A 144,179-nucleotide genomic window follows, 5' to 3' on the forward strand; every position below is an offset into this window, starting at 1 on the left:
CTTGGACTAGCCTCTTCAAGGCTCCAGTTGGAAGTCCGGATCTAAGCTTGGAATTCTTTACTCCAAAAGTTCAGGCTGATAAGAAGATTGCTGTATACGAGACTGCTGATTCAACAGAGCTTATTGAGACATGGTCTATGGCGATTGTTGGCTATGTGGTAGGTCTCAAAACATCTTATTTCCCACTATCCTCATTTATCAAAACTCGATGGGGAATATCGTCATTTGATCTTCATATGCTGGAGAACGGATTCTTTGTTTGCAAGCTATACTCTGAAGAAGATTTACAACGGGTCCTCGAAGGATTCTGGACTATTCACGGCCATCCAATGATTCTACGACGCTGGTCTCCTGATGTCCGTTTGGAGTTAGATAGCCTACAGTCTATTCCATTATGGGTATCCTTTCAAGGTCTTCCTCTACATCTTTGGAGTCGACGTTTTATTGCAAAGTTATGCAGCACTCTGGGACAGCCACTCTACATCGACAAAGCAACAGCTGCTCAGACGAGATTAGCATTTGCACGAGCATGTGTACTGGTTTCTTCTGACGAAGATCTTCCAAATGAGGTTTTCTATCGTGATCTTGACGGGAACACTCGGAAGGTACATGTCTCATATTCCTGAAAGCTACAACGATGTCAGCATTGCTTATCTTTTGGTCATGCAAATGGAGCTTGCCAGCAAACTCCAAAACAAATCACAAAGGTCTATCGACCACGTCAAGCGCCTCCGCAACAAAGCGAGTCTTCTCTAATGGCAGTAGCACCGATGGTGGCGAAGACTATTGAGCTTTCCGACTCGCAAGGATAGCACCGCGGACAGAAGGACAAATCCAAAATTATATCTCTTCCTATAATGCCGGAGCCTTCCACAACAGAGGTTTCCCTTGGTACTAGTGGACAGGAGAAACATAAGTCAGGAACTTATCATTGGATCCGTCCACAATAAGCCCCAACAAACCTCTCTAGCCAAGCTACTCCAACAAGTACTACAAACCCTGCCAATCAAGACCACATGATTCAAGGTATTTTAAAGTTTAAAAATCTGCAAACTGTAGATGAAGTGGATAAATATAGAAATAAAACCATAAAAGGTAAGGATATTGTGTGGGAGGAAAATACAAAACCGAAGGATAAGAAAAAGGATGGTATAGTCCATCCAAAGTCGTAGGATGAATACCTTACCACCTTTTCATTTCTTTATTACTGATGAAGATAACATGTTGGAATGTTCGCGGACTTAATAAGCCGGAGAAATGTCGGGAGCTCAACAGAATAATCAAGTCTACCGCATGTGATATTGTTATTCTAGTAGAAACGAAAATTAAACAATCGCGTGTTCAAGCTCAAAAGAATTTAATATGGCCGGACGCAGAACTGTTTACCAATGACTCAAATGAAACTTTTGGTAGAATATGGGTCTTATGGCAGCCTAACTCTATTAATGCTTGGTTTATTTCTGCTACTGATCAATTCATTCAACTTAAGGTAGAGGACAAAAAGAATGGTTGTCAATTCAATTTCATTGGTATATATGCTTCAAATAGTATACAAGAAAGAAATACTCTTTGGTCTGACCTGACTAATATTGCAAATGGCTATCTCAATGTACCTTGGATTGTTCTTGGAGACTTTAATACTGTTCAGTACACAAATGAAAAAGAGGGGGGTAGACAACTTTCAGAAAGCCAGCTTCAATGTTTTAATGATTACATTGATACTGCATCTTTGTTTGATATGAAATCTGTGGGTAATTGGCTCTCCTGGAGTAATCAAGGTGCTGCTAACAGAAAAATAATGGCTCGACTTGATAGGTGTTTTATTAATCATGAATGGTTAACAGTTTACCCAGATTCACTTCTTGAGTATGGTGCTCCTTTGTTTTCTGGCCATTCTTTAATGTATATACACGCAGACAAAGCGACACCAAGAGGCAAGAAACCGTTTAGATTCTTTAACATGTGGAGTACTCATCCTCAATTTCTTGATGTTATCAGATCTGCTTGGAATGTTAATGTGCATGGATCCCCCCCTTACATCTTATGTCAAAAGCTCAAAGTCTATAAAGCAGCACTAAAGGAGTGGAATACAAATACCTTTGGCAATATTACCACCACAGTTCAATTTTGCAGGAAGGAAATAATGTCATTGCAACATGAGCTGCAACTTCAGCCAAATGATGAGAATATTATCTACAAAGACACAGAAGCCAGAAATAACTTCATGCAAGCCTTAAAACAGGAGGAAAGTTTTGTAAAGCAGAATTCTTGACAGCATTGGCTTACACTAGGAGATTCCAATACTAAATTTTTCTATGCTTCAATTGCTACTCGAAGGGCTGTTAACCGTATTAGCAAATGCAGAGACAAAGATGATAATCTTATTGAGAATTTAGATGAGGTTAAAGCACACACAGAGCAATTTTTTTATTCCTTAATCAAGCTGGGAAAACTAATAACATTCATGTGGAACCGACTAGAAAACTTGATTCGGAAGCTATTTCAATCCTCAATGCCCCAATTACTGACGACGAAATTGTATGTGTTGTCTTTAAGTCACCAAAGCACAAAAGCCCAGGTCCAGATGGATTTTCAGCTGAATTTTACCAAACTGCTTGGTCTATTATTGGAAATAATGTGATCAAGGCTTGCCAACATTTTTTCTCTTCAGGTCATATTCTTAGAGAGATGAATTGCACCTTTATTTCTTTAATTCCGAAGAATGCAGGGGCTGATTCACTAGAGAACTATCGACCCATATCATTATGCAACTTTATTTACAAGATCATCTCCAAAGTATTAGCAAATAGAAAGCAAAAGGTAATACACAAGATCATTAGCCCAAATCAAGCTGCTTTCATCAAAGGGAGAAGTATACATCATAACATTTTGCTTGCTAATGACTTGGTCAAAGATTTGCATTCAAAAGCAAGAGGGACAAAAATATGTTTTAAAGCTGATTTACGGAAATCCTTTGATTCAGTTAATAGGAAATTTATCTATAAGATGCTCCTCGATATGAACTTCCCACAGCAATGGGTTATTCAATCTTGCCTGGAAACTCCAAAGTTTTCGATACTCTTTAATGGCTCACCTATTGGTTTTTTTGGGAGCACGAATGGCATCCGACAAGGAGATCCACTCTCTCCGTATCTCTTTACTATTGTGATGGAAGGACTTAGCTGTATGTTGGAACATGCAGTCTTAAATGGCAGCATTAAGGTACCCAATGTTGGCTCTATTCATATATCACATATAACATTTGCAGATGATTTACTTATCTTTCTCCAAAATGATCTAACTTCAGTAAAGAACCTGGCTACTATTATGAATGACTTTGGTATGGTTTCTGGACTTTAGTTAAATCATACGAAAAGTAAAGTATATATGAGCCCTTACGTTGAGGATAAGGTCTTTATTGCACAAACTTTGGGGGTTAGTGAGGGAAGCCTGCCAGTTCCTTATTTGGGTCTCCCGCTCATATCCACAAGCATTCACAAAACCCACTGTTAGCCTATCCTGCAAAAAATAAAGAATAGAATTTCTTTTTGGAAAAATAGGCTTCTATCAAAAGCAGGACGACTCGAACTCATCCGTTCTGTATTGCACTCCTACTCTATATATTGGTGTAATGCATTTCTTCAGCCTGCTGGACTTCTCCAAGATATTGAACGGTTATTAATGAACTTCTTCTGGAATGGCACAAATGATAAGGTAATGCATATGGTAAATTGGGATAGCATTTGCAAACCGAAAGATGAAGGGGGGCTAAACTTGAGAAATACTAGAGATTGGAATCAAGCATGCTTGGTACAACAATTGTGGGATCTTTTGCAAAACAAATGTTCCTTATGGTCACAATGGGTTTCTGCTAGGTATCTTTCAAAGGAATCAATCTGGGAAATTTCAACAAGAACATACCACTCTGCAGCTTGGAAAGGGATTTTAAAGGCAAGGAATTGGCTAATCAAACACATTTCTTATGCAATCTCTTCTGGAACTAGTACTAATATGTGGTACGATCCTTGGGTGAATGGGAAGAGTATATTTCAATTATATGGCGACAGAATACGAAAAGATCTTGGGCCTCCCAAAGATCGGAAGGTTTCCGAGTTCATTGCTAACGGTACCTGGTGTCTCCCTAATCCTATTTCTCCCGAAATGTTATCACTTTGGCCGACTATCATAGCTATTCCAATCAGGAACAACTCTTCAGATATACTTATTTGGCCTCATGACAATGGCAAATTTAGTGCCACATCCGCATGAAATCAAATTAGGCAAAGAAATAACAAGTGGGTCCCAAGTAGTTGGACATGGGATCGACCGGGATCACAAAGACACTCCTTATGTACATGGCAGGCCCTTCTCAATAAACTACCTACAATAGACAATATGAAAAGAAGAGGTATCTATCATGTTAACCGATGCTCCCTTTGTTTGCAACAAGAAGAAACTGTTGATCACCTTTATTTTGCTTGTAATTATACAAAATGGATATGGAAGGAGATTCTCCAGCGATTTGAACTCAATAGACTACCGCAACCAAACTTGCATCAAGAACTAGGCGACCTTATGCAATGTTTCTCAACTGGCAAAGGTTACTTTCAGATGCGCTATTTGGTGGATGTGGAAGGAGAGATATAATAGAATCTTTGAATGTCAACACATAAACAATGCTCAGCTCTTGAAAGAGATTATTAGAGACTCAAGATCCTGTATGGAGCATGATCTCAAAATCGAGCACTTCACCCGAAGAGAAAAAGATATTTTTATCAAATTTAATTTTGCTATTAGCTAAAGATCTTGGGAATGATACCAAATAATGTACCCACAGGTAGTTATAGTCTACAGCATGTGTAGTCATAACTATCGCATTCGCACTCTATGAGTTACTTGGCTTTGTCTATGACTTGTATAGATAAACCTATTTGTAGAAACTTTACACATAATCAATTTACTTTTACTTACCAAAAAAAAAAAAACTTCTACTGCATGTCTTACTTTCATCGTAGTTAATCCTGCACACTTATCTCAACATATAGATTAGATAACAAATGACAATTGACTACATCATCAAAATCCGAGATTCAACATTCTGGACTATTCGCGGCCATCCAATGATTCTACGACGCTGGTCTCCTGATGTACGTTTGGAGTTAGATAGCCTATAGTCTATTCCATTATGGGTATCCTTTCAAGGTCTTGCTCTACATCTTTAGAGTCGACGTTTTATTGCAAAGTTATGCAGCACTCTAGGACAGCCACTCTACATCGACAAAGCAATAGCAGCTCAGACGAGATTAGCATTTGTACGAGCCTGTGTACTGGTTTCTTCTGACGAAGATCTTCCTAATGAGTTTTTCTTTCGTGATCTTGACGGGAACACTCGAAAAGTACATGTCTCATATTCCTAGAAGCCACAACGATGTCAGCATTGCTTATCTTTTGGTCATGCAAATGGAGCTTGTCAGCAAACTCCAAAACCGACCACAAAGGTCTATCGACCACGTCAAGCACCTCAGCAACAAAGCGAGTCATCTCTAATGGCAGTAGCACCGATGGTGGCGAAGACTATTGAGCATTCCGACTCGCAAGGACAACACCGCGGACAGAAGGACAAATCCAAAACTTTACCTCTTCCTATAAGGTCTGAGCCTTCCATAACAGAAGTTTCCCTTGGTACTAGTGGACAGGAGAAGCATAAGTCAGGAAATTCATCTCTCCCAATATCATCAGATCTGTCCACAATAGCTCAACGAACTCAGGCCCAAACAAATCTCGCCAGCAAGGATATTCTTCCTAAACAAACTCAGGCCGCAACAAACATCGCCAATAAGGATATTCTGTCTCAACAAACTCATGCCCCAACGAACCTCTCTAGCCAGGCTGCTCCAACAAATACTAACAAGGATATTGCCGTAATAATCTTATCATGCTTCAACAAATCCTACCAATCAAGACCACATAATTCAAGGTATTTTAAAGTTTAAATATCTGCAAGCTGTAGATGAAGTGGATAAATATAGGAATAAAGTCATAAAAGGTACGGATATTGTGTGGGAGGAAAATACAAAACCAAAGGATAAGAAAAAGGATGGTGCAGTCCATCCAAAGTCGTAGGATGAATACCTTACCATCTTTTTCATTTGTTTATTATTGATGAAGATAACATGCTGGAATGTTCGTGGACTTAATAAGACCGAGAAATGTCTAGAGCTCAACAGAATAATCAAGTCTGCCGCATATGATATTGTTATTCTAGTGGAAACGAAAATTAAACAATCGCGCGTTCTAGCTCAAAAGAATTTAATATGGCCGGACGCAGAACTGTTTACCAATGACTCAAATGAAACTTTTGGTAGAATATGGGTCTTATGGCATCCTAACTCTATTAGTGCTTGGTATATTTCTGCTACTGATCAATTCATCCATCTTAAGGTAAAGGACAAAAAGAATGACTGTCAATTCAATTTCACTGGTATATATGTTTCAAACAGTATGCAAGAAAGAAATACACTGTGGTCTGATCTAACTAACATTGCAGATGGTAGTCTTAATGTACCTTGGATTGTTCTTGGTGACTTTAATACTGTTCGGTACACAAATGAAAAAGTGGGGGGTAGACAGCTTTCAGAAAGTCAGCTTCAGAGTTTTAATAATTGTTGAATCTCGGATTTTGATGATGAAGTCAATTGTCATTTATTGTCTAATATATGTGTTGAGATAAGTGTGTAGGATCTCAACACATGCAGGAGTATGGAGCATGATTTCAAAACCGAGCACTTCACCCGAAGAGAAAAAGATATTTTTATCAAATTTAATTTTGCTATTAGCTAAAGATCTTGGGAATGATGCCAAATAATGTACCCACAGGTAGTTATAGTCTACAGCATGTGTAGTCATAACTATCGCATTCGCACTCTATGAGTTACTTGGCTTTGTCTATGACTTGTATAGATAAAGCTATTTGTAGAAACTTTACACATAATCAATTTACTTTTACTTACAAAAAAAAAAAAGTGTGCAGAATTAACTACGATGAAAGTAAGACATGCAGCAGGAGTTACGCCGGAGTAATGACAATGATCACGTTGGGAGTTCGAGAGCTCGACGGAAGTTTGGACAGTCGTCGGAGGTTTTGCGGGAACAAATCCGAGAAGTTCAGAAGCTTGCCAAAGGAGCTCGTCGGAACTTGCCAAGTGGAATGTCGTAGTCCAGGAGTTTGCCGGAAGTCCGCAGGAGCTTCACCGAGGGTTCATCGGATGATCGACGGAAGTTCGCCGGAAACTCGTCGGAAGAAGCGAGTGATGCACCGAAGCAAGCTGCAGAATATGTCTTAGGAAATAATCGTAGTTAGCACTTTGATTAAGTTAGAAATGGGAGGTGATCCCATTAGCTTAATCCTGGGGCAATTGGGCCCCTGAAGAACTCAAATTGGGTCGAATGGTTCAACCCATTCGGACCTAGGTTGCTGTGGGAGGTGCAACCGCCCAGGCAGGGAGGTAGCACCGCCCAGGCTATGTCTCCCAGCGAGACTGGGCGGTGCAACCGCCCCAGCCAAGAGGTGCAATCGCCCAGGGCTCAGTCTCCGAGCGAGGCTGGGCGGTGCAACCTCCTCTGTAAAGAGGTAGCACCACCAGAGCTCAAGTTTCGAGCTCTGCCAGGCGGTGCAACCTCTCCAGTCAGGCGGTGCAACCGCCTGAGCTCGGTCTTCGAGCTCTGGCAGAGAGGTGCAACCGCCCCTGACAGAGGTAGCACCGCCCAGAGGCTCAGTCTTCGAGCTCTGCCAGGCGGTGCAACCACCCCAGTCAGGAGGTGCAACCGCCTGATCCCGGAATTCCGGGATTTGATCATTTTGAGCTCCAAATTTGAACTGGGTTGGGGCCTATAAATACCCCGCCCATTCAGCACTGAAAAGATACAGACCTACACCGAATTCTTGATCTTTTCTGTGATTCTAAGAGCTCAAATTTGTGTAAAGTCCAAAAGTTCTCCTCTTTCTGTTCTTCAAGTCTTGAGTTGTAAAGAGAGGAGAGAAAGGTTTTGTAAGGGTTGTCTCCTGAGCCCGTCAAAAGGAGTGAAACTGTAAAAGGGCAGTTGGCCTTCGCCTATTGAAGGAAGGCCCCTAGTTGACGTCGGTGACCTCGTCGGTGGAGGAAGCCAAAAGTGGAGTAGTGTTAGGACTCTAGCTTGGAGAGTCCTAATTGAGAGGGACATTCATGTAAAAATGTTAGGACTCTAGCTAGGAGAGTCCTAATTGAGAGGGACATTCTGTTAGGACTCTAGCTAGGAGAGTCCTAATTGTGAGGGGCATTCACGTAGGAGGTTTTTTCTTAGAGAAGAATTAGGAGTTGTAAGGGAATAGGAGTCTTGAGTAGGAGTCCTATTAGGAGTTGGTTAGAAGTAAGAGTTTTACGTAGGAGTCCTATTAGGAGTTAGGGTTTAGAAGCCCTATAAATAGCCATGTATTCCTTCTCTTTTGTTAAGCAATAGATGAATCTTTTCTGCAGCCTTTGAGCAGCAACTTGGAGGGAGGAACCCCTATAGAGTTCCAAGGAGGCCGATCCCCTAAAGAGATCAACCCCAAGTTTAGAATCTGTAAGGGTTCTAACACCAGGTATCAGAGCAGTGTTCTTGGCATCTCGCTGCCCTTCCACAGCCATCCATCAACCCTCTACAACCATCCAAAGCAATTCCCACAATTGCTTAAAAGATCGTCACCGAATTCCGTCATCATCTCCACCACCACGGATCATCCTTTGATCTCCCTGTGAATTGCAACAGGTTCTGGTTTCCTACCTTACTGCTGCTGCAATTTAGTTATCCTTATTCGAAAATCCAAAAAAAAAAAAAAAAATCGTTCCTATATTTTCGGTACCACAAAACTGCGGATGTATCTATGGTGAAAATTGCAGCTATACATCTTGAAGGGGATGCTATACAGTGGTTTGACTGGTTTGAACATACTTATGGAGTCCTTTCATGGCGACAATTCAATGAAGGACTGCTGATTCGCTTCAGACCAACCGATTACGAGAATATTGACGAACAACTAGCAAAGATCCAACAAACCTCCACCATTCAGGAGTACCAAACTAGGTTTGAAAGGTTATCTAATCAAAATCATGATTGGTCTCAAAAACAGCTATTGAGGACCTTCATTGAGGGCTTGAAGCCGGAGATCCGAGGAGAAGTTAAAGCGCGACAACCGTATATGCTTATGGCAGCCATCTCTTTCGCACGACATCAAGAGGAGCAATTGAACCATGAAGCTCGGAGGACTAGGGTCTCTCCTCAACCAGTAATATTGAAGCCTTTAGCCCCCCCTACTGTCGACCAAGTCCCTACACTAAAGAGGTTAACATGAGAAGAGCTTCGGGAGCGATATGCGAAGGGGTTATGTTGGCATTATGACGAGCCGTGGAGCCGTGAGCATCGCTGTAGTAAAGGGGGACATCTTATGATTGAACCGATAGAAGAAGAGGTCATTGAACATCCAAAAGAGAGCCTTGAACATGAAGAAAAAGATGCAGAAGAAGAGCCACAACCGACCGAAGTTACAGTACATACACTAGCTAGCTACTCAAACCCGCAAACGATGAAAGTTGGAGGCCTTCTCAAACAACAACCGATCACTATTCTCATCGACACGGGTAGTACTACTAACTTTCTATATAGTAAGCTTGTTGTTCGGATAGCATTACCTATCGAGAATCGCTGCAGGTTTGATGTTAAGGTCATCAACGGACGGATTTTGAATTGTGATCATAGGCGCTTGCAGGAGAAACTATTGCTGCAGGACCAAGAGATAATTGCAGATTTCTTCCTTCTCCCTCTTAACAATCATGAGGCCATGCTCAGAATTAAATGGTTGATGACATTAGGTGATATTTCTTGGAATTTTATGAAACTAATTATGAAATTTTACAGTAAGGAGAAACAGGTGACATTGCACGGGAAACGTGGGGGCGACATAACAACGATTTGCACACAACAAATGGAGAATATTTTGCATAAAGCATGCAGCGGATTTTTGGTACAACTTGAGTAGCAAACTAAGGGAGAGCCAACAGAATTTGAAGATCCAAATCTACTTTCTTTGCTTGCTGAATTTTCAAATATATTTGACGAACCGCGCAACCTACCTCTTACCCGTCGGCATGATCATTGAATAATGATTCTTCCAGACAAATCTTCAGTAAATCCTCAGCCATATCAATATCCACATCTCCAGAAGGATGAAATAGAAAGGATTATAAAAGAGATGCTCGAAACAGGAGTTATTCGGCCAAGTTGCAACCTCTACTCTTCGCCGGTGCTACTTGTACGCAAGAAGGACGGAACAAGGCGAATATGTGTTGATTACCGAGCTCTCAATGGCATAATCATCAAGGACAAATACTTTATTCCAATAGTAGATGAATTGCTAGATGAAAGGGAGCACAAATCTTTACAAAGCTGGACCTTTGATCCGGGTATCATCAAATACGAGCATGCGAAGAAGACATACGGAAAAACACCTTTTGAACACACAACAACCACGAATTTTTGCTTTCTTCAACAAAAGGTGGAATATCTTGGGCATATCATATCAGAGGAAGGTGTGGCAGTGGACCCCTTCAAAATTGGAGCATTGCAAAACTGGCCGACCTCGAGAAACATAAAATTGCTACTTGGCTTTCTGGTTTTAACAGGCTACTACCGTAAGTTCGTGCAAAACTATGGAAAGATCAGTGCACCACTTACTTCCTTACTAGAAAAAGATGTCTTCCAATGGTTGGACAGAGCCTCCGCTGCCTTCGACAAACTTAAGGCAGCCATGACGACGACGCCGGTGCTAACACTACCAGATTTCAACCGACCCTTCATTATTGAGGCCGACACATCTGGAGTCGGAATTGGAGTCATTCTCATGCAAGATGGTCGACCACTCGCATACACTAGCAAGGCATTATCTCCCTCCGAGCAAAATATGTCAACATATGATAAGAAGATGCTCGCCATTGTGCGCGCAGCAACGAGGTGGAGATTGTACTTGATCAAGCGATACTTTCAAATCAACATATGATAAAAATATGTCAACCCTTGCAGATTCTAAACTTGGGGTTGATCTCTTTAGGGGATCGGCCTCCTTGGAACTCTATAGGGGTTCCTCCCTCCAAGTTGCTGCTCAAAGGCTGCAGAAAAGATTCATCTATTGCTTATGAAAAGAGAAGGAATACATGGCTATTTATAGGGCTTCTAAACCCTAACTCCTAATAGGACTCCTACTTAAGACTCTTACTTCTAACCAACTCCTAATAGGACTCCTACTCAAGACTCCTATTCCCTTACAACTCCTAATTCTTCTCTAAGAAAAAACCACTTACATGAATGCCCCTCACAATTAGGACTCTCCTAGCTAGAGTCCTAACAGAATGTCCCTCTCAATTAGGTCTCTCCTAGCTAGAGTCCTAACATTTTTACATGAATGTCCCTCTCAATTAGGACTCTCCAAGCTAGAGTCCTAACAGACCCGCCCTCTTCAAATCAGCCTTGTCCTCGAGGCTGATGATTCATGAATTCTAGGAATTTGATCTTCAAGTCGTCATAGTTCTCCCAAGTGGCATCTTCTTTTGGTAGGTTCGCCCATTGTATTAGCACTTCATTAGTGGGTCGTCGTCGTCGAGTCACGATCCGTCGATCAATAATGGCACTTGGCTGGGTCTGGAGTTCTCTTTGGGTAGTCATATTTGGTGGGTGGCTTTGGGCTGTCTCCAAGCACCTGTTTAAAACTTCCGGTTGGCTGTTGGTTTGTGGGTGATATGTCGTACTCCTTTTCAATTTAGTACCCTGCATATAGAATAACTTGTTCCAAAATCTGCTATTGAAGATGCAAGTAGAATTTGTCACAAGCACAATGCGTCCCTTATAGTGTAATTCTTTTGAGTCCCAATTGTAATGAGCCACGGAGCTTGGTGCTTCCTCCAATTTTTTTATAATCTTACTAGTATCTGAATCTTCCTGCCATTCCATCTTAATATCCTCAAGGAAGTCGCTGGTCGGAAGTGAAACGGTCGAAACTTCAACTTGCTCGGGTAGTTGCGAAAGCGCATCTGCAAGAACATTCTCTTTCCCCTTTTTGTAAGTTATTTCAAAATCAAAGCCAAGAAGTTTTGTTACCCATTTTTGCTGCTCGGGGGAAGATATCTTCTGCTCCAAGAGATATTTTAGGCTTTTATTGTCGGTCTTGATTTGAAAGTATCGCCTGATCAAGTACAATCTCCACCTCGTTGCTGCGCGCACAATGGCGAGCATCTCCTTATCATATGTTGACATATTTTGATCGGAGGGAGATAATGCCTTGCTAGTGCATGCGAGTGGTCGACCATCTTGCATGAGAATGGCTCCAATTCTGACTCCAGATGTGTCGGCCTCAATAATGAAGGGTCGGTTGAAATCTGGTAGTGTTAGCACCGGCGTCGTCGTCATGGCTGCCTTAAGTTTGTCGAAGGCAGCGGAGGCTCTGTCCAACCATTGGAAGACATCTTTTTCTAGTAAGGAAGTAAGTGGTGCACTGATCTTTCCATAGTTTTTCATGAACTTGCGGTAGTAGCCTGTTAAACCCAAAAAGCCATGTAGCAATTTTATGTTTCTCGAGGTCGGCCAGTTTTGCATTGCTCCAATTTTGAAGGGGTCCACTGCCACACCTTCCTCTGATATGATATGCCCAAGATATTCCACCTTTTGTTGAAGAAAGCAAAAATTCATGGTTGTTGTGTGTTCAAAAGGTGGTTTTCCGTATGTCTTCTTCGCATGCTCGTATTTGATGATACCCGGATCAAAGGTCCAGCTTTGTAAAGATTTGTGCTCCCTTTCATCTAGCAATTCATCTACTATTGGAATAAAGTATTTGTCCTTGATGATTATGCCATTGAGAGCTCGGTAATCAACACATATTCGCCTTGTTCCGTCCTTCTTGCGTACAAGTAGCACCGGCGAAGAGTAGAGGTTGCAACTTGGCCGAATAACTCCTATTTCGAGCATCTCTTTTATAATCCTTTCTATTTCATCCTTCTGGAGATGTGGATACTGATATGGCTGAGCCTTTGCTGAAGATTTTCCTGGAAGAATCATTATACAATGATCATGCCGACAGGTAAGAGGTAGGTTGCGCGGTTCGTCAAATATATTTGAAAATTCAGCAAGCAAAGGAAGTAGATTTGGATCTTCAAATTCTGTTGGCTCTCCCTTTGTTTGCTGCTCAAGTTGTACCAAAAAGCCGCTGCATGCTTTATGCAAAACATTCTCCATTTGTTGTGTGCAAATCGTTGTTATGTCGCCCCCACGTTTCCCGTGCAATGTCACCTGTTTCTCCTTACTGTAAAATTTCATAATTAGTTTCATAAAATTCCAAGAAATATCACCTAATGTCGTCAACCATTTAATTCTGAGCATGGCCACATGATTGTTAAGAGGGAGAAGGAAGAAATATGCAATTATCTCTTGGTCCTGCAGCAATAGTTTCTCCTGCAAGCGCCTATGATCACAATTCAAAATCCGTCCGTCGGTGACCTTAACATCAAACCTGTAGCGATTCTCGATAGGTAATGATATCGGAACAGTAAGCTTACTATTTAGGAAGTTAGTAGTACTGCCCGTGTCGATGAGAACAGTGATTGGTTGTTGTTTGAGAAGGCCTCCAATTTTCATCGTTTGCGGGTTTGAGTAGCTAGCTAGTGTATGTACCGTAACTTCGGTCGGTTGTGGCTCTTCTTTTACATCTTCTTCTTCATGTTCAAGGCTCTTTTTTGGATGTTCAATGACCTCTTCTTCTATCAGTTCAATCATAAGAAGTCCTCCTTTACTACAACGATGCTCACGGCTCCACGGCTCATCACAATGCCAACATAACCCCTTCGCATATCGCTCCCGAAGCTCTTCTCTTGTTAACCTCTTTAGTGTAGGGACTTGGTCGACAGTAGGGGGGGCTAGGGGCTTCAATATTACTGGTTGAGGAGAGACCCTAGTCCTCCGAGCTTAATGGTTCAATTGCTCCTCTTGATGTCGTGCGAAAGAGATGGCTGCCATAAGCGTATACGGTTGTCGCGCTTTAACTTCTCCTCGGATCTCCGGCTTCAAGCCCTCAATGAAGGTCCACAATAGCTGTTTTTGAGACCAATCATGAGTTTGATTAGATAACCTTTCAAACCTGATTTGGTACTCCTGAATGGTGGAGGTTTGTTGGATCTTTGCTAGTTGTTCGTCAATATTCTCGTAATCGGTTGGTCTGAAGCAAATCAGCAGTCCTTCTTTGAATTATCGCCATGAAAGGACTCCATAAGTATGTTCAAACCAGTCAAACCATTGTATAGCATCCCCTTCAAGATGTATAGCTGCAATTTTCACCATAGATGCATCTGCGGTTTTGTGGTACCGAAAATATCGCTCCGCGCGTGAGATCCAACCAATCGGGTCTCCTTCTTCCCATCTAGGGAAGTCCACTCTCATGCATGGATAGTTGGGGTCGGTCATAGAGCCTCCCCTCTCTTGGAAGTCATATCGTTGGGCTTGGTGTGATTGGGCAAAGCTCTCTCCTTGATATGATTTCTTCGGGCTTAGTCGGCGGCCCAATCTGAGTTCGGTAAAGAGCATCCGAATCTTATCCTCCATTCGCGCCTCCAAGGCTTCGAATTTAGCATTGATTGCCTCCTTAGATGCCATAGTATATGCCTCCAAATCTATGATTTTAAGATCTCTCTTTTATTGTTAGGTTAAAGGCATGTATAGGTTGAGAGAAGTGATGGTCGAAAGGGTTGGTGGATCGGTGGATGTAGGTTACGATTTAGGCTTATTTTGTGGCAGTTTTGGGTGCAGTTTGAGGGTGTGATTTAGTGGAGTTTTAGGGCTGTGGATGAAAGTTTTGGATCTGTGGTAGATGGCAGCAAAGGTTTGACAGAAATCCGTGGAAGTTGCAGCAAGTATATGCTGTCTTGTAAGAGTAGAATTGTCGTCGAAGAAACAATGGTTTCTTGACGTAATTTCCACCAAAAACTTGAGAGAATTGAGGAGGGAATTGATAGCAAAATCACAGTTTATATGACAGCAAGGATATCTAATTTAATCAAGAAAATTTCGACAGTATAACAGCAAGGAAATTGGTGCAAGTTGCAATTGCAGAATTATCGTCGAAAAATTTCAGCGGGTTACGATGAAAATTTGCAGCAACATAAAATCATTTTTAGAGATGAATTTCTTAATAGATCAATATTAGATGGAAGCCAAGATGATCTATGAAGTGTATAAGAAATTTCATTCAAAAAAGATTGCAAATAGATGGGTTAAGGCAACGATATGCAGCTGAAATTTTCTGCAGCATAGATTTTCAAGTGCAGCAGATTGGACATAAAAGATCAGTAATTTATATTGAGAATTTTTCGATGAAACCAAAGGGAAATCTACTATTAGGAAGTGTCAAAGATGTCATAAAAATTTCGTAGAAATTTGGATAGAAAAAGCACAGTAGCAAGATCAAACAGATGGTGCTATGCGGCTTGAATTCTGCAATTCAAGTGCAGTAGATTGGACATAAAAGATAAATAGTTTATATTGAGAATTTTTGATGAAACTAAAGGGAAATCTACTGTTAGGAAGTGTCAAAGATGTCATAAAAATTTCGTAGAAATTTGGATTGAAAAAGCACAGTAGCAAGATCAAACAGATGGTGCTATGCGGCTGGAATTCTGCAATGTATCTTTCGTCGTAGAGATGAAAACTTTGTGACGAAAAGTTTATGCAGCAATATAGGAACAATTTTTTTTTTTTTTGGATTTTCGAATAAGGATAACTAAATTGCAGCAGTAGTAAGGTAGGAAACCAAAACCTGTTGCAATTCACGGGGAGATCAAAGGATGATCCGCGGTGGTGGAGATGATGGCGGAATTCGGTGACGATCTTTTAAGCAATTGTGGGAATTGCTTTGGATGGTTGTAGAGGGTTGATGGATGGCTGTGGAAGGGCTGCGAGACGCCAACAACGCTGCTCTGATACCAGGTGTTAGAACCCTTGTAGATTCTAAACTTGGGATTGATCTCTTTAGGGGATCGGCCTCCTTGGAACTCTATAGGGGTTCCTCCCTCCAAGTTGCTGCTCAAAGGCTGCAGAAAAGATTCATCTATTGCTTATGAAAAGAGAAGGAATACATGGCTATTTATAGGGCTTCTAAACCCTAACTCCTAATAGGACTCCTACTTAAGACTCTTACTTCTAACCAACTCCTAATAGGACTCCTACTCAAGACTCCTATTCCCTTACAACTCCTAATTCTTCTCTAAGAAAAAACCACCTACATGAATGCCCCTCATAATTAGGACTCTCCTAGCTAGAGTCCTAACAGAATGTCCCTCTCAATTAGGTCTCTCCTAGCTAGAGTCCTAACATTTTTACCTGAATGTCCCTCTCAATTAGGACTCTCCAAGCTAGAGTCCTAACACAAACCTCCTACATAGCTACTGCTCTCTGCGCTTTTACGAATAAGTTTCTAAGTTCTGATCTTTTCGAATATGCATTCAAACGTAAATCGGTGTTTTCGTACGATCCTTACATTGCAGTTTACATTTACGTTTTGATTCTATTTATAACTGCAAACTGTCTTCTGCGCTTTTACGAACGAGTTTCTTTGCAGTTTATGTTTACGTTTTGATTCCATTTATAACTGCAAACTGCGCTTAGACACAATCTGGGCCTAGACGAAAACTACGCTTAGACGCAATCTGAGCTTAGACGCAAACTACGCTTAGATGCAAACTGCGCTTAGATGCAATCTGCATTTAGACGCAAACTGCGTAAACTGCGCTTAGACGCAAACTGTGTTTAGACTTAAACTGCACTTAATCATAAGTAATCTTAGAATCAGCTTTTGCATCAAAATAGTTTTTATCGAACGAACGCAGCTTTCGTTTTTAATCGCTGAAAGATTTCACTTGCACTAATTCACCCCCCCCCCCCCCCCTCTTAGTGCTCTCGATCCTAACAATTGGTATCAGAGCCCGGTTAACTCTCAAACGGATTAAAACCCAAGAGAGATGGCTTACGCCGGAAACCAAGAGGGCCATTCCATTACACGTCCACCCATGTTTAATGGGATGGACTACACCTATTGGAAGACCTGAATGAGGATCTTTCTTATTTCTATGGACGTTGAACTCTGGAATCTTGTCGAGAATGATTTTTCAAAGTCTTCTCTTCCAATGATCGATTGGAACGATTCGGAGAAGAAGGCTTTCGCTCTTAATGCAAAGGCTATGAATGCCTTATTTTGCGCACTTGATAAAAACGAGTTTAATCGTGTTTCGATTTGTGAAACTGCATTTGATATTTGGCATACACTCGAAGTGACTCATGATGGCACAAGTAGAGTGAAAGAGTCAAAAATCAATCTTTTGTTACACTCTTTCGAACTTTTTCGGATGAAACCGAGTGAGACTATTGGCGACATGTTTACCCGTTTCACGGATGTTGTCAACGGTCTAAAAGGACTCGTAAAAGTTTTTCGGATTTTGAGCTCGTAAATAAGATTCTAAGATCCCTTCCTAAGAGTTGGGATCCTAAAGTCACTGCTATTCAAGAAGCAAAAGATCTATACAACTTCCCTCTTGAAGAACTAATTGGGTCATTAATGACCTACGAGATGACTTGCAAAGCTCATGAAGAGCAAGAAGACATCCTTCCAAAGAACAGGAAGGATATGGCACTTAGAACTTTGGAAGATCACTTGAAAGAAAACTCAAGTGATGAGGACTGTGATGATGACTTGGCACTTCTAACAAGAAAATTTAAAAAATTCATTAAAAGAAACAAATTTAAGAATGACACTAAAAGTAAACTTGAACCCAAGAAAGACCAAGTTATTTGCAATGAGTGCAAAAAGTCGGGACACTACAAGAGTGATTGTCCCCAAGCCAAAAAGAGAACAACAAAAAAGAAGGCGCTCAAAGCAACATGGGATGATTCGAACGCGTCTGAAGAAGAGGAGTCCAACACCGAGCAAGTTGCTCATTACGCCTTAATAGCCATCGGAGAGGAGGTAACGAATTTATTAGATGCTGATTTATCTTTCGATGAATTATTAAATGCCTTCCATGACTTATTTGATAAATGCAAGATTATCAATAGAAAATACAAATTGCTGAAAAAGGAGCATGATAGTCTTACTTGTGATTTTGATAAGTTAAAAATTGAATATCATAATAGTTTAAATTCATGTATCAAATGTCATGATCTAGAAACTCTCCAAAAAGAAAACCTGCTACTTAAGGACACCTTGAAGAAATTCGAGGTTGGTAGCAAGCCATTGAACATAATCCTTGCAAACAAGGGTCACGTTCCAAAAAGAAGTGGAATTGGATTTGTGAGAAGTCCTCACCTAAATCCAACTACCTTTATAAAAGGCCCCATCTTACATGTTCAACACCAACCAAAATGTAACTTTTGTTGCAAAATTGGACACAAGACGCATTATTGTCCATTCAAGAAAATTAGTCCAAACAAATTGATTTGGGTTCCTAAAGGAACCATGATAAACTCTATGCAACATGATAAATAATGTAGATCTATCTTTGAGGCACCCAAAAGCAAATGGGTACCTAAAAATCATCCTTTCTTGTAGAAACCCACACCATCGCAAACTAGGAGCAAAAGATTGTACCTTGATAGTGGATGCTCAAGGCATATGACCGGAGATCCATCTCAATTCTCTAAGCTCACTAGCATAGACGAAGGCTATGTCACATTCGGAGACAACAACAAGGGTAAAATCATTGGCAAAAGAACCATAGGTAACAAATCCAACTTTTTTATTGAAGATGTTTTGTTAGTTGATGGTTTAAAACATAACCTCTTGAGCATTAGTCAATTATGTGATAAAGGATACACTGTCAAATTCGAATCTAATGCTTGCATCATTGAAAAACCACATAAGAACATGTCTATGATTGCATTAAAACAAAATAACGTATACACTATTGACATCAATGATTTATGTGATGAAATGTGTTTTGCGGTTATGAATGAGGATGCCTGGCTATGGCATAGAAGATTAGGTCATGCTAGCATGAAACTAATCACTCAAATATCATCTAGAGAACTTGTAAAAGGAATTTCTCATATCAAGTTCATCAAAGATAATGTATGTGATGCTTGCCAATTAGGTAAACAAATTAAGGGTAGTTTCAAAGCTAAGAATCAAATAAGCACCTCTAGGCCCTTACAATTGATCCACATGGACTTATTCGGACCAATCTCTACATCGAGTCTTGGAGGTAGCAAGTACGCCTTTGTCATTGTTAATGACTATAGCAGATATACATGGACCTACTTCTTAAAACAAAAAAATGAATGCTTTAAATATTTTACCAAGTTTTGTAAATCAGAAGGGTTCTATGATTTCGTCAATTAGAAGTGATCATGGTGGAGAATTTCAAAACCATGACTTCCAAGAATTCTGTGAACTCAATGGATACAACCATAACTTTTCTACTCCAAGAAATCCTCAACAAAATGGAGTAGTAGAAAGAAAAAATCGAAATCTACAAGAAATGGCAAGAACCATGTTGAATGAACATAGCCTACCCAAATATTTTTGGGCCGAAGCCATAAACATTGCATGCTATATTTTGAATAGAGTTCTAGTAAGACCCTTACTCACCAAAACTCCTTATGAGTTATGGAACAACAAAAAACCCAATGTCTCATATTTTAAAGTCTTTGGGTGTAAATGTTTTATCTTAAATGAAAAGGATAACTTAGGAAAATTCGATGCTAAATCTGATGAAGGAATCTTTCTTGGTTATTCTTCGGTTTCTAAAGCTTTTCGTATTTTCAATAAAAGAACTTTAATTATTGAAGAATCCATCCATGTTGTTTTCAATGAGATTTCTGAAATTAGGAAAAATGATCTTGACGATGATGTTAATTTTGATTCTTTGAATTTAAACGCAACCCCATCTCCAACTAGCAACTTGGATGCATCCACTTCCCAGATTTCCTTACCCAAGGGTTGGAAGTATATAGATGCTCATCCTAAGGAGCTAATCTTAGGAGACACATCAAAAGGGGTTCAAACACGATCTTCTTTTAAAAATTTTTGTGCCAACGCCGCCTTTCTCTCCCAAATTGAACCCAAATGTGTTGATGAAGCCATGAAAGATGATTCATAGATTATCGCAATGCAAGATGAATTAAATCAATTTGAGAGAAATGAGGTGTGGACGCTTGTTCCAAGGCCAAATGACCATTTAGTTATTGGTACTAAATGGGTCTTTAGAGACAAGCAAGATGAAAATGGTATCGTGGTTAGAAACAAGGCTAGATTAGTGGCCAAAGGTTTCAACTAAGACGAAGGTATCGATTATGAAGAAACCTTCGCTCCTGTAGCTCGATTAGAAGCCATAAGAATGCTCCTTACCTACGCTAGTAGTAATAATTTTAAATTATTTCAAATGGATGTTAAAAGCACTTTTCTTAATGGCTTTATTTCCGAAGAAGTCTATGTTGAACAACCTCCTGGATTTAAAAATAATAGTCTCCCTAATCATGTGTTTAGATTAACTAAAGCTCTCTATGATTTAAAACAAGCTCCAAGGGCTTGGTATGAGAGACTTAGTTCTTTTCTTATTGAAAATAATTTCATAAAAGGCAAGGTTGATATTACATTATTCATCAAGAACTTTGAAAATAATTTTCTCATTGTTCAAATTTATGTTGATGATATTATCTTTGGTTCTACGAATGAATCTCTTTGTGAATCCTTTGCTAAAACTATGAGTCTTGAATTCGAAATGAGTCTAATGGGAGAGTTAACATTCTTCTTAGGTCTACAAATCAAACAACTAAGCAATGACATCTTTATTAGTCAAACTAAATGAGTTTACTAAAGAAGTTTAATATGAATAACTCAAAAGCTATTAACACTCCTATGAGCACCTCCACTAAGTTAGAAATTGATGAAAGTGGAGAAAGCTTCGATAAAAAAACCTATAGGGGTATGATAGGAAGTTTGCTTTTACCTCACTACAACTAGACCAGACATAATGTTCAGTGTAGGACTTTGTGCTAGATTTCAATCAAACCCTAAGATATCTCATCTCAAGGTAGTTAAAAGAATACTCAGATATCTTAATGGTACCACAAATCTAGGATTATAGTACCCAAAATCAGAGAAGCTTGAGTTAATTGCTTATGCTGATGCGGACTTCGCTGGCTGTAGATTAGACAGAAAAAGCACATCAGGAACATGTCAATTCTTAGGACATGCCCTTGTTTCCTGGTCATCTAAGAAACAAAACTCGGTTGCACTATCAACAACCGAAGCTGAATATATTGCAGCAAGTGCATGCTGTGCACAAGTTGTTTGGATGAAAAATACCTTAGAAGATTATAAAGTTCATCTTAAAAATATTCCCATTAAATGTGATAACACAAGTGCAATATGCCTAACAAAAAACCCTATACAACACTCAAGAACAAAACATATTGATATCAGACATCACTTTATAGGAGATCATGTTACGAATCATGATGTAATCATAGAATTCATTGATACGAAACATCAACTAGCTGATATCTTTACAAAACCTCTAAGTGAAGAACAATTTGATTTCATAAGAAGAGAATTAGGAATGCTGATGTGTCCGAATACTTAAACTAGTTAAAATTATTTTTCGGACGTTATTGATTACTATTACATGCCTTGGTATCACTTGAACAAATAACATGTTGAAAATTATGTGACAAATGTTTTTGAAAATCAGTAGCTTACTCATATCCGAATGCATGTAAGAAGTTCATCTTATTTTCGGTTTGAATGCTAAAAATAGGATTTTCCTATACCCTCTTATGAAAACCTTTTGAAAAATGAGTTTTCTCCTTCAAGCAACGAACTATAACATAACAAGGAGAAGAGATATTCAAAGTATTATATGTGTCATGCCTTCCTTTATATGCTTGATAACCTGCTGGAATCACATCTACCATGCTTTTTGATAATGCTACCATGCTTTATGTTGATGACAAAGGGGGAGAAAAATATGAATTGATATGGTTGCTATTACTGATGTTATGATTAGGCCATACCTGCTATCACTGATAATGATATGGTTGCTATTACTGATGTTGATATGGTTGCTATCACTGATGCTATAATTAGGCCATACTTGCATCACCAAGAAATATATGATTGCCATATGCCCTGTATCAAGATATCAAACAAAAATTTGCATCGTACGAACTGATATCTTACCATGTGATGCAATGCTACACTTGCTAAAATATTCGAAATGTGTACATCATGTAATGATATCAACATCATGCTTCACAGCTTTACATGTCAATATCTTACAATATGATGAATTACTACAATAACAATCATTCAAACTTGTTATATTTGAAAATGTATGTCAAGCCTTGACATCATCTTCAAAGAGATACATTATGATAGGAATCATGATGGAAATATGTCTCTTGAATTTATAAAGTTTTTAAATTCAAGATGTATGGCACATAGACAGGGGGAGTTAAGGTAAACTCCATTATCAATTGATTGTCATCATAAAAAAGGGGGAGATTGTTGAATCTCGGATTTTGATGATGAAGTCAATTGTAATTTGTTGTCTAATATGTGTTGAGATAAGTGTGCAGGATTAACTACGATGAAAGTAAGACATGCAGCACGTTGCGCCGGAGTCATGACAATGATCACGGAGTCATGACATGCAGCATGTTGTCTAATATATGTGTTCGAGAGCTCGATGGAAGTTCGGACAGTCGTCGGAGGTTCTGCGGGAACAAATCCAAGAAGTCCAGAAGCTTGCCAAAGGAGCTCGTCGGAACTTGCCAAGTGGATCGTCGCAGTCCAGGAGTTTGCCGGAAGTCCGCAGGAGCATCACCGAGGGTTCATCGGATGATCGACGGAAGTTCACCGGAAACTCGCCAGAAGAAGCGAGTGACGCACCGAAGCAAGCTACAAAATATGTCTTAGGAAATAATCGTAGTTAGCACTTTGATTAAGTTAGAAATGGGAGGTGATCCCATTAGCTTAATCCTGGGGCAATTGGGCCCCTGAATAACTCAAATTGGGTCGAATGGTTCAACCCATTCGGACCCAGGTTGCTGTGGGAGGTGCAACCGCCCAGGCAGGGAGGTAGCACCGCCCAAGCTATATCTCCCAGTGAGACTGGGCGGTGCAACCGCCCTAGCCAAGAGGTGCAACCTCCTCTGTCAGGAGGTAGCACCGCTAGAGCTCAAGTTTCGAGCTCTGCCATGCAGTGCAACCTCTCCAATTAGGCGGTGCAACCGCCTGAGCTCGGTCTTCGAGCTCTAGCAGAGAGGTGCAACCGCCCCTGACAGAGGTAGCACCGCCCAGAGGCTCAGTCTTCGAGCTCTGCCAGGCGGTGCAACCGCCCTAGTCAGGAGGTGCAACCGCCTGATCCCGGAATTCCGGGATTTGATCGTTTTGAGCTCCAAATTTGAACTGGGTTGGGGCCTATAAATACCCCACCCATTCTTTTTTTTTTGGTAAGTAAAAGTAAATTGATTATGTGTAAAGTTTCTACAAATAACTTTATCTATACAAGTCATAGACAAAGCCAAGTAACTCATAGAGTGCGAATGCGATAGTTATGACTACACATGCTGTAGACTATAACTACCTGTGGGTACATTATTTGGCATCATTCCCACCCATTCAGCACTGAAAAGATACAGACCTACACCGAATTCTTGATCTTTTCTGTGATTCTAATAGCTCAAATTTGTGTAAAATCCAAAAGTTCTCCTCTTTCTGTTCTTCAAGTCTTGAGTTGTAAAGAGAGGAGAGAAAGGTTCTGTAAGGGTTGTCTCCTGAGCCCGTCAAAAGGAGTGAAACTGTAAAAGGGCAGTTGGCCTTCGCCTATTGAAGGAAGGCCCCTAGTTGACGTCGGTGACCTCGTCGGTGGAGGAAGCCAAAAGTGGAGTAGGTCAGGACTGACCGAACCACTCTAAATCTCTGGTTTGCTTTTATTTTGAGTACTTTATCATTACTGCAAACCTCCTACATAGCTACTGCTCTCTGCGCTTTTACGAACAAGTTTCTAAGTTCTGATCTTTCTGAATCTGCATTCAGATGTAAATCGGTGTTTTCGTATGATCCTTACATTGCAGTTTACATTTACGTTTTGATTCTATTTATAACTGCAAACTGTCTTCTGCGCTTTTACGAATGAGTTTCTTTGCAGTTTACGTTTACGTTTTGATTCCATTTATAACTGCAAACTGCGCTTAGACGCAATCTGCGCCTAGACGCAAATTGCGCTTAGACGCAAACTACGCTTAGACATAATCTGAGCTTAGACGCAAACTGCGCTTAGATGCAAACTGCGCTTAGACGCAATCTGCATTTAGACGCAAACTGCGTAAACTGCGCTTAGACGCAAACTGTGTTTAGACGTAAACTGTACTTAATCATAAGTAATCTTAGAATCGGCTTTTGCATCAAAATAGTTTTTATCGAACGAACGCAGCTTTCGTTTTTAATCGCTGAAAGATTTCCGCTGCACTAATTCACCCCCCCCCCCCCCCCCCCCCTCTTAGTGCTCTCGATCCTAACAATAATTACATAGATACTACTACATTGACTAATATGAAATCTGTGGGTAATTTTTTTTTTTTTTGTAAGTAAAAGTAAATTGATTTGGAGTAATCAAGGTGCTGCTAACAGAAAAATAATGGCTTGACTCAATAGATGTCTGATTAACCAAGAATGGTTAATAGTTTACCCTGATTCACTTCTTGAGTATGATGCTCCATTGTTTTCTGATCATTTATCCACTTCATCTATAGCTTGCAGATGTTTAAACTTTAAAATACCTTGAATCATGTGGTCTTGGTTGGCAGGGTTTGTTGAAGCACTGATACCGGGGAGGGAAAAATACAGAATGGAAGTCGATAGAAAACCGATATAACAGTTGTTCAGATAGAAAATGTCATAAAAGGCAAGGAACGCACTTTTGAAGAAACTTCGATAAAACGATATATAGCTCACCACCAAGTTTAAAAATCAAAAGGGATACAGAAGATCACCACCCTAATGATAATAAACAAGGATACAGAACTGAAAGTGAAAGACTCACCACTCAAGGACGCATCCAAGAGATACAGAGTTCAAAAGAGCACTCCAAGAGAGCTTCTGCCAATATCCTCAGTTTTCTAAAAAAGTCCTTTCTAAGTCCTAAACACCAAAATAAATACTAGTGCATGAAACAACCCTTCATGCATAGGGAATTTCGAAATTTAGTGTTTACAGCTTCTAACCAACTATTTTAATGCCCTCATTGGTAATGAAGAAATGTTCACAGCTGCCAACCAACTCCTTTAATGCATTCCTTTGTCTTGAAGAAAAGCACCTTGAAACAGCTTTAACTTTGTGCAGAGAATTTGCTGATGAGCTGTCATTTTTTAGTGTGCTGAGATAAAGATTATGAGGCATCATTATTGACTGAAAAAGATACTAGATCATAATCAAGGCTCATATAATCAGATTGTAGTAAATTAGACACTCCCGTGTCAATCTCCCCCGGTTGAATGAGACTTGTCCTCAAGTCTTCGTTTGATTCATCAACATGATTATAAAAAGGACTCAAATCAGCCACATTAAATGTTGGGGATACTCCGTAATCTTCAGGTAGCTCTATCTCATAAGTATTTCTGCCAATTCTCTTAAGCACCTTGAATGGACCATCAGCCTTTGGTTTCAATTTTCCAAATTTGTCCGGTGGAAACCTCTCCTTCCTTAGATGAATCCAGACCAAATCACCTGCATTAAACTCCACATGTTTTCTGTGTTTGTTGGCAGCATGCATGTACCTCTCATTTTGCTTCTCAATGGTTGCTTTCACACCCTCATGCAGCTTCTTTATCTGCTTAGCTCTTTCATCAGCATCTCCACTAAATTGCTTTGTTATAGAGTGAGGGATTAAGTCCAAAGGACCAGCAGGATTAGCACCATAAACTACCTCAAAAGGACTCTTACCAATACTATGATGCATAGAACGATTGTAAGCAAACTCAATTTGTGGAAGAATGACATCCCATTGCTTAATATTCTTGCCAACATAGCTTCTAAGTAAATTTCCCAAGCTTCGGTTTGTTACCTCAGTTTGCCCATCGGCTTGTGGATGATGCGAGCTACTGAAATTCAAAGAAGTACCCAGCTTCCTCCAAAGAGTTCTCCAAAAATGACTAACAAATTTTGAATCTCGATCAGACACCATAGTTCTTGGAATACCATGCAATTTAACAATCTCCTTAAAATATAAATCAGCAATATGAGATGCATCATTTGATTTGTTGCATGGAACAAAGTGAGACATTTTTGAAAATCTATCAACAACAACCATGATAGAATCCTTGTTCCTTTGAGTTCTTGGCAGTCCCAAAACGAAATCAAGACTCACATCCTCCCATGGAGCATTTGGCACTGGCAATGGAGTGTACAACCCAGAATTTTGACTTCTTGTTTTTGCCAAATGACATAATCGGCATTGCTTCACATGTCTATCCGCATCTCTGAACATTTTAGGCCAGTAGAAATTTGATTGAACAAGAGCTAGAGTCTTGTCCCTACCGAAATGTCCTCCCAAAACACCACCATGAGCTTCAGCTAGAATTACTTGTCTCAAAGAACAAGTTGGAACACATAAAGCATTAGCTCGAAAAAGAAAACCATCAAAGATCGAAAATTGTTGAAAGGAACCTGATTTGCAATTCTGCCATATCGAGCCAAAATCCACATCATTCTCATATAGATCTTTGAATGTTTCAAATCCAACCACTTTGACTTCCATTGCTGATAATAAAGAATGCTTTCTGCTCAATGCGTCAGCAACTACATTTTGAACACCAGATTTATGCTTGATTGTAAAGTTGTAAGATTGTAAGAACTCCACCCAAGCTGCATGCCTCTTGTTTAGCTTGTGTTGATGATTAATGAACTTTAATGCCTCATGATCAGAATATAGAACAAATGGCTTGGCGAGAAGATATTGACTCCAATGAGACAAAGCTCGATAAATCGCATAAAACTCCTTATCATAAGTAGAGTATTTCTTTCTTGTATCATTCAGCTTTTCACTAAAAAATGCAATGGGCCTTCCGTCTTGACTCAAAACAGCACCAATTCCCACATTAGATGCATCATATTCAACTTCAAACACATTATCAAAATTTGGTAGAACTAAGATAGGAGCCTCAGTAACCTTTCTTTTCAAAAGCTCAAAAGCATCGTTAGCCTCACTAGTCCATTTGAATTTGTCACATTTCAGACATTCGGTGATTGGAGCGACAATAGAGCTGAAACTCTTGATGAATCTTCTATAAAAAGATGTTAATCCATGGAAACTCCTCACATCATGTAATGAAGCAAGTGTTGGCCAATTGAGAATAGCTTCCACCTTACTTTGATCCATCATGATTCCATCTTTTGAAACAACATACCCCAAAAACACCACACTAGAAGTAAAGAAATCACATTTGTTTAGATTAGCATAAAGTTTTTGCTGCCTCAAAATAAGAAAGATTTCTTTCAAATGACTCATATGCTCCTCTTCACTCTTGCTGTACACCAATATATCGTCAAAATAAACAACAACAAATATTCCAATGAATGGCTTAAGTATGTGATTCATAAATCTCATGAATGTGCTAGGAGCATTAGATAGTCCAAATGGCATAACCAACCATTCATATAAGCCTTCTCTAGTTTTAAACGTTGTTTTCCACTCATCTCCGGGCCTCATTCTTATTTGGTGATAGCCACTCCTCAAATCAATTTTTGAGAAAATACAAGCACCACACAATTGATCAAGTAAGTCATCTAACCTTGGAATAGGAAAGCGATAGTCCACTGTGATTTTGTTGATGGTGCGACTGTCCACGCACATTCTCCAAGAACCATCTTTCTTAGGCACCAACAAGGCTAGAACTGCACAGGGACTCATGCTCTCCCGAATTAACCCCTTTTTCACTAATTCATCAACTTGCCCTTGAAGTTCTTCATGTTCTTTAGGACTCATTTTGTACGCAGCCTTATTAGGTAGAACAGCCCCCGGAATAAGATCAATGTGATGTTGAATGTCTCTCAAAGGTGGAAGGCCATGTGGAATCTCTTCCGGTATAACATCTTGAAATTCTTCTAGGATTGGTTGCATGATTTTCAGTGTCTCCTTATGTTGTTCGTTCTCCTCTACTACCATTAGGGCCAAAACATGACCTCCCTTGTCCAATTCATATCTGCATTCTCTATAAGAAATAAAAGCACTAACTTCCTTCTTTGGCGCACTGATTTCGGAAGGTTGTAATGGAGCTAAGATAATCTTCTTTTCATTCACTTTAAAAGAATAAGTATGTTTATAACCATCATACAACACTTTTCTATCATAATGCCAAGGTCTTCCCAATAGTAAATGACAAGCATCCATAGGGGCAACATCACACCACACTTTATCTTTATAATACTTGCCAATAGAAAATGAAACTAAACATCTTTTAGTTACCTTGATGTCATTTCCTTTTTGCAACCAACATAATTGGTATGGATGTGGATGAGGGATCGTATCCAACTTCAGCTTCTGCACCATCTCCAAAGAAACCACGTTCTCAAAACTGCCACTATCGATGATCACCAAGCACACCTTGCCAAGAGAAGTGCATTTAGTGTGAAACACATTTTTTCTCACCTAACTTTCATCGTCGGCCACATATGACACTTGTAAACTACCTTGCAATACAATAGACAAACCATGATCAGCATAAGTAATCTCTTCCTCATCATCATCGTATTTTGGTTCGTTGTCAGTTTCATCTTCTCCTCCATCACTATGATCTTCAACCAAAGTTACAATCCTCCTATTTGGACAATCTGATGCGATATGCCCAAAACCATGACATTTGAAGCATTTTCGGCCACTTGGGGTAGAAGAATTAGGTGTTTTTTTGCTGCCAGCAGATTCTTCACCCTTTTCTTGCACCTTCGATATCACCTTGCTTTGGACAGTAGGCTTGGAACTTCCTCCTTTTGTGTAGCCTTCTTTTGAGCTATACCGAAAACTCTTTTCAAACTTCTGTTGCTTTTCAACTTTTAATGCCAGCTTGCTCACATCATTTAAAGACCAATATGGCTGTAGCTGAACAACTTTAGCAATCTCATACTTCAGACCTCCCAAGTATCTTGCAATTGTTTGCTCTTCCGGTTCCACAAGCTCTCCTTTTAACATCAAATTATCAAATTCTGCAGTGTACTCCTCCACACTAAGATCTTTTTGCTTGAAATCATGTATTTTGAGAAAGATCTCTTGTCTATAATTATGAGGTAAATATTTTCTCTTTAGCTCTCTTTTCATTTTCTCCCATGTAACGATCTTACTCTTCCCCTCACGTTCTCTTTGTTTCTTCATATTTTCCCACCAAAAAGATGCATTCCACCTGAGTTTGAGTGCCACAAGTTTGACCTTCTTTTGTTCCGGTGGTTCATGAAAATCAAAAATTCTTTCTACTGTATTAAGCCAATCGATAAAGTCATCAACATTTATTTTGCCTTCAAATTCAGGAATATCAAATCTAGGGTTATATTTATTCTACCACTCGTCTTGGACTTCATTTCTGCTCTGACATCTTCTCGACTCCCTTAGAAGAAGTGTATCATCATCAGAAGTAAACTCTCGAGCTTCATTTTCATATTTGTTATGTCTACTCTGAAGTTCATCGATTATCTCATTTTTTTCTTGTAGGCTACGCAGCAATTTTTGTAGCTGCAGCCTCAACGACTCAGCGTCATCTTCGTGATCGCTACCTTCACCAACTACATCTTTTCCATTCCGCCTTGCCATAATCTCTAGCCTTTAGCTCTGATACCAAACTGATACCGGGGAGGGAAAAATGCAGAATGGAAGTCGATAGAAAACCGATATAACAGTTGTTCAGATAGAAAATGTCACAAAAGGCAAGGAACGCACTTTTGAAGAAACTTCGATAAAACGATATATAGCTCACCACTAAGTTTAAAAATCAAAAGGGATACAGAAGATCACCACCCTAATGATAATAAACAAGGATACAGAACTGAAAGCGAAAGACTCACCACTCAAGGACGCATCCAAGAGATACAGAGTTCAAAAAAGCACTCCAAGAGAGCTTCTGCCAATATCCTCAGTTTTTCTAAAAAAGTACTTTCTAAGTCCTAAACACCAAAATAAATACTAGTGCATGAAACAACCCTTCATGCATAGGGAATTTCAAAATTTAGTGTTTACAGCTTCTAACCAACTATTTTAATGCCCTCATTGGTAATGAAGAAATGTTCACAGCTGCCAACCAACTCCTTTAATGCATTCCTTTGTCTTGAAGAAAAGCACCTTGAAACAGCTTTAACTTTGTGCAGAGAATATGCTGATGAGCTGTCATTTTTTAGTGTGCTGAGATAAAGATTATGAGGCATCATTATTGACTGAAAAAGATACTAGATCATAATCAAGGCTCATATAATCAGATTGTAGTAAATTAGACACTCCCGTGTCAAGCACGATATGATTATTGCGGCACAATATCCTGGTCAGTACTTGTTAGAGTAACTTGGCTAGAGAGGTTTATTGGGGCATGAGTTTGTTGAGGCAGAATATCCATGTTGGCGATGTTTGTTGCAGCCTGAGTTTGTTGAGGAAGAATATCCTTGCTAGCGAGATTTGTTTGGGCCTAAGTTCGTTAAGACACAAAGTCCTGGTTGGTACAATGAGTGGATATTGGAGTTCCTATTGTGGACAGATCCAATGATATTGGAATAGATGAAGTTCCTGACTTATGCTTCTCCTGTCCACTAGTACCATGGGAAACATCTGTTATGGAAGGCTCCGACATAATAGGAAGAGATAAAATTTTGGATTTGTTCTTCTGTTCGCAGTGCTGTCCTTTCGAGTCGTAATGCTCGATAGTCTTCGCCACTATCGGTGCTACTGCCATTGGAGGAGACTCGCCTTGTTGTTGAGGCACTTGACGTGGTCGATAGACCTTAGTGATTGGTTTTGGAGTTTGCTGACAGGCTCCATTTGCATGACCAAAATGTAAGCAACGCTGACATCGTTGTAGCTTCCAGGAATATGAGACATGTACCTTCCGAGTGTTCCCATCAAGACCACGATAGAAAACCTCATTAGGAAGATCTTCGTCGGAAGAAATTAGTACACATGCTCGTGCAAATGCTAATCTCGTCTGAGTTGCTATTGCTTTATCGATGTAGAGTGGCTGTCCCAGAGTGCTACATAACTTTGTAATAAAATGTCGACTCCAAAGATGTAGAGGAAGGCCTTGAAAGGATACCCATAATGGAATAGATTTCAGGCTATCTAATTCCAAACGGACATCAGGAGACCAGCGTCATAGAATCATTGGATGGCCGCGAATAGTCCAGAATCCTTCGATGACCCGTTACAAATCTTCTTCAGAGTATCGCTTGCAAACAAAGAATCCGTTCTCCAGCATATGAAGATCAAATGATGATATTCCCCATCGAGTTTTGATAAATGAGGATAGTGGGAAATAAGATGTTTTGAGACCTACCACATAGACCATGTCTCAATCAACTCTGCTGAATCAGTAGTCTCATATACAACAATCTTCTTATCAGCCTGAACTTCTGGAGTAATGAATTCCAAGCTTAAATCCGGACTTCCAACCGGAGCCTTGAAGAGGCTAGTCCAAGGCCGAGGGTTACTGGAAATGAGAGCAGGCTGCTGTGATTTAGACCGCGACCTGCTTCGATGCTGCTTTGTCGAAGGGGTTTCTCTCTGAGAGGATATGGTGGAGGAGCAACTTGAGAGGTAAGGGTAGGAAGTTTTGCCATCGTATTTACCCTCCCGCCACCGTCGCCAGCTCCAAGGGCCATTGCTGCCATGTTTGATCCCTTCTCTAGTCACTGCTACAATACCATCGCCCTTGAAAACAACCGATGCTGTAGTAGATCAGATCACTGCTACAGTACCGTCGCCCTAGGGAGATCTGGTCGCTGCTAAAGTACCATCGCCCTTGGGAAATAGCCGACGCTGTAAGAGATCTGGTCGCTGCTACAGTGCCAACGCCCTAGGGAGATCTGGTCGCTGCTACAGTACCATCGCCCTTGGGAAATAGCTAATGCAGTAGGAGATCAGATCACCGCTATAGTGTCGTCGCCCTAGGGAGATCTGGTCGCCGCTATAGTACCGTCGCCCTTGGGAAACAACCGGCGCTGTAGGAGATCAGATCCCTGCTACAGTGCCGTCACCCTCGAACACTAAATCTTAATAAGTTTATTAAACAAAAATCTAAAATAAACAATGAACTTGAACGGAGGAAGAGGCCAAAGAAGAAGAACACAAAGTGGGATGAATCGAGCTCCTACGAAGACGAGGAGAAAATCAAGAAAGGCGAGGTGGCAAACGACGCCTTAACGATATTCAACGATAAGGTAATCGAAACCCCCTTAATTTATTTTGAAATTACTTGATGTTTTCCATGATGCATTTTCTTTTTTAGAATAATTATTTTTCTTAAAAATTACATATTAAAAAAAATTGAAAATGCAAGAATATGATCATGCTCGTAATTTTGAAAATAATAATGAAAATATTAAGAAGTTTAATATCATGCTATATGTGGTTAAGAAGTAATAATGTGTATCATTGTTATTTCTCGATTTTGATTAAATGAAATCATGTTTGATTTGAAGAAATGCATAATGATATAATATTAAATATTTTGATACCATGATTGATAATTTTATGCATAAGATTTTAAGTTATACATGATGATAAGCATGTGTTATTTTCATGAGTGTATTTGAAAAACATATGGCAAAAATGTGTTAGAATGCATGAACTTATTAAAATCATCCGATGAACCCTCGGTGATGCTCCTGCGGACTTCCGGCAAACTCCTGGACTTGCAACGATCCACTTGGCGAGTTCCGACGAGCTTCTTTGGCAAGCTCATGGACTTCTCGGATTTGTTCCCGCAGAACCTCCGACGGCTGTCCGAACTTCCGTCGAACTCTCGAACTCCCAACGTGATCATTGTCTTGACTCCGACGCAACTCCTGCTGCGTATCTTATTTTCATCGTAGTTAATCATACACACTTATCTCAACATATAAATTAGATAACAAATGACAGTTGACAATTGACTTCATCATTAAAATTCGAGATTCAATAATCTTCCCCTTTTTGATGATGATAATCAATTGATAATGGAGTTAACCTTAACTCCCCTTGTCTATATGCCATACTTGAGATAAGTCATTCTTGAATTCAAAACCTTTGAATTCAAGAGACATATTGATAAGTTAAAATCATTTAAACTTATCAATACTCTCATCATGATGTTTCTCTCTGGAGATGATGTCAAGGCTTGACATTCATTTTCAAATTTTACATAACAAGTTTGAATGATGGTAATAGTAGCAATTCATCATATTGTAAGATATCAATATGTAAAACTGTGAAGTAAGATTTTGATATCATTACATGATACAAACAAGGCATAATGCAAATTATAGCAATCATAGCATCAATTCATATATCTCTTGGTGATGCAAGCATGGCATTAATACTCATATATATTTCTCCCCCTTTGTCATCAACAAAAAGTGTGGTAATTGTGATACCAGGAGAATAATATAAGCAAATTTTGAGCATAAATGTGATAATTGTTCATGCCTTTACTAGGTTCATATTATTTTCCAATAGTGAGTGATAGGAAATCAATTATACAAGCATATAAAGGAAAGCATGATATGTAGATCGCTTTGAATACTTCTTTCTTTTTATTTGTTATAATCTTTTTGCATGAAGGAGGAAGGCCATTTGTGATACCAGTTATTTGTGAGTTTACTTTGAGTGAAGTTAAAATCGATTAGAGATTAAATCATGCTTCATTTTTACAAGGATAAAGATATATATGTGAAACAAATCTTTGCAAGTAAAAACACTATCATCCATATTTCAAGATGGAATTTATAAGCAAGAATCATTTCATCAAATCCATTTCAGAAAAATATTTTTCATAAGTGTATGAGAAAATCCGATTGTTAGGATACCAATTGTTAAGCGAATCCGAAAATGAAATTAACACTTTCATACATTCGGACAAGACTATGCTATAGATTTTCAAATACAATCATGAAAACAAAACATGCTTATTGTTGTATTCAACACATAATTTCCAGCATGTTATTTAGGCATGTAATGACAATCAGGTGATTTGATCATTCAATAAAGTCCGAAAAATAATTTTAACTAGTTTATGTATTCGGACACATCAACATTCCTAATTCTCTTCTTATGAAATCAAATTGTTTTTCACTTAGAGGTTTTGTAAAAATATCAGCTAGTTGATGTTTAGTATCAATGAACTTTATGATTACATCATGATTAGTAACATGATCTCGTATAAAGTGATGTCTAATATCAATATGTTTTGTTCTTGAGTGTTGTATAGGATTTTTCATTAAGCATATTGCACTTGTGTTATCACATTTAATGGGAATATTTTTAAGATAAATTTTATAATCTTCTAAGGTGTTTTTCATCCATACAACTTTGTGCACAGCATGCACTTGCTGCAATATATTCAGCTTCAGTTGTTGATAGTGCAACCGAGTTTTGTTTCTTAGATGACCAGGAAACAAGGGCATGTCCTAAGAATTGACATGTTCCTGATGTGCTTTTTCTATCTAGTTTACAGCCAGCAAAGTCCGCATCAGCATAAGCAATTAACTCAAGATTCTCTGATTTTGGGTACCATAATCCTAGATTTGTGGTACCATTAAGATATCTAAGTATTCTTTTAACTGCTTTGAGATTAGATATTTTAGGGTTTGATTGAAATCTAGCACAAAGTCCTACACTGAACATGATATCTGGTCTAGTTGCAGTGAGGTAAAGTAAACTTCCTATCATGCCCCTATAAGTTTTTTGATCGAAGCTTTCTCTACTTTCATCAATTTCGAACTTAGTGGAGGTGCTCATAGGAGTGTTAATAGCTTTTGAGTTATTCATATTAAACTTTTTTAGCAAATTCATAGCATATTTAGTTTGACTAATAAAGATGTCATTGCTTAGTTGTTTGATTTGTAAGCCTAAGAAGAATGTTAATTCTCCCATTAAACTCATTTCGAATTCAAGACTCATAGTTTTAGCAAAAGATTCACAAAGAGATTCATTCGTAGAACCAAAGATAATATCATCATAAATCTGAACAATGATGATATCCATTTTGTATAATTACAAGCAAAATAAAGGTGGTCATAAAGATAATATCCTTCCATATCCATTTGCTACCTCCTAGGCTTGATGTAGAGATTGGTCAAAACAAGTCCATATGGATCAATTGTAAGGGCCTAGAGGTGCTTATTTGATTCTTAGATTTGAAACTACCCTTAATTTGTTTACCTAATTGGCAAGCATCACATATATTATCTTTGATGAACTTGATATGAGGAATTCCTCTTATAAGTTCTTTAGATGATATTTAATTGATTAGTTTCATGCTAGCATGACCTAATCTTCTATGCCATAGCCAAGCATCCTCATTCAAAACTGAAAAACACATTTCATTACACAAATCATTGATGTCAATAGTGTATACGTTATTTTGTTTTAATGCAATCATAGACATATTTTTGTGTGGTTTTTCAATGATGCAAGCATTAGATTCGAATATGACAATATATCCTTTATTACATAATTGACTAATGCTTAAGAGGTTATATTTTAAACCATCAACTAACAAAACATCTTCAATAAAGAAGTTGGATTTTTACCTATAGTTCCTTTGCCAATGATTTTACCCTTGTTGTTGTCTCCGAAGGTGACATAGCCTTCGTCTATGCTAGTGAGCTTAGAGAATTGAGATGGATCTCCGGTCATATGCCTTGAGCATCCACTATCAAGGTACCATCTCTTGCTCCTAGCTTGCGATGGTATAGGTTTCTCCTCTCCGATGGCCATTAAGGCGTAATGAGCAACTTGCTCGGTGTTGGACTCATCTTCTTCGGACGCGCTCGAGTCATCCCATGTTGCTTTGAGCGCCTTCTTCTTTGATGTTCTCTTTTTGACTTAGGGACAACCACTCTTGTAGTGTCTCGGTTTTTTGCACTCATAGCAAATAACTTGGTCCTTCTTGGGTTCAAGTTTATTTTTTGTGTCATTCTTAAACTTGTTTCTTTTAATGAATTTTTTAAATTTTCTTGTTAGAAGTGCCAAGTCATCGTCACAGTCCTCATCACTTGAGTTTTCTCTCAAGTGGTCTTCTGAAGTTCTAAGTGCCATATCCTTCTTATTCTTTGGAATGATGTCTTCTTGCTCTTCATGAGCTTTGCAAGTCATCTCGTAGGTCATTAATGACCCGATTAGTTCTTCAAGAGGGAAGTTGTTTAGATCTTTCGCCTCTTGAATAGCAGTGACTTTAGGATCCCAACTCTTAGGAAGGGATCTTAGAATCTTATTTACGAGCTCAAAATCTGAAAAACTTTTTCCGAGTCCTTTTAGACCGTTGACGACATCCGTGAAACGGGTAAACATGTCGCCAATAGTCTCACTCGGTTTCATCCGATAAAGTTCGAAAGAATATAAAAAAAGATTGATTTTTGACTCTTTCACTCTACTTGTGCCTTCATGAGTCACTTCGAGTGTGTGCCAAATATCAAATGCGGTTTCACAAATCGAAACATGATTGAACTCGTTTTTATCAAGCACATAAAATAAGACATTCATAGCCTTTGCATTAAGAGCGAAAGCCTTTTTCTCCAATTCATTCCAATCGATCATTGGAAGAGAAGACTTCGAAAATCCATTTTCGACGAGATTCCAAAGTTCAAAATCCATATAAATAAGAAAGATCCTCATTCGGGTCTTCGAATAGGTATAGTCCGTCCCATTGAACATGGGTGGACGTGTAATAGAATGGCCCTTTTGGTTTCCGGCGTATGCCATCTCTCTTGGATTTTAATCCATTTGAGAGTTAACCCCGCTCTGATACCAATTGTTAGGATCAAGAGCACTAAGAGGGGGGGGGGGGGTGAATTAGTGCAGTGGAAAACCTTCTACGATAAAAATCGCATTCGTTCGATAAAAGTGATTTCGGTAAGAAAGCCGATTCGTAAATCACTTTAACTTTTGATTAAGCGAGATGCAGCAAAGATATAAGTGTAGTTTGCAGTTATGGTTTAAATCAGATAGTAGCCGCAAACTGAAATATGATATTCGTACGAAAAAACTAATTTACGTCTAAATGCTGATTCGTAAATCAAGGATTGGAAGAGAAGACTTCGAAAATCCATTTTCGACGAGATTCCAAAGTTTAAAATCCATATAAATAAGAAAGATCCTCATTTGGGTCTTCGAATAGGTGTAGTCCGTCCCATTGAACATGGGTGGACGTGTAATAGAATGACCCTCTTGGTTTCCGGCGTATGCCATCTCTCTTGGATTTTAATCCATTTGAGAGTTAACCCCACTCTGATTAAGCGGGGTGCTTTTGATTAAGCAAGATGCAGTTAAAGCAAGGATATAAAGGTAGTTTGCAGTTATGATAGAAATCAAAACGTAAACGCAAACTGAAATATGATAATAGTACGACAAAACTGATTTACGTCTAAACACCGATTAGGAAAGTGAAAAGCTTGAAACCTGATCGTATAAGCGCAGAAAGCAGTAAGCTTTTGAGGAGATTTGCAGTAAGGATAAGATGCTCAAAGTAAATGCAAACTGAGATTTAGAGTGGTTCGGTCAATCTTGACCTACTCCACTTTTGGCTTCCAACTCTTACAGAATTTTCTCTCCTCTCTTTAAGGATCAGAACTTGGAAGAAAAGAGGGAGAAGAACTTTTGGCCTTTACAACAATTTTGAGCTCTAAGAATCACAAAATAAGATCAGGATTTCGGTGTGTTTGAGTGCCCTTTCAGTGCTGAATGGGTGGGGTATTTATAGGCCCCAACCCAGTTTAAATTTGGAGCTCAAAACTATAAATTACCAGAATTCCGGGATGCCTGATTGAGGCAGTTGCACCGCCTGGCAGAGCTCGAAGACTGAGCCTCTGGGCGGTGCCACCTCTGTTAGGGGCGATTGCACCTCCTACTAGAGCTCGAAGACCGAGCTCAAGCGGTGCCACCGCCTGACTGAGGTGGTTGCACCGCTCAGTCAGAGCTCAGAGACCGAGCCCAAGTGGTGCCACCTCTTGGCTGGGGCGGTTGCACCGCCTAGTCTCGCTCGGAGACTGAGCCCAGGTGGTGCCACCGCCTGGCTTGGGCGGTTCAACCGCTTGGCAGAAATCAGGGTCCGAATGGGTTGATCCATTCTGCCCAATTTGGATATTTCAAGGGCCCAATTGCCCCAAAATTAAGTTAATGGGATCACCTCCCATTTCCAACTTAATCATTGTGCTAACTACGATATTTCCGAAGACATTTCCTGCAACTTGCTCCGGTGCGTTAATCGCTTCTTCTGGCGAGCTTCCGGCGAACTTCCGTCGATCATCCGATGAACCCTCGGTGATGCTCCTGCGGACTTCCGGCAAACTCCTGGACTTGCAACGATCCACTTGGCGAGTTCCGACGAGCTTCTTTGGCAAGCTCATGGACTTCTCGGATTTGTTCCCACAGAACCTCCGACGATTGTCCGAACTTCCATCGAACTCTCGAACTCCCAACGTGATCATTGTCTTGACTCCGGCGCAACTCCTGCTGCATATCTTATTTTCATCGTAGTTAATCCTGCACACTTATCTCAACATATAGATTAGATAACAAATGACAATTGACTTTATCATCAAAATCCGAGATTCAACAAAAAGAAGCGGTATCCATCATGTTAACCGATGCTCCCTTTGCATGCAACAAGAAGAAACTGTTGACAATCTCTATTTTGCTTGTGACTATACTAAATGGATATGGAAGGATTTGCTCCAGCGATTCGAACTCAATAGAATGCCGCAACCAAACTTGCATCAAGAAAAGGGCCTCTTACACAATTGACAAAAGTTATATTCAGATGCGCTATTTGGTGGATGTGGAAGGAAAGATGTAGCAGAATCTTGAAGTGTCAAAATACAAACAATGCTCGCTCATGACAGAGATTATTAGAGACTCAAGATCATGTATGGAGAACGATCTCAAAATGGAGCACCTTACACAGAGAGAAAAAGATATTTTTATCAAATTCAATTTTGCTATTAGCTAAAGATCTTGGGCATGATATCAAAAGCTATACCCATAGGGAAATATTGGCATATCTGGACTTTAAATTTTATTTGTTGGCCACAGTTAAGAGTTATAGTCTACAGCATGTGTAGTCATAACTACCGCATGAGTACTCTATGAGTTACCTAGCTTCGTCTATAACTTGTATAGACAAAGCTATTTGTAGAAACTTTACACAAAATAAATTTACTTTTTTTTTTTTGGTAAGTAAAAGTAAATTTATTATGTGTAAAGTTTCTACAAATAGCTTTATCTATATAAGTCATAGACAAAGCCAAGTAACTCATAGAGTGCGAATGCGATTGTTATGACTACACATGCTGTAGACTATAACTACCTGTGGGTACATTATTTGGCATCATTCCCAAGATCTTTAGCTAATAGCAAAATTAAATTTGATAAAAATATCTTTTTCTCTTCGGGTGAAGTGCTCGGTTTTGAGATCATGCTCTATACAGGATCTTGAGTCTCTAATAATCTCTTTCAAGAACTGAGCATTGTTTGTGTGTTGACATTCAAAGATTCTATTACATCTCTCCTTCCACATCCACCAAATAGCGCATCTGAAAGTAACCTTTGCCAGTTGTGTAAGAGGCCCTTTTCTTGAGAAACATTGCATAAGGTCGCTTAGTTCTTGGTGCAAGTTTGGTTGCGGCAGTCTATTGAGTTGAAATTGCTGGAGAATCTCCTTCCATATCCATTTTGTATAATCACAAGCAAAATAGAGGTGGTCAACAGTTTCTTCTTATTGCAAACAAAGGGAGCATCGGTTAACATGATAGATACCTCTTCTTTTCATATTGTCAATTGTAGGTAGTTTATTGAGAAGGGCCTGTCATGTACATAAGGAGTGTCTTTGTGATCCCGGTCGATCCCATGTCCAACTGCTTGGGACCCACTTGTTATTTCTTTGCCTAATTTGATTCCATGCGGATGTGGCACTAAATTTGCTATTGTCATGAGGCCAAATAAGTATATCTGAAGAGTTGTTCCTGATTGGAATAGCTATGATAATCGGCCAAAGTGATAACAATTCAGGAGAAATAGGATTAGGGAGACACCAGGTACCGTTAGCAATGAACTCGGAAACCTTCCAATCTTTGGGAGCCCCAAGATCTTTTCGTATTCTGTCGCCATATAATTGAAATAAACTCTTCCCATTCACCCAAGGATCGTACCACATATTAGTACTAGTTCCAGAAGAGATTGTATGCGAAATGTGTTTGATTAGCCAATTCCTTGCCTTTAACACAAGGAACATTTGTTTTGCAAAAGATCCCACAATTGTTGTACCAGGCATGCTTGATTCCAATCTCTAGTATTTCTCAAGTTTAGCCCCCCTTCATCTTTCGGTTTGCAAATGCTATCCCAATTTACCATATGCATTGCCTTATCATTTGTGCCATTCCAGAAAAAGTTTATTAATAACCGTTCAATATCTTGGAGAAGTCCAGCAGGCAGAAGAAATGCATTACACCAATATATAGAGTAGGAGTGCAATACAGAACGGATGAGTTCGAGTCGTCCTGCTTTTGATAGAAGCCTATTTTTCCAAGAAGAAATTCTATTCTTTATTTTTTGCAGGATAGGCTGACAATGGGTTTTGTGAATGCCTATGGATATGAGCGGGAGACCCAAATAAGGAATTGACAGGCTTCCCTCACTAACCCCCAAAGTTTGTGCAATAAAGATCTTATCCTCAACATAAAGGCTCATATATACTTTACTTTTCGCATGATTTAGCTGAAGTCCAGAAACAATACCAAAGTCATTCATAATAGTAGCCAGGTTCTTTACTGAAGTTGGATCATTTTGGAGAAAGATAAGTAAATCATCTGCAAATATTATATGTGATATATGAATAGAGCCAGCATTGGGTACCTTAATGCTACCATTTAAGACTGCATGTTCCAACATACAGCTAAGTCCTTCCATCGCAATAGTAAAGAGATACGGAGAGAGTGGATCATCTTGTCGGATGCCATTCGTGCTCCCAAAAAAACCAATAGGTGAGCCATTAAAGAGTATCGAAAACTTTGGAGTTTCCAGGCAAGATTGAATCCAATTAACCCATTGCTGTGGGAAGTTCATATCGAGGAGCATCTTATAGATAAATTTCCTATTAACTGAATCAAAGGCTTTCCGTAAATCAGCTTTAAAACATATTTTTGTCCCTCTTGCTTTTGAATGCAAATCTTTGACCAAGTCATTAGCAAGCAAAATGTTATGATGTATACTTCTCCCTTTGATGAAAGCAGCTTGATTTGGGCTAATGATCTTGTGTATTACCTTTTGCATTCTATTTGCCAATACTTTGGAGATGATCTTGTAAATAAAGTTACATAATGATATGGGTTGATAGTTCTCTAGTGAATCAGCCCCTGCATTCTTTGGAATTAAAGAAATAAAAGTACAATTCATCTCTCTAAGAAAATGACCTGAAGAGAAAAAATGTTGGTAAGCCTTGATCACATCATTTCCAATAATAGACCAAGCAATTTGGTAAAATTCAGCTGGAAATCCATCTGGACCTGGGCTTTTGTGATTTGGTGACTTAAAGACAACACATACAATTTCGTCGTCTGTAATTGGGGCATCGAGGATTGAAATAGCTTCCGAATCAAGTTTTTTAGTCGGCTCCACATGAATGTTATTAGTTTTCCCAGCTTAATTGAGTAAGGAATAAAAAAATTGCTCTGTGTGTGCTTTAACCTCATCTAAATTCTCAATAAGATTATCATCTTTGTCTCTGCATTTGCTGATACGGTTAACAGCCCTTCGAGTAGCAATTGAAGCATAGAAAAATTTAGTATTAGATCCCTAGTGCAAGCCAATGCTGTCGAGACTTCTGCTTTGCAAAACTTTCCTCTTGTTTTAAGGCTTGCATTAAGTTATTTCTAGCTTCTGTCTCTTTGTAGATAATATTCTCATCATTTGGCTGAAGTTGCAGCTCATGTTGCAATGACATTAGTTCCTTCTTGCAAAATTGAACTGTGGTGGTAATATTGTCAAAGGTATTTGTATTCCACTCCTTTAGTGCTGCTTTACAGGCTTTGAGCTTTTGACATAAGATGTAAGGGGGGGATCCATGCACATTAACATTCCAAGCAGATCTGATAACATCAAGAAATTGAGGATGAGTACTCCACATGTTAAAGAATCTAAACGGTTTCTTGCCTCTTGGTGTCGCTTTGTCTGCGTGTATATACATTAAAGAATGGTCAGAAAGGATTCGGGCATTGGGCCAAGAAGAGCGGAGATTGTGCTAAGGATATCAGAGTTGCGGTGTCAACTAGTTGATTGGGCAATAGGCCGCAAGAGAGGACGATATACCGAAGAATCGGACGAAGTGTCGAGGGACCAATGACATGCCGGACAACTTGATTAATTGCTTAGGATTAATTGTCTCGATCGAAGTTTTGTTTTAAGTGTGTAGGATTAACTACAATAGCTTGAAGACATAAAGCAAATCTACCAGAGTCAAGTTCGATGGGTGTTCGAGAGTCCGCTGAGAGTTCGAAGATTAGTCGGAAGTGCTGCCGGAACCAACTGAGAAGAAATCAGGGACTTGCCGAAGTTTTCGGAAGTCCGCTGAAGACAACGTTGGAGGTTCGTGGAGATCACCGAGAAGGTTCGGCTACTTACCAAAGACTCATTGAACTCGCCACAAGGTCGGGAGCCTGCTGGGAGTCCATCGAAAGAAATCCGAGGGTGTATCGGAAGTCCACCGGAAAGCTCACCAGAAGGAAACTCGACGTTGCCGGTTAAAACCTACTTAGAGCCATGGATTCGGGCATCGGGACAAGAAGAGTGAAGATTGTGCCAAGGATATCGAAGTTGCGGAGTCAACTGGCCGATTGGGCAATAGGCCGCAAGAGAGGACGATGTGTCGAAGAATCGGACGAAGCGTCGAGGGACCAATGACATGCCAAACAACTTGATTAATTGCTTATGATTCATTGTCTCGATCGAAGTTTTGTTTTAATTGTGCAGGATTAACTACGATAGCTTGAAGATATAAAGTAAGTCTACCGGAGTCAAGTTCGATGGGTGTTCGAGAGTCCGCTGAGAGTCCGAAGATTCATCGGAAGTGCTGACGGAACCAACTGAGAAGAAATCGGGGACTTGCTAAAGTTTTCGGAAGTCCGCCGAAGAGATTGTTAGAGGTTCGCAGAGATCATCGAGAAGGTTCAGCTACTTGCCAAAGACTCGCTAAACTTGCCATAAGATTGGGAGCCTGTTGGGAGTCCGCCGAAAGAAATCTGAGGGTGTATCGGAAGTCCACCGAAAGATCGCCGGAAAGCTCGCCGGAAGGAAACTCAACATTGCTGGTTAAAAACCTGCTTAGGACTATGTCTTAATTTCGTAGTTTGCATATAATTAGGGTTAGGATTAAGAGTTAATCCTATAACCTGGTTATGGGCCAATTGGGCCCTAATATGAATTGGTTTGGGCCAAATTTAGAGCCCAGCTAGTGACCTGTAAGGACGGGCGATGGCACCACCCAAAACCTGAAGGATTAAGTGGTGGTACTACCGGACTGGGTGGTGGCACCACCCAGCACCCGAAAGGTTGAGCGGTGGCACCGCTAGTAAACGGTCAATGTGACATTGACAGGCAGTGGCACCGCCACCTCCAGGAACCCAAAGGAATTCAAAATTTGAAGCCCAAATTTGAATCCTCTTGGGGTCTATAAATACCCCTCAATTCTCAACAAAGAAGGCACCTTTTTGAGAAGTTAGAAATTAAGAAAAAGCTTTAGCAAAGTCTTATTTTTAATAGCTTAAGTGTTCACCTCCCTCTTTCTCTTTGAAAAATCTATAAGAGTGTGAACCACTTGTAAAAAGGTTGTAAGAGGGGTATTTGGTCCTTCCCTTCAAAGTGATTTGCTAGTGAAAGTTGGGAGCCTCATCGAAGAAGGCTTCGCAAGTGGATGTAGGTCATTTGACTGAACCACTTTAAATTGCAGTGTTCCTTTAATGTGTGAGTGTTTAACTTTCTGAAACATTTATTTACTTAGCAGCAAACTTTCAGTTTTCATCTCCTTCCTTTACTCGAGCTATTTTTACTAAGTCATCCTTCGTCGAATCGAAATCTCTACACATTTATGAAATCGATTTCAAACTTACAAGTTTCAATCTGCTGTACTAATTCACCCCCCCCCCCCCCCCTCTTAGTGCCGCTCTGATCCTAACAATCCATCTAATATTCCAAAGACCGTATACCAGGCATGATGCTGTTAGACCCATATGGTTTCTACTCTAGTCTCCCTCTAATCGGATTCTCCTAGAGTACTCTTTCTCTCTCAATCTGAATGATCTTAGCTAAGGATTTATCTGAGTAAGAACACATGGGATATTCCCCTCATAACACCGAGAGTGGATGATCCTATATCGACACTCAATAGCCCTTATAAGATTGATTACCACTCCCGATGACCGCCTATGCTAGATCTGGGACATCCAAACTTATAAGTCTAGCATCAAAGAGTGGAGCACTCATACAGGACATCCTTGGTGTCTCAAGTCTAAGGACCAGATACACCACTAGGACGATGGAATCGTTGTCTAACAATAAGGCATCATTAACCATTTAGCATTCCGCAAGCGGATCAATCAGTGAACTCACTCCCTAATGAGCACCTGTATTATATCCCTAGTGTCCACACATGAGCAGCTATTAGACCAACTGCATCCATTATATGGACGTGTATACAATACACCAGTCTGTCCAGTTATCTCGATGTCCCTCTCGAGTAACTTATGACCGGGATTATTTAAGATCTGTGTTTAAAGGCAAACTGGTCTCATTATCGTGATCTCTTCATGATCTGATTCTCATTGCATAGATCCAAGGACATCAATATATATATATATATTGATAAATGTAATATAAAGTGATAAATGCCAAAATATAATATGCATAAAGACTACGTATCAAGTCACACGTATCATCACTCACGTGATTGGCTTGCAAGGCACCTATGACTAGTAGTCTGGGTGGTGGTACTGCTCAGACTAAGCGATAGTACCATCGGAAGTTAATGCTACCAAGTGGTGGTACCGCCAAATCTCAGTCTCCGAGCTCTGTCAAGCGATGGTACCGCGCAATGTAGTGTCAGGTGTTAGTACCTTGAATTCTGGGGACGTGACATGTTTTGGCTCCCATTCTGAAGCCATTAGGGCCTATAAATACCCCACCATTTTCTGCATGAAAGGGTAACAAAGTGCAATCAAAGTGTTGAAAAATTATAAATGTTGGGGTGTTAAAAGTGTTGTAAAAGTGAGAAGACTCCTACTACTCCCTCTCGTTAGATTTGTAATCATTCAAGAGAGGTGTGAGGCTTGTAAGGGTTATCTCTTAAACCCGTGAAAAGGAGAAAGCACTATAAAGAGGTGATTGGTCTTCGTCTATTGAAGGAAGACCATTAGTGGACACCGGTGACCTCGACGGAGGAGGAATCGGAATTGGATGTAGGTTACAACGACCGAACCACTATAAATTCTGGTTTGCATTTCTATTATTGTCACTTACTTACTCTGCAATTGCTTCACCTTCTCCTTACTTGGCTTTCATTATCTTTACGAACAAACACGCTTTCAAGCTATCTTCCTAGATCGGTTTTTATTTTAACGTACGAAGTTTTTTTTTAACTGACGTTTTTATCCGCTGCACTAATTCAACCCCCCCCCTCTTAGTGCTGACTCGATCCTAATACCAATAACCGGCTGTACTAGATTTTGAACTTTCAAACCTATAAGTCTAGCATCAAAGAGTGGAGTACTCATATAGGACATCCTTGGTGTCTCAAGTCTAAGGACCATATACACTATTGGGACTACGGAATCGTTATTTAACAATAAGGAATCATCAACCATCCAGTATTCCGTAAGCGGATCAATTAGTGAACTCATTCTCTAATGAGCACTTACACTGTATCCTTAGTATCCCCACATGAGCAGCTATGAGACCAGCTGCCTCCATCATATGGACGACTATACAACATACCAGTCTATCTTATTAACTCGATGTCCCTCTCGAGTAATTTATGATCAGAATTATTTATGGCTTGTGTTTAAAGGCGAATCGATCTTATTATCATGATTTCATCATGATCTGATTCTCATTATACAAATCCACGGACATCACAATATATATATGTAATAAGTAATATAAAATGATAAAAATATCAAAATATAACAAGAAAAAAAATGCTCATTACACATGCCATCACTCACGTGATTGACTTGCAATGCACCTATAACTAGCATCCTATGCCTCACCCACTGCGCCTACGACATAGTGGTCCAGCTCTCTTTCACTTCAGCCTTCGCCTCTCCTATCTTTGTCTCTCTGTCTTCATTCATCGCTACGGCCTCCATCATTTTCTTTTTCTCGATAAGATGTATCTTGACTCTTTTTTTAACTTAATTTTTTTTTAAATTTAAATTAAATATATTATTATATTAATAATTTATTATGAGTTAACATGAGTAAAATTTTTCGAATTAATATAATGGGTCTCACCGGATCAGATCCGTAGTAAACACGTCACCCAGAAATAGTTCTCGGACGATTCAGTCGATGGCATTTCGCCATCTCTCCGGTAGCCATCAGGTGCCGCACGAAAGGTCAAGCATCCATCGTACATCTATAGTCAGCGCGAATCTTGAAGCGTTCATTAGCCCCGGCTCAGCACCACCCGTCTCCACCGTATATAATAAACCCTTAGGGTTCACTCTCGGAGCCGTCCCGGCTGCTCCTTTCGTTCCGCCGTCGCGCTTGATCTCCTTGTCCAAGGAACCCACGTTGCTTATCGATCATGGCGGAACAGGTCAGCACCAGTCTTGCCTGGTTTCTTTTCTTCAAGTTCTCTGTTTTCCCATCTTTTTGTTGTTCCTCGTTTTCTTTCTCTGAATTCTCTTGGTTTGTGGAAGTCTCGGGCTAATCTTGTTATGATTCGAAGTCATTTCGTGGTACAAGGGAAGCGAAAAGGATTCTGGGGTTTGGAAAACGCTAGTTGGGCCGGGACGGTCGAACATTAGATCGTAGAGTTGCAGTTCTTGATATCTCTTCGTCGAGTGGATTAATCGATTATTATTTGATGTGAACTTTAGTAAAATTTTACGTTTACCGGTTGATATTGTGTCATGCGACATTTGAGGCCGTTTCGTGATGTGTAACCGCCTAAACATAATGTTACAAACTGCCAAAGATTAAGATCTTGCTTTTCTGATTGTGGTGATTGAAAAACCACGGTTTTCTAGTTTGAAGTATATTGCATGCTGGGATGCGACTTCCCTTCTTACTGATTCTTCAACGAAATTTTGTGCAGACGGAGAAGGCATTCCTTAAGCAGTCAAAAGTGTTTCTTTGGTAAGACAATGAGTTCCTAACGTCAAATATATTATGCGTTTGATTAGTGTTTGGGATCAATGATATAGTGGATATTGCAGCTCGAAGAAAACTGGAAAGGGGAAGAGGCCTGGCAAGGGTGGAAACAGATTTTGGAAAAGTATCGGGCTTGGGTTCAAGACCCCAAAAGAAGCTATTGAAGGTGGGAGATCTTGTTTCTCTTTTATTTTGGTGTTGATTTTGGATCGATATTTTATTCCTTTGAAAATGCAATTTTCATTGGACTAATCCGAAACATCTTGCTAATTATCTTGTGAATTATAGATTTGTGGGAGGCATCATATACGGTTGACTTGGAAACTAAGTGATTTTAAAATATTTTGTACTGTTAGTTGAATGTCATGTTGCATGCGGTGCACCATATGGTTAGTTTGGTTGGAACTTTATAAATATTTATAATAATCGCTTTTACATATTTCAGGGACCCATGGTTGATATCCCTGTTTAATTGATATACTTGAACCATATTATTGACTGTATAAGTTTATTCCTTTTAAATTAAATCTTTCAATTTAACAGTATCAAAAGTTTCAGTTTATTTGGTTCTTGCTCGTATTCTTGCTTGCTAACTAATGATATTTAATAGATTGTTTGGCATTTTTTTTTTCATCTTAATGACAAACGAATATATTGTAGGCATTTGGTTTTGATATTCTGTACTTGAATTTTCTTTGATGTCCATGGTTGTAATGGATTTGCTAAGGATATTTTTAGAACTATATATGATTGCTGCAGTTTTGTTTTAGATGATTCACTTCCTTTGTGTTTGTTCTTAGATTTGTTCCTCAGAAGTGTTGTTTTGCAACTTTAGTTACTGGCAGTAATATATATGGGTTGTCTCTGTTAGGGCGATCACATACTTTGTCCTGTTAGTTATATGCAAATAGATATGTTTTGATTTATTTTGGACATCATTTCATACTTACAAACTCAAGTTCGTCACTTGTTTCACCAATATTAATGTTCTATTTTGAGGAAAAAGTGGTAAAGATAATTTACAACTTTTGTTTATATCTACAAAAAATGAAGGTAGTATATGTCGATTGTCTCCTTGATACCTCAATTGTTTGCTTCAGCATGATTTGAGTTATAAAACACTGTTTCCAACATGAATGAATTGTGATTTTTGATGCAGGGACTTATATTGATAAGAAATGTCCATTCACTGGAAATGTATCAATTAGGGGCCGGATTTTAGCTGGTACATGCCATAGCGCCAAGATGAACAGAACCATCATAGTACGCAGAAACTATCTTCACTATGTGAAGAAATATCAAAGGCACGTGGTACCTTTTTGTTTATTTTTTCTGATGAAGATCAAATTTGAATTCTTTACTTTTTGATAGGTATGAGAAGCGGCACTCAAATATTGCTGCGCATATTTCTCCTTGCTTCCGAGTGAAGGAAGGTGATCACGTTATCATAGGCCAGTGCAGGTGAGCTTGTTTCTCAACTATAGACATGTCACCATAGGTCAGCAATATGGTTTTTTTCAATGCAGGCTTGGTTGTTTTTCTATTTTTAAAATTCCATGATGTTGGTCTTCATCAGAGTTAGCCTTAACAAAGCACTTTGATCATCCTATATGAACCCTTTTTTTCTATTTGATGAGTCCTACCATGGAGTTCAATTATATAATTGTTCTGATTGTTTTCCTAATGCAAAGGAAAAAAAAAAGGGATTGTTAAGCCAGTAGATAGCCAATGCTTATAATGGGACCTCCCTGTGACATGTTCCACATCTTCTTAAGAGCCATCTCTAGCTACCAATGTGCTTTTCAAAGCATTTGGGTGCCAGTGCTGTGGTTATTTGTAGACATCAAACCCTTGGCTACTGAAGCTTACAACTATCACCTGTTATCCAAAAACTTATAAAAATGATGTGGCTCGGTGCACGAGACATCAAACCCTTTCGCTCGAATGAAGATGAGCATACTATTTCAGTCAATGCCAACAAATTGTACTAAGGAAAATGGTGACAATTGCTTTTGGTCAGCATTGGAATTTTTGTTAAACTTATCCTGCACACAAACTTGAGACATAATCAATGAATCAAAGATTTTGACAGATTTCATCTTGTGCAGGCCATTGGCCAAGACTGTGACATTCAATGTGTTAAAAGTTATTCCAGCTGGATCAACAAGCGGAGGCGGAAAGAAGGCTTTTGCTGCAGTTTGAAGAATCTCATGCATTTTTGGTTGCCAACAAACAGGCCGGAGCTAGATAGAAGGAACTTTAATCTGGATGAACACTGTTGGGTTATTTTAGTTTAGAACTACTTATCGTTCTCTTTTTGCTGGAACCGTGCAAGGTTGATTGTTTAAATTCCTTTGGATAACTTGTGTTCTTAATTTCCATCAGATGGTAGCTCTTACTTTGATCAGATGGCCTTGTGTGTGTGTTGGTTCAGATTTCAGAAAGAAAAGAGTGAGGCAGTGATTGGTTCTGGCCGTAGGCTATTCTGGTGATCATCTCCATCAGAGATTCATTTGTACAAAAAAAAAAAAAAGACATACAAAAAATTGATACAATAAAAAAAAGGTTCATTTCTACTATTCCAAATCCTACATAGCATGTGTAAGACATCACACAACTAGCTACCAAGTTCAATAGCAACCACTTCGTTTGCTCAATTCGGGCATGTACTCGAAGTATGCTCACAGCTAATTTACTCCTAAAATGAAGATCAGGGAAATGAAGGTGACCAATCAAGGGATGCCGCATGTTGTGTCTAAAACCTTTGCCTTTTGCTTTAATTTACAATCGAGTAGACCTCCCTGCTTACAAACTAAAATCATTGCAAAGTAGATGCAAAATTACTCGAAAGAAAAGAATAAAAATCTATAACAGAACAACAGAGACTTGGGTAATGAATACAAGCATAAAGGGGCGGAGCATTCCCGAGCTTCAGGAAACGGCAGATGACGAAAGAGCCCTTGCGAGGGTTTGCTACTGACCGAGCTTCCTCCACAGTGAGCCTTTCAGGACAGCAAGACACTTTGACTTCACCGAAGACAAATCCTGCCTTTTGGAGGATTGCCGTCCACTAGTGAATTTTGGTATATTTCTTTGCCCTTATTGAAACCAACCCATCTCGACTCCTCAAACAATTGGCTTTTAAAAGGTTACAAGTTAAAACGAAAGCCACACAGTAAACACCGGCGAATTAAGCTTAAGGTCCATTCGGTTAAACTTTACTAGGACAATGAGCAATCAGGTAAAGATAAACTCATGCTACTAAAATACCTAATGTCCTTGCTAGTGTTTGTGTGTGCCGCTGACTGTCCTACAAGTAGTCTTTTCCTATTTGAGGTCCACTGGCCAACTTCATACCAATTTGTGATGATTTGATGTCCTCGTTGACTCGATTAATAATACTAAATGTTCCCAATAACATGATCCAACATGACTAATCCAAGTTCTGAGTAACAGCATCTAGCCAAACATCTCAACCCAAACCAATGATATAATATTATAAAAGAGCCAGATGACCAAGATGATGTAGAATAACTGAGCTAGAATGCAAGTTTGGTCAAGATAGGCTGCAACATGATGGACGGCCAGGACAAATAGACTGTGCTATAATAGGAAGCATAATATCAATTGAGAAAGCCAAATGATTCGTCCCACATTGCTTAGTGATAATAGGGTATTGCATATATTAGAGTGGCCCGTAACTTCAACAACTTAAGCTTTGAATTGTAATGATGGCTAACTAACTGCCATGTAGATGTTAAGACAAACCATCGGTTGATAGCAAACTCTACCCCTACAATACCTACCTCACTCATGAAGAACATATTTCAATGTGGTTTGCAATATCATATGCAGTATGCTTAGGTGAAATATAGACGTTTTTGGCTGTTAAACAATAAAATGTTTAAAAGCCATGAAAAACAGCAGCTGTACTGATGGAATATGATATGACTATTACCTCCTTGGCTTCCTTTCTTTGTATGCCCTCCCGCAATGCAACAAGTTTCTCAACAACTTCAGGCTGCAGAAAGATTATCAGCATATAAGTAAAATTGATACCTCGTTATGGAGGGCATAATTGAACCTTAATAACTCCCAACAACACTATAAACAACCTGTAAAGTGACCATGATAATTGCCTATACAGTAATAGCAACATGATTTATAAATGATTTGTTGAGAGAAATAACTACCGGGCAATCTGCTTGATGTTCAAGAATGTTTGTGTAAATAAAGGTAAAACTGTCCAAGCACTCAGCTGAACCAAGCTCCCTTAGGCCACTCAGAATCCTGACTCTGTTTTCAACTTTCTGCAACAAAACTGAAAGAACACTTAAGATGATAGGACGGGAACGTATGCACTCATAGAGAGGCAATTTATGATAAAATAAGATGACAGAAATAATAACTATACATCATAGTTTAATCTGCTACATGCATACATCGAAATATTCTACACAAATAAGCATTTTAAAATGGAAAAAATGTAAAAGAGACAAACTTCTACAAGGATACGTAATTAGAAGAGGAAATTAAAAGGATAAAGTTACTCACTCTTAAACTAAGTTGCTCCCTGAAAATATCCAATGGTACCTCTTCATCTAGTCTCATCCTCTCAATAGTTTCTTCCCTAATACAGTTTCTCTACACAGGAAAGACACATGGCACAGTACATTTAGCCTCGTACGCAACAAGCAATCTTACTGGAGAACATTGGTGCAGACCTGTGTAAGCAGATGATCAACATAAACCACTATTGTTTCTTCCAGGCAAGATTCAACAAATCTCCTGAATGATCTGTCTTCAATATACCTAAAGAAAAGACAAGTTTAGTCTTAAAGAACAGTCAACACAAGTACATTCTAATATCCTGTCAAATGTCAAATATAAACAGTTTATTTCTTGAAAAAGATGCTGCAATATTTTTGTGAGAGAAAAAGGAAGCAAAGCAAATGCCTGCTAGCTACATAATGGCTGCATGGGTGTTGTGTGATAAAATCCCTCTGCATTGACAGTCCTGTACTTAGGAAACAGTGACCAATAGCATCTAAGCAAAAAAGACTGACAAATTTTGTCCTGATGTGTTTTGATAATCACAGAAAGCGGAAAGATGGTTTACAAGGCAAACTAATTAGCATCAAGTAAAATTATACTAAAATTATTTTCTCACAATGAAGATCATGTGTATATGGTTATTCAATGAAGTTGAACATGTAAATTTAAATTAATAGTCAATTGACTTAGTATATATGTGCATAATAAGATCAGGAAAAGATTGGTTAAAGTAGATTATTCATGAAACAATATTAATAAGACAAAATGTGAAAGAAGTACATTGGGATACACTTAAATCCATGTTTACTGCAAAAGCAACTTAGAAAAATATTCAAGAACAAGGAAATTATAATTCCGCAATGTACATTACCGCAATAATCAGAAAAATAGAAAAGACATACATTTTGATGTCTCTGAAATAATCACCAAATGTCGCAATCAAATACTCGGTTCCCAGGCCCTCATACCAATCTGGAACCAACAAAATTGCAATAAGCACATCAATGGAGCAGAAGTAGGAGTCTTCACTAAAATATCAAAAAGATGATACAGAAATAGGCTCATAAAAAATGTCTAAGGAAACATCTTTTAATGGCATTGGATTGGCTGAAGATTCAGACAACTTAAGGACATATACTATTTGATCAAGTAATCTACACCACTAAATTATAGACAAATACATACAGTTTTAATAAAGGAATAAGATGACCTAAATATCAGACATGAGTCATTACGTTTGGTCAGGTTGAAGATTATAGAAGCTACTCTAAGATAAATGATGTGCTTGCCATATAAGCTACTCTACTTCATCATGCTATATGCAGGGGAAAATCAAATAATATGAAGGCCTAACAAGTAAAAATAAAGATGTAACAATTCAGTCATCGTTAAAGATACAATAAAAATAAAAAAACAGAAGTCCTTCAGTTTCCCAAAAATGATAGCCTACAAATCCACATACATGCCCTAAATGACTGTGATTATCGAGTTCCCTTGAGAAAAAAACATAAAACATTGACTTGCTGAAAAAAATGTTGAGGTTGCTGTTGGCTGCTGTTTGCCTTATAACTTTCCCATACCACCACCATATGTCACCTAGGCAGTAGAATAGTCACAGCACTACAGATGATGCCAGGCCTATGCTAAATTGTGTCAAGTCTGATGAAAGATTGGCAGCCAACATCTCCATGTAATCTTTGTCATGCATTGGCATGCCTGAAGCATTGAGTGCAGTGATATGAACCTCTGTATCATGTCAGTACTGCTCTTTAACAATGCAAACAGTGTGTCACATAGACCAAAAATTCACAAGTATTTTGATGAAGTAGATTAGTAAAAGTGAGATTGTATTATCGTAAAAAGAGGCTACCAAAAAGTACCATTCTGATAAAGTTTGACGAGTAACTCTTGCACACCTGGATCTTCAAATATTACATTAACAGTCTGAAGATAGCTTCCTGCATCATTTTCCATAAGAATGGCCCAAACTAGTAAAACACAGACACAACCTAGCAACTTTAATAGAAAGTATGCAATTAAAATAACAACCCAGGCATGTAATTGATTGAAAACAATAAAATGAATATGATCTGTAAATACTCATTCCCATTGCCCTTTTAGTTAAACATTACCTTCAAGAACCTTCAGCAATTAAATGAATAATACTTGCATATTCATCTTATATCATTTGGCCCCATCTACTTTCATTTAACCTCCTACTTATATCCTTTCAGAAAATTTAGTGCATATTCATCTTATATCACTTGGCCCAATACAAGGAGAGATCAAATAAATAGACTGGCTCAATTGGGTCTTCTGATGGTTCGAATCAAACTATTTGGTAACCATGGGAATGGTCTGATTTAGAATAACTTTAAATTACAAACAAAATAATATCCCAATCAAACCTCAACTGCTACTAAGATTGATGGACACCACCATGTCATGTTGTTTCGATGCTAGGATTGGAGACCACAGTGAAGAGGAAGGAAGACTAGAGGAGAGAAAAGGCTGAAGGATAAATAAGTATTAGTTCCATTGTTTTCATCAGGTCTCTCACCAAGGTTTTGCTCATAAGTGAGTGGTTCTACACACTTGAGACTTACAAACTGTGTGAGAAAAGGGTGAAAACGTTTAATCTCAGCTAAGCTTCAGTCCTTGTGCAATAGTGCCTAGTTGAGAAAAAATGAACAATGAATTAAATTCAGCCATCACTGTCTGTCTCTTGATTGCAAGCACAATAAATTACTGGATTCTCTTCCATGCACAAATGTGAACCATATCATCATTTTGTGAGAATTTTGGCACAATAATTTATTGAACCCATAAAAGGAGGTTGCTAATATTCTTCAATCATATTGTGGCACATATATTTGTTCACAGGTTGATGGATTAAACAATGGCAGGATTTACAGAATTCTTCCACCCAATTCTCATTAAAGATTTGTAGACTGCTGCACTACTAAGCTGTGCTCTATGATTTTCCAACTTTTTGTCCATATAGCCTCAAGAAGCATATTGTTAAGATCTCTAAATTATATGAACAATCAATAACAGTGCAACACTCAGATTTATCACCACATTATATTTAATTTTCATCCACCCTATAATAGTGACAAGTATTTCAGGTACAAATTTGCAAATCTATTTTCATTTTCTGACTAACAGTTAATTGACAAATTTTTTAACTATATCCATATTTTCATTTGTTTCACGGATACAAAGTATGAAGAAGCTATTCTTTCCCCTTTTCAATTTTTTTAACCGATTAAGCCTACAAAAATCACCAATGATCAAAATTTCATTATTGATGGAAATTAGCTAGAACAAATTGACTACATTACAATCAAGAAAATAATGTATTTGTTATTCAAGCAAATTCATAAATATTCAGAAGACTTCAACAAAATCCAGTACTGATTGATCCACTCTATCAGTGACAAGTTGTACAGCATAGCTTATCTAATGTATGCACTGATACCTTCAATATATACATGTGTGATCTAGATATTTAGAAAACCAAAATGTATAAAGAGTCATAAATGATAAAGGATCTGACAACCCAACGATGAGCAATTCCTTATAACATCCTTAACCAAGAATGGTAGACCCCATTAAGTAAAGTTTATCAAATTAACTCAAAATTTACAATGATTCAGAAAGATCCATATTGTCATGCCCCCTCAAATCGATAATATTAAATTTTTTCATCACAATCAATCCAGGATCCAAACTAACATTTGAGGACATTGAGAAACGTTCAGTCAAATGCACATCTATAAAACATGTACAGTTTATAATCATATATCACATCACTCGATAATTCACATTTATGGAAACCCAAGCCAACTTAACAAAACATTAAAAACACTTATAAATCCATAAGTTCAACAATTTATACAATCAGAACTCCAATCAATTACCATAATTTCTTATCATCATAAACTAAACATTTCAAAATTTCAAATGTGAGAGGTCTTTTAAAACTTTTACACGATATATTCATTCAGGTTCATCAACAACATTTCATTATATACAAAATATGCTTATACAATAATAACATAACAACCAACAAAACTTGCTCACAATTCTAAATAGCTCTCCATTGCCTCAGCCCAATACAAACATCTCAGAGAGTGACAAACTGACCTGAAAGATTTATATAGCTACAGAGTGAGCTAAAGCTCAGCAAGTGACAAAACATATCCAGAACGAAAAAGGATAGTTTCAAACAAACAAGGTATCACAATGCCAGGCAAAATACAAGAGATTCAAGAGTACCATCTCATTAGATACAGAATCACACTTGTCATTTCATTCAAAACATATTTGGTTCATAACAAATGAAGCACAGAGTAATTGGAGCATATCAATAGCATATGAAATGTTCCGGAGCATATCAATGGCGTATGGAACATTTCGAAGCATATCAATGACAAATGAAACATTTCGAAGCATATCAATAACAAATGAAATGTTTCGGAGCTTATCAATGGCGTATGAAATGTTTCGGAGCATATCAATGACAAATGGAACATTTCGGAACATATCAATGGCATATGAAATATTTCAAAGCGTATCAATGGCGTATGAACATTTCAGAGGCATAGGAAGCATTTCGGAACATATCAATAGCATATGAAATATTTCAGGCATATCAACGACATATGAACCATTTCCAAGCATATCAAAGAACAAATACGAAACATAAGCTCAAACGTCGTATTTGATGTTACATTCATATCATCCTTATCCAAAGCATGTATAGAAACACATAACCAAAGCTCTGGATATTATATCAAACATATAGAAGGTGCAATGGGACTACAGACAGAATGTGATTCATCCATTTCTGAATGACTACTAGACAGAAGTCTCCCACGTCTGGGAGCTCCATTCACCCAACCCACGTCTAGGTAAAGCCAGAAGGGGCCAGCAGAGCATCGTAGGCTCTATGCATAACTCCCTTTACCATTTCTGGCAAAGGTTCACAGTATCCCACAAATATCAGAGTATAAAAGGACAGTATGAATAATAAAATTAGCACATACCGAAAGCACATACGGAATAACGAAACGTACATGTGCCATTATGAGTCAATACGTTGCAAACATAATCTTTCACAAATGCATTCAAATTTGAAAGGGAATAAAGGCAAGAGTATACAAGGATTTTGGCACATATCGGAAGCACATGCGGAACAACGAAATATACATATGTCTATACGAAATAATGCGATACAATATAAGCTTTATATAAAAGGTTTCAAGAATACAAATAATTTAAGGACAAGAACATACAAGAATTCAAAGCAATAATATAAAGCGAATGCTAGATGAAATCAATTTCCAAAGGGAATAGAATAAGAATAGACGAAATCGACCAAAGCTCGATTTCTGGAAGAATTTGAGAGGTACATTGAACAAATGATTCAAACTATCAATTGTGCTCCAATTCACTCAAGAAATATATCATTGGAAAGATATTTCAATGTACTTTCAGATAAAATAAGCTTCATACGAATTGAACTTTCCAACAGAGAGTTACAATTAATTGGGTAACCAAAAGTCAGAGAACAAAATCTCTGTTTTGCAGAATTCATCAGGTCGATTTCAATAGAAAACTGGGTAGGTGTTTGGACTCCAAATCTTTCAATCCAAGTATCAAAAGAAAGATCTACGAGTCTAGTTTCCAATGAAATAAGTTTTTAATAAATCAGAGTTTCCAACAGGGACTTATAGGCAGTTCGGTATCAAAAGGTCAGAAGTTACGATCCTTGTTTTACAGAATCTACGGGGTTAAATGAAACAGAAATCTGGGTGAACAATTAGACTCCAAATTTATCAAACTTAGTATCAGAAGAAAGGTTTTCGAGTCTATATTCAGATCAAACCACTTTTATCGAAATTGGAACTTTGTGCAGGGATTTATAGCTAAACCAAGGTGGAAGGGTCAAAATCTCGAAAGTTTTCTATATTCAAATCGTTACGTCTAAACAAGAGATGTATCAAATGCAAAGCTATAATAATTCAAAGTTTTCATATTCAAGGCAAAAGCAAAGATAGAATTGCAGTAGAAAAGATCAAAACACTTGCAATAGGAAAGATCAGAATACTTGAAATAGGAAAGATCAGAACACTTGCAATAAGGAAGATCAGAACACTTGTAGTATAAAGGATCGAAACACTTGCAAAAGAAAAGGTTTAGGACACTTGCAATAGGAAAGATCAGAACACTTGCAATAAGGAAAGAACAAAACACTTGCAATAGGAAAGAACAGAACACTTGCCTTTCGAAGATTTTGATCTGAAGATCCGAAGAAGGTGTAAGCCCAAATCCTTCTTCTGCTTTCCCTCCGTCTCCTCAACCCTGTTCCGTCACAGTCGCAGCCGCAGCCCCTTCCACTGCGCTACTTCCTTTATCCCTTTTCTCGGTCCTTCTTTTTCTTTCCCAAACACAGCTGCCGAAGCCACCGCCGCTACCGCTGCCACAGTCACAGTCACAGCCGCAGCCGCAGCCATGGCCACAGCCATTCTCACAACCGCAGCCCCTTCCACTGCACTACTTTCTTCCTCCTCTTCTTTCGCAGACGCAGCTCCTGCAGTCGCAGCCGCCACAGCCGCAACCCCTTCTTTTTTTTTTTCCTTCTCTTTCCCAAACGGAGCTGCTGCAGCCACGCCGTTGCCGCCGCCGCAGCCGCGGCCACAGCCACCTTCCCCTCTTCCTCTTCTTCCCTCTCTTCTCCCTCTTCTTCTTCCTTTCCTTCTCTTCTTTCCCAGCTGCAACTGCCGCAGTCGCAGCCGCAGCCATGGCCGCAGCCTCTTCTTCCTCCCCTGCTCTTCTTCCTCTCCTTCTTCTCTTCCAGCTGCAGCTGCCACCGCCGCAGCTGCAGCCCCTTCTTTCCCTTCTCTTCTTCCCTTCTTCCTTCCTCTTCTTCTTTCACAACCACAGCTGCCACAGCCGCAGCCGCAGCCGCAGCTCTCCTTCCTCACCTTCTTTCTCTTCCAGCTGCAGCTGCCACCGCCGCAGCCCCAGCATCTTCTTCTTTCCCTTCTCTTCTTCTCCTCTTCTTCCCTTTTCCACCCCGACACACAGCGCCTCCTCTCCTCTGGAAACAGAGGTGCCGCAGCCACCTCCTCCCTCCTCTTCTTCTTCTTTTCTTCTCCTCTTCTTCCCTTCTCCTCCCCGACGCCCCAAACCTCCTCCTCGGTTTCCTGGTGATGTGCACGAGGAAACATAGAGGCGGTGGGATAAAAATAATAATTTTTGTATTTTTTTTTTACAATTGATAGTTTAATCTCTAAATTTATATATTCACAAATAGATCTTCTAATTTACAAATAGATCCCTACGGAAATTTCAGGAATGAGGGATATGACACATATGATAATAAAAGATGGTCATAACTTGCGGTAGTGATACTGACGTATACCTTGGCAACATCGAGGAAGCCTTTACAAGTATCTTCAAAATTAACCTGCAGTGACAAGGACACTATCAAATGAATTATGCGAAATAGCTGTATTCATGCTTATGGCATCAAAGGTGTATATCGTCCAATGAACAGGTAGATTAAGAATTAGAGTAAATCATATGTGTGAAACTAAGTACCTATACTATCCTTCTGAAAACACACTAATAAATTTTTGAAGAAAAGTATGCATAATTACTCAGGGTAACCTGCTCCACATAGTTTTGTGGAAGAGCTTCCATTATGCTGTTACTGAGGTCCATCGAGAGCTCGTGGCACCGGAGGTTGTTGATATGGTACCAAACAAAATACATGATACATCAAATTATGATATAACAAATTAAGAAAATCTAGATGACAAGTGTAAACACCACAAACCATGGCACATATGGGTTCCAAACCAATGTCAGAAGCTGGTTCCTCGAGCCTCTGTCTTTCTGCTGCTTGAAAATTAAGCATAACCTATACAAAAGACAACAAAAAAGAACACAATTAAAGGATTGCAGTGCATCAGCCACCATCAGCACATACATACAAAACAGTAGATAATTTTCAAGTGGTATCGAAGCCAATCAAATCTTCTTCTATATATCAAAGAACCAAATAGTGTGTTAACCCATCATTTTGTCCTCCATGGTGACTGCATAATTGTTCTGAATGTTCTCCGGAAGCAAGATCTAAAGCAAGTATTAGTTCATTTGACATGACAATATTGCATTTAAACTGGATGTTAAATATTTGTGCTTTGTTCCTCTCATGGGTAATTGTTGCCTTTTTAATTTTCTTCATAGTGATAAAAGCCAAAAACATTTACAATTTTACACAAATTTCCTCCATTCGTTCTTCATTTAGATTTCTATTTCCTTGGGCTGCTGCAGAAAGCTAAATCTAGCATCATTTACTTCCATACAAGTTTCCTTCCACTTTTCCAACCTTGAAATATGCTTTCTCTGGGCAATTTCAATTATGATAAAGAAACACAATGTATACATCATCTCCTTCAAACATCTTCAACTATAGTGATCACCTAGAGTAAATCATGACTAGTTCAAAACATCTTCAGGATGCAAAATGTTTGCCAGCTGAAGGTAGTGCATCTAAATTGAACGAAAAAAGTTGCCATTCCATATTCTTCTGTATGATTAATTCACTTGCTTTTTTACTCAACATAAAACATCTCAAAAGCAACTTTTATAATATTAACCAATCAAAAATCTTGGAATCAAGTCACAGTATGTTTGGCTTTGGTCCTACTACAAGCAAGTAAAATTTGATCTGTCTTGTATAATGCAAACTAGGGTTTTTAATTTCTATGTACCTCCCGGTACGGGCAGTACGTACCAATATGAGAGGATACCAGTACATGGACCATCTTCTACCGAGTACTACCAGTATTTTTTATCGATACCGAGGCGTATCGACCGATATCACCCTGGGTTTCGACCATTACCGAGGCATATCGATTGGTATACCCTAATATGGTAGATGAAGATATTTTTAAGGTTTTAGGGTATACCATCGGTACGCTAGGGTGTACCATCGGTATGCTAGGGTGTATCGATAGTATATATCAGTATGTATCATACTGAGCAGAGCTCGGTACGCCGATACTGACATTCAAAACCCTAATGTAAACATTTACCAAAAATTACTTTCTGAAAAAAAAAAAAGAACTAACAGTACAACAACACATCACTTGGAGTTTTCAACAATCTCGTCTGATCCCTGAGCTTTATTCTGATCAGAACAAAGCCGAAAAGCGATCAATGAAGACTTAGGTCACTAGTAGGACCATGTGTTTAATTAAAGATAGTTTAAAATAAATAAAATAATTTAAGTTATATATAGTAAAAAAATATAAATTATTAAAATTAATTAAATATATATACAAAATGATAAACATGATAATATCAATCAATATTATAAACATAAGCGTTTATCCAAATTAAATAACACATGACAAAATCTTGATAGTAATTGCACAAATCTAATCCAAAATCAAATTGTTCAATTATATACAAGAAATAATTTGCCTAACATAATTGTCATGATTTAAATGAAGGTTCTCCGTACCACTCGATATGGGTGGTGTGTACTAATCCGATAGTGGACCAATATGGGTGATACATCAGTACACCCTTATGTACCCGTGTGTTAATATGCTCGATATAATTCAGTACAACTTGAAACGTACTATATCCTGGTCAATATACTGATTTAAATAACCGATAAAGCAAACCATGATTTAAATTACATATATACATGAATTCTTGATCGCACCTTTTGGCCATCAAAATGACATTCAGTAATTCTATCCAAGGAGTCAATTCCGTACTATGATCTGAATTTTCAACTCTTTTTTGTTTGTTGCAATATTTGTTCCATTCCCCCTATGTTAACACATTTTGGTCTTCAATTTATATAAATTTTGCTAGCCCTAATGTGATTTCCCACATCTTCTTCTTCATCATCATTAAGATCCAAATCATCAAAACTGAGAGTATCATATGCCACATTTAAGCAAACCCTAATTTATCATGAAATCATGTGGGTTATCCAAATACCAACAAGGTCAATCGGTTCATTTTGGTTTTTCAACACATCCAATCAATAAGTGAATCGAACAGGTTAATAGTCCGGTTCCTCATTTTTCGGGTCCAACCACTCAGTTCAATCAGAATCTGATAACTATGGTCTGGAGTTCTTTATACCTCATAGACATTCTGAGTTGGGTACTGAAAAAAGAAAAAAAGATCACAATAACATCTATGTTTCAAATATGAAACTGTGGTTTGTAGGTACAATCAAGTAGTTAGTCTATTTGTCTAACTTCACTGTCAATCCTGAATATGTTAAAAGAGTTGTAATAGTAATTCATGATGTTAATATTGAAAATTTGAATTAGCCGCTTGACAAATGAGTAAACTAGTTGGGTAAAAATTTCTTGATTTGTAGACTTGTCAATAATGTGCAGTTGCAAACTAGAAAACGTAGAGTTAAGTACAGCCATATGTTATTAGATAAGTATATTGGCAATTCAAATTAAGTAAAAATTTCTTGATTTGTAGACTTGTCAACAATGCACAGTTGCAAACTAGAAAACTTAATGTTAACAACAGCCATATGTTATTACATAAGTATATTGGCAATCCAAATTAAATTTAGCATAATATTTTCCAAGCTTGATTTCTTCTCCTTTTGTTGGTTCTCTTGTTTTTTCTTCGTGGACAAATGAATGATCTGTGTGTGAGCGATTCAGAGAAAGAGAAAAACTAGCATAGGTCAAGGGTCATCAAATAGCACTGAATTTTACAAGTACGAAATGAAATTGAAACTAGTTGTTGATGTCAACAACCTTAAGCCGTGGCCTCGGGTCAACACGGTTGGGTTCGAGTCCGAATGATTGAGGATCTTCCTGAGCGACCCTTGAGACTATTGAGGTGACCGACTGCGGTGGTCCGATCGCGTCGAGACAATCGTTTCCTCTGGAAGGGAACGCCTCGCCTGGGCACGCGGTGGGAGGCGCTCCGCCTTTGTCCCTGCACACAGGTCGGGTCGAGAGGCTCGACCCAACCCCTCCGATGATCAAGTCAGTGGATAGTCTTAAGGGGTTTTTTCTTTGTTTTTCTCCTTCTGAACGCGAGGGTTTTTATAGGGAAGGTTATCATTGCCTGATGTGCCTGCTTGCAAGGAGTAGGATCGTACTCCTGGTAACGTCTAATACCGGTGTTAGCGTGGCATGAAGGATCGGGCTCGCACAGGATGTTAATGTGCCTCGGTCGACGTTCCGGTCTGTTTTGACCAAGCACTGTCAGGTTAATCGAGGCGCGAGGCGTCATTCGGGCGTAGCTAACGTTAACCCGAGTCCCATCGCCATTATTGCCCATGATGTTAGTTCAAATAACTAATCTATATATAAGGGTACTTGCCTGAATAATTGCAAGAGCAGTTCAGTACAACATGATATCAGTGCTATTTTCATGAACAATCTGCACTTGCTCCCCCAAGATCCTGAATAAATCGACTGCTGCTGGTGTATACAATCTACCATCTTCTGTTTTCTTTGGTGATTGTACCTTATCTGCCTCAAGAATATTTGTGTACCATTTCTACAGAAGAAAATTCATTATCAAACTTAATCATTCCTCAGTATATTATTTATTCAATGAGAATACAATAAAAGGATGCTTCAGTTGTTGCTTGTGTCCTTCCAATATATGCATATTCATAAGGGGATCCATTGCACCACTTTCAGAACAAACTTGGGCAAGAGATTCATCAACACCAAGGCCAACCAAATTCTCTTGATACTCAACAACCCAACCAGTTAACTGCAAAGTATACAATAAAATAAATTTGTTAACTCAGATTGACGCAAACATTCTGCAACTCACATGTATTCTCACTAAGAAAACTATTTTTTTCTTATTTTAATCAAGCTTTGGTACCTTCAAGATCTCAACCAGTTAACTGCAAAGTATACAATAAAATAAATTTGTTAACTCAGATTGACGCAAACATTCTGCAACTCACATGTATTCTCACTAAGAAAACTATTTTTTTCTTATTTTAATCAAGCTTTGGTACCTTCAAGATCTCCAGATTTGTCAATGTATTTGCTCTGTCACTAAGCAATCTAAGCATTTGAAGAAATCTTTCAGTATACCAATTAACCATTAGCTGGAAAATTCCATATCTGCAAGAACAAAAAAATATAATATCAAAATATCAGAAAATAAAGTAGATTATCAACTGAAGATCTTAACCACTTTTAAATCAACTTCGAAGCTGTGGAGACAGTTCAAATTATTCAAAGCAACTTTTGAAAACGTATAAAGAAATTTCAGCCAAAATCATCTTGCAATAGAACAGAATACTTGTGATAATGTTGAAGATGACAAGCACTCCAATAGTTCGAATGATTGGAACGGAAGAAATTTATGTGACAATCTATTGCATGTATCTTTTTGAAATGAACCTTTAATTCATCAACTACAATATATGTACTACATTAGCAAGATCTTGAGGAATCAACTCCCCAGCCCTCTAAAAATAGGAGAACCTTCAGTTCTCCCAAAATTAGCACAACTGTGTGCTAAATTATTCAGCTCCCTAGCAAAGTAACTGAGCCTAACAACATGAGGTCCCACAATCTATTGCATTTATATGCATGACTTTTCAGTTTTTCACCTTAACCTAGGATGCCAAATTAGTGAGTTGACCAATAAAAACAATAAGGCTGTAATGGCTCACTTAATCAATAAAGAATTCACCAAATAGAGCAACACCAAGTGAGTAGTCAATATGCACCATACTGTACAACAACAAAAATTAATATATTTATAGGAAAGAATGTACCTCGGATGTCAGATTTTAGTCTACTTATGACCATGTTCCTTGTCTGATATACATTTTGGTTGTTTGGTTAATACATGACAATGCAGATTAGCCTAAAAGGTTCAATTGAAATCCTTGTGGACCTTGCTCAATTAGAAGTTCATTAAATCATTCTTCCTTAATAATTTTGACCAGACATCCAAATGAGTCTAACTGAATACCATAATAATACAAACCTAGATTAAAAATAACTTGGTCACAAGAGTTAGCAAATTTAATTCCCCAATGTAAGTCACCCGGGGATTGAAAACACTATACTACATAGACGTGCAAAGGCTTCAATGCATCATAGTTCTCTATCTAAATACTGCATCGAATGACACTGAAGCCACTATTCCTCGATTTAGTGGCTGCATTTTTGACTAAATGTTAGCAAACCAGAAAATCTAAGATTCTGATGAAAGGAATAGTGAAGTTATTTCAAGATTCAAGAATCTCACTCAGTTTCACACTAATATAAAGCAAACTATAAGCAATTCCTCAACAACGAAATTATTCAATTAATGTTGTTAAAGTCCATTAAAAGCTGAACATTGGTGAATATCAGTTTCCAACTATTTTAACAGCATGTAATTAACCTAAGGTTTGAAAATAAATAAATAAATAATAACCTAAGATTATTAACATGTATATCAGGATAGGCATGTAGTTGGATGACAACAATAGGCAGGGTTTTATAAAGCAGCAACCTTGGTTCAGAAAGGAGTTAAAGAAGAGGTCCTAGGTTCCAATAGATCCAACAATTTCTCTAACTGTGACACGGGAGTATCTAATTTGCTATAATTAGCTTGTGTGGGTCTTGCTAATCCTATGATATTCTCCATAGCCCATAATATTGTCTCATAGCCTTTAACCTAGCTCACTCAAATATGACAACTCATGAGCATATTCTTTTAGACAAAGTTAAAGCTATTTCAAGATACTTTTCTTCATTACCAAGGAATGCATTAAAATGGTTAGTTACCAGTTGTAAATCACTTAATTTCATAATTCCCCATGCATGAAGGGTTGTTTCATGCACTAGTACATATTTTGGTGTTTTAGAGTTAAACGAAAATTTAAAAACTGATGGTATTGGTAGAAACTCTCTTGGAGTTCTCTTAAACTCTGTATCTCTTAGATGCTTCCTTGAGTGGTGAGTCTTTTGTTTTCAGTTCTATATCCTTATTTATTATCCTTAGGGTGATGAACTTTTTGTATCCCTTTATGATTTCAAACTCGATGGTGAGCTATTTATCGATTTGTTTGAAGTTTTATCGTGAGTTCGTTCCTTTTCAATCCGAAGAACTTATTCCAGTAATTACAACTGTACTATCAGCTTTCTTTTAAAATCCATTCCGTATTACCTCGGTATTAGTTTGGTATCAAAGCTAAAGGTTAGAGATCATGGCAAGGCGAAATGAAAAAAATATAATTGGTGAAGGAAGCGACCATGAAGATGATATTGAGTCCTTAAGGCTGCAGCTACGAAGATTGCTACATGGTCTATAAAAATAAAATAAAATCATTAAAGAACTTTGAAGTAGAAACAACCAGCATGAAGATGATGCTCAAAAGTATATTTCTGATGATGATACACCTCCTCAATCAAGGGAGTTGGGATAATTTTGGACAAGGCATGGAGTCCAAGACAAGTAGCTGAACAAATACAACCCAAGATTGGATATTCTAGAGTTTGAAGGTAAAATCAATGTTGATGACTTTATTGATTGGCTTAATACAGTAGAAAGAATATTCGATTTTTCTGAACCACCAGAACAAAATAAGGTAAAGCTTGTAGTGATCAAACTCAGACAGAATGCATCTTTTTGGTGGAAAAACTTAAAGAAGCAAAGAGAACGTGAGGGGAAGAGTAAGATCATGACATGAGAGAAAATGAAAAGGGAGTTGAAGAGGAAATACTTACTTGACAACTATAGGCAAGAGATCTTTCTCAAAATCCATAATTTCAAGCAAAAAGATCTTAGTGTGAATGAGTACACAGTAATTGGATAATCTCATGTTAAAAGGAGAGCTTGTAGAACCAAAAGAACAGACAATTACAAGATACTTAGGAGGTCTGAAATATGAGATTGCTAAAGTGGTTCAACTTCAGTCATATTGGTCTTTGAATGATGTGAGCAAGTTGGCTTTAAAAATTAAGAAGCAACAGAAGTTTGAAAAGAGTTCACGATATGGGTCAAAATAAAGCTATATGAAAGGAGAAAATTCCAAGTCTACTCTCTAGAGCAAGGTGGTATCGAAGGTGCAAAACAAGGGTGAAGGATCTGCTGGCAGCAAACAAACACATAATTCTTCTACCCCAAGTTGTCACGAACGATCGTCGCGCACCTGCAATAACTTCGTTCAATGAACCGTTCATCGCTTTTGCATGCTTGTACAGAGACATGGCAAGATGTCTTGCCTTGATTTTGTATGTTTTTGCTTGGAAAATGTATGCAACGACAATTCACAGCGTTGCAGTGCGACCGCTCGCCGCGCCAGACCGAACTGCCCCAAAATGGCTCCGTTTTCGTATGCCATGGCTTGTTTTCTGCAAACCGCAACTAATGTTTGCAGCTGGATGCAAAACGTTAACCATCTCAGCACCCTGGAAACCTCAGGTGGCACAGGGCTGGATGAGGCTTCAGTATATTGTCGGGCGTTGAACAATCTTCACAAGTTCGCACATTAACTTGACGAGGAACTTGCCTTCGCGCCCGGCACCCTATGAGCAGTTGTTTGTAGACTTGCAACTGTTCATTCTACCTTCCAAAATCCTTTTTTTCTCCTTTCTCTCTTGCACTCAAGGTGCTCATTGAATTGCTTGTAAAGCTTTCCTCTCCGTGAGACGTCGGGACTTGTCCGTCGCTCGTTTTCAATCTAATCAGCTTTCTATTTTACAGGTCCTTCGGGACTTGTACAAGGTTGCAACTAGGCTGACTCTTTGTCGCAAGGGTACCTCATGACTTAGGTAATCCCAGCTAAGTTTGAGGAGTTGACGCAAGGGTGCTTCACGACTTAGGCAACTCAAGCTAAGTCCGTGACTTTACCGCAAGGGTGCCTCACGACTTAGGCAATTCCAACTAAGTCCGTGACATTGTGGTATTAGAGCAGGCAAGCAATTCGAGCAAGCAACGAAGAAACTTCACAATCTTGCCATAGCAAAGCATCGTGGTGAATCGAGCAAGACGGGGCAAGCCGGACCATTGCCTTGGCCGCAGGTGGGCTGCAAGTGCAAACTCGCTCTCATGCTATTAGAGTCGCTTTGGAGGAGCGTGGCAATGAACATGATGAGCGAGAAGTTGGCTACTCTCTGCGAGCGGAGGAGGCGTAATCTGAAGCGCCAACCAGGAAAAAAAGCTATAAGGAGAGACTCACAGCAACGGAAACCCGCTTGGATGTTCTTGAAGCAAGCTTGGAGGAACTCTACCAAGGCCAACGAAGGCTTCTTGGGGTAGAGAGCTCGCAAGAAGAAGTTGAATCTCGAATCGACAAGGTTGAGGCCCAAGTCGATCGACTAACGGACAATACCAAAGACTCCGTTCAACATTTGCACAAAGTCATGGCGGAACTCACTTATAAAGTGACAACACTCACAAGGGTACTAAATGCGAGAGGGAGCAACACCCACGTTGCGCCGCCACAAAACTTAAGGACACTTGAGCCTCATTACTATGGAGGTGCTAGGGACGCAAAGGATCTCGAGAATTTCTTGTTTGACATGGAACAATACTTTTTCTTCTTGTTGCATACAAAGAGAGCATTGGTTAACATGATAAATACCTCTTCTCTTCATATTGTCTATTGTAGGTAGTTTATCAAGAAGGGCCTACCATGTGAATAGGGAATGTCTCTGTGATCCCGGTCGATCCCATGTCCAATTGCTTGGGATCCACTTATTGTTCCTCTACCTGATTTGATTCCATACTAATGTAGCACTAAATTTGCCATTGTCATGAGGCCAAATAAGCATATCTAAAGAGTTGTTCCTGATTGGAATAGCTGTAATAGTCAGCCAAAGTGATAACATTTCAGGAGAAATCGGATTAGGGAGACACTAGGTACCGTTAGTAATGAAATATACTCATTACTGGATAATTGAAATATACTCTTTGGGAGACTCAAGGTCTTTTCATATTCTGTCACCATATAATTGAAATATACTCTTCCCATTAACCTAAGGATCATACCATATATTAGTACTAGATCCGGAAGAGATTACATAGGAAATGTGTTTTTCTCTTAAACTCGATATCTCTCAGATGCTTCCTTGATTGGTGAGTCTTTTGTTTTCAGTTCTGTATCCTTGTTTATCATCCTTGAGGTGGTGAATTTTCTATATCCCTTTATGATTTTAAACTCGGTGGTGAGTTATTTATCGATTTTAGTAAAGTTTTATAGTGAGTTCATTCTTTTTCAATCCGAAGAACTTATTCCAGCAATTACAACTGTACTACCAGCTTTCTTTCAAAATCCATTCCGTATTACCCTGGTATCAAACTGGTTGACTAATTTTTTTCAAATCAGTTCCATGGAATCTAATTGGTTTCAATACATTTGATATCGGGGAGGGTAAAATGAAGAATGGATTTAAAAAAAAAACCAATGGAATAGTTTTTCATGGCTTGAGGGGAGAAATATGTTCACAGCAAGGTTCATAATTTTATACCGTACTAGTGTTTCGAGCTTTGCTCGTACGTTACGATACGTGTGTGTATATATATATATATATATATAATAATAATAATAATAATAATATTAAAATTATTGAAAAATTAAAAAAAGGTGGCGTATGCTGCCTCGGCGACGTCGCCTCCTTTTCTTCTCGTCGCGTCAGACGAGGAGAAGAATGCGGTCTTCTCCTCATCTGCGGCATTCGACGAACACGTCGAAGGTCGTAAGCATCTCCGGCCTTTGGTGAAGAATGCGCGAAGGCTGTAGGTGTCTCCAGCCTTCGGCGAAGAACATGGTGAAGAAGAAGCCGAGTCGTCGCCTCCCTGTAACCTCCTGGATCGGGATCGTCGAGGCAAGGCGGTGCTGGATCGGAAAGCGTCGAGGTTCTCCCGATTTTCCCTCTTCTTTGAGCACCTTCTCCCTCTTCTCCCTTGACACTTCTTCTTCCCTCGCCGCAACCAGGTTGATACTTTTGAATCTCGGATTCTGATGATAAAACCAATCGATATGTGTTTATGTTTTAATCTACGTTTTGAGTGACGCAGGATGCTTCGATCAGGATGAGACAATTAAAGCAGAAAAAAATCATGTTGGGCCGAAGGAACATGTCAGAAGATTGGACGTCGGGCCGGTGGATAGGTAGACGTATCGATAAAAGGCTTCAGGCCGTGGATTCAGGCATCGGGCCAAGAAGAGCGGATAATGCGCCAAGGATATCGGAGTTGCAGAGTCAACTGGCCGATTGGGCAATAGGCCGCAAGAGAGAACGATACGCCGAGGAGTCGGATGAAGCGTCGAGGGACTAATGACATGCCGGACAACTTGATTAATGCTTAGTATTAATTGTCTAAATCGAAGTGTGTTTCTACATGTGCAGGATTAACTACGATGGTAAGGCATGAAGCAAAATGAAGTCCGGGAGTCCAGATCGAGATAACGTTGAGAGTTCGAGAGTTCGTCGGAAGTTCGGACATTCGTCGGAAGTTTTGGTAGAACCAACCGAGAAGTCTCGGAGCTTGCAAGAGAAGCTCGTCGAAACTCACCAAGAAGATCGTCGTGAAGTCCAGGAGTTTGCCGGAAGTTCGTCGGAAGCTCGCCGGAAGAATAGACATTCTACTTGTTTTGCTTAGCAAATGTCTTAGGATTTCGTAGTTAGCATATAATTGGGCTTAGATTTAGGCCAACCCAATTAGGGGCCAGCTATGCTCATGTAAGAATTGTGTTGGACCCAATAAAAGGCCGAAACAGTGCCCCAAGAAGTCTCACTGTCGGGGCACAGTCTTCAAGACTGTGTCAGGCGGTGGTACCGCCCCTGGCAAGGTGCCAGGCGGTGGTACCGCCAATCTGGGTAGTGGTACCGCCCAGCACTGCCCCATAGGCAGTGATACCGCCAAACCTGGGCGGTGGTACCAACCAGGATAGTGTCAGCGTCGACTGACACTAGGCGGTGGTACCGCCCAACGCAGGCGATAGTACCGCCTATGCCCGGAGAACCCGGGATGGGAAAGTTTTAGGCTCCAAGTTTGAATCAACTTGAAGCCTATAAATACCCCTCTCATCCCTGGTTAAAGCACACAAGCATAGAGAGATTAAAAGTGAGAAAACGCTATTGCGATCTTAAGTGAATTCTCTCCTCTAGCTTATACTTAGATTTCTGTAAGAGGAGTGTGAGTGCTTGTAAGGGTTATCACCTAAACCCGGTAAAAGGAGAAGAGGGGTGTAAAAGGTGATTGGCTTTCGCCTATTGAAGGAAGGCCTCTAGTGGACGCCGGTGACCTCGTCGGAAGAGGAAGCCGAAAGTGGATGTAGGTCACGTTGACCGAACCACTCTAAAACTGTCGTGTTCTCTGGTTTGCATTTTATTCTTGTCATTTGCATACTGCAAACCTCTTTAATAGCTTACTGCCTTCAAAACGTTTACGTACGCCTTTAAATTAAGTAATTTCCGAAATCAGTTTTCAACGTAAACGATTTTATCGTACGAAACTTTTTAAAGTTGATGTGATTTCACCGCTGCACTAATTCACCCCCCCCCCTCTTAGTGCCGACCATTTGATCCTAACAATTGGTATTAGAGCCACGATTTTCTAATTTGGTTAAACACCCAAATAGAAATGACTCTTTTTGGCTTTCAAGAGGGTCACTCTCTCATTCGTCCTCCCTTTTTCAATGGGACGGACTACACTTATTGGAAAACTCGAATGAGAGTTTTCTTGTTTTCATGGAATCTTGATTTATGACATATAGTCGAAAACGGATTTGAAATGTCTTCTCTTCCAATGAACAATTGGAATGATTTAGAGAATAAGATGTTTTCTCTAAATGCAAAGGCTATGAATGTCGTATTTTGCGCTTTAGACAAAAACGAATTTAATCGGGTTTCTATGTGCGAAACGACCTTCGATATTTGGCATATTCTCGAAATCACACAAGAAGGCACAAGTAGTGTAAAAGATTCTAAAATAAATTTTTTGATGCACGATTTTGAGATGTTTTGTATGGAACCAAGAGAGACTATTGGAGACATGTACACCCATTTTACGGATGTCGTCAATAGTCTAAAAGCATTTGGTAAAAGCTTTTCGAATTTTGAACTCGTTAACAAGATTTTAAGATCTCTTTCTAAAAATTGGAATTCGAAAATAACGGCAATACAAGAATAAAAAGATTTGAACTATTTTCCAATTGAAGAACTAATTAGGTCTTTAATGACCTACGAAATGACCAATGTGACACTTGACGAACATAAGAACCACTTTCCAAAGAATAGGAAGGGTTTTGAACTTAGAATAATTGAAGACCACTCGAGCATAAGCTCAAGTGATGGTGAACATAAACTCCTCACTAATAAATTTAAAAAGTTCATGAAACAAAAATTAAAGAATAAAAAGAATGCAACTACTTGCTTTGAACGCAAGAAGAAGTTGCCAAAAGACGAATCGAGCTCCTCCGAAGATGAGGAGAAAATCAACAAATGCAAGGTGGTAAACTACGCCTTAACGGCTTTCAACGATGAGATAATCGAAACTCCCTTAATTTATTTCGAAGTTACATGATGCTTTTCAAGATGTATTTTCTTTTTTTATTTAATTGAAAAAAGTTATTTTCTTTGAAAATTCATGTTTAAAAATATAATGAAAATATAAAAATTAGGATCATGCTAGTAATTTCGAAAATGATAGTAAAAATTACATGTTTAATAACAAAATGATTTTGGTTGAAAATGCCTTATGCTCAATGAAACCATGATTGATGAATATGTTTTATATTTAATGATTTCTTTGGCTTGTATGTCCTATCATGATGAATATTTTGAAAATAAATGAAATCATGTTTGATTTGAAGTAATGCATAATGATCATGCTTAATGAGTTTTTCTTTTGAAATTATGCATGATGATTCTTACGATTTATGGATTATCGATTTTACTATAATGAAAGTAACTTTTTCGGTTTTAAACGTTGATGCATGTTTTTGGATTTGACATAAATGAAAAAGACATACTAATATGAAATCAATCACTTAAAATGAAACATATAAAAAGAAAAATATATTATCATTGGAATTAAAATCAATTTATGTTATGAATTTTGTGAACCATGAATTGATTTTGATGAATCTATTTGGATCATTTTTTAACTATTAAAAACGATTTTGATTTGACGATTCAAATTTGAATGAGCTTTATCTTAATTTTTCGAGATTTATAACTTGAGATCTTTCTATGAATTGAGATCCTTTTTTTCTCCTTATTTCTTCTTGGTATTTTATTTAAGAGGAGATTTAATATATGAATAATGTCTCTTGGTATTTATATGATTATATCTCTCATGATATGATTTATTTTTGTATAACTCCTTGTATTCATCACCCAATTAATTTTTCTTACTGAGATGAAATGGACATGATGAAATAAAAATATTCATGAAATATGAGATGCAATGTAATTTGACATTTAGATACCATCATGATTTAAAATGCTATGATTAGTTACTAAAATGATGTATGTTTGGTATCATGAATACTTTAAATGATGAATGTTTGATATCATAATCAAAATATTGATAAATACTTAAAAATTTTAATATCATGTATGATATGATCATAATAATGATTGATTTATTTTATCATGCATGAAAAATAAAATGTATGGTTTTAAAATTGTGCATGTTTTAATTTGAAAATATAATGATGCACAAATAAGATTGATACTTACCTTTGTCATGATGTAGAAATTGATGTAAAGGATCTTCCCTTCTTTTTGACAATGACAAAGAGGGAGAAATACTGCTAGCTCAAGATGAAAAACATGCTAACTTGCACTTTGCAACGAAAGCAAAATTGCTAGCTCAAATATTGCAAAGAAAGCAAAAATTGCACTTCTCAAAAGAGAAGAAATTACTATCTTGAACATCACCAAGAATTGCTAAAAGATGTAAAAATATGCTATCTTGCACATCGCAAAGAAAAGCAAATATGCCAACTTGCATATCTTTAAATTTGCTAGCTTGTATGTTATAAAACTTGCATATTTCACGAAATAAGTGTTGCGTTCTTGAACATCTCTAAATTGCTAGCTTGCATGATGTAGAACTTGTTATCTTGAACACTATAAAGAAGTATTATCTTGCCTACCTCAAGAAGCAAAAATGCTAAACTTACACATCTAGCAAAATTTATAAACTTGCAAAACTCTAAATTTTCTAGTTTCAAATTGCATGATGATAAAACTTGATATTATGTTTTTCATGCAATAAGCTGAACTTATATTTCCAAACACCTAGAAAGTGGAACTTCTCCTTTTTGTTGATGACAAAGGGGGAGAAGTATGTTAATGTCATGCATGATTTGATCATAACATGTTTGCTTGGATTTTTGAATCCAAGAGTCTCTATCAATATGACATATTGATAGGGGGAGTTTGTTTAAACTCCGGGAGTTAAGGTTAACTCCATCGTCGATTGGTTGTCATCATAAAAAAGGAGAAGATTGTTGAATCTCGAATTTTGATAATAAAACCAATCGATATGTGTTTATGTTTTAATCTGCGTTTTGAGTGACGCAGGATGCTTCAATCAGGATGAGATAATTAAACCAGAAAAAATTATGTTGGGCCGGAGGAACATGTCAGAAGATTAGACGTCGAACCGGTGGATTGATCGACGTATCGATAGAAGGTTTCGGGCCGTGGATTCGGGCATCGAACCAAGAAGAGCGGATATTACGCCAAGGATATCGGAGTTGTGGAGTCAACTAGCCGATTGAGCAAAAGGCCGCAAGAGAGGACAATGCGCCGAGGAATCGAACGAAGCATCGAGGGACCAATGACATGCCGGACAACTTGATTAATGCTTAGTATTAATTGTTTAGATCGAAGTGTGTTTTTACATGTGCAGGATTAACTACGATAGCAAAGCATGAAGTAAAATGAAGTCTCGGAGTCAAGATCGAGATCACGTTGGGAGTTCGAGAGTTCATCGGAAGTTCTGGCAGAACCAGCCGAGAAGTCTCGGAGCTTGCCAGAGAAGCCCGTCGGAACTCACCAAGAAGATCGTCGTGAAGTCCAGGAGTTTGCCGGAAGTTCGTCGGAAGCTCGCTGGAAGAATAGACATATGGACTTGTTTTGCTTAGCAAATGTCTTAAGATTTCGTAGTTATCACGTAATTGGGCTTGGATTTTGGCCCATGTAAGAACTGTGTTTGGTATAATAAGAGGCCGAAACAGTGCCCCAAGAAGTCTCACCATCGTGTCACAGTCTTCGAGACTGTGTCAAGCGATAGTACCGCCAATCTGGGCGGTTGTACTGCCCCTGGTAGGGTGCCAGGCGGTGGTACCGCCCGTGCCCCCTAGGTGGTGGTACTGCCCCCTAGGTGGTGGTACTGCCCAGGACAATGTCAGCGTCGACTGACACTAGGCGGTGGTACCGCCCAACGCAGGCGGTAGTACCGCCCGTGCACGAGGAACCTGGGATGGGAAAGTTTTAGGTTCCAAGTTTGAATTAACTTTAAGTCTATAAATACCCCTCTCATCCCTGGTTAAAGTACACAAGCACAGAGAGATTAAAATTGAGAAAATGCTGTTGCGATCATAAGTGAATTCCCTCCTCTAGCTTATACTTAGATTTCTGTAAGAGGAGCGTGAGTGCTTGTAAGGGTTATCTCCTAAACTCGATAAAAGAAGAAGAGGGGTGTAAAAGGTGATTGGCTTTTGTCTATTAAAGGAAGGCCTCTAGTGGACGCCGGTGACCTCGTCGGAGGAGGAAGCCGAAAGTGGATGTAGGTCACGTTGACCGAACTACTCTAAAACTGTCGTGTTCTCTGGTTTGCATTTTATTCTTGCCATTTACATACTACAAACCTCTTTAATAGCTTAATGCCTTTAATACGTTTACATACGCCTTCAAATTAAGTTTCCGAAATCAGTTTTCAACGTAAACGGTTTTATCATACGAAACTTTTTAAAGTTGACATGATTTCACCGCTGCACTAATTCACTCCCCCCTCTTAGTGCCGACCTCTTGATCCTAACAGATACCGCCCGGTAACGGGTGGTCTACGTACCGGTCTACTGGTGATTGGTATGTACCGCTCGGTACGGGCGGTATCATTCGAAATTAAAATCCTTGGTTTACAGTGGCCTAGATTCAACTTTAATACTTCTAAAATGTTGACCTCAAATTAATGCTATTGATATTAGTAACACCGAAAGAAGTATTGACTTGTACCAACTTCAACCACCATCATCGAAAAGATTATCACTTTGGTGATGTAATTCCAAGTGATAATTTCAAGGTTTCATCATCTGTTTTAGACTTCATATCAAGGAATTTGTTCATCACATCGTTTGTTCCAATATCAACATCAACGAACAGATGCTCATGCAAAAAGTTGAATTGCCTATTGTTTGCTAAATATGAACCTTAAATGGTGAAAACTTATCTTGCCCTAGATAAGTTCATTCTCTTTAACTTTCATGCATCATTGGATACAGGATGGTTTTAACAGATTGTTCACATGTATGTACTTTGAGATAAATTGTTCACTTTTAAGTTTTATGCATGATTGGATACAACATGTGTTTCAAGGATTGTTCACGACCATACTGCTGACAATTTAAGAAGATGACTCAGTTTGAGTGAAATATAAACGCTTGTGGGTTGAGGTTGATTTCCAACTGCTTCTTCCTTTCATCTTGCCATGTTAATATTGCCGAATGGATTCTCTATTATAGCTGTTCTAACCAGCAAGTTCATATGCACTATATTTGTACCAACAAAATTCTAATTAAGCTATTTTCTCTAGCATGGACAATCTAAATATGGTTCACTACAATGGTCTCAATGCCTTGATGCTATCATGGAGGCATGAAATGTCAAGTGTCAGTAGTTATGAATATAGATAGAGCAAGTCTGTGTGGAGTTCCACGGTGCAATGTCACTGGTAACAGTCTTAACGGATTACATCAGGAAGATCATAAACCGAAATAGATCCCTTAAAAATTCATCAACCTTTTATACTGGCAAGCCAAATAATTGACTCCTCTTCCCCAACCTAGGAAGAAGCCACACAAGACTATAAGGTGTGTGAGTTAACAATCTGAGTTAGGAGGGTGATTCCAGTGATCCTAGTTATAATGAATAATTGAATATTGAATATCATTGTCAAATCCTTTCAGACTATACTTCATGCAAGGAATTACGTCAGGAAGACCATAAACTGAAATGGATCTCTTAAAAAATCATCAACCCTTTCCATTGACAAGCCAAATAGTTGACTCCTCTTCCCCAACTTGAGGAAGAAACCACATCAGATTATAATGTGTGAATTAATAATGTGAGTTTGGAGGGTGATTCCAGTGATCCTACTTATAATGAATATCATTGTCAAGTCTTTCCAAAGTAAAGTCCATGCAAGGAAATATGACACTTAAACATCTACAATTCGTCATTAAATTTGGATTTCAATAAAGAATTGAATTCCCACAAAGCAATATAGATAACATATGATGTTGGCTAAGCAATTCAATGTCGTGACCTATTTGATCAAACAACTATGAGGATAGAGGACAACTACTTTGCCTGACATAAGTGACCAAAGCCCAATAACTTTAAAAATTCTCAAAATAGAGCATCTAGGTAAATTTTTATTGTTTTTTTTTTCACAACACCATTCAACTCTTTCTCCTGGAAACTTAAGTAATATGATGATAAATTAGCACTCATGTTTCCCCTCTACGTTAACTCCTTTTAGCATTTTGATCATCCGCTCAATTCAAGGTGAAGTATTTTCATTACAATTTATCAAGATTCTTAAAGTTTGAGTATTTGATAAATAGTTCTGAGCTGATTAGTTGAAGACTTAGCCAACCAATTATCAACCATTATAAGAATGAATTTCCATAAAACCAGAGTTACCAACTTGAGTGTGTGTTGGTAATTGAATGAGTTCAAGAAAGCAAAGATAGTAGCACAAGGGCAACCGTAGAAGTGTTCATAGGACTATGTCACCTTGTTCAGTTTGACCTGACTTTACATATTAGTTCTTTCTGAGAAATCAAAGTTACCAACTTTAGTGTATGTTGGCAGTTGAATGATTACCAAAAAAACCAATAGTAGTACAAGGGCAACCGTAGAAGTGTTCATAGGACTACATCACCTTCTTCAGTTTGACCTGAACTTAAGATGAGTTCTTTCCTAGGAAGTCTGATGCAATGTTTAGGGGACTTATTTTAATTGGCTATTGAAAAGGGCACAAAAGAATTCTAATGTGCGCATAGAAAAATCTACATTTATCTCATTTTTTTATATCAATTAAGGTTTAAAATTTTGCTGTATATCAAACATGTCAGACAACAAGCTATTCCGTAAAAGCACATAGTGCACATGACAACTTAAAAATGTATTCCATAAGTAAAGATCGCATACCATTTTAGCTTCCTCTAGGGCAGATTTTAGATCTTCAAATACATCTGCATAAACAAATTACAATTAGATACATGTTAAATAATGATTCTCATAGTCTGATGAAAACTTACATGTAGAATCATGAAGTACCTCAGTCAACAACTTGTTGAACCTTGCCTCAACAGCTTTCCTGATATGCTCATAGCACTTGTCTTAACCTTTTCCCTGACTCTTTAACTTCTCTTGTAGCAGATTTTTGGAAGCAACTGTTGAATTTGCACCTTTTCTAAAATTGAAAATATTTAAACAACACAATTATGAGTTCAAACGCAACAAATACAAAGTAAAAGTAAGCTTATTTTATAAAATTTGGAAATTAAAAAAAACCTAATGAAGAAAGAAAGGATGGGCTTTAGATACCAATTTATAAGAACAAGGGAGATATTTGAACTTATGGATGTTGTAAGTAAAGGAGGTGAGTTGATTGAGATTAATGATATGAGAAGGGAAACAACAACAAGAGTTTCAAATGCCCTAGCTTAACTACAGATGTTGCCTTACTCAAAGCTCAATAGCGAAAAATATATATATCCATCTAGTGAACACCAAAAGGGTGAGACATTGCAACTTGTTGTTGGTGACTACATTGGAAATCACAATGGAAAAATAGCAGATTCACACATGAAAGGTCTTAATACTGTCAAATTACGTACAAGCTTAAATAATACTACAATAGATGTAAAAGAAACCAAAGTTTATATTGTTTCATGATCTTAAGCCAAAACAAAAAATAAACATATTACAAGTGATCATATCCTTTCCTCTAGGTCAAAAATTTATTCCTATTATCCTATATAACTAGGTACGAACAGAGGTGTGCAGCCATGAAGTACAAAAGTATCAAATTTCAAACCAACATTCCTAGTGCTTAAGATATATGTGAATGATGAATTTAAGATCTATGTGAACGAAGAATTTTTAGCACCACATATGCTGCTTAAATGACAACATGTTGCCAGATGCAACAAAAGTTCACAAGGAACAATTCCAAAACTGACTGATGAAGATGCTTTACTGTGATGCTCTCCTCTGATGCAAATCTGAATTTTGTGATCGTATGACGTAAAGCTCTCCTCTGATGCAAATCTGAATTTTGTGATCGTATGACGTAAACTTGAAGTACCATTCCGTGATATTTGCAAACTATGTTGGCAATTTAATGATCAAAAGACAGACAACAATAATCAGTTCAAAAGTAGTACACTTGCCTCCAAAATTTACTAAAATCTCAAATAAAAATAATAAAGTGATTTCCATATGTTACAATACTTCTATTCTTTATAGGTTACTAGTCTGTTATCCATACAAAAGTATAAAAAACTATCAAGAGAATCATAATTTTTGTAAGGAGAACACTTTAAGTTTGCAATGCTAAAAGAATAAGCAATTATATGTCACGGACTTAGCTGGAATTGCCTAAGTCGTGAGGCACCCTTACGGCAAAGACGCGAACTTAGCTTGCGTTGCCTAAGTCGCGAGGCACTCTTGCGGCAAAGACGCGAACTTAGTTTGCGTTGCCTAAGTCGCGCTTCGCCCTTGCGATTTGCGTCCGCAAAGATCAGCCCACTTGCAACCTCTCGTAGGTCTCGAAGGACCTGTAAAAGAGAAAGTTGATTAGTTCGAAGAACGAGCGACGGACAAGTCTCGACGTCTCGCAAAAAGGGAAAGCTTTACAAGCAATTCAATGAGCACCTTGCGTGCACAAGAGAAAAGAGGGAGAGGAGGAAAACAAGGACTTTAGAGGGTTGAACGAACAGCTGCAAGTCCACAAACAGCTACTCACCGGGTGCCGGGCGCGACAACAAGTTCCCGTTAAGGTAACGTGCGAACTTGCGAAAGAGTGTTCAACGCCCGACACTATACCGAAACTCCATCCCCCATGGTGCCACCCGAGTGGTTCCAGGGTGCTGAGATGGCTAACGTTTCACGTACGATAGCAGGCTGCAGAAAACAGCCCGTGGCACGCGAAAACGGAGCTGTTTTGGGCTGTTTTGGGGCTGTTTTGCTCGGTTCGGTGAGCGATCGCACTGTAACGCTGCAACTTGTTCGAACTTACATTTTTACAAGCAAAAGGACTTAAAACCAAGCCAAAACATGCTGCCAAGCAGCTATACATGTAGACAAGAGCGACAAATGGTTCATGATAGTATAAGCTTCTAAAGTGAAACCTTATTAACCTTCTTACTTGATTTTTTTCCAAAATTTATCTTCTTAAAAGGCTTCGTGCGCAAGATATAGTACAAAGTGGTGAAATTTACCAAAGTCCCAACGTAAAAGACGATGCATATAGTTAAACGAGCCCACCATATAAAGCCTAGCTATTTATGCAGGTTTGAAATAGATGGTTGCAGGAAAAAGAAATCGACCATGTAAATTGATCTGATCTCTAGCTGTCTGCAGTTAAATGGCAACCGCGCAAGTCGATCTAGTATGCTCTAAACCCCAATGCAGGTCAAGATACAACACCTAGTCCATAATCCTATGAATGCTCCATAGTTGCGAAGAGCTCAAGTGTTCAATCAATCCAAGATTGCCACAGTTCAAAGTCTTTCAATTGTAACCACTAAGAATCCTAGTGAACCAAAAAAAAAGGAAACAGGCCCAGCAAAAATTAGTCATTTTTCGAGATCCCATTATAAGTTCTACCCATATATGTTCTGATCGCCAATTCAGACTCTGCTAGATCCAGTTGCATTCGATTGGAATTGAGCGAATAACCCAAATGAATTTGACTTTTACCTTTATTGACCCCCATAGGGCCATTGCAACCACCATTAGTGGTTTTGAGAGAGCTGAGTCAATCCCCAGAACTGCTGGTCCTAGAACCATAAGTCTTATCACCCATGGTACGTCTCCACGAATTCTTATTAAATATTGAATTAATAAAATCATGATACACTGGTCCTTATAATAATTTATGACTGGAAGAGGATGAACCCAGTGGAGTGATAAAATGCAAGTATAAGATGGATACCTATGTTGCTGTTCATGAATTGATATATAGCTAATAGACTAATACATAGTCGCCAACGACTATTGAAAATATACATGACTAATAATTCCAGTGCTCTAAATCAGCATTAAGAATATTAATAAATTAAGCTTAGGCAAACCTAATCCCGGCATGACCAAAGTATAAGTTACAAATATACTCTACATCAAGTTCACATTTAGGTCTAAAATAAGAGTCAGTTTTTAATTTACAAGTAGTAGAATAGCTTGTTGCCATATCATACTATCATTTTTAGGCTATGAATTTGTGCTTTAAAGTGAAAAGTACTCTTGCACTGCTTCATCGTAGCCATTGAGTAGCTATTATTAAACTCCATTCTTCAGCAAAATAATTGTGAAAGACAACTTAAAAAACACTAGGCTGATTAAACTTGTCATTTTGGGTAAAGCTCAAAGAAATAAACAAACGTCAACATTTATGAAGCCACAAACTACTGGCAATCTAGTTTCCTTGTGCCTACATTCTCACACTGGGATGAATGATGGTTTTTGACAATGCTTAAGTAACAAACATGTTCAAAATTTATGAACCCAAAGCTTCAGAGTGCTAGCAATTAATTTCTTTATGCATTCTATACACTTATGACAGAAGATGACATATTCATTTCAGCAAAAAAATTATTATCAACAGTCAATGCCACCACCAAAAATAGCTGTAAAATTAATGATTTGACAGTAGTTGTATTTCCACTATTTTCTAATGGAAGTCAGCAAAATTTCCTGAAAGTGCATTTTCTTGGGACTGATAAACAAAGGTTAAAATTGCAGAGGGGCGTCATCACAAACATATATGGGCATGAACATATGTTAGCAGCTGTGCTTGATATGAGAATATTAGGCAGTAAAGCTTATCTGTATGATTAAGATAAAAATAGTGTGCACAATGAAAAAAGAATTTTGCAAGTTAATTTGTGAAAGGTGCAAAATAGGAGTTAGAGGAAAGATACAATAGTTCATCTACGACAGTGTGAGCAATGGCAAAAATACGTACATAGGCCTGACTATATAAATGTTCAGGGAATGGTATGAAGGTCTCATTCTTAAGCAGATACAAACATTTGTGAACAATTTTTTACATTCAGATCAAAGAGCCAAAAATGTTTGACGCGAAACAAGAATCGTGGTTGCATTTTGCAGGGAAAAGAAGATGAGGTGCTATAGTGGAAGGGAAGAGAAGAAACAAGTAGAGCCCAAGCAGCAATAATGTTGCTATAAGACTTTGTGGAAACTCCATGTCAGATAAATGGACTACATGTCAGAGAAATTTACACAGAACACTATCACTTTAATTGCATTTCAAAGATTTGCTCAATAAAGATTTTAGTTTTAGAAATCCGAGCACTGTTTCAAAAAATAACAAACATCCAGAAAGTCAGAGCCAATTACCACCATGCCAAGATAGGATTAATGGGAAGGAGCAATACATGTTGAAACAATAATTCATAATTTAAAGCTCGCACCAGTGTCTGTGGACTGCAATGCAAGAAAAAATCATATAAAAAGTTGGATAGAATATGTCACTTCAAACAAACTAAGAAATCACATAAAGCATAAGCTCATACTATCAGACAAAGTAATTAAGAGAATAGGTATGCATATAAAATGATCTGACCAAGTTATGGTATCTTGTATAGATTTAAACAAGTGGGTCTGACCAAAAGGAAGCTCTAAGACAAATTAATGAGACCATGTCCAAACAGATCATCTCACTGGCAGCCAAAAAGAGCACTATAACATGTACTAATCAGACTACTTCAGGTCAGTTATGAATCAGAATCATGGTATGCAAATTATGCTGCTATTTTTCTGTTACTTTCACATAAGAACGAACAATGTGTGTAAGATAGGTCAAAATAGGACTAAATTCATGAATTGTCATATTTCAGGACAATTGTGCATTTTGGAGACAGAGTAGTGTCATGTTTTACATAAATGTGAAAGTAGGTGCAGCTAACAAGCTAACAAAGATTACAATTTAGTGTTCTTCGGTTTCAGTTATATTCTCTTAGTTAATCTCACTCTTTTGTAGTAGCTCATTTTTTTCAGGTAAGAAATGATATGAAGAGCCAGATATATGGAAAACCCTTACCATAGAGCTGTCAATTCTCAGAGTTGGCATGTCAGTATTTTGTTTGTCCCATAAAGTCTAACATAGTATATGACAACTTTAAATGTGCCTAGCTCATTGCATTTTGTTTAATTGAGCTGGAAGAACAAAAAATCAAATAGACATGGAATGACATGGTGTGTTAAAGAGCCGCTCCAATTTATTTTGGTTTAAAACATTCAGAGAGCAGCAAGATAATATCTATATATGCAAACATTATAACAGATATGGACTACTTAAGAGATTTAAAATGGCATATGAATGGTGGACAAGAAGATGGTGATGAGGTGGCAAAAGAGGATGGTGAACTGACAATTCAATGCATTTTCATTGATAAAAATCCATATAACAAACTCTTGTTCTCTATAGCCTGCAACTAGACTTCCAAAGACCACAAAAACTAAAAAAAAATGTAAACAATCACAATGGTATCTATCTAATCAACTAACTGCTGGTAAAATATCCTTCTTAGAAGCTTTTGTTTAAAAGATATATCTCAACCAGAGTCTATTAGATCAAGGAAGATTGATATCTATATCTAATACTAACACAAGATGGGTGGAAAGGAAAAGGAAATTGGGGAAAGAAATTTCTCCTTTAGTAATAAAAGTTTGGGTAGACTCACATCATCATATATGTACAACAAAAGAATGCAGCAAGAGCCCCTTCAAAATGTTAAATAAGTACAAAAACAGGATATTATGCCATATACTCAAAGAACTGCTTGAAGGAAGAGTTCAAATATAAAACTCATGAAAGAATATACGCGGAACTTATAACATCTTCAATTAGTCCCACATCGAAAGTGGGCAAGATTAAGATTAACTTATAAGGGTCTGATCGGTGCACTACTGTCAACTTCAACTTAAGCATTTTGACTAGTGATTTGGGCCAAACGAAGTTGATAGGCCAGTTAACCTATCAGGCTCGGGTGGTGACAGAACTCCCTTCAAGAAATGAAACCAAAGTTTGAAACTTTTATAAAGATAGTTTAAGGTAGCAAAAGTTCCACCTTTACCTTTCCTTAGCCAGCTTAAAGAAGTTGGAGATATGACCCCAAAGTATTCTCTTTGGAGATATGACCCCAAAGTATTCTCTGTAAACAACATGAATTTCATCATGAAACTATCAAGCAAAAGAAGTAAAACAATGGCATCATCAGATAATAGAAACTAATTAAACTACACGCTTTATCAAACATAAAATAATAGGAAAATGAGGTAGATCATAATGCTAATGATAAATTTGCATTCATCTTCCTCATTTATCAATGAAAGTGATAAAAAAGTTTGCATCTTTTGATCCTGTTTTTAACTAGAACGACAATGCAATAATTGGACCAACCAAGCAACAGCAATAAATCAACTAGATAGCAATAGAAAAATAATGATGCATTGACCAAACATCAATATGTGAATTATTAAGTGTAGTATGGAGAGAAAAATAAGCAGACTGACCAATTTCATATCAAAATTGATCAATTATTGAACCAAAAATGAAATAAAATGTTAAATTTTACCTCAGCCTTCCAACCTATTCCTTGTGAGATGCTGCAGCTGCCAATGCAAAATGCCGCTTACCATCCAGTGCTGTTAACCTCTATCACCACAACAAGGAAGAAAGAAAGAATAACACGGTGAATAATGTATAAGCAGCTCAGAATTTGTAGTGTGGTGATAACTGAGCCAGTTGCATGAGTCAATAAATCGTGTGCTCGGTTATAATTAAATAGAAATTTTGGCACCTCAAATGTGTGAATGAGTTCCTTGTCATCCCTTAGAGAATCATGAGCTGCAGCCGCTTCAAGAGAAATGGACATCATCCCTCCAACATCCTGCAGAAACAGCCGATCACCATGATGTTAAAAGAGCAAGAAGTCAAGACTCCAAAGTAAGAACCTGAGTAAATGCTAGGATTTTCTCCCTTGTCCGATGTTGAGTTATATTAGAGTAGAACAAAATGCATGTTCTGGTTTCAAAATAAATAAAACAAATGATAGCACCATAATTGCAAAAGGTGTGTACCTTTAGCGTTGTGTTCAAGTTGTTTCTAGCATTGCTAAGAAGCTTAATCTTGTCATCATTCTCGATCAACGTCTGGCATTCTTGGCACAACCTATTTGTTATAACTAAAATAGTTAGCTATATGTCTCATATGGTATATATAAGAAAGAAAGTAGAACCTAATGTGTATAGGCACATTTTTCAATGGACAAAAAAATTTCACGGATCTGGTTTATTGTTTTCTGAAACAAACCCAGTGCATCAATGCCCTTATGTGCCTGCTCAACCTGTAGGAAAAAATGTACATGTTAACACCAATAATTTTAGATACAAAATGACTACTTGATGGTCTGAAGACCACAAAGTTCACAAAAATCATGTGAACACTTCTTCCAAGGTCATAAATGCATCCTCTATGGCCTGGCAAATCTTACCTAGAAATAACACTAAGAAACAGTAATGATTGGCACTAAATTGAATGTCATGATAAACTACCTGCTTCGCTACCATTGTGCTGAGTTGTGCATCATTTGCCTGGAAGCATAGAAATCAGTGGAAAAAACATTCATCAAAACTTTATATGGTGAAGCATGAATAACAAACGTATATATCCAAGGATTGAAATATCATACCGTACCGGAGTTTCAACATTCGCTCGGTACGGTACGATACCATATACCGAGCGGTGTACCGTTTGGTATACCGCTCGGTGTATATATATATACATATACATATACATATATATATATACATATACATATATATATATATATACCGCTCGGTGTATATATATATACATATACATATATATATATATATAATTTGGCGACGTCGTCTCGTTTATATATATATATATATCCTTCTCCCACGTGGGGCAACATCGCCTTTTATAAATATAAATATAAATATATATATATATATATATATATATTTCATCCGATAACGGACGGTCCGTGTACCGGTCAGTTGACGGACCGGTACGTACCGCCCGGAACAGACGGCATTATTCGAAATTGTAATCCTTGTATATAACTATGGTAAGTTCACAAAATATGGGTAAACATCTATAAAGCAGACAACCTTTTCAATTTTCGAAAGCAAAGAAGCACCAAGTCCAACATGACCATAAACAAATTACTGCACCTATTGTGATATATAGTTTTTCACTGAGGTTAAGCAGAAGTGTAGGGAACAGCAAAAGTAGTTTCAGCATAGTATTAGCCATTTTTAATCCATGTCACAGCATAGTAGTTTCAGCATACATACTAGGAGTTAGGAGTACATGCTCCTCTATTCCACAAATTTACCACTACTTATTTTCAGTATTAGGCAACAGACTTTTGTTATACTGCTCCTGTCATTTTCTTATTCAAGATCTCTCCTTTTGAGTTTTGCTAATACAAATTCCTGCTCCACTAGCTCAAAAAGAGATCGCAAAAATTAATTAGATACTTTCGTGCACCATTTTGAAGGCATCTGAGGCACTGATTAAATCAGCACTGCTTCCCAATAAAATTTGGTTGCGAAACCTAACAAAAACCCGCTCCTGTCAATTTCTTATTCAAGATCTTTCCTTTTGAATTTTGCTAATACAAATTCCTGCTCCGCTAGCACAAAGAGATCGCAAAAATTAATTAGATACTTGGTGCACCATTTTGAAGGCATCTGAGGCACTGATTAAATTAACACTGCTTCCCAGTAAAATTCGGTTATCAAACCTAACAAAAACCCTTCTTTTGCCATTGAAACCCTCATTATCTTTCTTTTTTCGTTGTTTCGACCGAATAGACTTTAATCACTTGAAGGACTCCAAAGGGTTTATCAAGTAAAAAAACTGATCATTATTCTCGGCCATTGTTCTTTGTCCTACATAAAGAAAACAAATTTCGAAACCTCGCTGCATCCTGCGAGTTCTTGGAAGAACAAGAAGAAGAAGTGGGCGGGGGGGGGAATAACCGAGTGACGCGACCCTAACCTGTTGACGGGAGAGGTAGTCGGCTTTGATGGAGGCGATGGAAACGAGGAGGTCCGGGAGGGGGAGGATCTTGGCCACCTCGCTGACGGCGGCCTCCTTCGCCTCGATACCCAGATATTCCATCTCCATATTCTCAGCTGCCGCCGGATCCGATCGATCCCCAAGCACACTTCCCCCGGTTCCTTCTCAAACTCCTCCCTTCTCTTCCAAGTTCTTCCTTCTTCTTGTGGTTTGAATCTCCGATCCGCCTTCGTCTCGCTCGTCGATATGGGAGTGGAAATGGGGTGCCGGGGATTTGACAAACTCCCTCGTTCCCTTTGCGGTAAGAGTTCCCTCCTATGACTCGTATGAATCGTATTGGTTGTCACGCAGTGGGGCCAACTTCCCCTGTTCGAAGAACCGACCGAACGGCTTCGTATTGGCTGTCACGCAGTGGGGCCAACTTCCCCTGTTCGAAGAACCGTCCGAGCGGTCGACACTCAACTTGGCTCACGCAAACGATTTATAGACACACACACATTTTATATATATATATATATATAAAAGCAGAATCGAGAATCGAACTAATTCAAATCAGAATCAGTACTATGCGATTCGATTTCTGGTTCAATTCTGAGCCAAGTGAAAAAAGAACAAAAAAAAAAGGGTCAAATGACCATTGCAACGAGCAAACGGTCAATGGAACTAACGAGAGAATCAATGACAGTTCCAGTTTGAAATTAAAATTATAATTAGAATCATTTGGGATCGATTCAATTTTGATTTCATTTTTTATAGAATTAAAATCGATTAGGATTATCAAGAGAGAGAGAGATCATATACTTTCCGGGCATTCGAAAGAATGATATCAAATCGAGATCAATGATTTTAAAAATAATATTTCTTTGCTTTCTTAAGATGAATAATTTTATTATCGTTAAAGAGAGCTTCAAGATTTTCTTTTTTCATGGATTGAGTTATGATAAGCTTCTCGCTTCTGTACTCATGTCGTATAATCTTCTTTAGTATTTAGACTTGATATGTGATGAGGGTGATAATTATGATCAGACTCACGTAACATCAGCTGACGCCCCACGTCTTTAACGGGCTGACAGCGCCAGCATGGGCCAAAATGCCAACCAAGGCCCATTAACGACCATTTAGGCTCGACTCCTCACGATACGCCAGTAGCAATGTGAGACGCCATCAGAGGTACGATCCTGCTCCCTGCGAACAAGCGCTCCAGGTAACACTAAGCTCCCGTATAAATACCCCCGTGTTCTAAGCAAAAGGGGAGGAAAAAACATCTCTTCACTCCACATCACTAACTTAATCGTCGGAGGGGTCGGGCCAAGCTTCCAACCCGACCTGTGTGCAGGAACGAGGATAAGGCGCTTCTCACCGGGCGCACAGGCGAAGAGCCCCTTCTCGGAGGAAACGGCAACCCATCTCCAGACCGAACCGATCCAAACCGACGTCCCCTCCTGTCCCGAGGAACCCCCCCCCCCCCCCCGGGAGATCCCCCGTCATCCAGACCCGAACCGAGCCGCGTCGGCCCCGAGGCCACGGCTTAAAAGTGTTTACACTAACATTTTAGCGCTAGAAGGAGGGCCCCCTGAAAGATGTCGAGGGATCACCGGACCGACTCAATCGGACCCGTAGGCGAGGGGTCGCACCCGGCCGTGGCTCCGGAAGAACCTTCCTCGCAGGCAGGTCTTCGCAACGAACACCCCATCGCAACTTCGAAGCGTTACTGGCGGATATTCAATGACCTGGGTTTGTCGCCACCCAACGCCCCCTCTGCCGAACCTTCGCCCATTTCATCCGAAGCCTTCCTCGACCTCACCCATCAAGTCCAAACTCTGACCGGTATGGTGCAGTCCATCATTCCGCTCGTCGCTCCGACATTGCACCCGTTGGCCGCCCGACCAGTTCGGCAATAGGAAACGCCCGTCCAAGCTCATACCTAGCCCTTGGAGCTTCCCGCTTCGCCTCGGGTCCCGTCGTCTCCGCTTGGGGATCGAGTGACGAAGGACCATGGGGGCCACGCGGGACCCGTGGCCCTCTCTTCGGCCTCGACAGACTCCTTGCGAGCCCAACTGCTCCTCGTCTGTCAGCGGCTTGACGAGGTGCAGAAGGAGATCCGCAGGTCAAGAGGAGAGCTCGGGGAGGATGCACATCAGGGATCCCCATTCGTCCCTGTAATACGGGATCAGGCGGTCCCGCAGAACTTTCGCCTCCCCTCTTTGGACGCATACGATGGCTCCACCGACCCAATTGACCATGTAGCGGCCTTCCGCACCCAAATGGCCCTATATGGAACCTCTGACGCTCTGATGTGTAGGGCGTTCCCCACAACCCTGAGAGGACCCGCTCGCATGTGGTACAACGACCTGAGGACCGGGATGGTTGCCTCGTTCGACTAGCTCGCCAGAGACTTCGAGCTCAACTTCCTGGCCAGCGCACGGCCGAAACCATCCGTTGCCTTGCTTCTCGGACTACACTAGAGGGAGGACGAGTCCCTCTCCCACTTCGTGAACCGCTTCGCAACACAGATCCGGGGGTTAGCTGACACTCATCCCTCTCTCTTGATGCATGCGTTCATGGTAGGATTGCGTCCTTCCCGATTCTTCTGGTCCCTCATGGAGAGACCCCCCACCGCGGTTCCGGAGATGCTTCAGTGGGCGAACCAGTTCATCGCGGCTGAGGCTTGGATGGTCGAAAAGCGAGAACAGCCCACGAGGGTCAGGCCAAAACCGGCTCGCGGGCAACAGCCCACCGCGACTAGGCGCAGGCCGAACCGATCTGACCTGCCCACTTTGGCGCCTCCTCTGCCCCCTCTGGGCGCGTCCCGGATGGAGATATTTCTCTAGATAAGGGAGAAAGGGTTACTCAAGGCCCCCGTCCCGATGAGGAACCCGTAAGAGCTCGCCGACCAGTCCAAGCATTGTCGCTTTCACAGGCAAAGCGGACATGACACCGAAGACTGTCGCGAACTGAAACGGCAGATCGAAGAGCTTGTCCGCAGGGGTCACCTCAACCGGTACGTCCGACAGAGCAGAGAGCCCTCACCCCGCCCGGAGGGCCCCGTGGAGCGCCACATCGATGTCATCACTAGAGGACCGGCGGTTGGGGGAACCAGTATGTCTGGGAGGAAGGCCTACGCCCGTTCCGCTATGATCGACGCCCCCTAACGTGGCCCCGACCCCGAGGTCGCATTCCCTCCCGAAGACTCCAAGCAACCGGAGCACGACGATGCGCTAGTAATAATGGCTCGGATCGCCAATGCCCAGGTAAGAAGAATCATGGTCGATACAGGGAGTTCAGTCGACGTGCTCTATCTGGATGCCTTTCGAAAGTTGGGGCTAGCCAAAGAATCCCTGAAGCCTATCTGCTCGGCGCTCATAGAGTTCACTGGCGATTCAATCTCACCACTAGGGACCGTTACCTTGCCCCTGACTTTGGGAGCGCCACCCAAAACGAAGATGGTGATGTCCACCTTCTTGGTAGTGGACCTCCCTACTGCTTACAACGCCATTCTTGGCCGCCCCACCCTCAACAAAATCAGAGCTGTCGCCTCCACCTATCATCAGACGGTGAAGTTCCCTACCCACGTCGGGACAGGAGAAGTTTGGGGGAGCCCCCAAGAGTCCAAACGATGCTACCAGGCAGCGGTTTCGCTGCACAAAAGGGCCAATGACAACCAACCTCTAGAGGACCCGAGGGAAAGAAAGCAACCGACGCCACACCCGGAGCCAACGACGCCCACTTGTGACGTTCCGTTGATGAAGGATCATCCAGATCGGACGGTCCGGGTCAGATCGGAACTCCCTGAGCAGGAGCAGGAACGACTCGTCTGTTTCCTACAGGAGAACGCCGACGTCTTCGCCTGGTCACCATCCGACATAACGGGCGTCGACCCGAAGACTGCCCAACATCACTTGAATATAGCACCCGACGTACGGCCAGTGAAGCAAAAACCATGACGCCAAGCCCCTAATAGGCAACTCGCCATCCGCCAAGAGGTGGAATGACTCTTAGCGGCTGGCTTCATTGAGGAAGTCAAGTACCCGCAGTGGCTGTCTAATGTTGTGCTGGTAAAGAAACCTAATGGGAGCTGGAGGATGTGCGTTGACTATACCAGCCTCAATCGTGCATGTCCAAAGGATTGCTATCCTCTCCCACGGATCGATCAGCTGGTCGATGCGACTGCCGGGCACGCTCGTCTGTCATTCATGGATGCCTTCTCCGACTATAACTGCTAGTCATAGGTGCCCAGCAAGCCAATCACGTGAGTGATGGCACGTGTGACTTGATACAGAATCTTTTTTCTTATTATATTTTGGCATATGTCACTTTATAACTATTGCATAAATGCATATATATATTGTGATGTCCTTGGATTTGTGCAATGGGAATCGGATCGTGATGAGATCACGATAATGAGATCGATTCACCTTTAAACACATATCCTAAATAATCCCGGTCATAGGTTACTCGAGAGGGACATCGTGATAACCGGACAGACTGGTGTGCTGTATACCCGTCCATATGATGGATGCAGTTGGTCTCATAGCTGCTTGTGTAGGGACACTAGGGATACAGTACAGGTGCTCATTGGAGAATGAGTTCACTGATTGATCCGCTTACGGAATGCTGGATGGTTGATGATGCCTTATTGTCAGACAGCGATTCCGTAGTCCTAGTGCTATATCTGGTCCTTAGACTTGAGACACCAAGGATGTCCTGTATGAGTGCTCCACTCTTTGATACCAGACTTATAGGTTTGGCTGTCCTAGATCTAGTACAACTGGTCATTGGGAGTGGTAGTCGACCTTACAAGGGCTATTGAGTGTCGATAGAGGATCATCCACTCTCGGTGTCATGAGAGGAATATCCCATGTGTTCTTGCTCAGACAAATCCCTGGCCAGGGTCATTCGGGTTGAGAGAGAAAGAGTTCTCCGGGAGAATCCGATTAGAGTGAGACTCGAGTAGAAATCGTATGGATCTGACAGCACCATGCTTGATATACGGTCTTTGGGATATTAGAGGGATGAGGGACTATAGGTACATGGTAACTGAGGACAGACAGGTCCAATGGATTGGATTCCCCTGTATTGTCTGGGGACTATGGCGTAATGGCCTAGTACGTCCGTAGTCGATGAGTCGAGTGAATTATTACATAGATAATAATTCATTGAGTTAGAATGAGTTCTGACAGGTATGACTTGTTAGGATCAAGAGCACTAAGACGGGGGGGGGGGTGAATTAGTGTAGCGGAAATCTTTCACTATTAAAATCGAAAGCTGCGTTCGTTTGATAAAAACGATTTCGATGTAAAAGTCGATTCTAAGATTACTTTAACTTAAGATTAAGTGAGATGACGTTAAAGTAAATCTACGAAGGCAGTTTGCAGTTTATGATGAAAATCAGAATGCAAGCGCAAACTGAAATGCGACGTTCGTAGATTAAAATCGATTTACGTCTAAATGCCGATTTTGAAGATACTAAACTTTGAGATACGTTTTATAAATGCACAGAAGGCAGTTTGTAATTATGATTGAAATCAGAACGTAAACGTAAACTGAAATGTAATGATCGTACGAAAAAGTCGATTTACTTCTAAACGCAGATTCGGAAAGCTCTGAACTTAGAAACTTATTCGTAAAAGCGCAGAAGGCAGTAGCTATTTAGGAGGTTTGCAGTAAAGATAAAATGCTCAAAGTAAATGCAAACCGAGATTTAGAGTGGTTCGGTCAATCTTGACCTACTCCACTTTTGGCTTCCTCCACCGACGAGGTCACCGACGTCAACTAGAGGCCTTCCTTCAATAGGCGAAGGCCAACCACCCTTTTATAGTTTCACTCCTTTTGACGGACTTAGGAGACAACCCTTACAGAAATTTTCTCTCCTCTCTTTACAACTCAAGACTTTGAAGAACAGAGGGAGGAGAACTTTTGGCCTTTACAACAATTTTGAGCTCTAAGAATCACAGAAAAAGATCAAGATTTCGAGTGTAAGTTGTGCTCTTTCAGTGCTGAATGGGTGGGGTATTTATAGGCCCCAACCCAATTTAAATTTGGAGCTCAAAACTATCAATTCCCGGAATTCCGGGATCAGGCGGTTGCACCTCCTGACTGGGGCGGTTGCACCGCCTGGTAGAGCTCGAAGACTGAGCCTCTGGGTGGTGCCACCTCTGTCAGGGGCGGTTGCACCTCTTTGTCAGAGCTCGAAGACCGAGCTCAGGCGGTTGCACCTCCTGACTGGGGCGGTTGCACCGTGTCACGCCCCTCAAAATAACGACAATATTAAAATTTTCATCACAACTAATCCAGGATCCAAACACATATTTGAGGTCACTAAGAAAATATTCAGATCAAAATTTTACCTCTATAGTCTACAAATTTATAAACCTTGTGCAGTTCATAAACATACCACACAATCACTCGATAATTCATACAATCTGAACTCAACTCATCAAAATAATAACCACAACATAATTTCAAAAGTGGGGAAGTCTATGCAGTCACCAAACCAACGTTTACCATAAATTCATATCATTACATGAATTTAACTTAACACTCCAAAATCCTAAACATGAGGAATCCTTTAACTTACACAAAATCCACAGGTTTAGATTCATCGTCAACATTTCATTAGATGCAGAGTGGCTTATACAACAATTACATATATGCTAACAAAGATCTGCCCAAAATCTTCGAACTTTCCACTGCCTCAACCCAATCTTAACATTTAAGCAAGCGGTACACTATCCTGAAAAATTTATCAACAAACGGGGTGAGCATAAAGAGTTCAGCAAGTGATTAACATATCCATATCAAAATAGGACAATTTCCAAAGAGATAAAGTTTCAGAATACAAGGCAGAATGTACGAATTTGTAGACATAATATCAAAAGGTGCAGAATCACAATTGTCCTTTCAATCATACATATTTGGTTCATAACAGATGGGGCATAGTGTAATTGGAGCACATCAGAAACGAATGAAACGTTTTGGAGCATAACAATAACAAATGAAACATTTCGGAGCTTATCAATATCACATACCAAACAGAAACTCAAACGTCATCTTTGACGTTGCATTCATATCATTCTTATCCAAAGCACGTACAAAAACAAATAACCAACGCTTTGGATATCATATCAAACATACAGAAGGTGTAGTGGGATCTCAGTCAGAATGTGATTGATCCATTTCTGAATGACCACCTGACAAAAGTCTCCCACGTCTGGGAGCTCCATCCACCCACGTCTAGGTGAAGCCAGAGGGGGCCGGCAGAGCATCGCAAGCTCTAAGCACATACCCTTTACCATTTCTGGCAAAGGTCCAGAATAACACCCTTTACCATTTCTGGCAAAGGTCCAGAATAACACCCTTTACCATTTCTGGCAAAGGTCCAGACAATCCCACACACCAGAGTACAAGAGGGCAGTTTTGAACAATAAGTAGCATATATCGGAAGCACACGCGGAACAACAAAATGTACATGTGCCTTTTCGAGACAATACGATGCAAGGAACAAATCTCTCACAAATGTATTCAGATTTGGAATGAAATGAAAACAAGGGTATACAGGGATTCCAAGCAACCATATTTAGCTCAATTCAAGTAAGAAGGTTAAATGAATTCAATATCCAAAGGAATGGAACGGAATACGTGAAATCGACCAAAGCTCGATTTCTGACAGAATTCAAGTGGCACATAGAACAAATACTTCAGAATATCAATTATGCTCCAATACCCATAAGAAAACTATTTTCGAAAGATATATCAATTTGTTTTCTGTCAAAACAAGTTTCGTATGAATCATGATTTCCAACAAGGAGTTACCTTTGATTAGGTAACGCAAGGTCAAGGACACAATCACTGTTTTGCAGAATACATAGGGTCTGATTCAACAGATAATAGGGTAGGCATTTGAATTCCAAAATTTTCAAACTACATATCAAAAGAAAGAGTTTCAAGTCTAGTTTCAAATAAAATCAGTTTGGTACAAATCAGAATTTCCAACAGGGAGTTATAGACACTTTAGTATCGAAAGGTCAGAAATCTTAATCCCTATTTTGCAGCATTCATAGGCTCATTTGAAACAGACGTTTGGGTAAGTATTCGGTGTTCAAAATCTTCAAAATTTGTGTCAAAAGAAAGATATAAGAGTCTAATTTCAAAGAAACTAGGTCCTGCTCAATTTTGCATTTCGTACTAAAAATTATAGCCAGAACTGTATATAGGGGTCAGTTTACCGAAAGAAATTTCAGAATCCATGATTCTATGTCCAAGGAGAGACATAACAGTTTCTAAATAGAAATCCTTCAGTTTATTTTGAATCAACATAAAAACAGAGACTAATTTTCTGTAGGATGGGGTTAGAACACTTGCCTTTGAGAATTTTGACCCTAAGTGAAAAGATTTGGGCAAGAACCCTTAAAGCCCCAATTTTTTTTTTTTTTCTCTTCTTCTTCTTCTTCTTCTTCTTCTTCTCCTTCTTCTTCTTCTTTCTTTCTTTCCCTGATCATCCACGCAGCTGCCTTCTCTGCTTCCTTAAGAACGAAGGCAGAGAGGCTTAAACGGTGGAATTTGTCATTTTGTGCATTTTGCGATTTAGTCCTTGAATTTATTGTATTTTCGATTAGGTCCTCAGGGTTTACATATAGGTCCTCGGATTTTTCTTTAACAAATCCTCCAACTCTTTTGAATAAGTCCTCAGATTCATGCTTTGAAATTTTATCAAACTTAAAATAGATACTTACATTACAATTAGAAACTTATACGAAGATTCAGAAATGAGGGATGTTACACTCTCCCCCCCTTAAAAGAAAAATTTAGTCCTCTAAATTTATCATACCTCTGTCGATGAAAAGATGGGGATAGACCTTTTTTATTTCCTCCTCTAGCTCCCAGGTTGTTTCCTCTCCAGAATGATGTCTCCAAATTACTTTCACCAGAGTGATGACCCGATTCCTTAGGATCTTTTCCTTCTTATCAACAATTTGAGTGGGCTCTTCCACATAAGATAAATCTTTATCAATCTCCATCCGCTCATACTCAATGATGTGAGAAGGGTCATATATATACTTTCTAATCATCGAAACATGGAATATATTATGGACATGGCTCAATGCTGGTGGCAAGGCAATCCTGTAAGCGACAGAACCAACCCTCTCAAGAACCTCAAGAGGTCCAATAAATCTTGTGCTTAACTTTCCTTTCTTCCTAAACCTTATAATGCCTTTTGAAGGGGAAACCTTTAAGAATACAAAATCTCCGATTTCAAACTCAATATCTCGTCTTCTATTGTCGGCATAACTCTTTTGACGACTCAGCAGTTTTTAACCTTTTCCTTATAACTTGAATTTTCTCGGTAGTTTCTTGTACCTTGTCCGGTGCTAACAGCTTTCTGTCACCCACTTCCTCCCAACATATAGGTGTTATGCACTTTCGCCCATATAAAGCTTCATAAGGAGCCATCTGAATACTTGAATGATAACTATTATTATATGTGAACTCAACAAGTGAAATATCCTTATCTCATTCACCTTTCCAATCCATAACATAGGCTCTAAGCAAATCCTCAAGTGTTTGAATTGTTCTTTCTGACTGACCATCAGTCTGAGGATGATATGCAGTACTAAACTTGACTTTAGTGCCCATAGATTCCTATAATTTTCTCCAAAATCTAGAGAGAAATCTGGAGTCTCTATCAGAGATGATCTCCCTTGGAATACCATGAAGTCTTACTATTTCATTGACATATAAATCTGCAAGTCTATCAAGCGAATAAGTCATATTAATCGGTAGGAAGTGTGCAGATTTTGTTAACCTATCAATGATAACCCAAATAGCATCATGCTTTCTAGAGGTTCTGGGTAGTCCTGAAACAAAATCCATAGTAATACATTCCCATTTCCATTCAGGAATATCTAAAGGTTGTAACAACCCTCCAGGTTTTTGGTGTTCTACTTTGATTTGCTGACAAGTCATACATTTTGAAACATACATTGCAATTTCCTTCTTCATGCCTTCCCACCAATAATGACTTTGAAGATCCCTATACATCTTAGTGCTACCAGGATGTATAGTGTACTTTGAAGTATGACTTTCTTTTAGGATTTGATTCTTGATATCTAGTTCATTTGGTACACATACTCTCTCCCCAAATCTCAATAGGCCATCCTTTGAAACTTGAAATTGTGGCTTCAATTCCTTTTCTACTTCATTCCTCAAGTAGATTAAATGTGGATCTCGTAATTGTCCTTCCTTAATTTGTTGAATAAGATCATATTGCACTTGAATGGAGGCCATCAATATCATCGAGTCTTGCTCTTTCCTCAAAGCTTTCAAATCAAAATTTTCTTCTAATAACTTCCATTGCTTCACGACTAGACTAGCCATAAAACTTGTAGATTTCCTACTAAGTGCATCGGCTACAACATTGGCTTTGCCCGGGTGATAACGGATGGCACAATCATAATCCTTCAGAAGTTCTATCCATCTTCGCTGCCTCATGTTTAACTCTTTCTGAGTGAAAATATATTTTAAACTCTTGTGATCAGTAAAGATTTCAAACTGTCGACCATACAAATAATGTCTCCAAATCTTTAGAGCGAAAATAATTGCTGCCAATTCCAAATCATGAGTTGGATAATTCAATTCATAACCTTTAAGTTGCCTAGAAGCATACGTAATTACTCTCTCTTCCTACATCAAAACACATCCTAGGCCCTTTCTTGAAGCATCAGTATAAACTACAAACTCATCACTACCACTTGGAATAGTGAGAATAGGGGCACTAGTCAATCTTCTTTTTAACTCTTGAAAACTTTGCTCACAATCATCACCCCATACAAATTTCATATTCTTCTTAGTGAGTTTGGTGAGAGGTTGAGCAATTCGAGAAAATCCCTCCACAAATCTCCTGTAATAACCTGCCATGCCCAAGAAGCTTCTAACTTCCGTTACATTTGTTGGTACTTCCCATTCAACTACAGCTTCTATTTTTCTTGGATCGACAGATATACCCTTCCCTGAAATCACATGGCCTAAGAAAGCAACTTCATTCAACCAAAATTTACATTTGCTGAACTTTGCATACAACTTCTTTTCTCTTAGTATGGATAATACATTTCTCAAGTGTTCCTCATGCTCTTGATTACTCCTTGAATACACCAATATGTCATCAATAAATATAATTACACAGATATCCAAGAGCGGTTGAAATATCCTATTCATTAGTTCCATAAAAGCTGCAGGGGCATTTGTTAAACCAAATGGCATCACCAAGAATTCATAATGACCATATCGAGTTCTGAAAGCTGTTTTCGAAATATCCTCCTCCTTGATCTTCAACTGATAGTATCCTGACCTCAGGTCAATCTTAGAGAATACTTGAGCACCCTGCAGTTGATCAAACAAATCATCAATTCTAGGTATGGGATACTTATTTCTGATGGTCACCTGATTCAACTGTCTATAATCAATACAAAGCCTCAATGTTCCATCCTTCTTCTTCACTAATAGTACCGGAGCACCCCATGGGGATACACTGGGTCGTATGAAACCCTTATCTAATAATTCTTGTATTTGCTTCTTTAATTCCTCTAGCTCGAGTGGTGCCATTCTGTAGGGAGGCTTAGATATTGGGGTTGTACTGGGGACCAGATTAATAGCAAATTCACCCTCTCTATCTAGAGGTAAACCAGACAAGTCATCTGGGAATACATCAGGGAATTCTTTGACCACTGAAATTTCATCTAGGTGGGTTTCCTGATTTGAATGCTCCTTTACACATACCATATAACAAAAACAACCTTTCTGCATAAGACGATAAGCTTGAAGTGCTGATATCAAGCAAGGAGGCAAATCATGCCTAATGCCCTCAAAGAAAAATATAGGCTGATCTGGTATGTAGAAAGTAATTATTTTCTTATAACAATCAATACTAGCGTGATGAGAAGATAACCAATCCATGCCAAGTATAATATCAAAACCCTGGATCTCTAGGAGAATCAAATCAGCAAAGAGTTCGTGTTCTCCAATAGAGATCAAACAAGATGGGTAAACCAAGTTTGTTGCCAATGAATCTCCAACAGCAGTTGTTACATATAACATATAATCCAGGGGTCTAGGTAGAATATCCAAGTGACAAGCAAAGTATTGTGAAACAAAAGATAAGTTGGAGCCGGGATCAAACAAAACTTTTGCATTTCTTTTAGAAACATGAAGAATACCTTCCACTACTGATTTAGAAGCTTTAGAATCTTGTTCAGTGATAGCGTACACTCTAGCATGGGCTGAGGGTCTAGGAGATAGTGACTCTTTCTTCTTCCTCAGAGGACAATCTTTTATTTGATGATCCAACTTTCCACAAACAAAATAAGCTCCAGTCACCTAAAAACACTGACTTGTTTCATGATTTAATCCACATCTTGCACATGACTGAGTCCTCTGCAGTGGTTTCTATTTCTCAAATCCAGATGTCTTAAACCTCTTGTTACTAGCTTCATATTCATTTTCTCTCATGCTTTTGCTAGTAAATTTGTCCTTTTTGTTCTTGCCAATGATTCCTTGAATTTCCTCCATGTCTCTTTCAATTTTCAAAGCTCTTTCTACCGTATCTGCATATGTTTGTAGTTTTAAAGCTGACATTCGGCTTCTTATTGCTGGCCGTAATCCCCTTTCAAACCTTCTTGCTTTTCTAGATTCATCATCAGTCATATGTGTGGCAAACCTGGAGAGCTCAGTGAATTTAGATTCATACTTTGTAACCGTCATACTTCCCTGGATAAGATTCAAGAACTCCAATTCTTTTTGCTCTCTCATACAATCTAGAAAATATTTATCGTTAAACTTTTCTTGGAATAACTTCCATGTCATTGGCTCATGTTTGATTTCAGACATCCTCTTAATCATTCTCCACCAGTGTTCAGCTTCTCCTTCCAGCATAAAGGTGGCAAGAAAAACCTTTCGATCATCAGGGTAATTTAAGACATCAAATATTTTCTCTATCTGCATCATCCATCGTTCTGCCACCATGGGATCAGACTCACCACTAAAACTGGGAGGACTAAGCTTCTTAAACTGTTCAATTCCCAACCCCGTCTAGTTTGATTTCCCTGTTCCATCATTTCTTCCTTTTACGATAGGTTGTTGTTGTTGTTGCATCACTTGTGCCATAGTCTCCAAAGTCCGCATGATACCACTCAATTGATCAGTAGTAGATGCAATAGGAGAACCAGATGATCTCGTCATCCTTGCTTCCTAAAACATCAAAAGAACATTTTCTTTGATCAATCTCTAAATGATAGTCAATAAACCTCAAAAAAATAATATTCTTAGTGATTCTCAAATCATGCTCTGATACCACCTCTGTCACGCCCCTCAAAATAACGACATATTAAAATTTTCATCACAACTAATCCAGGATCCAAACACACATTTGAGGTCACTAAGAAAACATTCAGATCAAAATTTCACCTCTATAGTCAACAAATTTATAAACCTTGTGCAGTTCATAAACATACCACATAATCACTCGATAATTCAAACAATCTGAACTCAACTCATCAAAATAATAACCACAACATAATTTCACAAGTGGGGAAGTCTATGCAGTCACCAAACCAACGTTTACCATAAATTCATATCATTACATGAATTTAACTTAACACTCCAAAATCCTAAACATGAGGAATCCTTTAACTTACACAAAATCCACAGGTTTAGATTCATCGTCAACATTTCATTAGATGCAGAGTGGCTTATACAACAATTACATATATGCTAACAAAGATCTGCCCAAAATCTTCGAACTTTCCACTGCCTCAGCCCAATCTTAACATTTAAGCAAGCGGTACGCTATCCTGAAAAATTTATCAACAAACGGGGTGAGCATAAAGAGCTCAGCAAGTGACTAACATATCCATATCGAAATAGGACAATTTCCAAAGAGATAAAGTTTCATAATACAAGGCAGAATGTACGAATTTGTAGACATAATATCAAAAGGTGCAGAATCACAATTGTCCTTTCAATCATACATATTTGGTTCATAACAGATGGGGCATAGAGTAATTGGAGCATATCAGAAACGAATGAAACGTTTTGGAGCATAAAAATAACAAATGAAACATATCGGAGCTTATCAATGGCATATAAATGTTCCGGAGCATATCAACAGCGTATGGAACATTTCGAAGCATATCAACAATGAATGAAACATTTCGGAGCTTATCAATATCACATACCAAACAGAAACTCAAACGTCATCTTTGACGTTGCATTCATATCATTCTTATCCAAAGCACGTACAAAAACAAATAACCAAAGCTTTGGATATCATATCAAACATACAGAAGGTGTAGTGGGATCTCAGTCAGAATGTGATTGATCCATTTCTGAATGACCACCTGACAAAAGTCTCCCACGTCTAGGAGCTCCATCCACCCACGTCTAGGTGAAGCCAGAGGGGGCCGACAGAGCATCGCAGGCTCTAAGCACATACCCTTTACCATTTCTGGCAAAGGTCCAGAATAACACCCTTTACCATTTCTGGCAAAGGTCCAGAATAACACCCTTTACCATTTCTGGCAAAGGTCCAGACAATCCCACACATCAGAGTACAAGAGGGCAGTTTTGAACAATAAGTAGCATATATCGAAAGCACATGCGGAACATCAAAACGTACATGTGCCTTTTCGAGACAATACGATACAAGGAACAAATCTCTCACAAATGTATTCAGATTTGGAATGAAATGAAAACAAGGGTATACAGGGATTCCAAGCAACCATATTTAGCTCAATTTAAGTAAGAAGGTTAAATGAATTCAATATCCAAAGGAATGGAACGGAATACGCGAAATCGACCAAAGCTCGATTTCTGATAGAATTCAAGTGGCACATAGAACAAATACTTCAGAATATCAATTATGCTCCAATACCCATAAGAAAACTACTGTCGAAAGATATATCAATCTGTTTTCTGTCAAAATAAGTTTCGTACGAATCATGGTTTCCAACAAGGAGTTACCTTTGATTAGGTAACGCAAGGTCAAGGACACAATCACTGTTTTGCAGAATACATAGGGTCGGATTTAATAGATAATAGGGTAGGCATTTGAATTCCAAAATTTTCAAACTATATATCAAAAGAAAGATTTTCAAGTCTAGTTTCAAATAAAATCAGTTTGGTATAAATCAGAATTTCTAACAGGGAGTTATAGGCACTTTAGTATCAAAAGGTCAGAAATCTTAATCCCTGTTTTGCAGCATCCATAGGCTCATTTGAAACAGACGTTTGGGTAAGTATTCGGTGTTCAAAATCTTCAAAATTTGTGTCAAAAGAAAGATATAAGAGTCTAATTTCAAAGAAACTAGATTCTGCTCAATTCTGCATTTCGTACTAAAAATTATAGCCGGAACTGTATATAGGGGTTAGTTTACCGAAAGAAATTTCAGAATCCATGATTCTATGTCCAAGGAGAGACATAACAGTTTCTAAATAGAAATCCTTCAGTTTATTTTGAATCAACATAAAAATAGAGACTAATTTTCTGTAGGATGGGGTTAGAACACTTTCCTTTGAGAATTTTGACCCTAAGTGAAAAGATTTGGGCAAGAACCCTTAAAGCCCCAATTTTTTTTTTTTTTTCTCTTCTTCTTCTTCTTCTTCTTCTCCTTCTTCTTCTTCTTTCTTTCTTTCCCTGATCATCCACGCAGCTGCCTTCTCTGCTTCCTTAAGAACGAAGGCAGAGAGGCTTAAACGGTGGAATTTGTCATTTTGTGCATTTTGCGATTTAGTCCTTGAATTTATTATATTTTCGATTAGGTCCTCAGGGTTTACATATAGGTCCTCAGATTTTTCTTTAACAAATCCTCCAACTCTTTTGAATAAGTTCTCAGATTCATACTTTGAAATTTTATCAAACTTAAAATAGATACTTACATTACAATTAGAAACTTATACGAAGATTCGGAAATGAGGGATGTTACACACTGCCTGCAAGAGCTCGAAGACCGAGCTCAAGCGGTGCTACCTCCTGTCAGGGGAGGTTGCACCGCCCAGTCTTGCTCGGAGACTGAGCCCAGGCGGTGCTACCTCCTGGCTTGGGCGGTTGCACCGCCTAGTCTCCCTGGGAGACTTAGCCCAGGCGGTGCTACCTCCTGGCTTGGGCGGTTGCACCTCCCACAGCAATCAGGGTCCGAATGGGTAGATCCATTCCAACTTGGGTTTTTTAGGGGTCCAATTGCCCCAAGATTAAGCTAATGGGATCACCTCCCATTTCCAACTTAATCATTGTGCTAACTACGATAAATCCTAAGACAATTTCTGCAGCTTGCTTCGGTGCGTTAATCGCTTCTTCCGACGAGTTTCCGGCGAACTTCCGTCGATCATCCGATGAACCCTCGGTGATGCTCCTGTGGACTTCCGGCAAACTCTTGGACTTGCGACGATCCACTTGGCGAGTTCCGACGAGCTTCTTTGGCAAGCTTATGGACTTCTCGGATTTGTTCCCGTAGAACCTCCGACGATTGTCCGAACTTCCGTCGAACTCTCGAACTCCCAACGTGATCATTGTATTGACTCCGGCGCAACTCCTACTGCATGTATTACTTTCATCGTAGTTAATCCTGCACACTTAAAACAAAACTTTGATCGAGACAATTAATCCTAAGAAATTAACCAAGTTGTCCGGCATGTCATTGGTCCCTCGACGCTTCGTCCGATTCTTCGGCGCAAAGTCCTCTCCTGCAGCCTATTGCCCAATCGGCCAGTTGACTTCGCAACTCCGATATCCTTGGCACAATACCTGCTCTTCTTGGCCCAATGCCCGAGTCCACGACCCGAAGCCTTTTGTCGATACGTCGACCGATCTACCGGCCCGACATCCAATCTTCTGACATGTTCCTCCAGCACAACATGATTTTCCTGCTTTAATTGTCTCATCCTGATCGAAGCATCCTACGTCACTCAAAACACAGATTAAATCATAAACATATATCAAGTGGTTTCATCATCAAAATACGAGATTCAACAATCTCCCCCTTTTTGATGATGACAACTACTTGATGACGGAGTTAACCTTAACTCCCGGAGTTTAAACAAACTCCCCCTATCAATATGCCATATTGATAGAATCTTGAATTCAAACTGAATTCAAGTCATTGCAATATTCATCATGAATACTTGCAACACGTCATCATGAACTTATGCATATACTTATGCATAACATCATACTTCTCCCCCTTTGTCATTAACAAAAAGGAGAAGTACCACAATCAAGCGTTTGTGATATTGGTTCAACTCATTGCTTGAAAAACATAATATCAAGTTTTATCATCATGCAAGTTTGCTATTATCAAATATCAACATATAAAACTGCGATGTAAGCTTTTGATATCATAACGCAAACATTTCAAGTGTTTATCAATTGTAGCATTTCATCACATGGTAAGATATCAACGCGTAAAATTACGATACAAGTTCTTGACATCTTAACACATGATGCAAACATGGCATAATGCAAATTTGGCAATCATAGCATCCGTGTTCATAGCATCAATTTATATATTTCTCCCCCTTTGTCGTCAACAAAAAGGAGAACGATATAAGCAAATTTTAAATATAAGTGCGATGCCATAAGCAGGTTCATGTCATTTTTCAACAAAGAGTGATAAGATACCAAATATTCAAACATTTCAAGGAAAACATGACATGGAGATAGCTTTGAAAACTTCTTCCATTTTATTTGTTGTTTTCTTTTTGCATGAAGGAGGAAAGCTATTTCTGAGCTTACTCGAATGAAGTTAAAATCGATAAGATATTAAAGCACGCTTCATTTTTACAAGTATCAAGATATGTATCAAATCCTTGTACGTAAAAATGACTTCCTTTTTTTAAGAAGGAATTTATAAGTAGGAATCATTTCATCAAATCCATTTCTCAAAACAAAATATTGTTCACATGATAAGTGTATGAGAGATGTATTTGCTAGTTGATTCCATATGTCAAAAATCAATGATATGAATTAAACTTGATATGACATATGCTTATTAAGTCTGGAAGAGGATAATTCGAAAATCCAATTATTAGAATACCAATAGTTAAGAGAATCCGAAAATGAAATTAACACTTTCATGCATTCGGACAAGGCTGTGCTATTGATTTTCAAATACAATCATGAGGACAAAACATGCTTATTATCATGGAAATTTTTGTATCCAAAGCACATAATTTCCAACCTATTATTAGGGCATGTAATTGTGTAAAATCATCATGGCAGTCGAGTGATTTGATCATTCAATCAAGAAAGTCCGAAAATTAATTTTAACAAGTTTAATCATTCGGACATATTTTTGCCATAGTTTTTCAAATACAATCATGAAGATAAGACATGCTCATCATCATGATAGTACGATAGCAAGTTTACAATATACAAGCTAGCAAAAATTTTTTTAACATTTTAAGACACGCAAGCTAGCAATTTTCTCTTTGAGATATGCACATTAGCAACTCTTTCTCCCCCTATGTCATTGGCAAAAAGAAGGGAAGACCCTTTACATTAATTTCTAAATCATGACAAAGGTAGGTTTCAATCTCGTTTGTGTATCATTATATTTTCAAATTCGAACATGCACAATTTCAAAAACCTTATATTTCATTCATGATACTGAATAAATCAATCAATATTATGAGCATATTATACATGATACTTAAATTTTTAACTATTTATCAACATTTTGATCATGATACCAAACATTCATTATTTAGAGTATTCATGACATTAAATCAACATTTATAATACATCATTTTAGTAACAACTCATAGCATTTTAAATCATGATTTACATCATATGCAATACATCACATCATAATTAAAAAGCTCAAGTATTGCATGCATCATTGCAAATCATAAATGCTTCATATCATGACGGTATCAATTTTGTTAAATTATATCCTACCATGCATGATCATAACTTTTCATTTGTATACATCAAAATAAATTCATGAATATTTCATGTATTCATATTATCACATAAGGAATATCAAGAAGAAAATAATTGGGTGATGAGATAAACCTTTCATGAATACAAAGAATCATATCATGAATACAAGGAATACAGGTCACAATCATTCAAGAGAAAAATCATCATTCATTTTCAATTCATTCAATTTGACAAATCATGATCATGATTTTGATAAAACTCATTTCAAATTTAAATCATCAAAATCATTTTTATGGCTCACAAAATTTATAACATAAATAGATTCATGATTTCATTGATAATATATTTTTTTCCCTTTTTTAAGTGTTTCATCTTAAGTGATCGATTTCATGTTAGCATGCCTTTTCATTTATGTCAAATCAAAACATGCATCAATTTTTAAAGCCACTGTTATTATCATGAAAATCAATAATCCATAATTATCAAGAATCATCATACATAATTTCAAAAATATATACTCATTAATTATAACTTCAAATTAAACATGATTTAATATACTCAAAATCGAGAAATAACAATGGACATCAACATGATTATTATTTCATATTTTCAATCAAAATCATTTTGTTTGTTTATCATAAAATATGCAATATTATCATTTACTAGCATGATCATAATATTTTTTTTTAAACATTAATTCTAAACTAAAAAAGAAAATACATCATGAAAGCATCAAGTAATTTCAAAATAAATTAGGGGGATTTCGATTACCTCATTATTGAAAGTGGTTAAGGCGTAGTTTGCCACCTCGCCTTTCTTGATTTTCTCCTCGTCTTCAAAGGAGCTCGATTCATCCCACTTTGTGTTCTTCTTCTTTGGCCTCTTCCTTTGCTCAAGTTTATTGTTTATTTTAGATTTTTGTTTAATAAACTTATTAAGATTTAGTGTTCGAAGTTCAAGTTCATCATTGTCCTCATCACTTGAGTCATCGCTCAAGTGGTATTCATTTGTCCGGAGTTCCAAATCCTTCCTGATCTTTGGAAGGTGATTTTGTTTATCATGTTCATCATGTGCATTGTGCACCATTTCATATGTCATCAACGAACCAATTAGTTCTTCAAGTGATAAGTTGTTTAGGTTTTTAGCTTCTTGTATTGCAGTTACTTTTGAATCCCACTTCTTAGAAAGAGAACACAAAATCTTGTTTACGAGTTCAAAATCCGAAAAACATTTTCCAAGAACTCTTAAACTATTGACGACATCCGTGAAACGGGTGTACATGTCGCCTATAGTCTCGCTTGGTTGCATTCGAAAAAGCTCAAAATTATGCAATAAAATGTTAACTTTCGAGTCTTTGACTCTACTAGTTCCCTCATGCGTGATTTCAAGTGTTTGCCAAATGTCAAAAGCCGTTTCGCACGTAGAAATCCGATTGAACTCATTTTTGTCCAAAGCGCAAAATAAGGCATTCATAGCCTCTGCGTTTAAAGAAAAATACATCTTCTCCAAATCCGACCATTCGTTCATCAGTTTAGAGGGAACTTGAAAACCGTTTTCAATAATATTCCATAAATCCAAATTCATAGAAATCAAGAAAACTCTCATTCGAGTTTTCCAGTAGGTGTAGTCCATCCCATTGAACATGGGTGGACGTGTAATAGAATGGCCCTCTTGGTTTCCGGCGTAAGCCATCTCTCTTGGGTTTTAATCCGTTTGAGAGTTAACCCCGCTCTGATACGAATTGTTAGGATCAAGAGCACTAAGAGGGGGGGGGGGGGGGGGGTGAATTAGTGCAGCGGAAATCTTTCACTATTAAAATCAAAAGCTGCGTTCATTTGATAAAAACGATTTCGATATAAAAGCCGATTCTAAGATTACTTTAACTTAAGATTAAGCGAGATGATGTTAAAGTAAATCTACGAAGGCAGTTTGCAGTTTATGATGAAAATCAGAATGCAAGCGCAAACTGAAATGCGACGTTCATACGATAAAACCGGTTTACATCTAAATGCCGATTTTGAAGATACTGAACTTTGAGATACATTTTATAAATGCGCAGAAGGCAGTTTGCAGTTATGATTGAAATCAGAACGTAAACGTAAACTGAAATGTAATGATCGTACGAAAAAGCCGATTTACGTCTAAACGCAGATTCGGAAAGCTCTGAACTTAGAAACTCGTTCGTAAAAGCGCAGAAGGCAGTAGCTATTTAGGAGGTTTGCAGTAAAGATAAAATGCTCAAAGTAAATGCAAACCGAGATTTAGAGTGGTTCGGTCAATCTTGACCTACTCCACTTTTGGCTTCCTCCATCGACGAGGTCACCGACGTCAACTAGAGGCCTTCCTTCAATAGGCGAAGGCCAACCACCCTTTTACAGTTTCACTCCTTTGACGGGCTTAGGAGACAACCCTTACAGAAATTTTCTCTCCTCTCTTTATAACTCAAGACTTTGAAGAACAGAGGGAGGAGAACTTTTGGCCTTTACAATAATTTTGAGCTCTAAGAATCATAGAAAAAGATCAAGATTTCGAGTGTAAGTTGTGCTCTTTCAGTGCTGAATGGGTGGGGTATTTATAGGCCCCAACCCAATTCAAATTTGGAGCTCAAAACTGTCAATTCTCGAAATTCCGGGATCAGGCGGTTGCACCTCCTGACTGGGGCGGTTGCACCGCCTGGTAGAGCTCGAAGACTGAGCCTCTGGGCGGTGCCACCTCTGTCAGGGGCGGTTGCACCTCTCTGCCAGAGCTCAAAGACCAAGCTCAGGTGGTTGCACCTCCTGACTGGGGCGGTTGCACCGCCTGCCAGAGCTCGAAGACCGAGCTCAAGCGGTGCTACCTCCTGTCAGGGGAGGTTGCACCGCCCAGTCTCGCTCGAAGACTGAGCCCAGGCGGTGCTAACTCCTGGCTAGGGCGGTTGCACCGCCCAGTCTCCCTGGGAGACTTAGCCCAGGCGGTGCTACCTCCTGGCTTGGGCGGTTGCACGTCCCACAGCAATCAAGGTCCGAATGGGTAGATCCATTCGGCCCAATTTGGGTTTTTTAGGGGCCCAATTGCCCCAAGATTAAGCTAATGGGATCACCTCCCATTTCCAACTTAATCATTGTGCTAACTATGATAAATCCTAAGACAATTTCTGCAGCTTGCTCCGGTGCGTTAATCGCTTCTTCCGGCGAGTTTCCGGCGAACTTCCGTCGATCATCCGATGAACACTCGGTGATGCTCCTGTGGACTTCCGGCAAACTCTTGGACTTGCGACGATCCACTTGGCGAGTTCCGACGAGCTTCTTTGGCAAGCTTATGGACTTCTCGGATTTGATCCCGTAGAACCTCCGACGATTGTCCGAACTTCCGTCGAACTCTCGAACTCCCAACGTGATCATTGTCTTGACTCCGGCGCAACTCCTACTACATGTCTTACTTTCATCGTAGTTAATCCTGCACACTTAAAATAAAACTTTGATCGAGATAATTAATCCTAAGAAATTAACCAAGTTGTCCGGCATGTCATTGGTCCCTCGACGCTTCGTCCGATTCTTCGGCGCATCGTCCTCTCCTGCAGCCTATTGCCCAATCGGCCAGTTGACTCCGCAACTCCGATATCCTTGGCACAATACCTGCTCTTCTTGGCCCAATGCCCGAGTCCACGACCCGAAGCCTTTTGTCGATACGTCGACTGATCTACTAGCCCGACGTCCAATCTTCTGACATGTTCCTCCAGCACAACATGATTTTCCTGCTTTAATTGTCTCATCCTGATCGAAGCATCCTGCGTCACTCAAAACACAGATTAAATCATAAACATATATCAAGTGGTTTCATCATCAAAATACGAGATTCAACAATCTCCCCCTTTTTGATGATGACAACTACTTGATGACGGAGTTAACCTTAACTCCCGGAGTTTAAACAAACTCCCCCTATCAATATGCCATATTGATATAATCTTGAATTCAAACTGAATTCAAGTCATTGCAATATTCATCATGAATACTTGCAACACGTCATCATGAACTTATGCATATACTTATGCATAACATCATACTTCTCCCCCTTTGTCATTAACAAAAAGGAGAAGTACCACAATCAAGCGTTTGTGATATTGGTTCAACTCATTGCTTGAAAAACATAATATCAAGTTTTATCATCATGCAAGTTTGCTATTATCAAATATCAACATATAAAACTGCGATGTAAGCTTTTGATATCATAACGCAAACATTTCAAGTGTTTATCAATTGTAGCATTTCATCACATGGTAAGATATCAACGGGTAAAATTACGATACAAGTTCTTGACATCTTAACACATGATGCAAACATGGCATAATGCAAATTTGGCAATCATAGCATCCGTGTTCATAGCATCAATTCATATATTTCTCCCCCTTTGTCATCAACAAAAAGGAGAATGATATAAGTAAATTTTAAATATAAGTGCGATGCCATAAGCAGGTTCATGTCATTTTTCAACAAAGAGTGATAAGATACCAAATATTCAAACATTTCAAGGAAAACATGACATGGAGATAGCTTTGAAAACTTCTTCCATTTTATTTGTTGTTTTCTTTTTGCATGAAGGAGGAAAGCTATTTCTGAGCTTACTCGAATGAAGTTAAAATCGATAAGATATTAAAGCACGCTTCATTTTTACAAGTATCAAGATATGTATCAAATCCTTGTACGTAAAAATGACTTCCTTTTTTTAAGAAGGAATTTATAAGCAGGAATCATTTCATCAAATCCATTTCTCAAAACAAAATATTGTTCACATGATAAGTGTATGAGAGATGTATTTGCTAGTTGATTCCATATGTCAAAAATCAATGATATGAATTAAACTTGATATGACATATGCTTATTAAGTCTGGAAGAGGATAATTCGAAAATCCAATTGTTAGGATACCAATAGTTAAGAGAATCTCGGTCTCAGCTATAACTCCCGCCGAGGCGTGCCCCACATGGGTGCAGGAGATGCTACTTTTCAAACGCAACGAGATTCTTCCCGAGGACGAGATCGCAGCGTGACGCATCTGCCGAACGCAGGCGTGGTATTCCGAGGTGAATGGACTGCTCTACAAGCGATCCTTCTCACAACCTCTGCTGCGATGCCTTGAGCCTGAAGAAGCGCGGGCAGTCCTGGCCGAGGTCCATGAGGGGATCTACGGGGAACACATCGCCGGTCGAACTTTAGCCTACAAAATCCTTCGTCAAGGGTACTACTGGCCCACCATGTCTCGAGACGTGAGATCCTACGTGTAGCGGTGCAACCCATGCTAGAGGCACGCCTGAATGCCCCAGCAGCCGGCGGTCCCTCTGTCCCCCATCGACTGTGCATGGCCGTTCGCGCAGTGGGGATTGGACCTCCTCGGCCTCATGCTGCCCGAGGCCACACCTGCGTGGCCTGCCCGCCTACGTCGTGCCCCTCGGCCTCATGCTGCCCGAGGCCACACCTGCGTGGCCTACCCGCCTGCGTCGTGCCCCTTGGCCTCATGCTGCCCGAGGCCACACCTGCGCGGCTTGCCTGCCTGCGTCGTGCCCATTGGCCTCATGCTGTCCGAGGCCACACCTGCGTGGCCTGCCCGCCTGTGTCGCGCCCCTCGGCCTCATGTCGCCCGAGGCCACACCTGCGCGGCCTACCCGCTCACGTCGTGCCCCTCGGCCTCACGTGGCCCGAGGCCATACCTGCGCGGCCCGCTCGCCCGAGTCCAGCTCCTCGGCCACTCACCACCCAGGGCCACCGTCGCACATCCAACTCTCATCAAATTGCTAGACTTCACGATTCCCGCGACCGTTGCGGCGAACCGGCCCCGCCCGACTGTTATAGTCCCTTAAAACTGAGGCCATGCTTCGGACCCCCTTACGACAACCGACGCATAGCCTCCTTTGGGAGGGGAGTATGATGAGGGTGATAATTATGATCAGACTCACGTAACATCAGCTGACGCCCCACGTCTCTGACGGGCTGACAGCGCTTGGCCAGCATGGGCCAAAACGCCAACCGAGGCCCATTAACGACCGCTCAGGCTCGACTCCTCACGACACGCCAGCAGCAATGTCAGACGCCATCAGAGGTACGATCCTGCTCCCTGCGAACAGGTGCTCTAGGTAACACTAAGCTCCTGTATAAATACCCCCCGTGTTCTAAGCAAAAGGGGAGGAAAAAACATCCCTTCACTCCACATCACTAACTTGATCGTCGGAGGGGTCGGGCCAAGCTTCCGACCCGACCTGTGTGCAGGAACGAGGACGAGGCGCTTCTCACCGGGCGCATAGGCGAAGAGCCCCTTCTCGAAGGAAACGACGACCCATCTCCAGACCGAACCGATCCAAACCGACGTCCCCTCCTGTCCCGAGGAAACCCTCCCCCCCTCCTCCGGGAGATCCCCCGTCATCCAGACCCGAACCGAGCCACGTCGACCCCGAGGCCACGGCTTAAAAGTGTTTATACTAACAACGTGGATAGTACGATATTTGGATTACCACCAAACTTATTATAGATTTAGTTTAACTTTGAAGTTCATATATATAATTATTTCTATCAGACAAACAATGTCATACGAGTGAGTTTTGTTGTCTTAGAATACGTGAGCATCAAAGCTATAATAAATATATCGAGTAAGACAACTTTCTTTTGTTTAGAATGTCATACTCGTAGGGAAGATGAATTTTAGGGTAAATGTCCAAAAAAATATTTTTTTTAGGTATTTTTCAAATGATATCTCCCCTTTCATAATTTTTAAATATATTTTTTTAAATCTCAAAAATACTTTCCAAAGGTTGTCATGTATTTTTTTCACCCAATTCAAAACCGATTTTTGACTAACCGTTTACAGTGTTTTGGGTTGAGTTTTATCCATAAAAATATTATAAAATTTTTAAAACCACTATATAGTTTTTAAAAATATTATATGTATTTTTTTTCAAAAACACTATATAGTGTTTTGTTTCAAAAATATTATGATATCAATATTTAGTTCAAAAATATTATTTTAAAAAATACTGCATAGCATTTTTAATTTAAAAACTATATATTATTTTGAAAATGCTATACAGTGTTTTTGAACTAGTCTTATAATGTTTTTATGGTTAAAAATTAACTCATAAAATATTGTAAATAGTTGACGGAAAACTTTTTGGTTTGGATGAAAAAAAAAATTTGAAGGAATATTTTTGGAACATTAGAAACAGGAAGTGATTATTTGAGAAATTTGAAAACGAATATCATAAAAATATATTTTTCGGACGATCATTTGGTCTTTTGCTTTCAGAACCAAGACAATGGCCACCATGTAACTTGTCCTACAACATAAAGCACCCGAAAGAGAGAGCAATGCATCTCAGACACAGCAAGCTGAGAACTCTCCTCCGTGGCCACGGCCGAAGTCACTCGAAGGCTATCTGGCGTCTTTAAATGCATGAAAGGTTGCAGGAAGAACAATTCTCAACATGTAGGTGCTGGTTGGTTGACTTAAGTATTTTCCTCTCTTTCCATAGGTTATATTTGTACAGATAATATTCTTACATTTCCATTCTGTATCGATTCCTCTTCATGAAAGTGTAAATGTACATTAGGCCCAGCTGAAATCCACCGAGGTATTTGTTTCATCATTCTACCTAATTACTTCTCTTTTTTTTTTTTTTTGTTTCTTCTTCCTAAATGCTTCAAGCTTATCCAAAGCTCCCTTCCAAAAGAAAGGGTCCACCAACTCAGACGAATTAAAAGTCCAGTTGGATCATGATATCTGTTTTATACTCTTTTCGATGTTGTTTGTCTATGTTTTCTCCATCATCTTGGAGTTTGATCTCTATATAATTTTGACTAGTGGTTGTAAATCAAATTTGGTTTTACAAATATGTGTGTGATCTGTTAATGCTGAGATATGGGACTCCAGTGGTTGGTATACATCAAACACTATCACGTAGGAACTATACAAATCCTAATTTATTGGAGAAAAAGAACTAAACATTTTGTTGGTCCAGCCACAAGAGTTGCTCAAACTTCTTGATGATTACGGTCAAGATCTCATGTGAAAACAACCTCAACAATAGCCAAGATCTCTCCAATTACATGAGGAAATATCATACATCTGTTAAAGAAGATCATTATCTGTTGAGAAAAATTCTCTCTTCTAATATGTATAAATAGGGAGTATTATGTATTGTTTCCATCTCAATGCAATCTTCTTCTTTATATTTCATTTCTATTATGGTATCAGAGCTCTCGCTGTGAAATCCACTTCTAAACATCTCGAAGTAGACCCATCTCCCCGTCGGACTCCACCGAATCTCGGCTCCTTCTCCTACTGCCTCGTGGACCACGACTCCATATCAATCGCTCCCCCCTCCATCATTGCTCTCGCCGTGACTGCACCCAACGTCGCCATCAGGTGCGACATTTTTCCTGGGCGAAAAGCGTCAGCAATAGTGGCATCTTCCTCTATCGAGCTCTTATCGTTGTAGCGTTTTCCAAAGATGTCCTCTAGGATCGTTGCGTCGGGCTCTTTCGAAGTTGAACAAGGGCCACCATGTCGCGCCCTCTTCTCCTCCTTGCGTCGGCGGCATTCTTTACTGCTGCCTTTCCTCTACCTCTTCCTGCAGAAGCAGAGCCAATGCAGCCTCGCAACTGCTCCCCGACCAGTGACCTCTCCTCCTCGTTCCCGCATCTCGCTCGAGCGAGAAGTGCCGCTGCCGTTGTCCTTGCTGCACAGCCATCATTGCCTTCCTGCGGCAGCAAGAATGATTGTAATTTTTCTTCAACGATCGACACGGGAGTGTCTAATTTACTATAATATGATCATATGAACCTTAATTATGATATGGTATTTTTTTCAGCCAACAATGATGCCTTATAATCTTTAATCAGCCCACTCAAATATGACAGCTCATCAGCATATTCCCTGCACAAAGTTAAAGCTGTTTCAAGGTGCTTTTCTTCATGACAAAGGAATGTATTAAAGGAGTTGGTTAGTAGTTATAAACACTTAATTTCAAAATTTTCTATGTATGAAGGGTTGTTTCATGTACTAGTATTTATTTTAGTGTTTAGGACTTAGAAAGAACTTTAGAAACTGATAATATCTTGGCAAAAGCTCTCTTGGAGAACTCCCTTAAACTCTGTATCTCTTGGATGCATCCTTGAGTGGTGAGTCTTTTGATTTCTGTTATGTATCCTCGTTTATAATCCTTAGGGTGGTGAATTTCTGTATCCCTTTGTGATTTTAACTTGGTGGTGAACTATTTTTTGATCTTCTTTAAGTTTTATCATGAGTTCATGTATTTTCTATTCAAAATACTCATTCCAATAAATACAACTGTACTGTGACTTTTCTTTAAGAGTTTGTCTTTGTCTACTATGACATTTTCTATATGAGAAACTATTGCATCAGTTTTCTTTCAAAATCCATTTTGCATTTTACCTTCCTTGGTATCAGTTTGGTATCAGAGCTAAAGGCTAGATATCATGGTAAGACAGAATAGAAAAGATATAGTTGGAGATGTTAGGATCAAGAGCACTAAGAGGGGGGGGGGGGGGGGGTGAATTAGTGCAGCGGAAATCTTTCAACGATAAAACACGTTCGAACGATAAAAATGATTTCGGTGTGAAAGCCGATTCTAAGATTACTTTAACTTAAGATCAAGCGAGATGACATTAAAATCAATCTATGAAGGCAGTTTGCAGTTATGATGAAAACCAGAATATAAGTGCAAATTGAAATACGACGTTCGTACGAAGAAGCTGATTTACGTCTAAATGCTGATTCGTAAATCACTTGATTAGGCGAGATGCAGTTTAAGCAAGGATATAAAGGCAGTTTGCAGTTATGATTGAAATCAAAATGTAAATGCAAACTGAAATATGATGATCATACGAAAAAAATAGATTTACGTCTAAATGCTGATTCGGAAAGTGCAAAGCTTGAAACCCGATCGTATATGCGCAGAAAGCAGTAAGCTTTAGAGGAGGTTTGCAGTAAAGATAATATGCTCAAAGTAAATGCAAACTGAGATTTAGAGTGGTTCGGTCGATCTTGACCTACTCCACTTTTGGCTTCCTCCACCGATGAGGTCACCGACGTCAACTAGAGGCCTTCCTTCAATAGGCGAAGGCCAACCACCCTTTTACAGTTTCACTCCTTTTGACGGGCTGTCAAGGGAGGTTGCATCGCCCAGTCTCACTCGGAGACTGAGCCCAGGCGTTGCCACCGCTTGGCTAGAGCGGTTGCACCTCCTAGTCTCGCTCGGAGACTGAGCCCAGGTGGTGCAACTGTTAGGATCAAGAGCACTAAGAGGGGGGGGGGGTGAATTAGTGCAGCGGAAAACTTTCTGCGATTAAAACGAAACTGCGTTCGAACGATAAAAACGATTTCTGTGTGAAAGCCGATTCTAAGCAAGATGATGTTAAAGTCAATCTATGAAGGCAGTTTGCAGCTATGATGAAAACCAGTATATAGGCGCAAACTGAAATACGACGTTCGTACGAAGAAACTGATTTACGTCTAAATGCTGATTCATAAATCACTTGATTAGGCAAGATGCAGTTTAAGCAAGAGTATAAAGGCAGTTTGCAGTTGTGGTAGAGCTCAAAACGTAAACGTAATCTGAAATATGATGATCGTACGAAAAAAAATAGATTTACGTCTAAACGATGATTAGGAAAGTGAAAGGCTTGAAACCCGATCGTATATGCGCAGAAAGCAGTAAGCTTCAGAGGAGGTTTGCAGTAAAGACAATATGCTCAAAGTAAATGCAAACCGAGATTTAGAGTGGTTCGGTCAATCTTGACCTACTCCACTTTTGGCTTCCTCCACCGACGAGGTCACCGACGTCAACTAGAGGCCTTCCTTCAATAGGCGAAGGCCAACCACCCTTTTACAGTTTCACTCCTTCTGACGGGCGTAGGAGACAACCCTTAAAGAAATTTTCTCTCCTCTCTTTACAGCTCAGAACTTGGAAGAACAAAGGGAGAAGAACTTTTAGCCTTTACAACAATTTTGAGCTCTAAGAATCATAGAAAGGATCAAGATTTCAGGGTAAAAATTGCTACCTATCAGTGCTGAATGGGTGGGGTATTTATAGGCCCCAACCTAGTTCAAATTTGGAGCTCAAAATTGTCAAATCCCGGAATTTCGGGATCAGGCGGTTGCACCTCCTGACTGGAGCGGTTGCACCGCTTAGTAGAGCTCGAAGACTGAGCCTCTGGGCGGTGCTACCTCCTGTCAGGGGCGGTTGCACCTCCTGACAGAGCTTGAAGACCGAGCTCAGGCAGTTGCACCTCCTGACTGAGGCGGTTGCACCACCTGGCAGAGCTCGAAGACTGTGCTCAGGCGGTGCCACCTCCTGTCGGGGGAGGTTGCACCGCCCAGTCTCGCTCGGAGACTGAGCCCCAGGCGGTGCCACCGCCTGGCTGGGGTGGTTGCACCTCCCAGTCTCACTCGGAGACTGAGCCCAGGCGGTGCAACCTCCTGCCTTGGGCGGTTCAACCGCCTGGCAGAAATCAGGGTCCGAATGCGTTGATCCATTCGGCCCAATTTGGGTTTTTCAGGTGCCCAATTGCCCCAAGATTAAGTTAATGGGATCACCTCCCATTTCCAACTTAATTAATGTGCTAACTATGATTTTTGCTAAGACATTTACTGCAACTTGCTCCGGTGCGTCAATCGCTTCTTCCGGCGAGCTTCCGGCGAGCTTCCGTCGATCATCCGATGAACCCTCGGTGATGCTCCTGCGGACTTCCGACAAACTCGTGGACATGCGACGATTCACTTGGCGAGTTCCGACGAGCTTCTTTGGCAAACTTATGGACTTCTCGGATTTGTTCCCGCAGAACCTCCGACGACTATCCGAACTTCCGTCGAACTCTCGAACTCCCAACGTGATCATTGTCTTGACTCCGGCGCAACTCCTGCTGCATGTCTTACTTTCATCGTAGTTAATCCTGCACACTTATCTCAACATATAGATTAGATAACAAATGACAATTGACTTCATCATCAAAATATGAGATTCAACAATCTTCCCCTTTTTTATTATGACAATCAATTGATAATGGAGTTAACCTTAACTCCCCTGTCTATATGCCATACTTGAGATAAGTCATTCTTGAATTCAAGACCTAAGAATTCAAGCGACATATTGATAAGTTAAATCATTTGAACTTATCAATACTCCCATCATGATTCCCATCATGATGTATCTCTTTGAAGATGATGTCAAGGCTTGACATTCATTTTCAAATTTTACATAACTATTTTGAATGATGGTAATTGAAGCAATTCATCATATTGTAAGATATCAACATGTAAAGCTATGAAGTAAGATTTTGATATCATTACATGATGTACACATTTCAAATATTTTAGCAAGTGTTGCATTTCTTCACATGGTAAGATATCAACTCAAGGCATAATGCAAATTAATGCATGGCATCTGTTCATATATCTCTTGGTGATGCAAGCATGGCATAATCATAGCATCATTGTTTATAGCATCAATTCATATATTTCTCCCCCTTTGTCATCAACAAAAAGCATGGTAGATGTGATACCAGGAGAACAATATGAGCAAGTTATCAAGCATATTAAGGAAGGCATGATACGTAGATTGCTTTAAATACTTTTTCCTTCCCTTTTTTGTTATAATCCTTTGTGCATGAAGGAGGAAAGCCATTTGTGATTCCAGCTATTTGTGAGTTTACTTTGAGTCAAGATATGTGTTTGAAACAGCTTTTTGCAGGTAAAAATACTATCATTCATATTTCAAGATAGAATTCATAAGCTGGAATCATTTCATCAAATCCATTTAAAAAGAATATTTTTCATAAGAGTGTATGAGAAAATTTGATTTTTAGCATTCCAACTGTTAAGCGAATCCGAAAATGAGATGAATTCTTTCATGTATTCGGACAAGACTATGCTACAGATTTTCAAATACAATCATGAAGATAAAACACATGTTATGTAATGACAATCAAGTGATTTGATCATTCAATAAAGTCCGAAAAATAATTTTAACTAGTTTATATATTCGGACACATCAACATTCCTAATTCTTTTCTTATGAAATCAAATTGTTCTTCACTTAGAGGTTTTGTAAAAATATCGGCTAGTTGATGTTTAGTGTCAATGAACTCTATGATTACATCATGATTAGTAACATGATCTCGTATAAAGTGATGTCTAATATCAATATGTTTTGTTTTTGAGTGTTGTATGGGGTTCTTTGTTAAGCATATTGCACTTGTGTTATCACATTTAATGGGAATATTTTTAAGATGAACTTTATAATCTTCTAAGGTGTTTTTCATCCATACAATTTGTGCACAGCATGCACTTGCTGCAATATATTCAGCTTCGGTTGTTGATAGTGCAACCGAGTTTTGTTTCTTAGATGACCAGGAAACAAGGGCATGCCCTAAAAATTGACATGTTCCTGATGTGCTTTTTCTATCTAGTCTACAGCCAGCAAAGTCTGCATCAGCATAAGCAATTAACTCAAGATTATCTGATTTTGGGTACCATAATCCTAGATTTGTGATACCATTAAGATATCTAAGTATTCTTTTAACTGCTTTGAGATGAGATATCTTAGGGTTTGATTGAAATCTAACACAAAGTCCTACACTGAACATGATGTCTGGTCTGGTTGCAGTGAGGTAAAGTAAACTTTCTATCATACCCCTATAAGTTTTTTGATCGAAGCTTTCTCCACTTTCATCAATTTCTAACTTAGTGGAGGTGCTCATAGGAGTGTTAATAGCTTTTGAGTTATTCATTTTAAACTTTTTTAGTAAATTCATAGCATATTTAGTTTGATTAATAAAGATGTCATTGCTTAGTTGTTTGATTTGTAAACCTAAGAAGAATGTTAACTCTCCCATTAAACTCATTTCGAATTCAAGACTCATAGTTTTAGCAAAAGATTCACAAAGAGATTCATTCGTAGAACCAAAGATAATATCATCAACATAAATCTGAACAATGAGAAAATTATTTTCAAAATTCTTGATGAATAATGTAGTATCAACCTTGCCTTTTATGAAATTATTTTCAATAAGAAAAGAACTAAGTCTCTCATACCAAGCCCTCGGAGTTTGTTTTAAACCATAGAGAGATTTAGTTAATCTAAACACATGATTAGGGAGGCTATTATTTTCAAATCCAGGAGGTTGTTCAACATAGACTTCTTCAGAAATAAAACCATTAAGAAAAGCACTTTTAACATCCATTTGAAACAACTTAAAATTATTACTACTAGCGTAGGCAAGGAGTATCCTTATGGCTTCTAATCGAGCCACAGGAGCGAAGGTTTCTTCGTAATCGATACCTTCTTCTTGGTTGAAATCTTTGGCCACTAATCTAGCCTTGTTTCTAACCATGATACCATTTTCATCTTGCTTGTTTCTAAAGACCCATTTAGTACCAATAACTAAATGGTCATTTGGCCTAGGAACAAGCTTCCACACCTCATTTCTCTTAAATTGATTTAATTCATCTTGCATTGCGATAATCCATGAATCATCTTTCATGGCTTCGTCAACACATTTGGGTTCAATTTGGGAGAGAAAAGTGGCGTTAGCACAAAAATTTTTAAAGGAAGATCGTGTTTGAACCCTCTTTGATGTGTCTCCTAAGATTAGCTCCTTAGGATGAGTATCTACATACTTCCAATCCTTGGGTAAGGATGTTTCGGAAGTGAATGCATCCAAGTTGCTAGTTGGAGACGGGGTTTCATTTAAATTCAAGGAATCAAAATTAACATCATCATCAAAATCGTTTTTCCTGATTTCGGAAATCTCATTGAAAACAACATGAATAGATTCTTCAATAATTAATGTTCTTTTATTGAAGATACGAAAAGCTTTAGAAACCGAAGAATAACCAAGAAAGATTCCTTCATCGGATTTAGCATCAAATTTTCCTAAGTTATCTTTTTCATTCAAGATAAAACACTTACACCCAAAAACTTTAAAATATGAAACATTAGGTTTTTTGTTGTTCCATAACTCATAAGGAGTTTTGGTGAGTAAGGGTCTTACTAGAACTCTATTCAAAATATAGCATGCGGTGTTTACGGCTTCAGCCCAAAAATATTTGGGTAGGCTATGTTCATTCAACATGGTTCTTGCCATTTCTTGTAAATTTCGATTTTTTCTTTCTACTATTCCATTTTATTGAGGATTTCTTGGAGTAGAGAAATTATGGTTGTATCCATTGAGTTCACAAAATTCTTGGAAATCATGGTTTTGAAATTCTCCATCGTGATCACTTCTAATTGACGAAATCATGGAACCCTTTTCATTTTGAACAAGTTTACAAAACTTGGTAAAATATCTAAAGCATTTATTTTTCTGTTTTAAGAAGTAGGTCCATGTATATTTGCTATAGTCATCCACAATGACGAAGGCGTATTTGCTACCTCCTAGACTTGATGTAGAGATTGGTCCGAACAAGTCCATATGGATCAATTGTAAGGGCCTAGAGGTGCTTATTTTATTCTTAGATTTGAAACTACCCTTAATTTGTTTACCTAATTGGCAAGCATCACATACATTATCTTTGATGAACTTGATATGAGGAATTCCTCTTACAAGTTCTTTAGATGATATTTGAGTGATTAGTTTCATGCTAGCATGACCTAATCTTTTATGCCATAGCCAAGCATCCTCATTCAAAACCGAAAAACACATTTCATTACACAAATCATTGATGTCAATAGTGTATACGTTATTTTGTTTTAATGCAATCATAGACATGTTTTTGTGTGGTTTTTCAATGATGCAAGCATTAGATTCGAATCTGACAATGTATCCTTTATCACATAATTGACTAATGCTCAAGAGGTTATGTTTTAAACCATCAACTAACAAAACATCTTCAATAAAGAAGTTGGATTTGTTACCTATGGTTCATTTGCCAACGATTTTACCCTTGTTGTTGTCTCCGAAGGTGACATAGCCTTCGTCTATGCTAGTGAGCTTAGAGAATTGAGATGGATCTTCGGTCATATGCCTTGAGCATCCACTATCAAGGTACCATCTCTTGCTCCTAGCTTGCGATGGTATAGGTTTCTACAAGAAAGGATAATTTTTAGGTACCCATTTACTTTTGGGTGCCTCAAAAATAGATCTACATTGTTTATCATATTGCATAGAATTTATCATTATTCCTTTATGGACCCAAATTAATTTATTCGGACTAATTTTCTTGAATGGACAATAATGCGTTTTGTGTCCAAGTTTGCAACAAAAGTAGCATTTGCTTTGGTGTCGAGTATGTAAGATGGGGCCTTTTATGAAGGTGGTTGGATTTTGGTGAGGACTTCTCACAAATCCAATTCCACTTCTTTTGGGAACGTGACCCTTGTTTGCAAGGATCATGTTCAATGACTTGCTACCAACCTCGAATTTTTTTAAGGTGTCCTTAAGTAGCAAGTTTTCCTTTTGGAGAGTTTCTAGATCATGACATTTTATGCATGAGCCAAAACTATCATGATATTCAGCTTTTAACTTATCGAAATTACAAGTAAGACTATCATGCTCCTTTTTTAGCAATTTGTATTTTCTACTAATTGTCTTACATTCATCAAATAATTCATGAAAAGCATTTAATAATTCATGATAAGGTAAATCTGCATCAATTAAATCCGTTACCTCTTCTCCGATGGCCATTAGGGCGTAATGAGCAACTTGCTCGGTGTTGGACTCCTCTTCATCTGATGCGCTCGAATCATCCCATGTTGCTTTGAGCGCCTTCTTCTTTGATGTTTTCTTTTTGACTTGGGGATAATCACTCTTGTAGTGTCCCAGCTTTTTGCACTCATAGCAAATGACTTGGTCCTTTTTGGGTTCAAGTTTGTTTTTTGTGTCATTCTTAAACTTGTTTCTTTTAATGAATTTTTAAAATTTTTTTGTTAAAAGTGCTAAGTCATCGTCACAGTCCTCATCACTTGAGTTTTCTCTCAAGTGGTCTTTTGAAGTTCTAAGTACCATATCCTTCCTGTTCTTTGGAAGGATGTCTTCTTGCTCTCATGAGCTTTGCAAGTCATCTCGTAGGTCATTAATGACCCAGTTAGTTCTTCAAGAGGGAAGTTGTTTAGATCTTTCGCCTCTTGAATAGCTGTGACTTTAGGATCCCAACTCTTAGGAAGGGATCTTAGAATCTTATTTACGAGCTCAAAATCCGAAAAACTTTTTCCGAGTCCTTTTAGACCGTTGACGACATTCGTGAAACGGGTAAACATGTCGCCAATAGTCTCACTCGGTTTCATCCGGAAAAGTTCAAAAGAGTGCAACAAAAGATTGATTTTTTACTCTTTCACTCTACTTGTGCCTTCATGAGTCACTTCGAGTGTGTGCCAAATATCAAATGCAGTTTCATAAATCGAAACACGATTAAACTCATTTTTATCAAATGCACAAAATAAGACATTCATAGCCTTTGCATTAAGAGCGAAAGCCTTCTTCTCCAAGTCATTCCAATCGATCATTGGAAGAGAAGACTTCGAAAAACCGTTTTCGACAAGATTTCAAAGTTCAACATCCATAGAAATAAGAAAGATCCTCATTCGGGTCTTCTAATAGGTGCAGTCCGTCCCATTGAACATGGGTGGACGTGTAATAGAATGGCCCTCTTGGTTTTCGGCGTAAGCCATCTCTCTTGGGTTTTAATCCGTTTGAGAGTTAACCCCACTCTGATACCAATTGTTAGGATCAAGAGCACTAAGAGTGGGGGGGGGGGGGGGGTGAATTAGTGCAGCGGAAAACTTTTTGCGATTAAAACGAAACTGCGTTTGAACAATAAAAATGATTTCTGTGTCAAAGCCGATTCTAAGCAAGATGATGTTAAAGTCAATCAATGAAGGCAGTTTGCAGCTATGATGAAAACCAGAATATAGGCGCAAACTGAAATACGACGTTCGTATGAAGAAAATGATTTACGTCTAAATGCTAATTCATAAATCACTTGATTAGGCAAGATGCAGTTTAAGTAAGAGTATAAAGGCAGTTTGCAGTTGTGGTAGAGCTCAAAACATAAACGCAATTTGAAATATGATGATCGTACGGAAAAAAACAGATTTACGTCTAAACGCTGATTCGGAAAGTGAAAGGCTTGAAACCCGATCGTATATGCACAGAAAGCAGTAAGCTTCAGAGGAGGTTTGCAGTAAAGATAATATGCTCAAAGTAAATACAAACCGAGATTTAGAGTGGTTCAGTCAATCTTGACCTACTCCACTTTTGGCTTCCTCCACCGACGAGGTCACCGACATCAACTAGAGGCCTTCCTTCAATAGGCGAAGGCCAACCACCCTTTTACAGTTTCACTCCTTTTGACGGGCTTAGGAGACAACCCTTATAGAAATTTTCTCTCCTCTCTTTACAACTCAAAACTTGGAAGAATAGATGGAGAAGAATTTTTGGCCTTTACAATAATTTTGAGCTCTAAGAATCACAGAAAGGATCAAGATTTCGGTGTAAAAATTGCTACCTATCAGTGCTGAATGGGTGGGGTATTTATAGGCCCCAACCTAGTTCAAATTTAGAGCTCAAAACTATCAATTCCTGGAATTCCGGGATCAGGCGGTTGCACCTCCTGACTGGAGCGGTTGCACCGCCTGGTAGAGCTCGAAGACTGAGCCTCTGGGCGGTGCTACCTCCTGTCAGGGGCGGTTGCACCTCCTGACAGAGCTCGAAGACCGAGCTCAGGCGGTTGCACCTCCTGACTGAGACGGTTGCACCGCTTGGCAGAGCTCGAAGACTGAGCTCAAGCGGTGCCACCTCCTGTCAGGGGAGGTTGCACCGCCTAGTCTCGCTCGGAGATTGAGCCCCAGGCGGTGCCACCGCCTAGCTGGGGTGGTTGCACCTCCCAGTCTCGCTCGGAGACTGAGCCCAGGCGGTGCAACCTCCTGCCTTGGGCGGTTCAACCGCTTGGCAGAAATCATGGTCCGAATGGGTCGATCCATTCGGCCCAATTTGGGTTTTTCAGGGGCCCAATTACCCCAAAATTAAGTTAATGGGATCACCTCCCATTTCTAACTTAATCAATGTGCTAACTACTATTTTTCCTAAGACATTTACTGCAACTTGCTCCGGTGCGTCAATCGCTTCTTCTAGCGAGCTTTCGGCGAACTTCCGTCGATCATCCGATGAACCGTCGGTGATGCTCTTGCGGACTTTCGGCAAACTCCTGGACTTACGACGATTCACTTGGCGAGTTCTGACGAGCTTCTTTGGCAAGCTTATGGACTTCTCGGATTTGTTCCCGCAGAACCTCCGACGACTGTCCGAACTTCCGTCGAACTCTCGAACTCCCAACGTGATCATTGTCTTGACTCCGGCGCAACTTCTGCTGCATGTCTTACTTTCATCGTAGTTAATCCTGCACACTTATCTCAACATATAGATTAGATAACAAATGACAATTGACTTCATCATCAAAATCCGAGATTCAACAATCTCCCCATTTTTGATGATGACAATCAATTGATAATGGAGTTAACCTTAACTCCCCCTATCTATATGCCATACTTGAGATAATTCATTCTTGAATTTAAAACCTAAGAATTCAAGAGACATTTTGATAAGTTAAAATCATTTGAACTTATCAATACTCCCATCATGATTCCCATCATGATGTATCTCTCTGAAGATGATGTCAAGGCTTGACATTCATTTTCAAATATAACAAGTTTGAATGATGGTAATAGTAGCAATTCATCATATTGTAAGATATCAACATGTAAAGCTGCGAAGTAAGATTTTGATATCATTACATGATGTACACATTTCAAATATTGTAGCAAGTATTGCATTTCGTCACATGGTAAGATATCAACTCGTAGAATTTTGATGCAAGTTTTTTATTTGATATCTTGACACGATACAAACAAGGCATAATGCAAATTAATCATAGCATCTGTTCATATATCTCTTGGTGATGCAAGCATGGCATAATCATAGCATCAGTGTTTATAGCATCAATTCATATATTTCTCCCCCTTTGTCATCAACAAAAAGCATGGTAGTTATGATACTAGGAGAACAATATAAGCAAATTATCAAGCATATAAAGGAAGGCATGATACGTAGATTGCTTTAAATACTTCTTCCTTTTTTTTGTTTTAATCTTTTTGCATGAAGGAGGAAAGCCATTTGTGATACCAGCTATTTGTGAGTTTACTTTGAGTCAAGATATGTGTGTGAAACAGCTTTTTGCAAGTAAAAATACTATCATCCATATTTCAAGATGGAATTCATAAGCAGGAATCATTTCATCAAATCCATTTCAGAAAAATATTTTTCATAAGAGTGTATGAGAAAATCTGATTTTTAGCATTCCAATTGTTAAGCGAATTTGAAAATGAAATGAACACTTTCATGCATTCGGACAAGACTATGCTACAGATTTTCAAATACAATCTTGAAGACAAAACATTTTTGTATTCAACACATAATTTCCAACATGTTATTTTGGCATGTAATGGCAATCAAGTGATTTGATCATTCAATAAAGTCCGAAAAATAATTTTAACTAGTTTATGTATTCGGACACATCAGCATTCCTAATTCTCTTCTTATAAAATTAAATTGTTCTTCACTTAGAGGTTTTGTAAAAATATTAGCTAGTTGATGTTTAGTATCAATATCATGGCAATGTCATGACTTATCAACTGCATTGGTATATCACTTTCTCAAATTATATTTATCATGGAAATCAAGGCACAAGATTTTCAAAACATTTAGTTTTAATGCAAAATCCGAGATAAACAATGAGAGATGTTTGTAACTCTGCATATGCTCACAAAAATTATATCAGGTAACAATATCAAGGATCAAGGCAAAGCCCATCATGGTGAGTAACATAAGGAGTTTACAATAACAACAGATGATTGTGTTCATACAAGCTCATTTATGAGGTGAAAAATTAAAGTGCCTAAATAAGGAGTCAAATTGTCGATGAATTTGCTGCAGCTCAGATAGGATTTGATCTTGTCGATGTTCAAGCCGTTCTTGTCTTTGTTCGAATCGGTCCATCCGAATCCCAATATCTTCGATCGATGATGTATGAGTTTGCTCAAATGGATGTGTTTCCTCAAAGGGACAGATCGGAGGAGATTGGGTACCCCTAAAGACTGGTGTTTCCGGTTCTGGTTCAGGTTGAGGGGGATCGGTTCTTCTAGGCATTCTGACCCAGTTACCGTTTCTATAAAAACATCTTAATCGGTGAAGTAGATTTTTATTTATTATGCTAAACCTATCTACTTTTATTACTTCTTCTTCCGGTGGTATTAGAATATCGTAGGCTTTCATTATTCTAGTGATTATACCACCATATGGGAGCATCATGTCTTTCTTAGATAGTTCTAACATGTTTTGTTGGATAAGATAACCAAGACAGATGTCATGTCCTTTCATGATCAAATACATAGTTCCTAATTCTAATTGGCTTACTTCATCATGATGGTATTGTTTAGGAAGAATGATGCTAGTTAGGATACGATGAAGTACCTTAGTGTTTAGAGGCAGTAGATGTTCACAACTTTTAGGAACAAATGCTAAGTTGGGATTGGCGAAAATTGTTCCTAAGGCTTCAACATATGTTGTTCCAACAGTTTCATCATCCCATGATCCTCTGAAGTAAAGTCCTCTACTTTTTATGGGAATGCCTATCACGTCGCAAATGAATTTATCCGTAATGGAGATGTGTTGTCCTAAAAGATAGGTAGACATTCTTTCTTCTTCATCTATTTGTATGTTATTGTAAAACAATCTAGTAAGTCTTGGATAGATGGGTTCATTAATTTGTAAAATAGGGAGTAGATCTAAGTTTGCAAACCATTGGATTGTCTCTAAGTCTCTTAGTTCATTTAAATCTACATATTTTCCCTTATTGATACTCCTAAGTTCGAAAGAGGAAAACTTTTCAGCATGGTATTTTGAATCGAAAAGGGTGAGATCAAAATTTTCCACTAATCTCCTCTTTCCTTTGTCCCTTGAGGATCTTCTAGATCCCATAACTACTGCTGTTTAGAAGAATAGTGATAAGCAAGAGTAAATGAATCAAAAATAGAATTTAAGGGCTTCTTAGAGAATACCTTAGTGAGATCTTCAAGAGAGGGAAGGATTGTTGATGTTTTGCTCCGAAATGAAGGGTGTTTGGGATGCTATGAGGGGAGAAATGGGGATGGAGTAGCTTTAGAAGAGTAAAGAGGGGAAGGGAGTGAGTTGGGGTCGGTTTCACCGTCGGCCCTAGCATGGGTTAAAAAGGGCAGAGTTGCAGGCGGTTGCACCTCTGGCTGGGGCGGTGCAACCGCTTGCAACACGTGACAGCCGGAGGTGCTACCTCCAGCTGGGGCGGTGCCATCGCCTGCAGGCGGTGAGCACTTGTTCTGATCGCAGTGTGATCTGATTTGAGAGTTTTTGTCTTGAGAAGAATTTTCATTCAGAGCAATCAACTTTACTTACGTAATTACGTAAGAGTTTTCATTTTAAGATAAGAACTTTTGCATGATCAAGATAGATCTTTTGATGTGCAATACTCTCGATGTCGTACACATGTTTGTGATAGTTTGTTCAAGTTGGTAAGCCTTGTAAGTTCATGACAAACTTAGTCAGTTCATGATATAGAGTTGGATTCGACGGTTATGAACGGATGAAATTGATGGGTTCGAAAATCCAGAGGATATGTGAATTGAGAATCATGTGTTTCTAATTCTGAAAAATCAAATAGGATTGTATCTAAATCGCATTTGTGATTTTAAATTTCTAATCTTCATCTGTTATTTAGGGTAGAGAGCATTGCGAGTTCTTTTTGGATCTTGGGTCATGAATATCGAGAATCTAAGGAGCAGAATATTATTTCTTGCTCCAGCTTACAATTTTTTATGTCTTTACAGGAAAGGATGATTTTTAGGTACCCATTTGCTTTTGGGTGCCTCAAAAATAGATCTACATTGTTTATCATGTTGCATAGAATTTATTATGGTTCCTTTAGGAACCCAAATTAATTTGTTTGGACTGATTTTCTTGAATGGACAATAATGCGTTTTGTGTCCAAGTTTGCAACAAAAGTTGCATTTGCTTTGGTGTCGAACATGTAAGATGGGGCCTTTTATGAAGGTGGTTGGATTTTGGTGAGGACTTCTCACAAATCCAATTCCACTTCTTTTGGGAACGTGATCCTTGTTTGCAAGGATCATGTTCAATGACTTACTACCAACCTCGAATTTCTTCAAGGTGTCCTTAAGTAGCAAGTTTTCCTTTTGGAGAGTTTCTAGATCATGGCATTTCATGTATGAACTTAAACTATCATGATATTCAGTTTTTAACTTATCAAAATTATAAGTAAGACTATCATGCTCCTTTTTTAGCAATTTATATTTTCTACTAATAATCTTACATTCATCAAATAAGTCATGAAAGGCATTTAATAATTCATCAAATGATAAATCTGTATCTATTAAATTTGTTACCTCTTCTCCGATGGCCATCAAGGCGTAATGAGCAACTTGCTCGGTGTTGGACTCCTCTTCTTCGGACGCGCTCGAGTCATCCCACGTTGCTTTGAGTGCCTTCTTCTTTGATGTTCTCTTTTTGGCTTGGGGACAATCACTCTTGTAGTGTCCCGGCTTTTTGCACTCATAGCAAATAACTTGGTCCTTCTTGGGTTCAAGTTTATTTTTTGCGTCATTCTTAAACTTGTTTCTTTTAAAGAATTTTTTAAATTTTCTTGTTAGAAGTGCCAAGTCATTGTCACAGTCCTCATCACTTGAGTTTTCTCTCAAGTGGTCTTCTGAAGTTTTAAGTGCCATATCCTTCCTATTCTTTGGAAGGATGTCTTCTTGCTCTTCATGAGCTTTGCAAGTCATCTCGTAGGTCATTAATGACTCGATTAGTTCTTCAAGAGGGAAGTTGCTTAGATCTTTCGCCTCTTGAATAGCAGTGACTTTAGGATCCCAACTCTCAGGAAGGGATCTTAGAATCTTATTTACGAGCTCAAAATCCGAAAAACTTTTTCCGAGTCCTTTTAGACCATTGACGACATCCGTGAAATGGGTAAACATGTCGCCAATGGTTTCACTCGGTTTCATCCGGAAAAGTTCGAAAGAATGTAACAGAAGATTGATTTTTGACTCTTTAACTCTACTTGTGCCTTTGTGAGTCACTTCGAGTGTGTGCCAAATATCAAATGCGGTTTCACAAGTCGAAACACGGTTAAACTCGTTTTTATCAAGTGCACAAAATAAGGCATTCATAGCCTTTGCATTAAGAGCAAAAACCTTCTTCTCCAATTCATTCCAATCGATCATTGGAAGAGAAGGCTTCGAAAATCCGTTTTCGACAAGATTCCAAAGTTCGAAATCCATAGAAATAAGAAAGATCCTCATTCGGGTCTTCCAATAGGTGTAGTCCGTCCCATTGAACATGGGTGGATGTGTAATAGAATGGCCCTCTTGGTTTCTGGCGTATGCCATCTCTCATGGGTTTTAATCCATTAGAGAGTTAACCCCACTCTGATACCAATTGTTAGGATCAAGAGCACTAAGAGGGGGGGGAGGGGGGGGGGGGGGGTTTGAATTAGTGCAGCGAAAATCTTTCAACGATAAAACACGTTCGAACGATAAAAATGATTTCGGTGTGAAAGCCGATTCTAAGATTACTTTAACTTAAGATCAAGCGAGATGACGTTAAAATCAATCTATGAAGGCAGTTTGCAGTTATGATGAAAACAAGAATATAAGCGCAAACTGAAATACGACGTTCGTACGAAGAAGCTGATTTATGTCTAAATGCTGATTCGTAAATCACTTGATTAGGCGAGATGTAGTTTAAGCAAGGATATAAAGGCAGTTTGCAGTTATGATTGAAATCAAAACGTAAACGCAAACTGAAATATGATGATTGTACGAAAAATACAGATTTACGTCTAAACGCTGATTCGGAAAGTGCAAAGCTTGAAACCCGATCGTATATACGCAGAAAGCAGTAAGCTTTAGAGGAGGTTTGCAATAAAGATAATATGCTCAAAGTAAATGCAAACCGAGATTTAGAGTGGTTCGGTCAATCTTGACCTACTCCACTTTTGGCTTCCTCCACTGACGAGGTCACCGACGTCAACTAGAGGCTGTCCTTCAATAGGCGAAGGCCAACCACCCTTTTACAGTTTCACTCCTTTTGACAGGCTTAGGAGAAAACCCTTACAGAATTTTCTCTCCTCTCTTTACAACTCAAAACTTGGAAGAACAGAGGGAGAAGAACTTTTGGCCTTAACAACAATTTTGAGCTCTAAGAATCATAGAAAAAGATCGAGATTTCGGTGTAAGTTCATGCTCTTTCAGTGTTGAATGGGTGGGGTATTTATAGGCCCCTATCCAGTTCAAATTTGGAGCTCAAAACTGTCAATTCCCGGAATTCCGGGATCAGGCGGTTGCACCTCCTGACTAGAGCGGTTGCACCGCCTGGTAGAGCTCGAAGACTGAACCTTTGGGCGGTGCTACCTCCTGTCAAGGGCAGTTGCACCTCCTGACAGAGCTCAAAGACCGAGCTCAGGCGGTTGCACCTCCTGACTGGGGCGGTTGCACCGCCTGGCAGAGCTCGAAGACCGAGCTCAAGCGGTGCCACCTCCTGTCAAGGGAGGTTGCACCGCCCAGTCTCGCTCGGAGACTGAGCCTAGGCGGTGCCGCCGCCTGGCTAGAGCAGTTGCACCTCCCAGTCTCGCTCGGAGACTGAGCCCAGGTGGTGCAACCTCCTGCCTTGGGCGGTTCAACCGCTTGGCAAAAATCAGGGTCCGAATGGGTTGATCCATTCGGCCCAATTTGGGTTTTTCAGGGGCCCAATTGCCCCAAGATTAAGTTAATGGGATCACCTCCCATTTCCAACTTAATCAACGTGCTAACTACGATTTTTCCTAAGACATTTACTGTAACTTGCTCCGGTGCGTCAATCGCTTCTTCCGGCGAACTTCCGTCGATCATCCGACGAACCCTCGGTGATGCTCCTGGGACTTCCGGCAAACTCTTGGACTTGCGATGATTCACTTGGCGAGTTCCAACGAGCTTCTTTTGGCAAGCTTATGGACTTCTCGGATTTGTTCCCGTAGAACCTCCGACGACTGTCCGAACTTCCGTCGAACTCTCGAACTCCTAACGTGATCATTGTCTTGACTCCGGCGCAACTCCTGCTGCATGTCTTACTTTCATCATAGTTAATCCTACACACTTATCTCAACATATAGATTAGATAACAAATGACAATTGACTTCATCATCAAAATCCGAGATTCAATAGGAGAAGGTAGCGATCATGAAAATGATGCTGAGTCGTTGAGACTGCAACTACGAAGATTGCTACGTAGTCTACAAGAAAAGAATGAAATAATCAAAGAACTTGAAAGTAGATAAAACCAGCATGAAAATGATGTCCATGAATATACTTCTAATGAAGATACACCTCTTCTCCCAAGGGAGTCGAGAAGATGTTGGATAAGAAATAGAGTCGAAGACGAGTGGCAGAATAAATATAACCGCAGATTGGAGATTTCAGAGTTTGAAGGTAAAATAAATGTTGATGACTTTATCGATTAGATTAATATAGTAGAAAGAATTTTTGATTTTCATAAACCACCAGAACAAAAGAAGGTCAAACCTGTGGTACTAAAACTTAGACAGAATACATTTTTTTGATAGAAAAATCTGAAGAAACAAAGAGAATGTGAGGGGAAGAGTAAGATCGTGACATGGGAAAAAATGAAAAGGGAGCTAAGAAAATATTTACTTGACAATTATTGGTAAGAGATTTTTCTCAAAATCCATGATTTTAAACAAAAAGATCTTAGTGTGGAAGAGTACATTGCAGAATTCGATAACCTAATGTTAAAAGGAGAGCTTGTGGAACCAAAAGAGCAAATCATTGCAAGATTCTTAGGAGGTCTGAAGTATGAGATTGCTAAAGTTGTTCAACTATAGCCATATTGGTCTTTAAATGATGTAAGCAAGCTGTCATTAAAAGTTAAAAAGCAATAGAAGTTTGAAAAGAGTTCTCGGTACGGCTCAAAAGAAAGCTATACAAAAGGAGGAAGTTCCAAGCCTACTATCCAAAGCAAGATGATATTGAAGGTGCAAGAAAAGGGTAAAGAATCTGCTGTCAGTAAAAAAAACCCTAATTCTTCTACCTCAAGTAGCAAAAAATGTTTCAAATGTCATGGTTTTGGACATATTGCTTCAGATTATCCAAATAGGAGGATTGTAACTTTGGTTGAAGATCATAGTAATAGAGGAGAAGACGAAGTTGATAATGAACCAAAATATGATGAAGATGAGGAAGAGGTTACTTATGTAGATCATGGTTTGTCTATTGTCTTGCAATGTAGCTTGCAAGTGTCTTATGTAGTCGATGATGAAAGTTAGGTGCGAAAAAATATGTTTCACACTAAATGTACTTCTCTTGGCAAGGTGTGCTTGGTGATCATCAACAGCGGCATTTTTGAGAACGTGGTTTCTTTGGAGATGGTACAGAAGCTGAAGTTGGACACAATCCCTCATCGACATCCATATTAATTATGTTGGTTGCTAAAAGGAAATGACATCAAGATAACTAAAAGATGTTCAGTTTCATTTTCTATTGGCAAGTATTATAAAGACAAAGTGTGGTGTGATATTGCTCCTATGGATGCTTGTCATTTGTTGTTAGGAAGACCTTGGCATTATGATAGAAGGGTGTTGTATGATGGTTATAAACATGCTTATTCTTTTAAGGTGAATGAAAAGAAGATTATCTTAGCTCTATTACAACCTTCCGAAATCAGTGCACCAAAGAAGGAAGTTAGTGCTTTTATGTCTTATAATAAATGCAAATGTGAATTAGACAAGAGTGGTCATGTTTTGGCCCTAATGGTAGTAGAGGAGAATGAACAACAAAAGGAGACACCGAAAATCATGAAACCAATCTTAGAAGAATTTCAAGATGTTATACCGGAAGAGATTCCACATGGCCTTCTGCCTTTGAGAGACATTCAACATCACATTGATCTTATTCCGGGGGCTATTCTACCTAATAAGGCTGCGAACAGAATGAGTCCCAAGGAACATGAAGAACTTCAAAGGCAAATTGATGAATTAGTGAAAAAGGGGTTAATTCGAGAGAGCATAAGTCATTGTGCAGTTCCTGCCTTGTTGGTGCCTAAGAATGATGGTTCTTGGAGAATGTGCGTTGATAGCCGCACCATCAACAAAATCACAATGGACTATCGTTTTCCTATTCCAAGGTTAGATGATTTACTTGATCAATTATGTGGTACTTCTATTTTCTCTAAAATTGATTTGAGGAGTGACTATCACCAAATAAGAATGAGGCCCGGAGATGAGTGGAAACAGTATTTAAAACTAGAGAAGGCTTATATGAATGATTGGTTATGCAATTTAAGCTATCTAATGCTCCTAGTACTTTCATAAGATTTGTGAATCACATACTTAAGCCATGCATTGAAATATTTGTTGTAGTTTACTTTGATGATATATTGGTGTACAACAAGAGCGAAGAGGAGTATATGAATCATTTGAAAGAAATCTTTCTTATTTTGAGGCAGCAAAAGCTTTATGCTAATCTAACGAAGTGTGATTTTTTTACATCTAGTGTTGTGTTTTTGGGGTATGTTGTTTCAAAAGATGGAATCATGATGGATCAAAGTAAGGTAGAAGCTATTCTCAGTTGGCCAACACCTGCTTCATTGCATGATGTGAGGAGTTTGTTGAATCTCAAATTTTGATAATGAAACCAATTGATAAGTGTTCATGATTTAATCTATATTTTGAGTGATGTAGGATGCTTCAATCAGGGAGAGATAATTAAAGCAGGAAGAATCATGTTGGGTCGGAGGAAAACGTGTCAGAAGATTGGACGTCGGGCCGGAGGATCGGTCGACATATTGATAGAAGACTTCGGGCTATGGATTCGGGCATTGGGCTAAGAAGAGCATATATTATACCAAGGATATTGGAGTTACAGAGGTCAACTGGCTGATTAGGCAATAGGCCGCAAGAGAGGACGATGCATCGAAGAATCAGACGAAGTGTCGATGGACCAATGACATGCCGGACAACATGATTCATGCTTAGTAATAATTGTCTAGATCGAAGTGTATTTTTGTGTGTACAGGATTAACTACGATAGCAAGGCATAAAGCAAAATGAAGTCCCAAAGTCAAGAATGTGATTTCGTTGGGAGTTCGAGAGTTCATCGGAAGTTCAGACGTTCGTCGAAAGTCGAAACCAACGGAGAAGTCCAGGAGCTTACCAAAGAAGCTAATTGGAATTCGCCAATAAGATCATCGTGAAGTCCAGGAGCTTGCCGGAAGTCCGTCGGAATATTGCCGAGAGATCATTGGAAGTTCGCCGGAAAGATCGCCGGAAGCTTGCCGGAAGAAATTGGACTTATCTTGCTTAGAATATGTCTTAGGAATCGTAGTTAGCATATAATTAGAGTTGGGATTGGGAGGTAATCCCATCAACTCTGTTAGGGGCCAATTGGGCCCGAATCTGTATTGGTTTGGGTCGGATTCAAGGCCCAACTAGGGTGCTAAAACCCTGGCCGACGGTGGCACCACATAGGGAACATCACCCTAGGATTCCTGAGCGGTGGTACCGCCCCTATTCGGTGGTGGTACCGCCAATACCCAGGAAACCTAAGATGAGACCTTTTTAGGCTTCAAGTTTGAATCAACTTGAAGCCTATAAATACCCCTCTCATCCCTGGTTAACTTACACAAGCATAGAGAGTTTTAAAGTAAGAAAACAATGTAGAAATTACTTGAGAAATCCCTCCTCTAGATCTAACTTTAGAATTCTGTTTAGAGAGGAGTGTGTATGCTTGTAAGGGTTGTCTCCTAAACCCGGTAAAAGGAGAAGAGGGGTGTAAGAAGGAGGTTGATCTTCGCCTATTAAAGGAAGATCGATAGTGGATGTCGGTGGCCTCGACGGAAGAGGAATTAGCGAAGTGGATGTAGGTCACGATGACCGAACCACTCTAAAATCTGGTTTACATTTTACTTTAAGCAATTTATCTTTACTGCAAACCACTTTACCTCCTTACTTGCTTTACATTCAATACACTCTTACTTTACTTTCAAAGTTAAGCATTTCCGAAATCGATTTCTCATTTGGTATTAGAGCCTCATATTTCTCATTTGGTTTAACACCCAAAAAAATGACTCTTTTCGGCTTTCAAGAGGGTCACTCTTTTATTCGTCCTCTCTTTTTAAATGGGACGGACTACACTTATTGGAAAACTCGAATGAGAGTTTTCTTACTTTCATTGAATCTCGATTTATGGCACATAGTTGAATTTAATTTTCAAAGGTTTTTCTCTTCCAATGAACCATTGGAATGATTTGGAGAAGAAGGCTATGAATGTCTTATTTTACGCCTTAGACAAAAACGAGTTTAATTGAATTTCTATGTGCGAAATAACTTTCGAAATTTGGCATACTCTCAAAATCACACATGAAGGCACTAACAAAGTTAAAGATTCAAAAATCAACTTTTTGATGCATGGTTTTGAACTATTTTAAATGAAACCAAGCGAGACTATTGGAGACATGTACACCTATTTTACGAATGTCGTCAATAGTTTAAAAGCTCTTGGTAAAACTTTTTCGAATTTTGAACTTGTTAGTAAAGTTTTACAATCACTTTCTAAAAATTGAAATTTAAAAGTAACGACTATTCAAGAATAAAAAAATTTAAATACTTTTTTGATCGAAAAACTCATCGGGTCTTTAGTGACCTACGAAATGACCGATGTGGCACAAAACGAACTTGAGAACAACCTTCCAATGAACAGAAAGGATTTCAGACTTAGAACATATAAAGACCATTCGAGCATAAGCTCAAGTGACAGTGAACTTGAACTCCTCATGAAATTTAAAAAGTTCATGAAACAACAATCAAAAAACAAAAATAAACTTAAAAAAAGCGAAACTACTTGCTATGAACACAAGAAGAGGGAAGCACCTTAGGACGAAACGAGTGCATCCGAAGACAAAGAGAAAACCGATGAAGACGAAGTGGCGAACCTTACTTTGGTGACTCTCGTCAATGAGGTAAACAACTCAAACAAAACTCCTTTAGTTTACTTTGAAATTACTTGATATTTTTCATGAGTTTTTTTAATTTAATTTAAAAATTATATAATTTTTTTTTGTATTGCATGTTTAATAATGTAATGAAAATGGAAAAATTGGGATCATGCTAGTAATTTTGAAAATGATAATAAAAATTACATGTTTTATGTTAAAGGAATAAAATGTTATATTTAAATCTAATGATAATCCTATGTATGTTTTTGAAGCAAGAATGTGTATTTTGAAGATTTCCATATGGCTTTTCGATTTTGATTGAAGATGTCTTATGAAACCATACTTGATGTTTTAATGAAAAGGTTAAGAGGTTTAATATCATGCTTAATGAGTTTATATTTAGAAATGATGTATGATGATCTTTGCGATTTATGGATTATCGATTTTTACCATAATGAAAGTTATTTTTTCAGTTTTAAAAATGATGCATGGCTTTTGTATCGAAACTAAGCATGAAAAGTTAGATTCACCTAAAAATAAAAATGCATGACTACAACAAACAAAGTGAACTTGATTGAAAATGCTTTATGTTTGATGAAATCATTTTTGATGATGCATAATGATGTAATTATGTAATAAAGATATTAAAATTTTTAGTACCATGCTTGGTGATTTTATACATGCATGAGATTTAAAAATGATGCATGATGATTTTTATGATTTATGCCTTATTGATCTTTGACGTAATAAATCTTGCACTTTTGATTTTAAACGTTGATGCATTTATTTATTTGGCATAAATGAAATAAATCACATGAATTGAAACAACTAAAAAGAGAAAAATATTTTTCTTGAAAATTTCTTTTTCTCTATCTTATCAATTTTTCACTAAGAGATTGATAAAGTTGTTTATGCCATTTTGAATCTCTTGAAAGTGATTTTGATGATTTGAATTTGAATGAGTTTTATCAAAATCATAATCTTGATTTCTTGGAATTACATGAGATGTTTTTTAATCAAGATCTCTTCTTTGTACTCCTATAATTGTTTTTTGGTATTTTATTTAAGAGGAGATTTAATATATGAATTATGTATTTTGGTATTTACGTGATCTTATCTCTCATGATATGATTTATTTTTGTATAACTCCTTGTATTCATCACCCAATTAATTTTTCTTGATGAGATAAAATGAATGTGATAAAATAAAAATATGCATGAAATATAGGATATAATATAATTTGACATTTAGATACCATCATGATTTAAAATACTATGATTTGTTGCCAAAATGATGTATCATGAATGCTTGAATATCATGTATGATATGCCCATATTGATTGATTTATTTGTATCATGCATGAAGTAAGGACACAAATGTAAGGTTTTGAAATTGTACATGTTTTAATTTGAAAATATAATGATACACAAATAAGATTGATAATTTACCCTTATCATAATTTGAAAATTATTGTAAAGGGAAAAGAATTAGAAATTTGTATTCTTCCCTTCTTTTTGACAATAACAAAGGGGGAGATAGCTAGCTTGCACAAGTTAAGAAGATGCAAAGACATGCTAGCTTACTCATCTCAAAAGAGAAGCAAAGATTGCTAACTTGTATTTTTCAATATTGCTAGCTTATTTTTTTTTTAATGATGTAAAAAAAAATTTGCTAGCTTGCATGATGTAGAAATTGCTATCTTGAATATCACTAAGAATTGCTGGCTTGCAATCTCAAGAGAAGCAAAAGTGCTATCTTGCCTATCTCAAGAAGCAAAACATGCTAACTTTCAAAATTTATGATCTTGCACATCTTCAAAATTAATGATGATTTGATGATTATGTATATTGTAAGTTGATGAACAAATTTGCTAGCTATATATTATAAAGCTTGCATGATGATAAAACTTTATATTATGTTTATTATGCAATGATATGAAATGTAATGTCAAACACTTGATAGTTCGAACTTCTCATTTTTGTTGATGACAAAGGGGGAGAAGTATGATCATGTTATGTATGATGACGTATTGCAAATATTTATGATGAAATTTGCAATGACTTGAATTCAGCTTGAATTCAAGGTTCTATCAATATGACATATTGATAGGGGGAGTTTATTTAAACTCCGGGAGTTAAGGTTAACTCCGTCATCAATTGGTTGTCATCATTAAGAAAGGGAAGATTATTGAATCTCAGATTTTGATGATGAAACCAATTGATCTGTGTTTATGATTTAATCTATGTTTTGAGTGACGTAGGATGCTTCGATCAGGGAGAATAATTAAAGTAAGAAGAATCATATTGGGCCGGAGGAAAACATGTCAAAAGATTAGACGTTGGGTCGGAGGATCGGTCGATGTATCGACATAGGGCTTTAGGCCATGGATTCGGGTATCAGGCCAAGAAGAGGGGATATTACGCCAAGGATATTGGAGTTGCGGAGGTCAACTGGCCGATTGGGCAATAGGCTGCAAGAGAGGATGATACATCGAAGAATCGGACGAAGCGTTGATGGACCAATGACATGCCGGACAACATGATTCATGCTTAGTAATAATTGTCTAGATCGAAGTATATTTTTGTGTGTGCAAGATTAACTACGATAGCAAGGCATAAAGTAAAATGAAGTCCCGGAGTCAAGAATGCAATTTCGATGGGAGTTCGAGAGTTCGTCAGAAGTTTGGACGTTCATCGGAAGTTCTGCCGGAACCAATGGAGAAGTCCAGGAGCTTGCCAAAGAAGCTCATCAGAACTCGCCAAGAAGATCATCATGAAGTCTAGGAGCTTGCCAGAAGTCGTCGGAATATTACCGAGAGATCGTTGGAAGTTCGCCGGAAGCTCGCTGAAAGAAATCGGACTTATCTTGCTCAGAATATGTCTTAGGAATCGTAGTTAGCACATAATTAGAGTTGGGATTGGGAGGTAATCCCATCAACTCTATTAGGGGCTAATTGGGCCCAAAGCTAGATTGGTTTGGGCCGGATTCAAGGCCCAACTAGGGTTCTAAAACCCTGGTCAACGGTGGCACCGCCTAGGGAATAGCACCCCAGGATTCTTGGGCGATGGTACCGCCGGCAGCAATGCTGCCAGCGGTGGTACCGCCGGCAGCAATGCTGCCAGCGGTGGTACCGCCCTTGTTCGGTAGTGGTACCGTCTGTTAGGATCGGAGCGGCACTAAGAGGGGGGGTGAATTAGTGCAGCGGATTAAAACTTCGGTTTTAGAAAATCTTTCGTACGATAAAAATAATGTTTCATTTGAAACCGTTTCAATTGCGTTGAAAGCGTACGTAATAAGATGAGGCCAGTGAACTTAGCAAAGTAAAGGTTTGCAGAAAGATAAATGCATAAACATAAACGCAAACCGGAGATTACGCCGATTTTAAAGTGGTTCGGTCAAATGACCTACATCCACTTGCGAGGCCCCTCTTCGATGAGGCTCCCACCTTCCACTAGCAAATCTCTTGAAAGGGAAGGGTAAATACCCCTCTTACAACTCTTTACAAGCGGTTCACTCTCTTACAAATTTTCAGCAAGAAAGAAGGAGGTGAACACTAGCAAAATGAAAACAAGATTAGCTAGGACTTTTCTAAGACCTTTCTCTCAAACACTTGCTGCTCAAAAAGTTATCTTCTCAACTGAGACTTGAGGGGTATTTATAGGCCTCAAGAGGATTCAAATTTGGGCTCCAAAAATTTAAATTCTCTTATGTTCCCGATACTGGCGGTGCCACCGCCCAGCCCAAGAGGTGTCACCGCCCAGCTCTCGGGTGTTGGGCGGTGCCACCGCCCAGCCTAGGCGGTGCCACCGCCTAGGCCAAATCAGCTCACTGGTTGGGCTCCAAACTTGGCCCAAACCAGTCCGAACTCGGGCCCAATTGGCCCCTATTTGGGTTATAGGATTAACACCTAATTCTAACCCTAATTAATGTGCTAACTACAAATTTAAAGACATTTTCTAAGCTATTACAAAGTTCGTAAATCAAGACTTCTTCCGGTGAGCTTCCGGCGAACTTCCGACGGTCTTCCGATAAACTCTCGGAAACCATTCTGCGGACTCCCGGCAAGCTCCTATACTTCACGATTTGATCTTGGCGAGTTCCAACGAGCTTCTTCGGTAAGCTCCGATCTTTCTCGGTGAGCTCCGTGAACTTCCAACGAACCTTCCGGCGAGCTTCCGAAAAACCCTTCAGCAAGCTCCCTACTCATTCTCGGCTAGTTCCGGCAGCATTCCCGACGAACCTTCGGACTTTCGTCGAACTCTCGAACTCCCAACGAATCCTTCGCGCTTGGCTCCAGCACTTTGTTTTGCTTTATGTCTTCATCGTTATCGTAGTTAATCCTACACACACAAACCAAAACTCAACTCCGATCTAGACAATTATTACAACGCGAATTGACATTCTGTTGCCCGGCACGTCATTGGTTGGCGCTTCGTCCGATTCTTCGGTGCATCGTCCTCTCTTGCAGCTTGTTGCCCAATCGGCGGTTGACCTCCACAACCCCGATATTCTTGGCGTAATTTCGCTCTCCTTGGCCCGATGCCCGACGTCCGAAGCATTCAGCCATCCAATATCCTGACATGATCTCTTCCGGCGCAACGTCAATTCCTCCTGCGTCAACTGTCTAAACCTGATCGAGTAGACCTGCATCGCTCAAAATACAGTTTAAATCATAAACATATATCAAGTGGTTTCATCATCAAAATACGAGATTTAACAATCTCCCCCTTTTTGATGATGACAACCACTTGATGACGGAGTTAACCTTAACTCCCGGAGTTTAAACAAACTCCCCCTATCAATATGTCATATTGATTGAACCTTGAATTCAAACTGAATTCAAGTCATTGCAATATTCATCATGAATACTTGCAACACATCATCATGAACATATGCATAAACTTATGCATATCATGTCATCAACATACTTCTCCCCCTTTGTCATCAACAAAAAGGAGAAGTACAACTATTCTTTGTGTTTGTAATATAAGTTCAACTCATTGCATGAAAAACATAATATTAAGTTTTATCATCATGCAGTTTTGAAGCTAGAAAATTTAGCAAGTAATGCATCATGCTTAGGACATTCAAGCTATCAAGTTTTAGATATGCAAGTTTTACAGCATACAAGATAGCACTTTTGGTAATGTTCAAGATAGTAAGTTCTACATCATGCAAGCTAGCAATATTGAGATGTTCAAGAAAGCAACTCTTGCTTCTTGAAATATGCAAATTTGTCAAGTTTTGCTAGATGTGCAAGTTAGCATTTTTGCCTCTTAAGATAGGAAAGATAGCACATTTGTTTCTTTTGAGATAGCAACTTTTTGCTTCTCTTTAGACTACAAGCTAGTAATTTTTACGATATGTAAGTTGCACAATATACAAGCTAGCAAAAAATTTCGAAAGCAAATGCAAGATAGCTTTCTTGTGTAAGCTCATAATTCTTGCTTCCTATTGCAATGTGCAAGTTGCAAGTTTTGCTTCTTGAGATAGGCAAGATAGCACTTTTACAATTTTTGTTTCTTAAGATAGGCAAGGTTGTGATGTTCAAAATAACAAGCTCTTTCTTCTAGAAGTGTCATTTTTGCTTTCTTTGCAAAGTGTAAGCTAGCAAAATGTTTGAAAAAGTGATCATGTTTTGCAACATACAAGCTAGCAAAAATGCCAAACTAGCAAGAGATAATGTTTTACATGAGGTAAGCAAACAATTTGGCAAATGTTACATTTGCATCTTCTCTTTTGAGAAGTGCAATTTTTGCTTTCATCTTAAATTGTGCAAGCTAGTTAGTTTGCCTCTTTTCATGATGTCCACGCTAGAAATTCTTGCTCCCCCTTTGTCATTGTAAAAAAGAAGGGAAGACCCTTATATCAATTTTCATATTATGACAAAGTTAAGTATCATTCTTATTTGTGCATCATTATATATTCAAATTAAAACATACACAATTTCAATAACCTTATTTTTCATGCACGATACCGAAAAATAAATCAATCATCATTAATAAGCATATCATACATGATACTCAAACATTAAAATTTTTAAGCATTTATCAACATGTTGATCATGATACCAAACATTCATCATTTAAAGCATTCATGATACACATCATATGCAATAAATACATCATGTACATCATTATCATAAGTATTGCATACATCATTTTAACTTGATGAATATTTCATCATTGCATGCATTATACCAAAATATTTCAAGCCATGCAAGCCATAAATACAAAGAAATCATGTCACGAAGGATAAAATCATTTGAATACCAAAAGACATGATTCATATAGTAAATATCTTCTTTAAATAAAATATCAAGAAAAATCATAGGAGTACAAAGAAGAGAT

General features: G+C 38.9%; 2 protein-coding genes, 1 long non-coding RNA gene and 1 pseudogene across 5 annotated transcripts; 1 reads left to right on the top strand and 3 right to left on the bottom strand.

Moving 5' to 3' along the window:
* Positions 1-46,990: 46,990 nt before the first annotated feature.
* On the top strand, positions 46,991-50,088 carry LOC103988793 (small ribosomal subunit protein uS17). The gene is made up of 6 exons (XM_009407431.3): positions 46,991-47,124; positions 47,626-47,666; positions 47,747-47,847; positions 48,841-48,985; positions 49,053-49,142; positions 49,790-50,088. Exons 1-6 carry the CDS (start codon positions 47,113-47,115, stop codon positions 49,881-49,883), a joined length of 483 nt encoding a protein of 160 aa, XP_009405706.1. The 5' UTR covers positions 46,991-47,112; the 3' UTR covers positions 49,884-50,088.
* Positions 50,089-50,235: 147 nt separating this feature from the next.
* Positions 50,236-58,768, bottom strand: LOC103988794 (exocyst complex component SEC6-like; annotated as a pseudogene).
* A 4,941-nt stretch (positions 58,769-63,709) lies between these two features.
* On the bottom strand, positions 63,710-82,098 carry LOC135615231 (uncharacterized). The gene is made up of 5 exons (XR_010487921.1): positions 78,812-82,098; positions 78,683-78,726; positions 64,294-64,402; positions 64,155-64,176; positions 63,710-64,037 (listed from the first exon to the last, which is right to left on the bottom strand). It is a non-coding gene; the product is annotated as an uncharacterized LOC135615231 (long non-coding RNA).
* A 1,010-nt stretch (positions 82,099-83,108) lies between these two features.
* LOC135615230 (exocyst complex component SEC6-like) lies at positions 83,109-88,120 on the bottom strand. Of its 3 annotated transcripts, XM_065113443.1 has the most exons (7): positions 87,819-88,120; positions 86,339-86,377; positions 85,865-86,130; positions 85,585-85,674; positions 85,360-85,439; positions 84,859-84,936; positions 83,109-83,206 (listed from the first exon to the last, which is right to left on the bottom strand). In XM_065113443.1, the coding sequence occupies exons 1-3, from the start codon at positions 87,945-87,947 to the stop codon at positions 86,023-86,025; spliced, it is 276 nt and encodes a 91-aa protein (XP_064969515.1). In that variant the 5' UTR covers positions 87,948-88,120; the 3' UTR covers positions 83,109-83,206; positions 84,859-84,936; positions 85,360-85,439; positions 85,585-85,674; positions 85,865-86,022. The 3 variants fall into 3 exon arrangements, with proteins under 3 accessions (XP_064969515.1, XP_064969513.1, XP_064969514.1); XM_065113441.1 differs by lacking the exon at positions 85,865-86,130; XM_065113442.1 differs by lacking the exons at positions 85,865-86,130; positions 86,339-86,377.
* Positions 88,121-144,179: the final 56,059 nt, after the last annotated feature.

Source organism: Musa acuminata, chromosome BXJ2-6, assembly GCF_036884655.1.
Source record: "Musa acuminata AAA Group cultivar baxijiao chromosome BXJ2-6, Cavendish_Baxijiao_AAA, whole genome shotgun sequence".
In the NCBI taxonomy this organism is placed as follows: Eukaryota; Viridiplantae; Streptophyta; class Magnoliopsida; order Zingiberales; family Musaceae; genus Musa; species Musa acuminata.

Excerpts from the sequence above, each read along its gene's own strand:
- LOC103988793 (XM_009407431.3), top strand. Across the intron at positions 47,848-48,840 it reads CCCAAAAGAAGCTATTGAAG|GGACTTATATTGATAAGAAA; the intron begins GTGGGAGATCTT and ends TTTTTGATGCAG. Across the intron at positions 49,143-49,789 it reads GTTATCATAGGCCAGTGCAG|GCCATTGGCCAAGACTGTGA; the intron begins GTGAGCTTGTTT and ends CATCTTGTGCAG.
- LOC135615230 (XM_065113441.1), bottom strand. The coding sequence starts at position 87,947 with ATGGAGATGGAATATCTGGGTATCGAGGCGAAGGAGGCCGCCGTCAGC. Across the intron at positions 85,675-86,338 it reads GCACAATGGTAGCGAAGCAG|GATGTTGGAGGGATGATGTC; the intron begins GTAGTTTATCAT and ends CTGTTTCTGCAG. Across the intron at positions 85,440-85,584 it reads AACTCATTCACACATTTGAG|AGGTTAACAGCACTGGATGG; the intron begins GTGCCAAAATTT and ends TTGTGGTGATAG.